General features: G+C 42.8%; 2 protein-coding genes across 3 annotated transcripts; one reads left to right on the top strand and one right to left on the bottom strand.

Moving 5' to 3' along the window:
• Positions 1 to 11,376: 11,376 nt before the first annotated feature.
• On the bottom strand, positions 11,377 to 70,369 carry LNX2 (ligand of numb-protein X 2). 2 transcript variants are annotated; one of them, XM_032207895.1, is made up of 10 exons: positions 70,247 to 70,369; positions 37,105 to 37,602; positions 28,460 to 28,695; positions 27,420 to 27,619; positions 23,831 to 24,226; positions 22,151 to 22,297; positions 19,905 to 20,082; positions 18,022 to 18,253; positions 16,203 to 16,361; positions 11,377 to 13,442 (listed from the first exon to the last, which is right to left on the bottom strand). In XM_032207895.1, exons 2-10 carry the CDS (start codon positions 37,503 to 37,505, stop codon positions 13,307 to 13,309), a joined length of 2,085 nt encoding a protein of 694 aa, XP_032063786.1. In that variant the 5' UTR covers positions 37,506 to 37,602; positions 70,247 to 70,369; the 3' UTR covers positions 11,377 to 13,306. The 2 variants fall into 2 exon arrangements, with proteins under 2 accessions (XP_032063786.1, XP_032063787.1); XM_032207896.1 differs by lacking the exons at positions 11,377 to 13,442; positions 16,203 to 16,361 and adding an exon at positions 17,076 to 17,903.
• Positions 70,370 to 70,526: 157 nt separating this feature from the next.
• POLR1D (RNA polymerase I and III subunit D) lies at positions 70,527 to 85,614 on the top strand. The gene is made up of 3 exons (XM_032207532.1): positions 70,527 to 70,637; positions 78,322 to 78,396; positions 84,251 to 85,614. The coding sequence occupies exons 1-3, from the start codon at positions 70,603 to 70,605 to the stop codon at positions 84,534 to 84,536; spliced, it is 396 nt and encodes a 131-aa protein (XP_032063423.1). The 5' UTR covers positions 70,527 to 70,602; the 3' UTR covers positions 84,537 to 85,614.
• Positions 85,615 to 115,514: the final 29,900 nt, after the last annotated feature.

Here is a 115,514-nt window from a genome sequence, read left to right as displayed (position 1 = left end):
CCCTGCCAAGGGGCTTTGGTGGTAGGGGCGGGAGGGAAGAGCCCGCCGTGGTGATGCTGCTGCCCCACATTTCCTGCTAAAGGGTGAAGAAATGGGAAAAAAAATCTCTGTCCTGTCTTTATTTGTGCCCTCACCAGTGTGCCTGTGGCTCTTCCACCATCTGCCCGTCTGCCTCTTCCCTTAACACACACACACACAGATAAAAGCAGTTTTGGCAAGAGGCGGGCAAAGCCTCTAAATGCATGTCCCTTTCCCTGCTTGGGTTTCTCCTTGCAAAACCAAAGTGTTAAGTTTTTTTATGAATATTGCATGAAACAAATACTAAGGAGCATCGGTGGAAGAGGGAAAGAAGCAGCAGAAAGGCCTGCGGCAGAGCAGATGCGGTGCTAGACGTGGGTCTGGCCGCCTGAGGAGCGGCTGGCACTTTGTGGCTGGAGCTGCTGATCTGCAGCAAGCTCCCCCGTCATTCCCAGAGCTGGAGCTGACCTGGCACTGCCTTCACCGGGGACAAAGATGAGTGTGGGCACCTCTGGGTTTTCCTCTCTTATGGCACGAAAAGGGTCATGTCTGAGGATGTCACCGGCTCCCAGGGTAAGGCTCTCAGAGTACCTCGCCAGCAGTCCTGCTTTCTCCAAAAATTTGCAGCATAGCCTTTTATTTACAAAGCAGGCTGCACTAAAAATGGCTGGAAAAAAATTATTCAAACTTGTTATTTAAGCATTTTCCCCATTGTGGCTTTTTTTTTTATGCACACCCTAGGTGTGTGCTGAGGTTGGCTCCCCACCGACCTCCCTCGTCAGCCTGCAGGTCCCTGTAATAAACTCAGGGGATTTAAGGCAGATGGGAAGCTCGAGCCGCCCGGGCAGACTGCCTGTCTATCGCAGGCTATTACATTTCATTTGCTTACCTCTGTCTGGAGCCCAACCGCTTGTGTGGGAACAGAGGCATCCGCCCTTGGGCTGGAGAGCTCTGTTTCCTTTGGCGCTGGGGGCTCGGGGTTAGGTTCCCTGGCTGGGGAAGGTCTGCGCTCCGTCGCCAAGCCCAATCTGGGTGGCTGCAGCCTCGCTCCTTAGCTCTGGCTGTGACTTTCTCCTCTGCTTTGTGCCACCCGTCTCCTCTCTGAACAAATCCTTACAAACAGTAGCAAGGTCAGCTCTCGGTACTGAAATGCTTTCCCGTTTTTCTATATTTTTAACATTATTTAATGCTTTGTCAAACTGCGGAGGCCAGAACTGGGTGTAGGATTCGTGTCACTGATGTGCCAGCTTCCCAGACCGATGAACACGCTCAGTCCATCATAAGGACACCGAGCCCAACTCCCTCCAATGCAAACAGATGTGGCTCCTATTAAACTCGGTGCGAAAAAACAGAGGTGTAAGCCAGAGCTGAATTTCAGCTGGAGTCTCTTTATTCTGTAATAAATTACTAAATGGATTGTCAGATTTGATATTCGCTCATGAATGTCTAATTAAGGAAAAAGCAAACCCCGGCTTCATAAAATCTCTGACTGATAGTCCTAATAAAACGTCATAAATGCAATGAATGTTGTGATAATGCTTTTAGAGACTAATTGCCTTTCATTATCATTAGCACGGAACTGATCAGCACCCGGGCTGCGATACCACCGTGCTGCGGTGGCATCGCGGGTCCAGGACGGAGGCCGGCCAGGAGGAGGAGGAGGAGGAGGAGGAAGAGAGGAGAGGAAGGATGCAGGATGCTTCTGTTTGCCACCTTCCCTGGGTTGTGTCCCTGCTCCAGAGGCCACCATGCGCCCCAGAGCTGGGACCCCACGGGAATGTGGGGCACTGTGGCTGCTGCTGGTGGGTCTTGTCCCCATCCCCAGGGAGTTCACCCCGAGTTGTCCCATGCAAAGCCTGGTTTTCCTGACACCCCTGTGCAGCACCAGCACGTCCTGGCCATGCAGGGGTTGGAGGCGGTGTGGGAATGATGTGTGAGCATGAAAATTGTTCCATTACGAGGCTGGCACCGAGTGCCAGGGCAGATGAAAGCTTGGCAGCCAGGGAAGCGCTCGGTGCCATCGCGGGAAGGCGAGAGGGAGCCAGGCAGGGCGGCGAGCATCCCTTCCTCTTCTTGCCCTCCGTGGAAGCCAGCCAAGGGAAAAACTGGGCCGAGACCTCTCCAAATTCCCCCGTCTGCCTACGTGGTGTCTGCCATTACTCTCACAGCAAGGAGAAAGTTTGGACGGGACGTGGATCAGCCCTCCTGGGGCAGATGTTTGCCCAGCTCCCCCAGATGGGACACCCACCATCCACCCCCAGGACCCCTCCTCAGCCCTCACCCGTGGGTCCCCATGGCCTTACCCCTCTGTGGGATCATTTAATAACCCAATATACCCCTCCTTCCCTGCAGCTCCGAGCAGAGCCTTCTCCTTGGCTTTATTTATCACCTTGCTTTGTATTCCTTTAAACTCCAACAACACAAATCGAGGCAGCGCTGCTATTGTTGCCTCTAAAATGTTTACTCCTGGCTCTCTTTAGGACCTAAAAGGCTGAAAACTGCATCCTAATTGCCCAATTAGTCCTAATGCTGCGTAGTGTTGACTGTTTAGTTACCATATATTGTGTACAGAACTAATTGTGGTGAAAGTAAATGAATGTGAAGGAAACAAACAAGCTACTAGAAAATAATTACTTGGAGTGTTTCTTTTTAGTACCTGTACAGCAGATTTCATTATAGTCAACAGCTTCTAAAGCTGCTTGAAATAGCGGTATTTGTCATTTTCATAGAAACTTGATAATGACATTAATTTATCTTAATGGTCTGTTCTATTGTTATAAATAGTAAAATTAGCTTAAATTGTCTTGCTTTTGCTGGTTTTGGATGGCTCCAAAGGGCCCCACAACAGCAGATGAGTAGATAATTTGGTGTGCTTGACAGATTTCCAATAATTTGTTATGTGGAACATGAGGTAATGCTAGTACCATTAATGTTCATTTTCCTCTAAATTCATTACTGCCCTTTTCCCTTTTATCTTTTTTAATGTCTGGGCCATTTTTCTATATTTCAAGTGGAGCTACAAAGCCTATTCATATTCAGCTATAGTAGCTATTAACATTCTGCACATAGAGAACATCATGTAGAAAAACAACTCTTTATGAAATGATGAGGCTGGTGGCTATTTGTGCTGGAAAGTAGGCAAAATGGGTTGTTTGCTGGTATTAGGGATTGGCTGTAATTAAGTCAAATGTAATTTTAAAGAAATTTAAATGTTTTCATTTTTATAGCAAAGGTAAAACACAATTCAGGGAGATTCTAAGAAGGTGTAAATGCATTAATAAAAACTATTTTTCCCTTTTTCTGCCACTCCTGTTTAAACTTCACAGCGGGCTGTGTGCAGGGCTGTTTGTTCGCACAATATTTTCTGCCCAATTTGAACCTAATTAGTCTTGGGAGTGTATTAAAATTAACGGTACTTTCACGCGGGTTTGCTGATACGGTAGTGATCTGAGCAAACAGGAGAGCTTCCCACCGGCGAGGAAGTATTTTGGTTGATTTTCCTTTTCTTTAATTTTTCTATCTACCCAACACCCGCATCCTTGCCCCTCTTCTGCCCAGGTGCAGGGACACAGAGGGATGGAAAGGGGACGAGTTGTCCCCTCGGTGCCATATCTCACTGAGATATCTCTGGGGAGATATCTCATCAGTCTGGAGCAACTTCTTCTGGGCACACATGGGCTGAAGACCACTGTCCCCAAGCCCATGCCTCAGCTCATCATCCCGGGATCCTTTTCAAGACAGGGGAAAGAAATAGCTACGTCTACAGTGTGAGTCATCTGATTTATTTTCGACGACTGCATTAGGATGAGATGAACAGCACCTAAAAGTGTCAATTTCTCTCCATTAACTGGAAGGAGAGCCTGAGCTCCCTGGTGCAAACATTAGGGATCAACGTGATGGATGTCTCCCTGGGCAGGGCATCAGTGCCTACAATCAGGGCTGGCAGAGGGAAAGATGCCCACACCTGGCACGTTATGGGTGAATTTCTACAGGTGAAATTCTCCTTCATGGAGAAGCTCATGGACAGCTCAAAAATTGCAGAGTCACAGCTATATTTCTACTTCGAGGTATGAAAGTACAACATAATTACACATTATGAAGCCTTTCCCGACTTCCAAAACTTGTGTTTCTTTCAGTATTTAGGCTGAAGCTTAGTTCTGTTTTTCCCAAATGTCTATATTTGCTGTTCCTGTTTCATATAAATGAGTTTAATTTTTTAACTTTTATTTTTTAAGATGTGCTAGTCCTATTTTTAAATTCTGGGGCTGTAGCTGTGCACTCTGAATTTTCAGAAAACTCCTTTTGTTTGTCATTGCTCCTGCACTGAAAAATATATTGATTTGCCTGAGCATTTATACCTAAGATACCTGATATTCAGAGCTTCCAAAGACTCACCAGATGACAGTCAAGTACACCTAGATGAGGCTGGAAATGGGGCTTTTTTTTCTGTTGTTTGGAAGTCTCTGTCACAACATGCCAGGTTTACTCTTTACCTCCTGGTTAAATTTGATCTGTGTGACGTTGAAAATTAAATCACACCAAAGGGGAAGGCTGCACTACAACGATGTGTGTTTGTGCTCAGCCTTCCTGCCTCATGAGAAAGTCAATGGTTTTCACGAAAGTGTCACGTTCGGTTCAAGAAGTGAAACCCCCTTTGCAAGCCCAGGTGAGCTCTCCTTACTCTCCACCATGAATGAGAGACCATGGCGGAGCGACCCAGTGCATGAAGGGTGGAGCTGATGAAATATTCACCCTAAAACATTGATGATGTCCATCTGGCTTTTCATTTATTAAACAACAACCAAAGAACAAGTCACCAGCCTCGCATCATACCCAATTTGGTTGGCTTTACTGGAGTCTGTCAGGGAGCGAGCTTTTGTTTTAATCTTATTTCAAAGAAGAGGAAACTTGAATTCCCCAGCCATGATAAGCAGCAATAGCTGAAGAGCTGTGGCCTCTTGTGCTAACAGAGCACAACGTGAGGCATAGACAAGCTGTCATGGACAACCCTTGTCAATAACCCCTGCATGGTGCAGTCACAGAGCCCACGAGAAAATAACACCCGCAAAGACCTTGACATAGTCAAGGCATGCAGTGCAAGAGAGCTTCCACTTAGATTAGGTAAAAATGAGGGGAAGGAGAATTAGGAGAGAAGGAAGCAAAGAAAAAAAATAGTTTTTCTACCCACCTGAGTGCTTTACAGCTCTGCGAGGCAGCAGAGCTATGCCTTGAGGAGCTCCTGTCAGTGGGAGCGAGCACATGAAATTCAACCTTCCCCAGGCTGGGACACCCAACAGGCTGCAACCTTGTGGGCTATTATCTGCAATTTGTTACCTATAATGTACAGGTAATTATAGTAAATTATGTGGGTGATTTTAATTTATGGATAACAGATGATATCTAGATTGTCAAATATATTCATTACCTGTGAAATATACTAGAAAACCACCTACAATTTTCCTGTCCCATGGTTTTGAGTGACTGCACGCCCTCCTTCCTGACTGCATCCAGTCTCCCCTGCAGGCTGGGAAGCGGGGGTGATACCCAAACCAGAACTGGTGTGAGCACTGGTGTTGGAAGAGGCCAAGGCCCCCAGGTTGGGGCTTTTGGAGCACACTGTTGGAAATCAGTGCCAAGAAACCCCAGGGCAGCTGCCTGAGGATGCTGTGGAGGGACAGCATCATGAATATGGCCATTTTCTAGGGGAAGATTTTCCTTTGCGTGTGTAGGGAGAAACTTCAGGGGGTGAAAAATATTTTTCGATGCTTGATGCGTCACTAGATTTCTGGCAGAAGCCTTTAGACAGACAAAAAATCTCCCTGCAAACTTGAGTTGATTTCAATTGCAGCTCGGGTTGCTTCAGGCAGCTGAGATATGTGCCTGGAAAACGCAGCCCTTCCTGATGCTGTGGTTGTACCATGGGGCAGGGGAACAGGCATGTAAGGCAGCCAACAGCTTCTCTTTCCTCAGATCCTTCGGGATCAGTTGCAGCCCACTGGCAGCACTGCAAAATTTGCTGATGGTCATGGTTTGGCTGAGCTGAGTGCGAAATTGGGTGGCCGGAACTCAACAAGTCCGGGAATATTTGCTATCGTGCCCTGGCATGAACTCCCACAAATACATTTTTTTGAGTTTGATGGTAGAAGCCATTTGGGCAGCTCAGGACAGGCTGTAGCTCTTTTCTGCATCATTAACTCCCTGCCTTGTTTTTCTCTTCCCGAAGTTCATCCAGGGCAGAGCAGGCGGGTCACTCCCCCAAAGGCAGCGAGGGATGGGGGCGCATGCCAAAATCCCCCACCATAAAGTCACATCCCAGAGCTGCACACAGCCATTATTCTGCAGAGATGTGGACAAAATGGTTTTGCATCGTGTGAATTATTTTCCTATTTGAAACGCAGAATCTCTCTCAAATAGCTTTAAAACCCATCTCGCAGCGAAGCGTCCAGTTTGTTCCATTAACTACTCACGGAGTCAACTGGAGAACCACTGTTATTAATTTCAGGGGAAAGCTAAAATGCAATTCATTTTCTGTAATTGCGGGCCCATCACCTAAAGACCCAGGAAAAGCTTTTAATCCAAGGCATTTTTAGAAGGGTATGATTACACCGCATATCTCCATAAGGTGTGTAATTACCAGGGTGTCGACCGGGAAGGAACACAAAGAGCCAAACTTCGGGGGTCTCTACCTGATGGCACCCTCCTGGTGCTGTGGGGTGGGCAGTAGGGGACGGTGACACCCATGCAAGGGGCACTGCTCCCTTCCCATCCCTTGGGGCTGGATTCGCTCCCCCTCCCCCAGCCCACTGCCATGGCTTTGTGGCATTATTCCTTGTGTTGGTTTGTTCCCTGTGTGTGTGTGCTTGTGCCTGTGGGCATCCAGCAGAGGTTGAGAGACCTGGGGCTGCTCAGCCTGGAGAAGAGGAGGCTCAGGGGGATCTCATCCATGTCCCTAAATCCCTGAAGGGAGGGTGCAGAGAGGCCGGAGCCAGGCTCTGCTCAGTGGTGCCCAGTGCCAGGACAGGAGGCCATGGGCACAGCCGGGCACCCAGGAGGCTCCCTCTGAGCACCAGGCAGCACTGCTGTGCTGGGCGGGTGACGGAGCCCTGGCACAGGCTGCCCAGAGAGGCTGTGGGGTCTCCTCCTTGGGGAGCTCCAAAAGCCGCCTGGACGTGGGCCTGGGCAGCCTGCTCTGGGTGTCCCTGCTTGGGCAGGGGGGCACCAGGGGCCTCCAGGGGCCCACCATCCTCCACTGAGGGGACAGTGTGGTCCCCCTGCTACTTCAGAAAGCCTGCGGTGACTTAGGCTGGGGTGGAAAGCATCAGCTATTGGGATGTGCAGGGTACCAGGCCCACATGGCCTGCTGGAAGGGCGAGCCTAATGCTGAAGGGCAAGCCTGGTCCTGGAAGAAGCCTTAGGGGGCTGGGAGCTGCTGTGGGAATTGAAGGATGAGAAGGCCTCTGTGAGGTGCTGAGGACTCGGCTGAATAAAACATCACTGCAGGGGCACAGGGAAGGAAAATCCACACAGCCAGGTGGCTGGAAGGGGCCCAGGCTGCTCCCCAGGAGTGGGGTGATGGCTGCAGGGCCATGGGGGCTCCTGGCCCATCCTCAGTGGATGAGGACTGAGGTGGGGGATAGGGGCAGCAGAAGTAGCTGTTTGGGAAGCAATTTAATTAAAAAAAAAAAAAAAAGTAAGAAACGAAAAGGTCAAGCCTTGCCTCTGCTGTGCTGCATTTAATCTGCACATGGACAGAGGGCTTCGGGCTCCAGGGCTTCTTTTTTTTTTTTTTTGAGCTGGCACATTTCCCCAAACATGATAACATTTTTAACTTCAGTGGATGACATTTTGTAATATGTTTAAGGATCTGTAATATTTTATGCTTGCAGCTTTTTGCGATTGTTGTTCCAATATGGCACTAATGCCAGTATTAAAGTTTAATATGATTATAAAGCTCAATTGTATAACCGAGGGGTTATGCTCTTTATCTATTCTAATCTGATTAAAATGCTTCTCTTCAGTAGCTTTCCGCAATCGCTTTATACCCAAACCTGGCAGCCAGGCCACCAGCAGTTGCGCTTGCCCCAGATCAGAAGAAAACCCAAAGAGGTTCCCTAGGTGTGTACTTCATTATTTCATGTGCAGACATTGCCCCAAACTGCAAACCTGGGTCTGCTTGGTGTTAGTGGAGCTGCTGGCTGAGGAGGAGCTCATGGTATCAGTCTGATGTTGAACCACCGCCTGCATCCCCTGGGAGGATGTTTAGGTTTCGATGTCTTCATGCTTTAAGGGACGAGGAACGGCGTTTTGGGGCTCGCTGCCTGGCGCCGGGGTTGCTAAGCAATGGAGTAACTGCAAGTAGTGGATGGCACCGCTGCATCTAAAACCCATCACAGCATTAAATTCATCATTGTAATTAAATTCTCCCTCTGCTTATGATACCATCTCCTGTACGTGAAGTACCTAGTCCAGCCCAGTGGTAAACTAGTTAATGCAACAAAACACATCCAGCTCTAATTTCCACCGCCATTTAGTGCTCATATGCCACAATTTATTACAAATCTGAAGGCACAGGACACAAAATGCACTGCAGAGAATGTGATCAGTCCACATATATAGGCAAAAGCATGAAGAAAGAGCTTGATGTTACTGAACTCATCTCCTCTGCTTGAGCTGTTCCTCCAATCATGTTCAACACCAGCATGACAAAAAAACTGTGTAAGTCCAAATTTACCTGCTGGTGCTTTTGTACCACCACACGCTAAGATTTGGGGGCAAAGCAGAGCTGCCAGATGCACCCCTACACAGCAGAGGTTCTGTGCATGACACTGAATGGACCCACAGCATTGGGCAACCCCAGCTCAGGGTTACAGAGGGTGAGCAAACACTTATGCTTCTGCTTTGGTCACATAAAACCTTGCAGCTGCAGCTCAGAAGGCAGCATGGGCTGTTTTGCAGACTGCCTCTCCGAAAAGCATCCAGGGCTGAGCTATCAATGAGACCACAGCTGCTGGCTGGAAGATGAAATGTGATGAGATGTGCAGATGAAAGCTATAAAGAAATATATGTATGTGTGTGTGTGTGTACAAAGAAATAGTTCAGAGCTGCTGCATAGGAAGAAAGGTGAATTGGGGCAGCCCAAAGATGCAGCATGTGCCCTTGTGATCGATAGTCCCCAACTGGGGGCTCTCCCCTCCCATCCTGTGCCCAATTCCTCCTCCTGCCTGTGATGGGAGTGGCTGGTTCTCATTCCTCCTTTGGCAAAATCAGATTTGGTTTCCCCGCTGAGCAGTGTGCTGTTTCTGCTTGGCTGTACTCGCAACCCACAGACTCCGCCAGCCAGCCTTTACCAGCAGAGCTTAACAATAAAAACAGCCCCCAAACCCAAACGCATTCTTTCTCCTCAACCACGCACTGCAAATCCCAGGGCTGATGCCGAGCAGGCTGTGCGCCTTCGGCTGCACTCACCTCTTTGATTTCTGAGTTGATGAAGTTTCCCAAGTCACTTGCATCCGTACTGCAGTGCTAACATGCAGGTGATCCACTCACATGATAAGGCAACAGATAGAAGGACGGCATCACCATTTAGCTGTCCTACCCATATAACATTGTAGGAATTGTCATGGAAGCATGAAGTCTAAAGCTTTCCCCATCCTTTAGGCAACGTGTTGGGAAGACAAGGTCACTGCAAATCATTTTCTGTCCCTCCCTCTGCTTCCATCATCTATGTGTTGGAGGAGATCCACTTTTTGAGTAGGAAACCTTGCCTAAAAGTTGTCTGAGACAACTGGGGTGAGGATGTTCACTGACCTGCCCTCGTGCTACAACATCTTGCTGGGCTGTGTGCTGTCAGACAGTGCAATGTGATCACCATGTGGGCTTACCTCTACATCTGCCATCGTTGCTGCCCTGCCTGGTGTATTTGTTATTTCATCTCATCAGGGTCTCACACTTCAGATGGTCAACAAGTTTCCACCAGCTATTGAAACAGCCTGAAGTACAAGTAAAGTAAAAAAGTAAAATGGTCAAGTTTCCTGACTGAGTGGGACTTGCCTTGCTTCCAATATCATCTACCACAATGTATCTGAGAACCACGCGTAGGCTTTCATTACGCCCAGCCCAAATACATCAGGGAATCTCTGAATAAAAGAGTTCTAAATTCTTTTGTAATACTGAATTTTCCCCTCTGTTGTTACTGAGTCTAAAAAGAAAGTTTAGAGCAGCAAATGAACTCTTATGTCTTCAGATGCGGGTTCATTGGCATGCAGTGAAGCAGAATAAACTATTTTATATTCTTTGCTGAGGATTCATACGGCTGTTTGGGGAAGGTGTTCCTCCCACGAAGATACAGCTTGCATATGCTTAGGTCCACCACCTCACAAAACAGCTCTGTGCACATTCAGCTGCAACAACAAGATCATGGATCTGCCTGTAAATCAAAACTCTCACAGTGTGTTGTGTTACACAAGGCTTCCTGTGTATTTTTGTACCTAAGTATGTTTTTGTTTTAGAGGAATTCATCTATTCTTAACCCACTAACTACTGTAGAGAACAGGAAGCTGGGCAACGTGAGTCGTAAGGCTTTATGGTAAATTATCACGGAATTGCTTCGAGGCTCATACCAGCTTTGCAGACATCTTAAGACGGAGCACAGTTGCCTGCAGGAGATGGAGATGGGAACTGATTACCAGCAGGCTCACATTTCAGCTCTGGGATCCTAAAAAAGTGATGTTTCCAGCAAGACTGTCTCCTTGCATCAAATCAGTGCCGTGAAAACATCCTCAAGCTGATCAGTACCAGCTGGCATGGAGGGGAGAGGAGGAAATGCTCCTTGTGGTGAAGAACCAGAAGGCACAGATCTTACCTCCTCTTTACAGACATTTCTCAGGGCTTGAATTACTATTTAAACAGCTGATATGTAACCCTGGTTGGATGAGGATGTGATTTGTGATAAATCACATGGAAAAAAACCCAAAACTTTAAACTGAATCTGCATTTAGGTACCCGTAACTTTTGTAAAGAGTGAGACAAAACTTTGAGTTATTACAATGTGTAGAATGAACTTTTATTTTCATTCATCCTTCATTAATACCATACAATTAGATAGCAATATCTTGAAAAAAAAAAATAATCTTGAAATAATTTAAAACAGAAGGCACGGAAAAACAAACTATGCAGCTACAAGAGAAAGGGGCAAAATGATTCAGGAAAGGAATTCATTCAGAAAAAAAAAAAATTCTCACTAAGCATTCTGATCAAAAGCTACAACACACTGAAACAAAACTGCACAGTTTAAGCTAACCCATGCTTTTGTTACATACACATAGAAGAGAAAAAAAAAAAAAAAAGCTTTTTGCAGGGTTTTGAATGAAAAGTGTTACTTTTAAAATAATAATTAAAAAAAAAAAAAGTTAAATCTAGTACATATGTCAAGATCTTCCCTAAAGTCTACAGTAAGAGATACTTTACCAAAAAAATCTGCATTAGGAGCAAAGTATACAGTTAATCACCACTTTGGAATGGGAAGAAACTCAAATCAGCTAAAGTATCAAATCGTTTTGGTGTTTGCTTCAGAAAGTAAGATTCTCAATACAGTAATATACTGTAGAGGACATTCGTTTGTATTATGAAATTAAACTAATATTGTACATCATAGAGAGGAATAAAACCACTTCTTTCGTACAAGGTTTTTACTTTTTTCTTTTTTTTTTTCTTTTTTGTAAAAGAGTAACTTTATTTATTTTTTAAAACAAAGCTACTGGAATTTATGACATGCGATAATATGCCCCAATATTATAATGGCTAAATTGGAAAAGAAAGGTCATGCTTCACAATCGAAATATGCCGTGATTCTCAAATACATTCTCTGGTAATGAATAATACAATACAGAGGTCATTCATAAAATCAGCTCAGGTTGTGAACCTGGTCTACAAATGAAGCTCTTTTTTCCAATATGCGGAACACTGACGACTTACAAGTTTTGCTCCAGGTCAGCACATTCCTTGATGTGCCCCACACCTCTTTTTTTTTTTAAACAAATGGGTGTTTAGCCTGCAAATCTCATGGAAAGGCAAAGTCTAGAAGTTACACGTTTGTTTTTAAAAATACTAAATACAATCCAAGATAAACAGTATTATTCTTACTGACAACTTAATAGCAGGTGCTCTCTATAGGAAAAATAAAATCCTGAAACGCAAGACAGATTATTTCAGCATTTTATATCAAGGCATTTGCACATTTGTCAGGAGGTGACAAGAGTACGAGTGAATTTTGCAGCTTTCTCTGCAGTCGGACTTGAACAAAAAGAGCCATCCTTCTGGCCTGCCCACCTGTAAACCAGAACGTGAGTTTTCTTAATAGCTTGCTGCTTCTGCAAGTAATTCTGTCATTTACAAAGTACAAGTCAAAGCATCGCTTCCACACGTGAATAAAGAGAGCTGACAGCTACAATATAAACGGTAAAAATGATCTCAGTAAAAATGTTCATCAAAATTCTCTGACATAGCAAAACATTCATTTGTAAAGGAAAGTCTAATACTGCAAGCCATTCACTCAAAGGCGACCCTGGGCATGTGTATTCTTGCCAGCATTGCAACAGTAATTACTTCCACATTTCTGTTCATTATAGGATACAAACTCTGTAATATATTAAAGTTTCCTAACAAAGAGTCCAATTATTGCACTTTATAAAAATTCCAGTAATATCAGGCTTTTGTCCTACTTTTCTACGAACACTGATGCCCTGCGAGGAAAAATACGGGGGCTGAATAATTTCTTGCGAGTACAAAATGGAAAGGTGTACCTTTGGAAACTGATTCAGAGCAGCAGGTGGATGTGCCTCTGCCTTACCGACACACATTCTCATCTCAGGGACGAATGGGCACATGGCTGTTAGGCTTATATATTATATAGAAATTTAGGTCTGCTCAGAGCAACCCAGAGAACCGCTAAGTTCTTCTGCCGGCTGTCCAAGGCTATTGCTTGACAGGGAAAGCTCAACGACAGCCTTATTGCAGTGGGAGTTTCTGTGTGAGCACGTGTGAATTTGCATTCGCCTCAGCGATGGGTGTAGCGAACAGAAATGGCTATTTCAGGATGGGAAGAGAACATACAACGAGTCTGAGAGGCCCATGAAAAAAAAAAGAACAAAGAAAGTGAGTAGAGCAGTTTTGGCCCTGCTTATAACCAGCTGTATCAATAGGGGAAAAAAAAAAAAAAAAAAAAAGAAAGAGATTTTTGTGCCAGCTATCTAGAAAATGAAGCTGCTTGAACCGAAATGATTTCATAAATCTATATGAGGCTTCCGGGCCAGCAAATCACGGTTAAAGTTACTTTGTTCCTCTGCTCCTTCAGCATTGGAACAAGTGCAGAATGGCTCATTCCAACCGTTGATAGTCCATTTACAGCAACAATCATATCACCACACCTAAAAGACACAAGAAGAAAACCCAGCGATGAGAACGGCTCTGCAATAACCATCACATCCCAAGAAACAGCACGTGGGGCAGCAGGTTTCCATCAGGTTGGAAGTTTAGCAAAATTGAACCCCTTTGTGTGTTTTTTTTTTAAGTCTCTTTTACTAATGAAACTCATCTGGGAAATTCCCAAATCAATGGATTTCAACACTAATACCAAATTAGTTCTGTATTAAAAGTGGACCTGCAGGGAAATGTGAGAAGAGAGAGTTGGAAAGATCTCCTGGAGTCAGGAGAAGATAATGAGATAGCATGTGCATAACAGAGCATTTATGTTTGTTTGTGTGAGTTATAACACATTTACACCAAGCACGTCTTTACTGTGGGAGGTGTAAGTAAAGATACTGATGGTTACCAACCACATTCCAACCAAGACCCTTGTTTTCAATGGCTTATGATTTTCTGAAATGTAACCATTTGGCTTGAAATCTCCTACAGCAGATGGTTCAGCGGAGAAGCTGTAGCATCTCTGTGTTTTAAAGCAGGGAATAGAAATTTAGGAGGGGGCTGTATGTTGGCCTTGAGAAAACTGGCCTTGGAGGGTTACTCTTCAGTTTTTACTTAAGTTCAAGAGAAATTTCATAAAAGCACGTTCTTCCTACATTAGGTAAGCTCCGTCTTACAGGCATCTCTTCTCTGCAACCTGAGCATGTTTGGGATCCCCTAGTGCAGTGGAATGAGATGCTGGAGACTGAACGGGACTTTTCCTGACACTGATCCTCCCAACTACTGAAGGCAACAGAAGTGGATGACAAAAAAGATGCTCTCCTGAGCTCTCCTGGTGCCCCCAGCTAAGGAAGAACAGAGGAAGAAGCAGTGTGACCAACACTGGTCAAACAGGCAACTGGAAGCCCTTCTCTGCTTTAACCAAGGTATCTCATCACCCAAGAAAGCATCAAACCCTACAATTCACTGAGTGGGGTCTCTCTCAGCCTTTCTGCTGAAGTCCTTTCACCTTCTACAAAATCATACCAGACAGATACTGTAGGCAGAAAACTGTCCTAACTACCGGTCTGTGAAATTATTTTCTCGGTTTCTCTCTAGCCTAACAAAACATTCAGAACATTTCAACAGTGGAACAGCTTCAGAAAGACCGGTCCCACGATAGCCCTTGTTGATGGGAGAGGCCCAGCTCCAAGTCCATAGTCTCAGTAAGAGTAGATTTGAACAGAGGGTACTACATCACAATATTGCAGACGAGTATCTTTTCCATTCCTTACACGGGGTGAGTGTGGCCACAAGCACTCTTCCCTTCTTAAGAATGTATTTCCATTTCTGTTAAGACTTCTAGTTATTAATTCCCCAATCTGAAATTATTTACTTTGGGTTGAACTGAAATCTTTCATTTAATCCAAACTGTTTCATAGCTGGCCAAAAAATCTAATTTTGTGTTCAGCCAAACTATTTTTTCATTTATTTATTTAGTCATTGAACTGAAAAATCAATTACTGGCAAGGCTCTAGGCATAAGCACATTTTTTTCTCAAGTTACTTGGTAAGTAAACCTACATGTGAAAACCATGCCATAAAACTTCAAGCCACGTAATGTTCACAAACCTATGGCACATTTTTCACTCCCACCTTCACGCACAAAAAAATAAAGATCAGTTTTTGAGCAAGAGAACTTTTAATAGGTTCCTTTAATAGGAATTGTAAGTCCTAATTCTGAAACCCTACACGAGGCTAAGATACATAGATGTATACTAGACCTGGGGATTGCATCCAATGTAACGTGTAAGTAGAATAACAGAATATTTAAGGCCAGAAAGGACCTCAGGAAGTCTCTAGTCCCTCCTCCTGCTCAAGGCAAGGTCACCTTTAAGCTCTGACCAGGGCTTTCCCAGTTGGGTGTCACAAACCTCCTGTCTGCACAGCCTCCCTGTGTGACCTGTGCCATGGCATCACCATCCTCATGGGGAAAATGCTTCTCCTGACACCCAGTCTCAACCTCTTTGGCTCAGTTGTGCCTGCCATCCTTGTTCTCTCTCCTTCACCACCATGAAGAGCACAGGCTCCATGTCCTCGATAACCTCCTCGCAGGAATTGGAAGGGGCTGTTAGGTACCCCAGAGACAGCTCTGCTCCAGGCTGAGCAAGCCCAGCTCCCTCAGCCTCTCCTCCAGCTCTCCAGAGGCCTCCATGGAACTTGTCCTATTTATCCCTGTCTTTTCCACCAGCGAATAACTCTCAAGGCACTGTTCCTTAACGATCTCTTCAGAGGTACTGACTCCTCCATCCACTTTCACACTTTTCTCTTGAAGCAGCAGCACCCATCTTTAGTACCAGAGTTTTCAGTGGTGGCTTCAGAAGGCTTTATGAAAGGCTAAAGCTGTTTCCCCCATTTTAAAGAAAGTTCTTTAATTTTTCAACGCTTCTCTAGGAAGACAAATATATTACAAAGTAACCAGGCCTGCACATGGGGATATTCGCAATATTTTATGCCTAAAAAGAGTTAAAAGGAGAGAAGGAAATGGTAGGGGACATCAGCACCGCAGCTGGGGCAGAGGACAGGAGATGGCAGAGGTGCCAGCACAAGCATCACCTCTGTGACAAACACCCTGCCCTCTGCCTAAGCAGCCTGTGCTGCCCTGCATCACACCCCGAGGAAGGCAAAGCACCAGGTGCTGCAGCATATTTCACTAAGCAATGAGCTGCACCAGCACCTAACTAGTTACAAGCATTGATTATTACTATTACTTGTGTTTTAACTTACTTTAATCTCCCATCAAAGTAGGCAGGAGTTCCCAGAACAATGGTTTTGATGAAGAAAGGCTGGTTGGTGTGGTTCTCCTCGTAGCCACCGACGATGCTGAAACCCCAGCTGCCTAAATTGCTCCGCCGCAGCACTACGTCGTGGCAGCTATGGAGGCAGCTGTGGAAGGGAAGCACAGGGCAGCAAGAGAAAAAGCCATGGATACCTCATACAGACATTTCCATGCTAGGCAGAACACCTGCTCTCGCACCATCACCGCTGCAATAAGCAGGGAGGAGAAGGGGAGGCATGGTAATCAGTTCTGTTCCCAGACAGGGTAATTCTGTGATATTCGAGCCAATTACCAAAAAACCTCACACTCCTGAGACAGAAACGTGTTTAAAAAGAAATAATGCGGTGCTAGAATAATGACTTAAACGCAGTTAACTCTGCACAATGACAATAATATGGCTTTATAGGGATTTCACAAGTGGCAAGAATGTGGAGGAAAAATGGATATCCAATGTTTACTTTGCAAGTCAAATATACAGTGCATTTTTCTTCCACCCCCAGCCAATTTAGGCTTTTGCTACTCAAAGAAAAGATCTGAAAGTCCATGCACCACCTTCTTTATCTGTGAACCGATGCATCACCAGTAATGAAAACATAAATGATTAACCATTTTGTTAGGCAGAAGGTAAATAATCCCGATCATGTTCCACTAACTGTACTGGTGTGTATATATTTACTTCTTAGGTGAAAATTCATTCTTGCCAGTGACATAGAGACTGTAATTAAAAAAAAAAAAAAAAAAAGAAAAGAAACTAGAGATTAACTTCTGGGTAAAAATGATGCCACGTTCTTTACCGAAGTACAATACTCTTTAAAGAACAGCAGCACAATGAATAACGTAACTTTAGGAGCAACAGAGGGTCTTCTGTAGCATGTAAGCAATAAACCACTGCTGTGCCATGGAAAGCCAAAAATTTACCAAAGCTGAGAGCTGTTTACTAAGATTAGGTAACTCATGGTTCTGTTATCTTCAGATGTATTCTGCCACCAATACGCTCCTTTTTTGTTGTTTTACACTTTACAACTGGCCTTTGCCTGGTAACTCCATCAGAGGGAGAGGAATTAACCTGCCCACTCTGGCTGAAGTTAGTAACACTCTTCACTGCAGTGGGAGCTCTTCTTGATAGCAAGCAATGCCAGAATGAGTTTATACTGAAGCCACAAGAGACTGAAAAACAGAACGGTAAAAATGAAGCACGGTGATGTCAAGCAGACTGCAGATTAGGAAAGAGGAGGGAGGGAGCTGCAAATCTTCAAGAGCTTTTGTGTTTGGCAGAGATGGTAGTGGGTTCTTTGAAAAAAAATACATGAGGATTTGTAACTACAGGCTTGTTTGTGTGTAAGAGATGCGTAAAAAGTCTGAGAATGGAAAGTCTGATCCACTATTCTAACATGATATATTTGGCCTCTTAAATTTATGTAGTAGATTAGCACAGAGACACATGGGCAAACGCTTCGGGTTTTTATTAATTATCTCTCTGGTTTTAGATACTCTACTGGAAATTTTGATATGGTTAAGCAATGGAAAAGATTACTTTTATTCAATGAGAAGAATCCACGTGGGCAGCTAATATGGTTTGTGAGGGAGCAAACCAAGTCTCTTCATCTTTCAGTTGCCTAAGAAAACATTGCTCCTGTTCACGGTCCTCACTGTGAGCACAAGGTGAACAGAACGAGATGGTTGGGCAGGCAGAAATAAGGGCAGATGTGCTGCAACTAAAAACACCTCTGCTTTGGTAACTAATTATTGTATTAATTAATTCAGTACCTTGGAAGTCCCAGCCACATGACCCACGACGGTGACCAACTGGCATCGTACTCATTTTCACTGATGGTACTCAGTTGTTCTTCATTAGCCTGGGGTTGTTCTTCTACAATCTGGACTTCCAGTGCTTTCAGGGCAACTACTGAAGAGGCAGCACTGGCTTTGAGCATGGCCACCGCCTCGCTGTGGCTGAGGTTAGTCAAATCGATGCCGTTGATGTTGAGCAACACATCACCTGTTGAGAGGTGCAAATAAGAACACATCAGTCTGCCAGGATTGTTCATACCTGCGGCACCTCTCTCACCAGGATTTCATCTAATACTGTATTTTTCTGAAGCTGAGACAGTCTGAACTAGCACCTTGGGAATGTGAACAGCATCATTAGTTTTTAAGCTTTACCCTGTCTGTTTAAAACTTTAACGTGTAATTGTTCCCAGTGGAGTATCTCAGGTTCACCCAAACATTACACGGGAAGGAAGAATGCGGAAAAGAACAACTCAGGCACCAGAATGTAACCAAATCTTAAAGGTGAGGCTCCATAGAGCATTCTAGGTCTGCTTTTTTTTTAGCTTGTAATGTGGGAGAAGAGAAAGCAATTCAAAAACTACTGGAAAGGTTGGTGCAAAAACCAATCCACTAGAAGAATGAAAGTATCTGTGGAAAGATAATAATCTGGAAAGAGTCCAAGACACTAAAAAAAAGCCACTATTTTTATTTTATTTCAGAATAATTTATAAATGCCTCAGGGTGAAAGCAAGCATGTAATTTATGGTCCAAACAGTAGTCTCCTTCACACAATGTCCACATATTGGTGAAAGTCAGGAATCTCAAAGTAAAAACGTGAACAACTGAGTCATCTTTGGAATGAGACTCTTTTTTTGAAAGCTTTTGTCTCCCAAGGAAAGATAAAGTTGAGGTGCAGCTTAACTCTAAATCACTTTCACTTTTGCTGTGGCTACTTTAATATTACATAATGAAAGAGCAATTGTGATTCTTCCATCAATTGTACTTTTCACAGTAGTACAGAAAAAGAAAGACTACACATTGATATGTGGGTGTAATTCATCTCAGAAGCATATAAGGAGGTTCCCACACTGTTCTTTTTAAATTTGTGATTTGTGAAGGTGTTTTTTTTTCCCCTGAATTTCTTTCCTAAAATGATCTGAGATTCTGTGAACTCTGAATTGCAAAGATTCCATATGCAGTCTTTGCTTCACATATGGCACAATGTTTTAATCATCACTGCTTAGATATTGATCACTCAGGACTGTCTTCTTCATCGAGTCTAAACTCATTTGAGTCTAACCTCCACCTCCCAGTTCCCTCTATCGTTCTGCAAAGCCAAGGAACAGGGATGGATGCAGCAGCACACCTGAAGATCAGTAAGTCCAAGCTGTGCTGGAGAAAGGACAAGAGAGCATTCAAGTACCACAATCATTACAGAAGTAGCTTTGGGGGTAAACTTCACCTGGGTGAGCTATGACCTGCCATCAGCCGAGCTGTTCAGATATTATAGTGAGGACTGGAGATTCCTCGAACAGTGATGGGGCCCACCCCACCAAATTAAACACAAAAACAGGATGCGTGTACTACAGTACAAAGCACCACATCAGACCCTCAGCTCAGGGGATTACAGTCAGCTGTAAAGAATTTAGCCAGACATTTCCTGATCTCATCCACTTCCCCTCCTATCGCTCTCTAAACATCCCTTTCCTAAAAGCGTGATGATAAATACTGTATTTCCATTATTGAAACATGAAGACAAGCACTCATCACGGCTTTGTTACATCTGTTAAAAGACATTATGGCACCACCTGATTTCAGTGAATGCACTCATCAAAAACCAATCAGAGGCCACCCGTGCCACCAGGAAAGCCAAGCCCTACCTCGTTTAATCCTGCCGTCTCTTGCCAAACACCCATGAGGCTGTACACTTGTCACGAAAATGGGCAATTCGCCACTTTTGCTGCCTCTGCCTCCTGCCACTGTCATTCCAAGAGATTCATGTGGCTCTTTTTTCACAGTAATGTGCTTTTCTTGGCATGTAACACACTGGGAGAGATCCTGTTTGACAAGAATAAATAATGTTGTTAAAACTTAAACAAAACAAAAACTAAGAACACAACTAAATACACCCCAAAGCTATACTTTGGCACTTGGACAAGGTTTAAAAGCACCAAGTCCGTAGTGTAAATTGGCTTCATCTTGATTCCTTCTACATCAGATCAAATAAAAAAGCCACTCATGCAGATGCTTGAGTATAGACAGAAAGTTTATAAGGGCTCTTCTTGAAAATCTCACTACAGTTTCTTTTAGGTCTTACACTGGAACAGGTTAAATTTTAGGACTGTGCCATGAAACCGTATGGTCAAAAGATTAGAAACCAAGCAGAACTAAAACTTTTGATGTCTTGGTGAATATCAGCATTATCTCATTTGTAAGTAGAATATGGCCCACAACTACAAAAAAGCTCCATAAGAAACAAAAACACATGTTTTCATGATCAAACAGAGGGGCCATTTAAAGCCCTCATGTGCCATGTTTTCTTTCACAGCTGGTGTGTAGCCTCTCTCAGAGCACGGAGTAGCTAAGGCCAATCAATGCTCTAGGCTGTTAATGGACGCTTTGTGCAGACTCCCTGATGGTTGTAAGGATAACCCAAACCTGAAGCAAGAAGAAAACACTGCATTTCATTTTCTAACACATGAATCACGAAGTTTAGCCCCTATTTAGCTTTTCCCTATCTAGAGGATTTAGACCTGAATCAAAATGTATTTCACTTGCTCAAGCCTTTCCCCTTCAGGATATTTAGTGATACATTCAAACCACTGCACGTACACCTGCACTAACATCTTAAATCAACAAAATACTTGGAAAGAATCCAAAATAACATTAGAAAGAACCTGGAAGATTCTTCTGAATACAAACACTTCATTATTCTCCCACTTTCTCTTAGAAAATGGAAACTGTTTTCTTCCACTTCCAGTGCCACATGTTCCTTCTGATTGAGTATTCTGCCTGCATATCCATGTTAATCACACAATATATGTATCATAGCTTATAAGAACAATTCCTCCTGGAGTTTTCAGGATTTAGGACTAACTGGCTGGTGCCACGCAATTATAAAAACATTTTTTTTCCTACTAACTGTAGATTAATGAGACGGAAGCAAAGATAAATTATATGAAACCTAGGACAAGTCTAGCTTGGTCGTCACTTTCAGTTGTATGAGACTTGCTACTTCGAAAGAGCCCGTGAATGGTACTGGTATGCTAGGGAAATCAGCTCAGCCAATTCATTGGCTTTGGAATTGTAATATGAATGCAAGATATATTGGTAGATGGAAAGTGGGTTCAGGCTCTGCTACAGATGAGCTGTAATGATTCTGTTGATATGGAGTATTGTTGTGGCAAGCACTAATGGCCACTAACAGTATTTGGGAGCCTCACCTTTACCCCTTGCACCTTTATGAAATTACCCAAACTTTTAAAAAAATACACATTTTCAACACATTTAAATCCCCCCAGCAGAATTGTGACATTAAACAGTGATGCCAACAGAGTGGACAGGAGGAAAGGTGGTTTGGTTGACATGGTCAACGTGAGAATTATTTCACAAAATCTGAACACTGAGAAGTCATATTGTTCTAACCACAGGAACACCTGATGCACAGGCTTTATTTCTGCAGTCTAATGGATAATTTGACACTAGCTTCATGAATGTCTCCTCATTCTGCCTCTCCTACCTTGACCCTGCAGAACTTAGTCTTGCAAATGGCACTGTTGGCTCATGGAAGACATGACACATCTCCTCAATGTGCTCTTTATGTACTGGATACCAAATCCAGTTTATGTGCACCAAATCTCCTGTCCTTGCTGGTTGCAGCCAGCATAGGGGCAGAAACAAGAACGCTCTTGAATGACAGCAGTCAGCAAATCCAAAAAATACTGAAATGCAGTTGTGTATCTTTTGTTCCTACTCCAGACATGATGCAGGACTTCATAACTTGGAAATCTTTGTTAAGTAGGTCTAAAAGAAGATGTAACCCTTTCTTCCAGTCTTGCCTTGCTACCCACTTAGACCATCACATGACAAAAACTCTATTTTTATCTCTTAAAAGAGAAACACCAACCTTATGCGAGTTGGGTCTGCTGTGGAACAGCTGCTGGGACTGGTGTTGGTGTGGGTTGCTGTTGTGAGTCCCGGTGTCTCGGATGATACTGACTGTCTGTGACTTCGTGGGTCTAGAGATGATCAAATTCACTCTCTCCCCACTAGCCTGTCAAATATATAAAGCAAAATAAAGAAGTTGGTAGGATATTGATAATTAGCAGAGGGGAAGAAAATTATATGATGAAACAAGAAGACAGCAGAACTTGTTTTCCAATTCCTGGGGGTGCCACAGATTTCTCAGACTGCACAGTCCCTTACTCGATTCTTGCTGCAATTCCCCCTAGAAAGAGAGGACAGTAACACTCTTCTTTTTTTCCTCTAGTGTTACCTCTGCATCACCTGGAAGTTCTTTGCAAAAAGGACCAACTCCCTCTGTTTTATGAGGCTTCAAACATAAAAAACAACAACAACAAAAAACCATTTGCAACCTCTACGAATTTGTGCAATGTGTTATCAATAAAAGAAGAAATGCACACATGATGGCTCCAGGATCTGCAGATATGCATCATAAGCTCTGAACACCTTTGGTATTTCCCAAAGAGACTTCAGAGAAAGATGTTACATATCAGCAGACCAAAAATTCTGGAGATGTGGGAATATCAGGAGACTCAGATAATAGATGTTAAATGAAGTATCAACTCTTTCCATTGATTTAAAAACATACCTCAGGAGAAAAAAAAGTTACCCACTGTAAAATTCTGACCATTTCACTGTATCTTGAAACTGCGAAACTGGCATTAAAATCCCCAGGATCATTGTTACTTTCCTTTAACTGCAATGGAAGCTCTTAAAATGATACCTGAAACGTGTATTTATGATTCATCTGAATTGTGGTTCTCTATTTGGTGCTGAAACTTGGGTTAAACAAAGGCAACTGCACTAGACTGCAAGAACCTGCTACCAGTCTATTCCAACTTTACCAAAAACAGAGCATTTTTTCCTAACATCCCATCAGTGGGAAGCAGCAACGTGCTGCAGCTGTTTCCTTATAGACTAGGAGACAGGTGTGGCATTGAGGTTTTCCTGCAGGAATAGGAAGGGGACACGTGCTTGATTGTGTAATGCTTTGGGTAATATTTGTGATCAGAGCCGAGCCAGCCATTTGGAACAGCCCTTTCCGAACACTCAGGAAATGAATTTTACTGTATGGGACTAATGGAAGACCGATTGTGTTCCTAGCTGCCACCTCTCCTATGAAGCCTGGCAAACCACTTTCCTATTTCAACCCCCAAATTCAATGCACAGGTAAATCAATATAAAACAATGCCCACTTTTATAGGTTTCACTAAGTGTAAAAATCAAACCTGCATACACAAATATAATAATAGTCCTTTTTTTCCTTTTGTTTTTTTTTGGCTAAGCAGTAGGCTACATGATACTCACATAAGCACCCTTCTAACGTTCAGGCTGCATGATAGGGAAGATTAAGGCACTTTTCACTTCTAATGAGATGATCTTCATATGCAAGGTGCCAAGCAGACCCTGTTTTGCAGCATTATTTCCAGCACACATATCACAGCAAACTGCACTGCTGCAGGCTTTTAGGTATCACACTCAAGCTGTTCTGTCTGGGACAGACTCGACCCCAGGCTTCGCACAAAGAGCTGAGCCATGGCTTCAGGAAGGGAATGCAATTTACCTGTATAACCTGAGCAGCAAGCTCTGGTGTCCCGTGCTTCAAGTCGTGCCCGTTGATGGCAAGCACTCGGTCGTTGCTGCAGAGCCTGCCATCCTGAGCAGCCAATCCCCCTTCCAAGAGGTCGAGAATGAAGACTCCCGGCTCATCTGTCCTGCGTACGAGTTTAATGCCAAGCTGCTCGCTGGAGTCGCGTTTGTGCAGCGTGACTTGGAAGCTGTCCTCCCTCGAGGAGGAGGAGGAGGTGGTGGTGGTGGTGGTGGTGGTCTCGGCGTGGCCGTGCGTGCGGCTCCCGAAGCGCCTCTCTCTCAGCACGGTGAGGTGCAGCACCGTGCAAGGCTGCGACAGCACAGCTCGAGCGTGGTTGTGGGACACGTTGCTGATGTCAAAGCTATTCACCTGAAAAAAAAAATAAAAAAAGATCAGAATATTTTTCTCATGTGTTTAATTGTTCCTCGTTATGGACATAAAGTCCTCTTCAAACTAAATTCAGAGGTCTCTGCAAAATCCAAGAAAACCTACCAGGAGCAACCTACTTATCTGCTTGTACTGGGCTTCTGCTCTCTTCCTTCCATCCTTTTCTGCAAACCCACTCTCTCTAATGGTGAATGCCCCCCATCCTCATACTCCGTGGTTTTTGTTCTCCTGGTCTCCTGTATTCCTTAGATCTTTACCTAGTTTGTTCTCCAGAACAAGAACTTCATGTGTACTTTCAGCATCAAGCTCATTCTCACTTAAATCTATAAAAATAATAGCTATAAAAAGAACTCACACAAATCTCCAAGGAAAGCTTACATCTAACAATATTCGGTACTTCCATGATGTAAAAAAAAATTAGAAAATGAAAACCAGAATACTTAAATGTGTTCAAGACAGAAAACAAGGCAGTTGTTATGATTCTGAAGCCTTAGTATGAACTTAGGAGTTTTTCCATTGACTTCAGCAGAGGTATCATTCAAAATCCAGTTGTAAATGAAAACCAAACTAAGCTCTCCCTCCCTATCCACAAGAATTCTGTTTGTTATGTGGCCCACTGATGCAAAGATCAGTTATCTTCAGTCATCTCTTCCATTGTAAAGTTAAGGTAAAAAATGAGTGCAATGGGAGTTAGCAGAAAACAGGACCACGACAAAAACTAGCCCCAAAGCATTATTTGCCTTGTTCTGAGGTGTAAGAAGGGGTTTGGGGTTAACACTGAAACATCATCCTTGGCACATATTATTGTGCCCTGATGGAAGAGCCCCTGCCCACATGATTTAAGTAGAAAAAAAATACCAAAAAAAAAAAAATGTATACTAAATTACAAAAAATGATGCCAAATATCTATACCAAAGTTTAAAAAAATCATAAAAAATTAATTCCAAATACTGATCCGAAAATTACAATCTGTACAAACCAAGATATAAAACAACAAACCACCAACAAAAACTAGGAAGAGAAGGGTCCAAAAATCTATGTGCAATAACCATCATGTTTACATCACAGATTTGAGTTGAGGGACTTTGGGCAATGCAGCTGCTGCCCCCAGACCAGATGTAACCTTGAGCAGAGGGAGGGGAGGCACAGCTTGAAGAAATAACATGTAAAGCTGCCACCAGCGAAATCCACCAGGGCTCATCTGTCAGAGCCCTTAAATTAAATTTAGTTTTATTTTTAGCTGTCGCTAGCTAAAGTAAATACATAAAATATGGAAGCCTGCAAAGGGCATACAAGAAGATATGCAATAAAATTTAATTCTTCTTTCTACAAGGCAGTTCACAGCTCCCGAATAAAACAGCCTTAGCATTCCTTGTGAAAACAGATTCTCATTAGAACATATTTTACATAAATTGCTGTCACAGTCCAGCATAAAAAAGGGACAATTTAGAGCACTTTTAGGCACCTACCTGCATGTCATACACAACATGCACTTGCATGTAGCAGTTACTAAATGTTGCTCCCCTCCATCTTAAAAGGGGATCTTAGATGTCAAATCTTTTTTGACTGGGCAAGAAAACACCCAGTTTCACCCCGTAGTCCTTCCTGGCTTCCTTTCAGTCCTTTACTGCTCATAAAAAGTCTTTGAAGACGTTTTCAGAAATAACCGACTGAAGCTTGTACTGAGCTGTGTCCAACCCTATGCCTAATTACACCTGCACAGACCACGCCTGGTAATTTGAATACAAAAGCTCAGCACCTGCACAGGCAAATCTGAAGCAACAGAAATATCCTATCTTTCAAAAAGTTTCACTTTTACCTCCCGCACCTCATCCTCACGGCGACAAAAGGACTCCGACGAGCACTTTCCTAGCATCTGACAGCCTCAGTGTCAGCACATGGATAGGGAGAACACACTGCAGCTTATAAATCCTATTTATAGTCAATTTATCGCCACTTATGGCTTTGGAAACTATAATTGACACCTGCCCAAATGGCAAGAATTTCCAAAGCTTCAGTGACAAGGTCCCTATTCTGCAACCAACGAGAGCCCTTGAGTATGGGAATAAATTAGGTAGCATTCAATCAGTGTCTGCAACTGCTTGTTAAAAAGGCAACATTTTGGAAGCCCCTTGGGTTACTCTCTTGGCCAGCTACTCTCCTAACACTCAAAGAGAGGAAAAAGGCACATTTCTCAAAAGAGACTATTTTCTGAAGTGCAAACTAATTTTATTCTAAGTGTAACTACAATACTTAAGCTACTCCCCTCTCCTGGGTTTCAAAAAAATTGAAATGAAAAAGGCCGATGCTACTTTTGGACTGATCTTAGGCTATCAGATCAAAAGCAAGCATTTTTAGTGAAGTTATTTTGAAATGATAGTAACATATCTGTTTCAGGTAGAATGATTCAACAACAGAAGAAAGGTGGAGGACTATCTTGTTTATGCAGAATTCAATTACTGCTGTTCTTCAGAGTACTGTACTTAACCCTGTTCCCGACATAAAATCAATAGGATTAGATCTTTTTACATTGCCTATGGCTAGGAATTTAAAACAACAACAAAATACGCATGTTATCATAACCAAAATAAATTCTAATAGTTTAATTTTTCAGAAAAATATTTGGAGCACTTTGCTTCAAATCATGCCAGTGAAGAACATCACTGACTCTCTCTTTTATAAATACTGAAAGATGCAGATGAGCTGCAGAGGCTTTTGGAAGGTAACACCGAAGACAGATTAAAATAACAATTCAGATAAAGGCAGTCTTACAATCCACAAATTGCTCTTCACATGGGACAAATCATGCCAACTTGTTACCCAGAAGTACCCTCTGCTTTCCTTAGAAAGCATGTGTAAAATTGAAATAAAGAATGAGGCCCACAACATTTAAAAACAGAAAATATGCTTGTGTTTTAAAAATTGATAAGAGATGCTAAGGAGGAAAACTGATTCCAGGGGGCTGATCCCATGAACCCCACCAAGCATCACAGCCAAATGTGCTAGAACAACAGGCTCTGCTCTGAATATTAATTGGCCTTCCAACTGATAATTGCAAAGCTAACATTTACACAACATAAGTCTGCCAAGGAAAATCTCCCATCTCATTTAACAGACAGCTCTGCAACAACTGAATGGAAAGCAAGCAGACAGAATATGCAATGAGATTCCATACTTGAAGTATTTGGTCTCCAGCAAGAAGTCTTCCATCTCTGGCAATGATCCCATCCCGATAAACCTCTTGAATAACAATGTTGATCAAAGGCGTTTCATTGCCACCCACTATGCTAATTCCTAATTCAATATAAGGATTGGACCGATGAATTTCAATAGTAGTGATCTCTCCTTCAGGCAAGGTAGGTGGCTGTTGGTTTGCTGTCAATTAAAAAAAAAAGAAAAGGAAGATTAATGTCTTTTATACCGCATTCACTTTCAACAAAGCAAATCACCAGAGGACAAGATAGGCACGACACACAACAATGGTTTAATAACAAACTAAATAAGTGTGACTGGATTATTCCACTATTTGTTGGGACACCTATGTCATTAGAAGTAATCTACAGCATCTTAGCAATCTAACAGCAATCTACCCATGCTTTGTGAAATGGGGTTGTTTTTGAAAAGGATATTCTGAACCCTTTGGGTCCTGTCCTGTACCGTAAATTTCAGATACTTCCTTTCCAATTTGATGACCTGTGGGGTGCACCCCACAGAGCATGTCTTAACCGTGCTTCTTTGTTGGCTGCTCTTACACCTGAATTAAGTGTTAACAGGTGCCAAGGAGAAGCCCATTTATGAAGCAAACATGGAGACAATTACAGAGGAAAAAGTGGGATGCTAAGGGACAGCAAATACACAAGGAAAGGAAGGGGAAAAGACCACCTTCTTCCGCAGTCAGGCCCAGTGCTTCCTCTCTAAAATCCCAGATGCTAGAGGCGTTACTGCTAGTTCAATGCAGTGGGTCCAGGAGCTACTCAGCTGCCTTTTCATCTGAGCAGGACAGTACTCTGTGTGCAGGAAGCCTGCTCTTAGCCCAGCTGCATACTTGCCCATAATGGAAACCCACTAGCACTTCTCCAGGAATTGCAAGAGAAAGAGCAGAAGATGAAGATGTGCATTCACAGTCTGCAACGAGACAAGCTCTGACACCGTAACCGCTTCTACATCTGGTAAAATCAACCCGTGACAGGGCTGAGAAGATAGCTGATGACATACTGTCTGTTCCTGTGTTCTCTTCAAAAGGAGGATTGTCGATGCTGGGCTCGTCTGCCCAGGTGGAGAGGGCGGGTGTGAAGTTCTGCTCGGCCGGCACCACTCCCTGATCCGCGTCCGGAGACACGCTGCTGGGCTGCTCCGTCCCACCGGGACCCGTCTCGCCCTCGGCTTCTGCTTGCAGCTTGCTCGCTTTCCGTCTCTCCAGAGCCACCCTTCGATGGGAAGCCCCGGGGCACCTGTGAAGAAAACATTTACACCACACGTCAAGTCTGCAGCATGAAACGCCACAGCTCTCCAGCCAGCAAAATCAGCCTTCTGCAAAGACATAGCTTTAAAGGAATCATAAAAGATGTTAAACACACTGGATTTTAAAGCCAAAATGCATGTCAGTGGACAGCACCCCAAATCTATAGACTGCCTTCTTCACAAAATTTCCACTATGTTGTTTTCTGGCCTTGAACTCCATGTCCTGTAATGCATTCTGAGTTTGGACTTGTTTGCTATGTGTATTTCAGTCTCTGGAAGATAAATCTTTCTGAAAAGACTGAACAGGATCAGGACAAAATTCCACAGAAGAGGAGCCCTGCTCCAAAACAAATCTGAGCACCCCCTGAAGTCATCACCCTTGACCTTAGTACGCCAAGAAAGAAACACTGCATTTTCCTGGAATCACCTGGGGAAGGAAAGAGAGAGATGAGAAGTTTACCTACACTGCAATCTAGGTATTAAAATACTGAAAAATATTACAACCGACATTTGCACGAAAAGTTTAAAGTAATTAGCAGCTCTGCTCATGATCTCTTGAGTCTGCAGAGAGCCTTTCATTCTCCATCCTCCCTTTATTTCTTCCTGACTTCACATGGAAGGTCCAGTTTTTTTGCTTACCCCTCAAATAACAATCCACCATCAGGATTTCATTCTTCCCATTGTAAACTGATTTCCATCAGTTCATATTATTCTTAAGGCTGTTTCATGCCCTACAGTATTTGACATCCTCCTTATAGCTTCTGCTATTGGAGCTGCTGACCACAGAAGGATGCTCATACTGTAGCAGTGCCAAAAAAAAAAAAAAAGGAACCACGTTCTTGAAAGGACTCCTTGTCTAGCATCTTGACAGATTGTTACACTCAAGAAATTTTTTGTTTGCAACAGGAGAAGAAATGTGTTAACAGAGTAAAAGGCGCCAAAAGTCTAATGATGCCCTAACTTGTTAAACTGGAATGCTTTGAGAATCACAACATGCTGATATTCCACGAGGGGGATTTGATAATTACATGGTTTGACTGTTTTGACATGAGGGATTTTGAAGAAATGCTAACAAAATTACTCAGCTCTAAAGAATTTTGATAAAAACACCTGTACAGATTTTGTGACCCCCTTAGCAGTTATACATACATAAAGTAAGACTGACATATATATATATAATAACAATCATGATATGTAAGTTTTGAAGAACAAAATAACCAAAATGTGCTGTGAAATGTGCCTGACGACATAAATTAGAGGCAATTCACATTATGAAATGACACATTTCAGAAATCACTTCTTGGAGCTTTCCCCAAGACGACGCGTTTTACACCTGCTAGTCATCTTTAAACTTCAGAAAGTGCAGGCAGGAAAGATGAAAATTACTTGAAAGGTGTTGCTTTGTGAAAAGGTTTATCTGATTTTAATGAAGGAACACAAATCTGCTTCTTGGGCTTGCTTCAGGCAATTATTACTATGTAAAATCTGGCAAAGAGAGACTGATCGGCCAAAAAGGGTTGAAAAAACCATAAAAAATCAGGCTGGTCTCAATTTAATCTGGTGAGACACATAGTTGCAGGTGAAACTCAGCAAGAATTTTTTATTGTTGACCATTTTGCAACACAAACCTCAAATCAAGAATCCCAAAAGGCCAAAAAAAAAGGAAAGATGCAACCCCTCAAAGCAAATGCTTGACTTCTACAGTATTTTAACTTGATGGGTTAGCCTCACACTCCTCCAAAATCTTAGCATTGGTAACAGGAGAAAAAAAAAAAAAAGAAAAAAGAAATAATAAAGAAAAAACTCCAATACAACTCACTTTTTGAGCAACATGGGAAGGGGAAAGGCTTTTGCGGAGGAAATACCTTATTTACTGGGAGCTCTGACAAGGTTAGGCCAAAGTCACCCTGCGTTGCATGTCTTTGCTGTCCCTGAACTGCCCTGCTTCAGGTGTGGTGATTTTAGGCTAAGAAGTGAATGAATTGCTCAAAATTGATGCTGTCAGATGACAACGCTTCAATCCCACGGAGCCTGGAGGCTGCAGCCCAGCCTTGCTGGACTATTTCTGTGGATCAGACACTTCTTTATGCATCTTCTACCAAAACAAGGCCTGTGGATCACAGAGGAGCAGGTGTAGGTGGCAAAGCTCACCTTGCAAGCCTGTTTTGTTTGTCTATTTGTTTGTTTGTTGTTTTTTTAAGCTCTACCAAAACAGGACAGAACAAAACCCACCCTTGGCAGCGTCCTGTTTCTGTCAAAGCTTTCCAGTCCACAGACAGGTTCTCCCCCACCCTCGTTCGCAGAGCACATTGCCCCATCATTGTTTGGCAGCTGATTAAAGCCGTCACGCGAAATATAAATAGGTTTGAGGTTTATTTTTGCCAGTGCTATTTCATTATCATTTCAAAGGCTAACATCGAGAAATGTAAACAACCTCCTGAGTGCACCTACATAGCTCAACGGGATCCCTTTAATGCAACGCTTGACAAGACAAAAATAAAAAATAAAATTAAAAAAAAATTAATTCTGGTAACAGATTCCTCTCTTCTGCCCCAAATGAATCAGTAACTAACAGGCTAAGACTTTCAGCCTGGTAGAGTGGAGCTGCACGACCAGGAAGGAGCTGTCTGGTGGAGACATCAACTCACGGGATGCCAGTTCCCAGCTCTTTAAACATGATATTCCACCTGCTGAGCAGCAAAAGACGGTGTTGGTATTCAAGCACATTTATAAGATTTTTCATTTCCTCTTGCAACATAAAAATGTATTTATGGGCAGTAGGAAGGTATTACTCACAAACGGTGAAACCATACAGCAGCTGTAACAGATAGCAAGTGCCAATAAATCTCTAAAGGTGCACAACTTCACTAACACTGTTTTTACCAAATGCTCGGGATAAAGAGCATTTTTGACAAAATCCTGTAACAAGTTCTGTACACAGATGGACATCTTGGAATCAAAGCTAGCATCAAAGATTCTTTTTATAAGTAGAGGAATCCATTCTCTTACAACAAATGGCATAAAGAAGGACTTGAGACTGAAATGTCTCTCCCAGGAATGGCATTTCATATCTACCTACAAAGCCAGAATAACTTGGCTACAAGTGAGAAGAAAAGAAGGCACGTTTTTCTGAAACATGCAGAAGTTATTTCTTTCATGAACGCAGATGCCTGAGAGTTACAATGCTGAAACAACCAGCTAAAGGACCCAAGTGATGTAATTTATCAGGGAACTTTAAGGGTAGCTGTTCTTGGGATGTAAAATGAGCTTCTGCGTGTATGTGTAATTTTTATCCTCAACCTCACTAAATCCATACCAGATTGTTATTTGTTTATATACGTATTTTAAAGCAGCCAAGCCCGATGGTTTCTCATTTAAAAGCTGACTTCTTGGAACACCAGCAGCAATCCCTCTCTGCAGATAAAAAGAGCTTTCATACAAAATTAAGATGTAGTTTATAGTGTATTCCGTGGAATAACAGTAGGGGCTTGAAAAACACATTTGCTCACTGCCTACTGAAAAGAAAGATTTCATTGTAACTTGCGCCATCAGTTTCTGCCCAGTCTAGAGGTTTGATAAAAGCAAACACACCAAACAGCCTCAAACTAGTTGCACTAAATCGTTTTCCAAGTACGAGCCGAATTTAAGCAAAGATTGCAGAGAAGCAGCTGAAATGCCTGTGCTATCGCTCAAAAAAACTATGCCCGCAAAGTGACCTTAAACAGTAATTTTGGCAAGATTTACAGCTGCAATTCAGAGTAAAACATGTTGCCTCTTTGGAAAGCAAAGTGTTTGGGGTTTGTTGTTTCTTTTGCCAAGGGAGGAAAATAAAAGAAGAAAAAAATAAAGAAGCACTAGGAGTTAACTAGATTTGGGAACCAAGAGGATTTGGGGGGAAAAAAAAAAAAATCCATACACACAAGGAAGAAGGCTTTTGTTGCTTATTTGTTTCTCACATCTAATGATTCGAGGAGCCTACAAGGTGCCAGGGGGCTTTAGAGCAGAAACCAGCCCCAGACAGATCCTTCTCTTTTCCAGCAATGGAAAAAGTCCTTGGCAATACGGAGAAGCCCTGAATATGTTGTATACTTATGTATAAGAAAGGACAGCCCAAAAGAGGGTTAAATCCCGCAGATCCTCTTCAACTCTCTTGGTGTTAAAAGCAGAAGTGTAGGGATAGTGCTTGTAGCTGGCATGAGAATGGGAGAAAGGAAAATAACCTAGAAGCACTATAATAAACACCAAAATAAGAGAGATTTCCAAGCTTCTGAATAAGTATTTGCATTTATACAATTAATTTGCCTGTAGGTCTTCTAAATCTAAACCTGTATATTAAGCATGCTAATTGACACACAGTGAGTAGCTCAAAAAATTCTTCATTTTCAGAAAATACAATCTTTTTTAAAGTTCAAATCTAGCCTTTCACAAAGTTGGCTTGAATGTTAACCTCAACATCAAAACATTTGGAAAAATGTCCCTATCCAAAATCACAACTTAAACTACCAGAATAGAACATAGGAGAAAATTGAAGCCTGACTCAAAAGGAATACATAAACATGATACTTAAGCCTCTTATTAAAAAGTCGTACAAATTTAGGAATATGGTTTTGTACAATGGAATTTGTTCAGGTCTGAATCATCTGTAAGAATTAACTGAATCAAAATCACACAGAAAAAGCCCTACTAATCTTCCCGGATTTTGTTCTGATAAATTGCCTTTGATATTTAGAAGTGGAATTGGCACCCACTTTACTAAACATTACCAAGTTTTCTATTTCAACTGACAGAGAAAAACAGTACAACCCAATATCATTATGCATTTTTTCCTTTAAGACATATTATATTCACTGTGTTCAACTTTGAAAGCCACGTTTCCCAAATGAACCTGACTAAACTGAAAGATCGATAAATCATTAATATTTTCTTTGAGCAACAAGGTACCATGAAATACAATTAGTGACCATGAAGCAATCACATTTGTGTCTCATGCCTCTTATTTCGAGAGTAGCTTGCAGTAACCTTGCACTCTGGGTTGCCTGGTGGATATTATGACATTTCTTCCAGCTTCTATGCTCAAAGGGAGCCAATTATAACAACACTGGAAAACCTGAGTGTGAATGTTTTTAAACTCCCGAAACTAACCAAACATGTTCCATTTCTTAGAAATGCAAACAAGTTATGTAAGTGCTTACTGAGACTCGTTTATATTAATCTATACTGAAAATTACAGTAGCACTGAATTTTATATCTCTTTCCTACATTTAATAATCAGTACCAGGATTTTGCTAGGTTCACTAATCCACACGAAATCAAATTCAAGCTACACAGTTAATGCCATCTTTTATGGCAGCAATGATAATTACTGGTGTTCAGCTGTTTGCAAATAAACTTAATTTAAAACTGAAAATCACCATGTACTCAAAATGCATATCCGCATCCCAAGACAAGAGAAGGAATTCAAGATGAGCAGCCTGCGACTGAAAGCTTTTTCCAGCTGACAAACAGGAAAAGCTCGCGATTCTGCTCACACAGATTTCATGATAATCTTGTGCATTAGGTAAATGAGTATTTCATATATACCTGAAGTGAGCATACATAGTGTTCCATGTACAAAGAAGTTATGTGTCCTTGCTGTAAATAGCCCTAATGTCACTCAAAGAGATGCCAATAAAGGAAAATGGACTGAAAAGGTGAGGGAAATGGCAGTGAGAAACTAGAAGATGAAGTAAACATGTAGCAGGGATCTTGCTCATGTTTTGGGTTTTATAAAAATCTATTCAGTTTAATATTGGGGTTATAAACCTAACAAACAGGTAGGTGGCTGTCTCCCCCACCTCCTTCCAAGTGATCGTACAGATCAGAAGTGATTTGCCTAGGGGAAATGAGCAAGAACCTAAGATGATACATGGAAACTGGGAAATTTAAAAAAGAAAAGAGAAAAGCGAGAAAAGAGAAAAAAAAAAAAAAAAAGAAGAAAGAAGAAGAAAGAAAAACAGAAAAAAGAAAAAGAAAAAGGAAAAGGAAAAGGAAAAGGAAAAGAAAAAGAAAAAGAAAAAGAAAAAGAAAAAGAAAAAGAAAAAGAAAAAGAAAAAGAAAAAGAAAAAGAAAAAGAAAAAGAAAAAGAAAAAGAAAAAGAAAAAGAAAAAGAAAAAGAAAAAGAAAAAGAAAAAGAAAAAGAAAAAGAAAGGGTGGGAGAAGGAACAAGAAAGGCTGCTCATCAATACCTGTACTTCCCTGACATGGACAGTGCACAGGTGTATGTCCTTGCTGTGGGTACAACAACCAGCAAAACCCAGGCAACTCCATGCTCACCACAGACTGCAGGGATGCTGCACGTCCTGCATGTCCGTGGTCCTCTCAGCTCCTGGAAGCATCTGGGGCTTAGAGCAAGATGGAAAAGGCTGTGCTGTAAAGATGCACCTGAATGAATTGTTTGAACAAGGCTGGACTGGACTGACATAGCTAATACTACCTGCATTTTGGGGAAAGAGTTAGGAAAGAAAACCTCTCCCGTGTGACACTGCAGCCACTGTTGTTTCTCCCTCTGGGCCTCTGGTTTGAAGCCCGTGGAGATGGCTCGTTGGCCAAAGAGCAGACAAAGCTACCTACCAAGCAAGGCAATGTCCCACATGAAACAGGCAACTTCTGAAGCTCAGGGTGATTTAAAAATAGTAATAATAATAATTAAATAAAACAAAGAAGATAACAACAAAACCTGTGATGAAGTTCATGCAGAATGGAAACGAAAAGACCTCGTCTCAGCCTGGTGACTGAGAAGAGAAGGGTTAGAACATGCACCTTCTCCTTTTGCCCACAGTCACCAGGCACTGTGCTTGTTTTTACAATCACTGCTGACAAATGCTCCCTCTCTGAGTTTTTTTTCTTTAGTGCATTTTGTGTATGTATGTTCAACAGATATGCACAATGCCTACTCTTCTGCGTTTGAAGCTTTTTTGCAGGGACAGGTATATATTTTTCTGAAACCTCTTTCTGCAAAATAAACACGGGTTTTCAAAGTTAAACACAATATGTGATCTGAATTGAAGGCACAAATAATGTTGAGTTGTGCACAGGAAATATTTTCTGATATCAGATGCAATTCACTTGAACAGAATCCTTTGAAAGCAGAGGCACTGCCTTTGAATACATTATTTCCTTCCCTACATAATTTTTCACTATTCTCCTCTTGTAATTTCTTAAATCTCTTACCGGTTTAAAAATGTGTTACTTGGTCTAGATGTGCATAATATTTTTTAGCCCTGACTCATGAATTCCATTATGCTTTAGATTTAACATAAATGGTATGCCCGATGTCAATGGTATGTCACAACTCATTTAATAAAATAATTTAAAAAAAACTATTTGCTTATAAAAATATCCTCTAAACTACAGAGAAAACAAAAGCAGTTAAGTGCACTCCTCAAAACAGGTTTCATGTTTGACCATGAGAAAAGTGACATGGCCTTCCACAGAAGGGTGAAACATCTTCATGTAGCAAAGTACCTCATGCAGTCAAGGGAGGCTTTCCTTTGTTGGAAGAAAGAAGAGCACTTGTCTACCCGTTTGAAATATTACTTTATCTGAATTTGACAAGCTTATTTCTCTTTTTCTATCATGTGCTCCTTTCAGTATTTAAGTGCTTTGAGTAGGAAGGCATAAAAGAGGAGAACTTTAAATCATTAATGGTTCAGAATAAGTCGCCCCCACCAAAAAAACAAAATCCTAGAAAAAAAAGCATGGCATAAATACACAACATATAGTCAACCCGTGAACAGATTCTAAAAAAAATAAATCTTAAAACAACAACAGAAGGACAGGTCCTGCAAGAGTTTCAAGAGATACATTGTCCATTTGCCTATCTCAAGGCAGAATTAGTGCTGCCATAACTATTCCTGGCAAAGGTTGGTCTAATGTGTTTGTGAACACTTCTGAAAGTGGAAAATACACAACCACCCCCAAGCAATCTATGCCAGTGCCAGACTGTTTTTGTTTTGTTTTGACCAAAAGTCTGAACTAAATCTCCTTTGTTCCTATTGCACCGTTTCCTTCCTCTTTGCAGGCGTGGCCTGCATTTCTCTCATTCCCCCCCTTGCCTCCTCCCTGTATTTGTTTTCTCTTACCTTAAATAACCCCATTTTCTTTCACCTTTACAAGACCTCCACTGACTTGCATTGTCCTCTCCATGTGTTCCCCACCATTCTCACAGTGTGACGTCCAGACCTGGATCCAGTACTCTGGCTGTGCTCGTTTATGAGCTGCTCATTTCCTAAACTGCTCTACTGTAAATTTCAAAGCCACCACGACCCCTCTTCCCCCTCTCCCCCCAGTTTATGCTACTCTATGAATCAGTCTAAGTGTGTAAGTATTCGTCTACCAACGCCATCATCTGCATGGCTCACCTGTTTTTGAGATGTGCTGCCAGGTCACATCGCTGCATGACCTCCTGACATACCGACGAGAAGGGGCACAGAACAAATAGCTTGTCTAACAGTTTATGAACAAGGATGCTGGACTTTTTGCAGAGTTTAAAGTGGAGTCTTTTTCGATCCAGCGGGCAGAAATCCTTCTCCTGCAGGAAGTTCCTTAGGCACTTGTAGCAGAAAGTGTGTCCGCAGGGAGTGTCCAATGGCTGCAACAAGGGCTGAAGGCAAATGTGGCAGACCAAGTCGTCATCCACTTCGTTCTGGTAGTTGTACAGGTGGTTCTCCCTCGTCCAGTGCTGCTGGCCGCACTCGAAGCACAAGGGGTTCAAGGAGGCATTCTGCTCCACCGAAGCCATCTCGTCACCTGTAGTCCCCATGGTGCAGCTAGGAACGCGGAGTGCTCCTCCTCCTCCTCCTCATAGGATGGGTTTGCTCTGAAAAGGGGGCTTCCCTTCTTCAGTCAAGCGTCACTTTCTGCAGCAAATAAAGAAATAAAAATCATTAATACCGAATGAAGTATGAAAGTTCCTGTCAGACCTGTTGACTTGTTCGGGGTTTACCAAAACCCACCAAGGAACAGCAGTTAGATCAAGAGAACATTTTTGGTTTCTGTACATTTGCTGTGGAAAAGAGCATTGAGAAAATACACCCGTGTGATTCGTCTTACAACAAACATTTTACAGCTCTGTGCCAGCTGCTCCACTGCATAGCTTTCACCTGCAAGAGGAGCAGCTTGTTGAGAGTAAGGACATCACGTTATGCAATGTCACACCAGATGCATGCCATCAGCGTCTAGCACAAAACCACTCCACTGAGGAACACTGGTTATATGACCAAGTAATTAAATGTGTTCTTTAATATGCGATTATGATTTTATTCAGCAATCTGGTCCTACCCTTCCTTTCGGATTTTGTGTATTAATGTCAAATATTACACATTAAAGGTCTCAATATTTTGTACTAAATGTAACAGAAGTGATTGCTTACCCTGTTACTTCCATATATTGAGTATATGCCACCACTTACCTTCGGGTTCTCTCTGTGGATTCATTCCTACACAGCTAAGGGGCTGATTCTATGCAGCATGACACATTTGATTTAGTACAGAGGCCAGAAGTAAAAACACGGAATAAACTGATTATATGAAGTAAGTGGTTCCAAGCAACGAACCTGTTTTGCTTTGTATCTAACAAAATTCAAATTACAACATACTCAACGAGACAATAATCACATCAGTCAAAGGACCGTAGGTCTGTCACTGTGGAATTTATTTTTTTAAACTTTAAAAGTTGTTAAACTTTGCCTTGAAATAGCTCCATGGTCAGGAAACTGTACAACCATCAGTCTACAGTTTGAGAAGCTTTACCCCTCCCAACCTTATTTATTCTTCTCTCTTACACAAAATCACATCGCTTGAATCTTGTAACAGGATGATTTAGAAAACAAAACAAGCTTTCTCACATTTTTAAGAGTCCTGCTAATTAGTTAGTTTCAGCAAATGTTCTCAATCACAAATAAAAATCAAATTTGAGCAATCCCTGTTTTGCGCCTGAATTCTTTATTACAGCCAAGCAACACTCACGAGAGACTGGCTGTATTCTAACAGAGTAATCGCAAGCTTACAGTGAAACGAAAACTGCTAGTTTTCTAGCAGCACAAGCCCATCATCTTTATCTTTAGCTGCTGAAACGTAGTCATAACCACATCCCCAAATTCATGCGGAACACATGCTTTTTGCTATGTTGTACATTTTAGGAGAATTCCTGTTTTAGTTTTTGCCCCTTAACCTCACACAGCCAAGCACAAGACTTAGAGCACATTTTGCAAGGATTATTATATCCTTTGACGCAAAAAGGATTAAATAGTAATTTGTAATCCAGGATTCTATTCTGCTGTGGAAATTGATGCTCTTCATTGCCCTGCCTTGTAGCAGATAATGTGCACCTTCTGGAAAGGATTTCAGGAGGGAATAGCACAGCAGTTCTTTGTTACTGGAGACTAAGAATGCAAAATGAGACCCCAAAAGAGATTACTCAAAACCAGTCTTAAACGCATTATGTAAAAATTCAAAGATTGGAAAGCAGATAAGGAGCCCAGCACATAGTGCTCTTATGCACAAACTGCAGCTCTCCACTGCATGTTGGGGCTCCCAGATAAGCACTGAAGGAAGGCGACCCACCTAATGGCTCTTTATGAGATGCAAAATAAACCAGCTTGGTGTTCTAGGAAAGCATTTCACTTGATCTGTGACTTTACCAAATGGTTTTGCCCCTTGGAGCATTAGGCAAGCCAGCACAGCCAGCCAGCATGTGCTGCCTGATGCTCTGCATGTCAGCGGCACCGGCGGCACGACCAGTGTGCAGAAGGGGCTCAGAAAGCTGGTGTTAAAGGTGTGTTGTCCATACATGTGGACAACGATGTGTGTTATGTGTCCAAACTGCCCCTACTGCTGATGAAGAACAGGACTCCTCCAAGTAACCAAGATCACAAGAAAGGAGCAAGTCCTACAGCAGTGAGGCTACAGAAATGCCCCGGGGCCATCCTGTGCATTTCAGTTGCGGACCCCTTAGCGCTGTGAATTCACGTAACCACAGAAAGGTTTGAGTTGGAAGGGACCTTAAAGCCCACCCAGTTCCAACCCCTGCCATGGGCAGGGACACCTCCCACCACACCAGGTTGCCCAAAGCCCCATCCAGCCTGGCCTTGAGCACTTCCAGGGATGGGGCATCCACAGCTTCTCTGGGCAGCCTGTGCCAGATCCTCACCACCCTCAAGTAAAGAATTTCTTCCTAATGTCTAATCTAAACCTACCCTCTCTTAGGAACAGTTCCTTCAAAAGGAACAGGCTTCCAGCACTTCTGTCCCGTGAAGTCACCTGTGGGATACCTGCTGTGGTTAAAGATACCAGCACCAGGTTTTTGAGAGGCTGTAATGAAATCATTATGTGTGCTAAACTTTTAAAATGGTTACTATAGATTGTGAACAAAAAGTAAAACAAGAAAAGTTATTGAGACAACTGGCTTTCACCATCACATTTTCGATGTGCCCGCTGGCAGTCGGGCTGTGGATGCTCTGCTGGGGGGGTGGCAGCCTGGGCCGTGGGCAGGCGTGCTCCACCAGACCTATTTCTGTGGCTGCTGACGTTGCCTCTAGCTGCTTCCCAGAGCCACTGTTGCCAGCGATCAATAACGATCATATGAGCTAACCTGAGCCCTTTTTCTGCAGCTCATGATCCGAGAGCCCTTCCACCACCTCTCTGTGGGCAGAGCTGTGGTGGTGGCGGTGCCCTGCCAGAAGGGAATGCCAGACAGATGGCTGTGTCTTTGACCTGTGGGACTATGCAAAACGAATGTCTGTTCGTGGCTCGAACACGCCCTGCTTGTGTGCAGGACTGCTTCTTCTCTACTGGCAGAGCATCTCACAAAAGAAAGACCTGTGCTTTTGGTCCTCCCCTCCTGGGAACTCCTGCTCGCCTCTGGATCTCACAGGGTATTTTCCCTTCTCTTCCCCACAACAGTTCAAACATTGCAGCACAGCTCACTGCCAGAAAGTCCATTACAACTTAGGGATTCAAAAAACAAACAAACATACATACATACGCACGCAGAGCACCGAAAACCAAAAAACCCTGGGGAATTCTTCACCCCAGCACCGCTGCCTGCTTCCCGTGCTGCTGCTGGTTGCATTTCGGACAAGCATATTCAATAACAGAAAAAATATTCACTGGGATTTGTATCGATTGTACACCACAGCTGCCTAATTATCTGTTCCAAGACTTTTCAGGGGCTGTTCCCAGTGCAAAATACCAATCAGTTTACCAAGCCTACACACACGGTATTTATGGTTTGAGAGACAACAGGGATAGCAAGCAGGGTCTAAACTTCCCCCACGTAGAAGCAACGTACCCCTGAAATACACAATACCAGAGCATTGCCATTTATAACACAGTGCTTCATCCCTCTTCATACATCCCTTATACTGTTTATCTCTCATATCATGGCAGATTGTCAGCTCCACAGGACGGTATCAGCTCAGGAAAGCTATGAATGGGAAAAATAGTCTGAATTAAAATAATAATAAAAAAGAAAGGAGGGTAAAAGAGCCAGCCAGGACTGGTTTTCAAGTCATGTAATTCCCTAGAACAGAATTCACCTGGGACTTCATTACGACAGCAGAACAGTGCAGGTGGTGCCCTGCTCTCAGTTTTAAATCACAATTCATTTGGGAACTGGACGAGACTGGACATCCAACTGTGCTTTTTTTTTTTTTTATTTATGTATTTTTTATGCAGAGCATGCATGACAGCTACTTCAGGCTGAAGGGAGCAGCCTGATTCATAGGCTTCCTCTAGGTCTGATTTATTGGCTCAACTAACATTCTTTGGAGAAATTTCACAAAGTTTTCCAAAAGCATACGGTGGCCATTTCAAGGCCACCGTGCACTGGCTGGTTCTTCTTATCCGGGAGGGCTCAAAATTTTGCTACTTGCTGACAGCACAGGGATGCCCTGGCATATCCCCTTCTTATTCCCTGTAGTGGAAAGGGGTGGAAAGAAGTTCCATGTATAATGACTGCTATGAAATATGACCCTGAACTCGTAGAATTATAGAAAAAATAATGTTGGACAAGACCTCCAAGATCACCTGGTCCAACCACCCCCCTACCACCAATGTCACCCACCAAACCATGTCCCCAAGCACCACGTCCAACCTCTCCTTGAACACCCCCAGGGACGGTGACTCCACCACCTCCCTGGGCAACCCGTCCCAGTGCCTGACTGCTCTTTCTGAGCAGAAATGTCTCCTCATTGCCAACCTGAACCTCCCCTGGTGCAACTTGAGGCTATTCCCTCTAGTCCCAACACCTCAAGACGACACCCTTTCCTCTCCTGGGACATTTATTCCTGGTAGAAGATGTAGGTCCCGAATCCCGAGGCCCAACCACACCCTGACGTTTCCATTTCCCCTCACTTTTACCCTCAGCCCCCTCACGACAGAGGATGGGGGCCGCCACTCCCCACTCCCCTCCCACTTTGCCACCCTCTTCTCCTCATAACCCCTCTGCTTTAGAAAGTCCCCTGCTTTAGAGACTCCTTCTGTTACAAATAAGGACCTGAAGCATGGGGTGAAACAAGTGACTTCCCAAAAATCTTCTGGAGAGTCTGGTGTGGGGCAAGAGGGAAGTATGCTGTGTTGATTCCACGTTTCTTACATATGGGCAACCTCTAGCACAAATCTGCCTTGAGTCCCATAGGTTTTATTTCTTCCACAGCTGCACTCTTTGTTCTCATTTTCATCCTCCCCACCATGACACACTAATGGGGAAGGATCCAGATGTCCCCATCCCCATCCCCGTCCCCCTCCCCATAACCCCAGGGGCTGCAGCTGGGGCAGCACCTCTAGCTGACTGGGGCAGACCCCCAAAACGTGCCCCTTTTTTGAGTTTTGCTGAGTTTGGGCCCATTTGCTCTCAGCCCTACAGGGCTGCCCTCCGGTTCTGCTTTCTGCTGGAAGCTGCTGTCTGGCTACAGGTGCCTAATTAGCCAGGTGCTAATGAAGTGCATGCAAATGCCCATTTGACCCCAGCACAGGCAGTGGAAGGGGTGAAGGGGTTCAGGGCTGTGCAGAGCTCTCAGTTGGCTCTGACAGCAGTGAAGGGACAAAGGCAGTGTCTGGGTGCTCCTGGTAGAGCCTCCCCACGGCCTCTATCCCAACTGATTGCTTCTTCCTCCTGCACCCACGGGCTTCTGGACCAGGCACATCCAAGGGGGACACGGGTGCTTGGGCTGCTTTCTGAAGTCACCCATGTAACTGAGTCTGGATGCTCATGCCTGGCTGAATCTGGAAGATTTTAACCTAAATTAAAGGGGTGGGATGGGAGAGCTCTGCACGCCCTGTGGATGGCCATGCTCACACCCATCGCTCCCCATGGATGGATGTGGTCCTCCGGAGCCTTCTGCCTGGAGGCCACCGCTCTCTGCAACCTTGGCCACAGCGAGGTCCCTGCTGGCCACGAGGCCACTGCTCCTGCAGGAGCCTCCTCTGGGAACCTCAAGCTGCGTGCTGAATGATGATCTCAAGAGGCATGAGAGGTCTATTGCTTTATTGTGCTTAGAAACTGAGAATCAGGATAAGCAGAATCAGAAGAAGAACAAGAATTATAAATGACTATATTTTCTTGGCAGAACTTTTTGAAAAGTAAAAACAGGTTATATGAATGACTGAAAAGGGAAAAGCTTTAAAAAAAATTATGACGCTTTTTTGAAATATCCTGAAAATGAAATAGTGAGTTATAACTTTTCTAGAAAAACACTTAATGTGCGCTAAATGTTACCAGCCTAAGATTTACTGGCAGCTTCAGATGAACCCTGGCAAGCGTCTAGAAGCTATCTGAAATTATCTTTTTATTGTGCTCTTAGACACGTCCTTAGAAAGCCAAACTGCCACTTTGGCCTTACCTGGAATGCCAAACATTGTTGGACCAGATGAATTTACTGGAGATTTGTTCTTTTTTGCCTGTGCTGCCAGAATAACATTAAAAATTCAAGGTGTTTTTTTTTAATAGAAGAATCCCCAGGCCAGCCATGAGCAAACTCAGACCAGTAGTGGAGGGCATGTGACTACGTCAATGAGGAAGGCAGTCTGAGATGTTGGTGGAGAAGCTGGGGGAACAACCCACACTGAACATGGTCAAAGAATGGAACTGAGCTGCTGCAAGATGGTACAGTCTATCTCTGATTTCCTTTACAGGGAGGAAAAGACAATTCATCACAGAATCACAGAATTGTTGGAGTTGGAATGGACCTTGAGAGATCATCACGTCCAACCCCTCTGCCAAAGCAGGTTCCCTAGAGCAGGTTGCTCAGGTAGGCGTCCAGACAGGCCTTGAATATCTCCAGAGAAGGAGACTCCACAACCTCCCTGGGCAGCCTGTCCCAGTGCTCCGTCACCCTCACCACGAAGAATTTCTTTTGTGTGTTGGTGTGGAACTTCCTGGGCTCCATCTTGTGGCCATTACCCCTTGTCCTGTCCCCACAAACCACTGAAAAGAGGTTGGCCAAATCCCTCTGTTTCCCACACTTCAGGTATTTGTAAACATTACTAAGATCCCTTCTCAGTCTTCTTTTCTCAAGGCTGAACTCATCCTCTTCTGGCCACTCAGATTTGTATTTACAAGACAATGCCTAATTGCTCCTATGTACCCATCAGTAACTGAACAGTAGCATGATCATCACCCTGGATTTCAGGGAAGGTTTTCTTAATTTCTGAATGTTGCAGGATTTCTGAAGTCTGTTCTCAATCTTGCACTACATCCCGATTTCCATGGCACCCCAGCTGGAGAAGACCTCTTGTTTTCTAAATTCCCCTTGTTCAAACGCTAGGGTTGCGAACATCATCTCTTAGCAGCCAGGAGTGGATAAACACAAGCCACAGGAGAGGGAAACTAGACAGTGGTTACATTCATGGCTTAAAACCACATCATAACATGAAAAATTAGTCCTTTGTTCCCAGTCCAGCATCCTTCACAGGAATTACAGCATCAGGCTGATGATTCAGAACTGTTTTCAAAGCAGACCATAGTTCGAGTGGACTAACACAAGATAGCAGCAGCTCTGTAATAAAAAATACGAGGAGAATAAATAGCTGGCATGCAGTACTAGAGGGGAAAAATGTTATCCCACGTCTTCCAATAAGCGTGACCTAGCTCATTAGATACAATCTGTGTTTTAATATTAAAGCCATACAGCAAACAAGTGGAGCAGAACCAGCAACTTGCACTGACTGCATAACATCCATGTTAATTATCCAGATGTCTGAGGGCTTCGCTGTCGTCCAGTACAAAAAACCCAACTCGATTCCAGCGCAGGTCTGTGAGAAAGTAGTGCTGCTTGACTCTTGCTTGTTTGAAAACACAAACAAAACTGAATGTTATGATGTCAAAAGATGACATCTGGTAGCTCAAAGTCACAGAAAAAAATAAAAAACAACAGAGAGATGGCATGCGTACAGGAATTAGACTAGGATGGATTTCTCTTAATGCATCAGCAACACTTTCACTGAATCCCAATTATATTTCCTCTGCGTTTGAAGGCATCCAGCAGAATGAGTGGAATTTTTGTATTCAAGCTGAATACAGTTGTGCCTGAACACAACTGAACCATTCGGCAGCACTGGGCTAAGAGCAAACCCATCTCCTTGCAGATTTTCCACCCCTCTGCTTGGTTTTTGTCCCACGCACAGGGGCAATGCCCACGCAGCCAAAGCGCTCGCACCACACCAGCTGCCGGCACGGCCCCACCGAGAACGAAGCCCTGCTTAAATCTGGCGAAGAAGGACTATTTGGGAAAACGAAGCTGCCTGCAAGTCGGGCTCCCTGCGTTTCCACAGCAACAGGGACGATGGGCTTTAATTACGGCAGCCACTTTCGGCAGGGGTGTCTCTCTGCAGGGCACCTGCTGCATGCGTTCGTGGGCGAAACGCCTCTGCCAAAGCAGGGAAGCCAGCACAGGACACCCATGCAGTGTCCTCAGACTGAGGAGATTTCAGGGATCCAAGCATCAATCTCAGCATCGAATGAAAAGATGTAAAGGAAGGCGAAACCGTGCACGATGGGATGTGCAGGACCATCTTTAGACAGAACATGGATGATGCCCATCTCCCAAAACCACGACTCCAAAAAAACAGGGAACCCTGACACCAGCGGACCGTGGGACGAAATGGGAGGAAGCGGCTCTGCAAGATTAAGGAAGGAGCCAGAAGGTTTGTGCTCAAAGCAGGCGAAGATCATCCAGCAGCCATTTTCTACAGCACAAATGGAATGGTTTCTATTTTGAGAGCGGGAGATTAAAATAGCTTTAGTTTAGTCAAATCAGTCTCAAACGAGACAGGGAGGATGAGGATTGTAACCATATGAAAAATCAATTCTTTATAGAAAATACAGGGCTACATCAGATAAATCACCTCAAAATAGATGAAAAAGAGACAAGAACATGAATCTTTAATGAAGACACATCTACACATCAAAAAAATACAGAGATTAAACTTTGAATATTCATACTGAAAAAAAGGAGCTCTGAAAAGGGAACGGAGTGAAAGGCACAAATCAAGCTACAGGAGAGCAAATCCTGTGTTTCCTGATGGTCAGGAAAAGGGGCTTTGGAAGCCCTCAGAAGGAAATGGGAATTGAGTTTGCTTCTTCCCTTGCCAGCAGGGACAGCCACTGGCAGCCTTGGGCACAAGGATTTGCTCTTCTCTGCTCCTGGGTCGCACACCAGCCGTGGGCAACACAGGTTTGAAGCTTGTAGGCCTGATCCTGCACAAAACCTCCTCCAAGCTCCTACATACATCCGTTTTGGGGTTTCACAGCAGTGGAAAATAAACAAAGAGAAGCGAAGTGGAATGAAAGTGAGAATAACGCATGCTTACCTGTGGTAGAGCTAAAGACAGATATCCTTCCCAGCACGAAGAGCATATCAAAAGCAGTATTTCATTACCACTGCTGTAACAGGTGGGCTTTTTCATCCAGTGGGAGTGAAAAAAAAATACCTCAACAGTCAGAAATTAACTGCAAGCAGTCAATAAGTGAGGATTTCTTCTCACTTACGGAGCAGAGGAGAAAGGCAAGAAAGAGCAGAACATGTGCTTACCCAACATGGTTATTTTCTGCAGTGCAATCTGTCCAGCAGCCCTTGACATATGTGCCACCCTTTCTGTTTGGAGAGATGGAGGCAGCAGAAAGCTGTCGATCAAGATGGTAAACCTTCTGTAAAGCCCTCCCCTGCGCTCTTTGCCCTGAAATGAGGGCTTCCATGGATGAACAGAAAACACTTAACTAGATTAAACATAGCTGGTTCCTGGCTACACACAGATACAATTTGATTTGATTAATATAAATTTTAAGGAGCTGAGGCAATTCAAAGAACATAAAGAAGGATGAGGTGAGCCATGTTCCCTTTCCCTGCTTATCTGTACAGCAAGCCCCAATCACTATGGGTGTGAACGGAGGAAAATCAAGGAGACAGCAACGCTCTTGGACTATTCTCAGAACAGCTTTGATGACAAAGAAAAGCTGGGGGTGGATGGGAGGAAAGAAGGATAAAAGAGCTTTTGGGATAGTTAAATCACAGGGCTACCTATTTTCGGGGAGGCAAAGCTCTTCCTTCAGGGGTATGCCATCTTATTTGACATGCCACATCTGATGTCCCCCGTCAACCACAACACCATGATGCTCCCAAGCAGCCCTTTAAGCCAACCAAATAAATAAAAAATGAAGGTGTGCCCTTCTGAACGAGAGAAAAAGAAGAATTTCTCTCAAAACGAGTTTTTCCTCAGAGGGAGAGCCAAGGGCTCCCGCCCACATGGCGGCGCGTGCCAAAGGGCCTCCAGGAGCCCACAGAGCCCTTTGGATGGCCAACAATGAGGAGAAGCAACCCACAGGTCTCTGAGAAAGCTCAGAGGATGGTCTGGACAGCAGGGCCGGGGCTGAGGCCTCCACCTGCCAAGCAGAGCCCCCACACTCCAGCCGCATTGCTTGGAAAGCCACGGCAATCACCAAAACCGGCCTGCCCGGCCTCCAGACGGCCCTCATGCTCCCTAATAACAGGAAACAGAAATCACCACACCAGGACGGGGGCAGCTCTTCAAAACAGAAGGAAAATGAATCCATCTTCTGAAGTCGGCAGTCAAAACAGCATTTATCTCAAGCTCCCTGCCTAGGCACAATTAGCCTGAGCCAGCTTCGCAGCTCAACTTACCCTCCTGCTCTCCTATATTTATTCAAAACACCCCCGTGTTGCTTTATAGGACATCTGTCTGTCAGAAAAATAAAAAACAAAAACCCTCCCATCAAGATCTTCTGCTTAAGCTCTCTAGATGTACACGTATCATACCTTAGACACAGACTCTGTGCAGAGATACTGAAAACAAATGGCTCCATGCATAATCAGGATTTACATAACAACAGCAAGTTACATGTAGAAGTTGTAGTCTCAAACATTACCTTGAACAAAAAAAGTAAATCATTTACATATTTTGTATGTAAACAGCTCTTTGCATACACAGTGTGCCAGAACCTGATCTGGGGCCTTCAGATGGGGCTCAGGGAGGGAAGTGGCTGTGGAGCTATGTGAAGTCAAGGCTGGTTATACAAATAAACTTGACAAAGTATATGGAAGAAAAGACAACACTGCATTTGTTTTTTAGTTAAACTGTGAGAGTTGTATATCCTCCACTTCAGTCCTTGTAATTCCACAGCCACAAGGACAGACTGGAGATAGCATTTGTTGAATGAAAACAAATCCCGAAACAACCACATTTTTTCCTAAAGCACTTCCATTGTCTCTAACCATGTTTGCAGGATGTTTATTTCAATTATTTTTCATATTATCTTGGCTGCCTGCATGTTAAATATATATGCACACACAAACATGTATATGTATAAATGGATTTTCAGCACTGATCAAATAGAGAGCCTTTTACAGTGCATTTATGCATCTGCCTGAGGTGCAGTTTGGCTGCTGCAGCATCTCCCCTGAATCCTGTTACAGTGTTCTTGGAAAGAAACTACTTCGGCAGAACTGTCAAAATCCAGTCGTTTAAGATTCAAGTGAAAACATCAGCAAAGATGCATAGTATTAGCACCACATAGCAATGAGTGGTATGAGTGACAGGGGCTAAATATTAAGCAATCATCTTCTACCTCCCCCTTACAAAATGAAAAACGTGGAGGAGTAAGCGCTGAACTGCTGTTAAAGCATTTCTGCTCACTTCCTTGGTAGGCTCATTCTTTGTTTAAACAAAAAAAAAATAGGATTCTTAAAGGCAGACAAATCAAAATCATTACCGTCTAAAACAGTAATACAAATTATAATAAAATCAAAGGAAAAAATGACACTAAAGACACGTAATAGGTGGCACCTATGCAAAACCCCAAACTGGTAGCCACATGCAGAAATTAGGGATTTATATACACAAAGAAATAAACGAGAAGACAGTTGTCCAATAGAAGTACAAGGGCTCCGAGAAGGGTGCTCATCCTACAAGCAAAGAGGGGAAGGGTCAAGAGGAGTCTGGTGGGGTTGGGATGTATCACAGGACAGGTTTCCAACCACAACCCTTGTCCAGCAAACAAAACCTAAGTCGTTAAAAAGCAAAGGCCTAGAATTATGAAAGAAAAATACACTTAGTTTTTCGTAGACTTAATAATTAATTTGCAAAACATATAGAAGGCACTTACTTCAGTCGGTAACTCTGGTTCACCACATTTTGGGAAGAGAAGGGTAAAGGAGCGACACGCTCAAAAGCCCCAACAGGTTGGATGCTCCAAAGCCTAACTTCAGGCACCAGTTTTCTGTGTCCGTGGTCAAAATGGCTCCAGCAAGAGAGGCTGACAGAAGCATGCTACCTTGGGAAGGAGCCAACCTTCTTCTCCTCCTCCTCCTCCTCCTTCTCCTCGTCACTGCCCAATCTCTTCTCAGCACGCTGAAATTTCACATTTGAGATTCTGTGGGGGATGATACAGTTTTCCCTTCCTCATTTATCCTATCTATTCAACCCTTAAGAACTAGCTCTTAAACTACCAGCCTCACTTTGAAGGATATTACTTCATTAGCATTGCTTTTGGAAAAAGGTCTTTAAGAGACAGACAATTCAGCCTCAGGAGTACCTAGCCTCTTTGCATTCCCTAACCACAGTGCTCATTTTCCAAGCCAAGCACTTCTCAACAAGTTAGGTTAGGCTCACAGAAATAAAAAATTCAGACTCTCAGGTATTTTCATATTATTTTTTTTGTTACTCCCAGCCCATGCTAAATGTTTTCACGTATTTTATGCCAGACACTTAGATGAAACGTTTTGTAAACTTTGTAAACCCTTTTTTTGAATTGCTACATCATCCAAGAAACCCTAACAGGCAAAGCTCCTTGTATACTAGTATCTGTAGAAATGAACCCAGAAGAGAATGCTGTCTCCGTGACGTAAAGACCAACATCCACATGGGAGATCTCTAACCCTTTTCATAAAAAAAGAGCAGTCCTGTGTATCAAGACAATGAGACCCTAGAAATGCCACATACCATCCAGCCCTGATGTAGACACCAGCCTACTCCTCTTAAAAGAAAAAACAGTGGTAGCAGCTCTGTTAATAATGTCAGGTTAGCTTAATAAAACAGAATAAGCAGGTGATGGAGTATTTGGAAATACTCTGAAGCATTGGAACAGGCTGCCCAGCAGTGTCCCCATCCCCAGAGGTATTTAAGAAATGTGTGGACATGGCACTAAGGGACATGATTTAGTGATAGGACTTGCTGATGGTTGGACTTCATGATCCTGATGTTTCCCTGATTCAGTGAAAATAACAAAATTCCAGGCTTTTGTGCTCCTGTGAGCAACAGGGGACTACATAAGGCTGGGAACTAGTCAGAATTTCACCCACAAAATACGAGTTCCTAAAATCCAGGTCTTGTCAGAAAGGACTCCAACTTGCTACCAGGTTCAGAGCAGTCTCGTGCCTCACAGAAATAGTCCAGTGGGTCAGAAGGACTCAACCCCAGATCACCTTCACCTATCAGTCACCAACAAGACAAGGAGTAACTAGAAAATGAGTGAGCACTTCATCCTGAGACAGGTCCTCTATTAAGCTTGTAATAAGAGAAGTATAAGGGAATACACATCAGAGATCTGCTCTATAGTTTCCATATTGACACAGTTAGGGGTCAGAAAAATACCTCCCATTTCTGTAAACAGCTGTTTAGTATTAAAAAAAAAAAAAAAAAAAAAAAAAAAAAAGCAACCTTGATTTTCACATGCTTTGGGAGTTAAAAAGTTAAGCATTTAAATTTAAATGTAATGAACCCAAAAGTGGGCATATAAGATAATTAAAAGCCCTTTCTGCCCCTTTTATGTGCAGCTTGACAACCAGAAGTGCAGTCAAGAACATGATGAGATTTTCATTCAAAAGAGACATCTTACTGTAAAAGCAGCACTCAGCCACAGACAACACTGCTTCTTATTATCAGTCATGTGGGATGAGAAGAGAGAGACAAGAAATAAATTCCAAGGCAACTAGGCTGCCTCCAGGTATTGAATGCTGCTGCTGCAAAAAAAAAATACATAAGGGTCCTGAAGAGGCCATCCAGCTGAAAAATTTTAACATGGAAAAGGTAAAATCCTAGAAGTTACCCTAGAAACCTACTACAATAATGTAGCATGCTTTGGCTCAGGGAAGTAATCTGCATACATTTCCCTTTATGAACTTCAGAACTGGAAATATGTGAAATGGGATCTACTGCTTGTCCATACAAACTGGTTTAACCGAACATGAAATTTTCGCTAAGTTTAAAGCCCGAGCTGATATTTCCTTTGTTCTTGGAGCATGTTCTGTTGCTTTGGCTTCAGTCAATGCTTAGTATCAGAAATAAGCAGAAGTAAATCTGAACCTTCAAGGGTTTACAAAGAGTCTTGCATTTTTCACCAATTAAGGTAAAATAAATCACTGCAACTTTCCCATATGCTAACAAAAGATGGATTTTTTTAATTTTTTTTTTTTTAATGCTTGGTTTGGAGAAGAGCACTCCTGCTGGGATGCCAGCTAGCTGGAGACACACCTTCTCCACTGCCCTCCCTACTCCTTTAGGATGTGGGAATGCAAACAGGGATATCCTTTGCTCCAACACACTCCCATTTAGCTGCAAACTGGGGGGTCAAAGCATACAATGAACTACTGTGTGTACAACATTACACACAGTTAATTCAAAACACCTATACACTATAGCTCTTAACCTTCATTTTTCCTATCAACACATTCTGCAAGTAAGCAGAATTAATAATAAAAAAACTGCATGAATGATCTTTTGTTTCTTGTTTTATATTTAAAAGTACCTTGAAGCTTTTTGTTTTAAAAAAGTCTTTACCAGGGGGACCCGTTTCTCAAAGTTTGCACTGCACAAAGCACAATGAAACCAGGAGTCCTCGCTGTAAGGCGGGGTTATAAGGCTAGCTGGAAGTTTAACGGGGTTTCTAGGATTTCTATGGGAAAGCCTCATGGATAACTGTACAACTATAACCACATATGTATCCTAGGAGACCAAAGAGCTTTCGTATTTAAGAGCTTATTTCCCAGCCACGCTCTCAATACCCATCTCATGCATTTATAGCCGATACAAACAGCTGTGAGAAAGGAAGGAGTTGCTTTAATTTCAGCCAGAACATGCACTGACCTTTGCTTGCATCAGCACAAACAGTTCATTTTATTTCACTGCTACATCTTTGTCACCTTCAGACTGAAAGGATGTCATAAATCCCTTGTAATTCATGAAATGTGCTTTTAAACTTGGATCTTACAACTGAGCAAAGCTCAAATTCTTAAATCTTTAAGAAGACAATTAATATATGCACATGTAAATCACCAAAAAGCACCCTAGTACAAGTCAAATTTAGACTCCTGACCACAGCCTTTTTGCAAAACATCACCCTGTTAAACACAACATTTCAGAGAAACATCCCATTTAGGAAAGATAAATGTAAAAATAAATAAATAAACAAATAAACGGAAAGCATGAAACAGTTAATTCGAGACAGACTCACTTTACACTTTGGCTTAGAGAAGCCTACACACTCGAAACGGGCTGAATTCAGAGTATTTCCTGCGTTTCTCATTTGTAATTCTCGCCAGAGGGGTCTAGCCTGCAATTAAGCCCTCTGGAGAAGAGCATCTTCCAGAAGGCAGAGCCTGGAAACACCCAGGTACGATTAATTCCTCGCCAGCCCCCGGCCAGCAGGGAGGCAGCCGGCACCGAGGATCTGTCACAAAACCTTTGGCAGCCCCTCTCCTTCCTCGCTTTTTCTTACCCTTTGTGCTCCCGAATTTGGAGGAGGAGAGGAGGGAGGCCAGCATACCTGCACAGGGCACGGAGACCACGCTGCTGTTCTCACAGAGGAGGAGGAGGAGGAGGAGGGTAGCACATGACGACAGAGAACTTCAAGGAAAAAGGTTGTCAGCAGGCTGGTGGACCCAAATGAATTCGCCAGCGGGCAATCAAAAGGAGGACCGGCCCCTTACAACCGCTGGAGCACCTCTTGCAGGGTTTGCTTTACTTACAGCAGGGAATCCATCTGCTCGCCTCCCCTCACGTGAATAGCTGGGGCCGGAGCAGCAGCCAGCATAAAAGATCCGCAGGCGTTCTCTTACGCCGTGTCCTTTTCAAATACCAACCCTAACATTAAAATTAACTGCAGGCTGAAATGTCGTCAGCAATTTCTCCCGAATGCATAATGAAACAGGGCTACTATATCTGGTGCCTTACTTCTTTTTTTTTTTAAGCACTCCCGGAGAGCATGTGTGGGTATCACACACACAGGAATAGTTCCAATAACTCCACGCATAGAGCAGAGCAGCTTTACGGCACACGCAGGGCATTTCAAGCCCCTGTCACGCTGTCCCTGTGCTGCAAACTGTATACAAAGCCTGCTCCAGACACGGCGTTTCCAGGAAAAAACAGCAAACTGGATTATATAATGTTATTTCCTATCTCCTCCTCCCGAAGAAAATTGTGTTACAAGAAAATAAAATTTGAAGTGAAAGTTTTAAAATGTTTCCCAAACCAAGCACACTTGAACAATTTTCAGTTTCTGTGGGTTTATAATTCAGTATCTCGGTACTAGATGGGTGTTTGGTGCAGAAAGGGCATATCTTGAATTATTCTGCTTTTGTCCAACTAAATAAATAAATCTATTTTTCTTTTTTCTTTCAAAGTAATTTCCCTGTTGTTTTCTTTTTTTTTTTTTTTTTTTTTTTGAATGGTAGATGTAATGAATATTTGCAGACCCACAAAGTACAAACCACTGTGCTCCACGGTGGCCACTACTTCTATAAAATCCAGGATGCTGGGCTTCAGTAACCCCATTTTCAAGTTGAATACCTAAATATTACTATCCCATTTTAATGTACCTAATAGAAATGCCATGCAGCCGTCTACTGCCACCTAAATATGGTAACTGCCACATCCCTCACGGAAATGTCCCCTTCCTTCACTTATATTGTTCCATCAAGTGGGGAAAAAAAAGCCCTAAACTTACAAACGAGATAAAAATTAAGAGCAGATGAACGTGCTCCAGATGAGAAGGGTTCAGTTCGATGCCTCAATGGATGCTTCAGAAGACTTCAGGGTGGCTTTATACAATCCTCTGTCTGAGAAAGCACGATTACAAAGCAAATTGTATTTTGAAACCGTACCAAAACCGCTTTTCTCAACTCTTTTTGGCTTGATGTGGTCTTAAATAAATGAAGGTAGATAAACAGCATAAAGAAGACCGATGGTTTTTTGGTTCATGGGGAAGAGCTGCACGGTCTAGAGGAGACAGCAGCCCCAATGGAGCCACCAGCCCCGTGGAATAACTTGTCAATAACCCGTCAGATGAGAAGCGAGGGCCATCCTGCTCCTTCCTGTAAGATAAAACCTGCAGTGGTATTTCAAAGACCCAGGGAGTGCTACAGAAACTTTACACATCTGTTCGAGACGTTTACAGCGGCACTTAAGTGACAGCCTCGCTGGTATTTACACCAGGCTAGGGGGTTTTGTTTGGTTTTGGGCATTTGACAGGAACACGCTATCTCATCCAGGAACCAATATAAATTAATCCTGGCAAAAGCATTCAGTTGTTAGCACACCTTCTCGGGGCTTCCTTTAGCACGCAAGTGTCATTAACTAAAAAACCCAACAGCCATGTCTGTAAGTGATTGCTATGATTTTTATTTTTTTTCTAGGATTTTTAGGACAGAGTTTATGGATCTTATCCATACTGTGAAACAGTCCAGCAAAACTTTGCACAGCAATGCGAGTAAAACCAGGGTCCTCACCTCCATCAAGCTACATGGACATCCTGGTTTTGAGCCCCAAAATTGCTTTCCAAAGCCACGAAATCAAAAGAGCTGGATGGTTTAGGGGAACACGTCCTCTCTGAGCAATGAGCCTACTCCCTTCATCGACACAAAGTTTATCTCATGGACTCTGTAGACCTAGCAGTGCTTTGCAGTCAGGAAAATTCAGATTTTAAGATTTGATTTCAAGCAAGCATGTAACGTGATCACAGCATTTAACGTCCCAATGAGCAGCTAATGAGATTTTATTAAAACAAACAAACAAAACCACCTGTATTATACTACCCTCAATAAAGAAATAGCTATTTCCTAAGAAAGAGGTAAACAACTTTGACCCTCATTAAAAAGTTGAGAAATGTCCACACCATCACTAAAATATAATTAATACGCATCCTTTAGAAGAGTCCAAAGGAGCAATTTAATTAACCACCCGCTGATTTCATAAATGACAAGAACACAGAAAGGTAATGGCACCTTATAATTGAAAAAGTCCCGTTGATTTAGCTAAGCAATTGTACTGCTCTGTGTGGTGCATAAATATGAGGAAAAATGCTCTCAACTCTTTACATTCTAACTTTGTGAGGTGTGAGAGAAGAAGACAATGAGCGTGATACAGTCACAGTATATTCCACTTATTTAATGCCTTTACCTAAGAACCTCAATGTCAGCGGTAACTATTAAGGTTTTAACCTTTACGAACTCTTCTGATGGGCTTTTTTTCCCTCAGCTTACATATGGAAATAATGAGCTCACCTGAAGTTATTTGCTTGTGGTACTTGTCTCATCCTACATGAGGAAGAAATGCCAAAATACCCCCATCCCTGATTTGAAACCACCAGCCCATGCTCTCTTGAAGAGCACAGAAGAGCAGGAGGGTGGAAAGAACAAACAAACCAGTTTTATTGCTACGCCACTTCAAACAAAATATTGCCTGATGCAGGGATTTAGTTTTTATCTGTGGTTCTCCTACTTTTATACAATGGGATCCTCCTTAAGCCCCGTGAAATATTTCTGCTGAGGATCTTGTAAACTCATTTTGCAATTTCTCAACATTTTCCTTCAGGTGGGAAAAGCTTCCTTTCAACTGTTACATCCTTCATTAAGGCTGCAGAAAAGCAGCTTTTATCATGCTAGGAAAATAAGGCAAGAAAATACGTGAAAGGCCTTTTCTCTTTTTTTATTGGACTTTTCAGGGATGAAACTGAACTGAATTCATCTTCCTTCTGGCGTTCACAAAAACTTTGTGCTGCTACATTACAGCCATCAAAGTCTATCTGAATATGAAAGAGTAACAAGTGCATTTATAAGCTGTCCATCTCCTTATCCAATGCGCGCATGGAAAGCATTCATTTACACTTGCTTCGTGGCATACATAATTAAAAAAAAAAAAAAAAACAGACCGGGCAGATTCTTCAAGCATAGCAGTCTCCACTGAAACGCCGATCACTAGGCTAAAATACTGGACTGGGAGCACTCAGCAACACGCCACGAAACGAGCCGTAGCGGCCTGACCCCGCAGCAGCCCTGGTATGCGAGGATGGATGTAGCTGCCTCGTAAACCAGCCCCCAGCCCGCCGGTCCCACCTGTCCCTGGGATGACACGAATGACTTTACGTGGCATTGGCTCTCTGCCCGCCTGCCACGGGAAAAGCGTCCCTCGATATAAATTATGCCACCAAGTGCTGATGGCAACGGGATCGCTGTGCGCCGGGTCTAGCTGAAGCAATTAGTTGGCTTGCACGCATTAAATACACATTTCTGCCATTTCGCATCTCACAGAGAAATCCTTACCGATCGGTATTAGCTATCCGTGTTTGCTGTTCCTGAGGGTTTCCCATTCTCCAGCCTTTATGATATTTGCTCAGCCTGTAGCAGACCATCACCAGGCCTACCTAGCTGCGTTTGCTGCCTGTCGGCTGCTTCCAAGCGCAGCCAGATATGTAAACAGCTCTTTAAAATGATGAAAACTCCCGTTACTTTTATGCGCCGTGGTTTATTTACTAGTTAGATGAGGAAAGAAGGGTTCTTAAATAAATACCAGACGGCATACGCTCTATTCATTTTTGTAAGTCTTTCCTGAAGGCTTTCCAGCTTTCAAGTGTTAACTCTTCAGAAGTGTTCCCAGCAAACCAGCAGCTCTGCCCGTGCCCCAGGAACAGCTCCTCCGTGCTTGTTTTTAGTGCTCCCTCACTCCTTTATCTTTCCTCTGAGGACTCTGTTAGGCACCTCACTGCAGAACTGAAGACGGAGCTGTTTTCCAATGGTTAATTCTGATGACTCCTGCATGTTTTCAGGATGTATTCAGCCTGTAAAAGTGGTTTAGATTTTCTGCTTCTGAACGCTAGAAAGAATATATTGCTTAAATTGTAATGCATCATTCAACTGCCTGCAGCCTCCAAAATGATCTGGACTGCTCAATATTGCTGACTCGTTCCTAACATTTACTACTGCAATAAACTTTATCAGAAATGCTTGCTTTCCTCCATGACACTAATATATTTTGAAAGAAAACGATGCTCCAAAACTCCTTTAAAGAACTCCATTTACCCATTATATTCCTCACCAACAGTTTGCTCTTGAGTGGTCTTCCCTAGAGTAAACTGCCACGGTGCACAGATTTCACTACTAGGGTTAACTGGGTAAGAAATACTAGAAAGCAGAGACTGACCACAGCTAGAGAAAGGCTTAGCCACACAAACATTTGTTATAAGTAACATATTCCACTGGGGAAGATTCTCAAAGATTGATGCTGTTGGGGTAAGTCATCAAAAGTCACCTGGGATGTGTAATAGGGAAAAAGGAAAAGCACAAGAGAGCTCTGAATCTTTCACAGAACATCAAACTTGCCATTGAAGCGAGTGGAAATGTAACTCCGGATCCTGAAAATGATTTTCCTCAAAACCTTCCTGTAGGAATTCTTGCACTGCTCAAGTTTTTTTTTTTTTTCTTTTTACAGGTTAAGGGCTGCCTGTTTTCCCCAAGTGATAGGCAGATTGATTTCCCCAAGCCTCCTGCCATACACGTTTTAAGAGCTGGAGCAGTGGTGTTTAGAGGCTTGTTTGTGCCACTTACTATCTCAACAGGCAGAGTGGAGGGGAAGTCATACACAAAAGTCCTTGCTCTTGCCTCCTGGTGATCTCTGAACCCATTTCTATGGAAAAAGAGGATGGATGCAAGAAGGTAAGTTATTAAGTCATCAGAATATATACAGAAAAATAATTAATTTTACAAGTTACACAGGGGAAATAAGTATTACACGGGAAATAATTGTTTCTTCTAGATAAATTTCAGTTTCCTTTAGGTCATGGCATTGAGAAGGAACATAAATCAAGGGATTTACAACACTTTAAATAAGTTTCACAATGATAAAGCTCACTTAATATATTCACGTATTTAACTCACGAGCTACCACTTTCACTATTCTAAAAAATTAGTTTACAAGTAATATGTATTTCATTACCATTCCCGGTAGAGAACCTTACTGAAATTTTACAAGACTACAAGACTAATGAATATCAACAATACAATTTCATGCTGAAATACAACTTAAACTTTTAAACTCAAAAATTCTCACTTAAAGCACGAATCACAGTGCTTACCACTACAAAATGACATTATTTCAGTGCATGAATATTGCTTTTTTGCCTTCCTGCCCTCCCTGCCACTGAACAAGCCTTAGATTTCTTTTCTACCACTGAACAGCCCTTCCTTTAGTTGATATGCCACTGGAGAGCCCAATTTATGAAGCATAAGTCTTGACTTGAGCTGGAACTACTGCTGCCAAAGATCTCATCCTTACAAAATTCTCTTTATATTCTCAAAATTTGGATGAAACTGAAAGAAAGTAAAGTCCAAAATGCTTTTCAAGTTTTCTCTGCATATCAACAGCCCAACTGCCTCGACACCAACTCTTCTGCACAGAATTGAGTTCCGTACAGCCCACTGAAACTCTTCAACCAGCCACTTGTAATCTTTCAGCAAATACCTGCTACCGACTATTTGCATTTCCCAAGCTTTCCCGTAACTTTGAGTTATAAGAACAGCCTCAGGATGGCTTTTACTAGCGCTATCTCATTTCTGATTTCAGGAGACCAGAAGAGCATACATGCTCACCACGTCTCAGCTGAGATGCCTTCTGGCTCACAAACCCAGACCTTCTCATGCCATCTCAGATAAGCGTGACTGTCTCCCAACATCTCTACTGGTATTGCAGCTGGAGGGTTATTTTTAAAACGTCCTACGTGTGTGTTATCTGCTCCCTTTTTTTTTAATGAAATAAAAATTAGGAGAAAATTATTCAAACAAAATATGCAGACTACCTGCCATAAAACTGACCTGGCAAACAAGCTTAGCATTTCTTCGGGACACCAGATGTCCCTAAGCTCAGTTTTCTCACTTGAGAGGGATCCATTGCACCAAGTACTTTACATAAACAATTTCTTATTAATAAAAAAAAAAATACAGAGTTGGGGATGAATTTACTTCTTTCCGTGACAAAAACTTGTGGCCTCAGAAGCTTCAGGATCGTTAAACTCACGAAAAACTCTTGAATTTATAAATAAATAGCTGAGAAATTTTTTCTCCCAGAATCACTTTGATGTGTAACTAGAATGGTACTTCTCCTTTGCTGCAATATTATGTAGCGGTACTAACTCAAAAGTTCAAACCATTTTCATTTCCTTATTACTAGTAGCAATCTAGGAAATACTGCCATCAATAGTAAATCTACATGAAGTCGCACTCCTCTGGTGCATTTTGTGCATAGCAATCAGTTCATAACGCAATCTCGTGTTGTTTAAAATTCAGTTTATTCTTCAATTACTCTGCTAGCCCGACTCTAATTTATTATATTTTCTGGTACATTTGATTTTGGATATTATGACATCTTGGCTCATGCCATTAGAGGGGAAACATAAAATGGTGAGGACGTCTAGGGACAGCTGAGAATAAGATAGCAACAGCCTGGAAAATTAAGAATATCACCGTCTGTACTCGGCTAGACCTCAGCAGTAAAAGTACCTCTGGCAGTATTTCTCCAGCCCAGGCGTGACATCCAGGACTTGCCTCGGGGGCACCGTAAAACCTCAGCAGGCACAGCGTGGCAGCCCAGGCACCTCGCAGGGTATGGGGTTCCCTCAGCTCACTGGGTGGATCTGCAGCTACACGAAGCCAAAAGTGGTGAGTTTGGTCATTCTTTCCACCTTTTCTGTCCGTTTTGAAACAGACTGGGGAAGCTCAGCTTAGAGGTGATCCTTTCTGCTCAGCGTTGGTTGGGCTGCACCTGGAGTGCTGGGTCCTGTTCTGGGCCCCCCAGTACAGGAGAGGCCTGGGCACACTGGGGAGAGTCCAAAGAAGGGACTCCAAGGTGGAGAAGGGGCTGGAGCATCTCTGCTGTGAGGCTGGGAGAGCTGGGGCTGCTCAGCCTGGAGAAGAGGAGGCTCAGGGGGATCTCCTCCATGTCCCCAAACCCCTGAAGGGAGGGTGCAGAGAGGCCGGAGCCAGGCTCTGCTCAGTGGTGCCCAGTGCCAGGACAGGAGGCCATGGGCACAGCCGGGCACCCAGGAGGCTCCCTCTGAGCACCAGGCAGCACTGCTGTGCTGGGCGGGTGACGGAGCCCTGGCACAGGCTGCCCAGAGAGGCTGTGGGGTCTCCTCCTTGGGGAGCTCCAAAAGCCGCCTGGATGTGGGCCTGGGCAGCCTGCTCTGGGTGTCCCTGCTTGGGCAGGGGGGCACCAGGGGCCTCCGGAAAGCTGGGGGTTGGCTTGGGGGGAGGCCGAGGAATGGGAATGGAAGTGCCCAGGGGACACTTTGGCACTATGACACCTCTTGGCCCAGCTTTCCTGCTGCCCGGAGCACCAAACAAAGACATAAAATCCCAGCCTTGCTGCTGCTCAGCATGCACAAAAGAAACCAAGCCATTTCCAAACGCAACTGATACTACACCAATTGATTTTTTTTTTGTTAGCCTTGCGTCCCCTTGGTCCTAGCTACCAAAGGCCATTTCTTTCTCCCAGCATCCAAGGTGAAGTGGCAGAGGGCAGCCAGGAGCTTTCACAAAGGATGTTTCTGGAGATCACAGGCAGAAGCGAGGGCTGTGCCTCCCCGCTGGCTTGCCGGCCGAGCACGTTCACCTTCAGGGCACGGCGCCAAGCCCACCTGCTTACTCAGGATTTTGCCAGCAAAGGCAGCTCTCACCGCACTGATTTGTCCTTCGAAGACGCATCCTATTCTGCTTAGTTTCCCCTTCTCCTGCTACATCTTGCCTGCGATCTCGTGCATCCAGGGGAAGGATGCTGCTGGGGAAGAGGACCTCCGAATGTCTTTCCCAATGGCAGATTCTCACAATTTCAGGCAAAAAATAAAAAAAAAATAAAAAAAATAAAAACACAACACAAAAACACATCCCTGCACAGCTTGCACTGTCCCAAGAAATTCCACACTGGGCTCTGAATAATTCATATTTACACAGAGGACTGGGATTGAGAGACCCTTCCCTCTTATTAAGCCCCATCCCATGCCCCAGAGCACAGGTGCCACCGTGATGATAACAGACAACAGTTCCTCTCATTTCGGTGTATGGGTATTATGAAAAACACGCCCATGAAATCTTAAAAAGCAAATGACAACTTTGGCTCCAACCCTTTTCTCTCCTGAATTCCATACACTCATAAATAACTTGTCTATATTTATACTGCAAATCAATTCACACGCTCTGGTGCCTGTGTGCACCTGCTCTCATTACCCTATGTTGGAAGTGAACCATGAATTGAGACAGGAGACTCGATTTCCCTTCCCAATGTGAGGACAATAATCATCATTAATTTACGTTAGGAAGCTGCATTTGGGGTGCTGCCTAGAGAATGCAGTGTCGACTTCAAAGTATGCACCAAGAGAAGTAGGATTTGTATACAGAATGATTTGATAATCTGAAAAATCCCTCAGTAAACAAAGGAAGTTTACAGATAATCGTATTAGAGATTAGAGTTGTTTTACAACAATGCATAATATATTCTAGAACATCTGGGAAGAAAGCCGGTAGTTTTAAAAATCAAAACCTTGGGGAAAAATATTTTCCCCCTCAAACAGAAACAGTAATTCACTTTATTAAATCCTAATCCTCTCCAATTCGTGTTTAAGGCAGAGCATTTTTCCACTAAAGAGTTTTATCAACATACTTAAATACAACTCTATGAATAAATATTTAAATATATTTAAGTACAGTTTTAATATCTCATCACTGCTCTTGACAAAATAATTTGTTATTCCTTTTCTTTTGGTTGTTGCTTCCATCTTAGTTCAAATTTGAGAAGCGGGCTTATTTCAAGTCAGAAAACTAAGTAACTTTATCCTTAAAAAAAAAAAAAAAAAAAAAAAAATAATTTTTGGATTACACTAAAATGTATTATATGATGATAACAAAAGCAATCTGATGTCTGTCCTTTTACGTGCACCTATGCATCAGCTAGAAAATTAGGACAATAACTCATGTGTTACCTTATAAAAGTTTATTACTTTTCCATCAGTAATTTACTGTTTTTCAAATTTTTGTTGTGGCAGTTTATGTGAAAATCCCCCCAGTAAGACCCAGACATTGTTCATGACATTTTCTACAATCAATGTTGATAGCATTTATACAGATTTTCTATCTAAACAACACATCACTCAAGCTGCTCACCACTCTAACTGCTGATAGCACCAGAAGAATAAAGTTACTCCACAACCAACAAGTAAAAGCAAAGCTCGAGTGAACAGCAGTTAAATTGGTAATAACAAAAAACAAACAGACAAACACAACACACGTTTTGGATCAGATTTCTATAAAGTGTCTTCTGCTAGAAATAAGTTTGGAAAGACTTCTTAGTCAAGATCTGAAAAGAAAGAAAAGTGAGCAAAAAAAATGTTGAAAAGATTAAGTACTTTTTTTTCCCCTTTTTTAGGCTTTGTTTTATTTATATATAGAAATTTGTTTGTATGTAGAAACTTACTATATATAAAGTTACAAGTAGAATGCTAACGAGATTTGTACCAGCAGCAATTCAGCCCCAGAAAAGAAATCCCATAATGGGTGCCTTGCTCTAATCACATCATCCTAACTGTGCTGAATTCGGTTACTCTCCTGTAAGCAGAGCCAGGCAGAAGGACTCTCAGGCCCACAAAGGACCCCATGAAGTCACAGCTGCAGATTAAATCGTACAATCAAGTTGTAGGGATGACTGAGCAGTATTCAGCATGTGATGCACCATCTGAAGAACAGAGTATGTGGGACAGGCATATATGGGATAGCAGCTATTCCTAACACTACTGCATTGTACTGAAGTCTCTTATCTCCTCCATTTCGATTTAACCTTAAAATTTAGCAGGTTTTCAGCTATGCATTACCTCACCTATTAGAATAAAACATCTTTTATCCTTACCTGAGTCGGTATCATAGCTAAACCAGGAATATTTCCTCTCTGACCCTTTGAGGCCAGAAATCACAGCATGATGTTGCCGTTACTGCATCCTAACAGCACTGGAGCGCTGTGAAATGAGTTGCCTTTGCTAAACTCGAGATTGTTATTTAAAGACAAATGATAGCTGTTGCGAGATCTGTATTGTTGCAATAATTTATAGGAAATAACATGTCAAGCTGTTTCCAAAAGTTCTTTATCAACCAGCTGGCACTTCATAATGTCACGACTCTTAGCGATGAACATTTCCTGGCTTCACAGCTTTCCAAACTTTTCAAAATATTATTTAGGAAAGTATTACACTTCCGTGGCATTTCTGCATTAGCACGGCACACATCCCTTACTGAAGAAAGAGCTATAACAGTTTCATTTCACAGCCCAGTAATCCAAAATTCTGCATTACCACTCACTTCAGTGTTAATTTTCCCATAGATTCTCTTTTTCTGCTTACAAGGCAAAGACAGCCCAGGTCAAGAGCATAGACAAGCTGTGCTGCTGATTCTCCTTTTTACAACTACTGATTCACCTTCACTTCTGCTTTACTGGAAAGTTATTTTCCCTGCAGAAAGCAGGAGAGCCACAGTCAATAGATAAGTCAGCAGCTATCAGTCAAAATGGATTTCAGAGGGGAAAAAACTCCCCACCGCTAAAAATGCAAGTATTATTTATACAGAATCATGCCCACACTGTAAAAATACACCAAGACAGCTTGCTGCCGTACACACGGTGAAGCCTAATTCAGCTCGTCTCACTTCCAGCCACGGACACATATCACGAGCTGTAGGACATAAAAGTATCAGCACTGCACAGGCGTGCTGAGCCATCCAGCAGATAATAGGTACTGCACAGCGGTTACTTGGCAGACTAAGTAGAACGATACCTTTTTTTTTTTTTTTTTTTTTTTTTTTACAAGTGATTCAGAAAAGAAACGCATTTGGTTGGTTGTCACTGAATTCTTATGAAGCTTTGTAGTGTGCAAGTGAAGATCCAACACACACATCTTTGTAAGGCTTTCAGATAAAATGCTTGACAGGCCCACAAGTACACAAATGTATCTGCATTTTTTAGCCCCCTAGATGAGATCAGTTTTACTTTCAGCACTTACAAAATATCAGAATAGTTAAGAAGCAAACCAAAATTCTGAAGGCATTCAATACTGCACAAATAGCATTTTATATTCCTTTCCTATAAGGCAGGAAGCCCTGTGATTTTCAAAGCTTCAACTTTAATTAGAAGAAGCAGTGACAGATTAGTAATGGACTATTTGTAAAAACAGTGCTGGAATGGACTTATACTGTATAATTTTTAATATAAATGGAAGAGCTAGCACAAATACAGGACTGTTTTACTAATTCATCAAGATCTGCACTTTAGGTGAGCTTCATTAGCTGCTGTCTGTAACAATAAAAGGCTGAGAAAACCCCTCTAGAACAGGAAATAAAGACAGGAAAAAGAACCTGCACAGGAGGCAATCCTAATCAACCTATTATGGAAGAAGCTTGGCTTTGTAATAAAGTTCTTAAAAGTTGTTTCAATTAACAATAGGGGCAGCCCCATACTGTATGAAGGATACAATTTAAGCTGTATGAACATAATGGAGTTTACAGCCTTTAAAAATGACCAGAAAGCATATAGAAGTTAGGATCTACGTGGCCCTGTGATGCATCAATCAGCTATTTCAGTCCAGCTACAAATTTTAAACTTGAAAGAGAAAAAAAAATTACAACAGGAGAAAATGATGATGTGGGGCAGGGCAAGAGATCTACTAAAAAGAGTAGAAATGTATTAAGGGGTGCACTATTGAGAAATAAATTAACTAGAGAGGTAAAATAAGTAGAAATAAGGCATCCCCTGCATGAGGTCGCAATAGGTGTTAACTTTTTTTCTGTAATTTTGAGCCTCTAAATGTGTAGAAGCAGCTTAACATCCATACTTAGGGATCTGACTTACTGCAGCCCATGAGTCTCCTACGGGTATGAACATCCCCAGAGCCCTCCCTGCACTTACTGAGTGGCAGAGGCGCTGCACCACGTGCTAGGGTTTGGCTGCTGCCCTTCACATCTCCTCCTCGGGTGGGTGAGTCACTGCCTGGCACACCAGGTAAAAACAGGCAGAAGATGGACTTTGAATGTGTTGCTGTGCACACAGGCTGTTCCTGAAGGTGGTAGAGAGCTAACTGTTGAAATCAAGATGTGGTTTGCTTAAGAGCTTGGGAGACTCGTTGGGTTTCTTGGTTTTGCTTTGTTTTTGCTGGTGTAGCAGGTAGCAATGTCAATTAGGGGAATGATTTCGATGACAGTCATAGGAAACACTTGCTGACACACCTCATTTCATCTGGGACTAACACAAGGTACACAGATAAATGCACACTCACGTTATGACAAAATAAACGCACTGACTCAAGAAGGCTCGCTGATACCAGCCAACCTTTTTTATTATTATTATTTTTATTTTTAAATGAAGACTTTGATCAGGAATGCCAACCAAAACTTGATAGGCAGAAAAATCTAGCTTCTGAAACGTTGCTTGTGTATTCAAAAAACCCACCGTGCACTGGCCCTTTCACAATAAACACAGAATTCCTGTGGCAGAACACGCCAGCTTATCCAAGCACAATGCAACAGCCACTGCAAAGAACTTTCCATAGCCTGGTTTCGGCATACAACTCAGAGACATTTTTGCCTCCATCTGTTAGCTCTGCTTGAATTTGCACTTCTGCTACATCAGATACTGCTGCTGCTGCCCCAGCGGCCTTTTTTTCTGTGTATGAATTCATAAATGAGGATTAACACCCAATCTGCTCTAAACAAAGAAAGCCACGGGAAAGTACAAATTTTAAACCCTCTGATATTATTTGGCCTTTCAGGGTGAAAATTTTGAATATAATACTGCATTAGCGGAGAGTTATCTGACTGCAGTCAGTAAGGATGAACCGTGCTCCTTCCTGACGACTCTCCAACCAGCCAGCCCACAGGGATGGGTAACACCAACATCCTGACAGGTTCCATGGAGCCTGAGGAAGCTCTTAGGAGATCATCAGGAAAATGCAATCCTGCAATGTTATCTCAGGGGGCTGGGATGGGGGAGAGCACGCTTTGAAATCGCTCCCCCCTGTAAATAATTCCCTGATGCAGAAGCAGATAGCTGGCCACTCATTTCCCCCTTGTGTGCTGAGCAATATTTGCCAGCACTGCACTCCTCCAGTCAACCTGACCCCAAATCCCTGCTCTGCCCTCTACAGCTACTGTTCCTTGGCCCAGATGTGTGCTCCCTTAACGCACAGCACTGTCAGCTGTGCTCTATTCCAAGCAGCACAGCAGTAGGAACAAGATAAATAAGTCTATTTCCATCCTTTTCATGATCTAAACCTACCACTTGCTGTTGTTTACTACATTTTAAAACAGGATCTCTTCGTATACTGGATATATTCCTCAGTCAGGCTGAATTTTGCTCCGCAAACAACTGTTCTTCGTAACAATTCTGCACACTCCATCAAACTGTAGTTAAGCATTAGCAAATCTCTGCAAGGAAATATAAAACCACATCTTCCTCTGCAGCACGAAGGGAGAACAGCCTGGCAAACCCAGCATCCACCACTCCAGCCTGAAGTAAACCAGCTCTACCCTTCCACAGACTGACAGGCAGAAATTAACTTCGGAAACAACATTGATTTGACACTATTATAACCTCACAATCACTTTATTGACTGATTTGATCTGCTCTGCTGTAATGACAGCAAGAAAATTCGAGACATTCCTAACAACGTGCCAGAGATCCAGAGCAACGTCACCACTTGTTTGCTTTAAACAAAAACGAGACTGCAAATGTTGACCTAAGCTACTGCAAAGTTTCATTTTTAAAATAAAAATACATTCTACTAACCGGATGGAAAAAAATCACTAAAATGCAAAATGTAATTTAAAATCTATTTTCATAGAATCACAGAGTCATCGAATCATTAAGGTTGGAAAAGCCCTCCAAGATCATCTGGTCCAGCCATCCCCCTACCACCAATGTCACCCACTAACCCATGTCATAGGTTATCTGATTTTATACCAATCTGAATACTTAGACGAGGTTTTGTTTTCACCATTTAATGCACAACTAATAGTGAGAGACTTGGCTTGGGAGCCCTCTCTATCAGCCTTTACCAAATTTCAGAAAGGAAACTGTCCCAAGTTATTCATAAAACTCTCAGTAATTGAAATAAACAGCTAAGAACATGGAAAGGCCTGACATTTAGGTAGGTCTGTACCACCAGAAATACTTGATGAACGAAGGAGGTGCCTGCAGCACTGCAAAGCCCGCTGCAAGGATGGAGGCAGCATCCCAGTGCGTGCCAGGAGATGAAGCAATCCTCAGTCCCAAACCAGAAGTCATCACCTGTATCATCTCACACAAAAGACAGCACAGTCAGGATGAAAACACACGGCAGGCTTAGCCCATGAACTTTGCGAATATGAATCCTGACCCTGAGACCATTTACATGCAGGCTTAACGTTAAGCCCAAGAACAGGCCCACTAATTCCAGGCGAAATACCTGGATGCTTACAATTAAACATATCTAAGAGACAGATCTGTAGGGCTGGGGCCATAAGAAGCACACACCGCAACATCATTATTTTTATTGCCCCACGGGCATCGTGACATAACGGTTACATCATTAATGATGCTTAAGTGAATTTTTGTCTTCAAAAGGCTCCACAGTTCCTAAACCAACTCCATAGACCCAATAAAGCAATTAAGAAGCACAAGATTCACTGATGTCACGTTAAATCGATTCTGCAAACCAAACAAACTACGAATTTTCAAATATCAGAGACAAGCCACTGACTACATCTAATCTGTAATCAGCTTCCTCTGGTGCCTTTTACACCAGGGAGCATTTTATCACTGCATGAATGCTGTTTTCTTACTAGTTATGGCCCTTAATATCCCATAGCTCTTTAAACAAGCAGCATCTTGCTGATTTATGACATTAATTTATATTAAACCGATGTCTAATACACATCATATGCTTACCCATTTCCCTTCTGAAGTGATATTGTTGGTATTGCCTCTCCTTCACAGATGCTTTCACATATATTAAGACATCTTTTAAGAGTATAGAAAAAAATGGGAGTAAAAAAGGGGTGTATTTCAAAGTGTTTTCAAGCAGACAGTTATTACTAGAAGATAACAAACTTCTGCTGTTTTTTAGTGATTCAGGCCCATAAATATGTACTGATGTCGAGGTTCAAAGGCCATTTAGCACTGGTAAAGCCTTATGACACAGAAGTTTTACTGAGGTCATGAAGGCTTCCACGAGAGCAGATGCCAAACACTGGCAAAAGCTGCCTTCAGTAGGCGTGTTTTTTAAATTAACAACTCTCTCTCTCGAGAGCTAAACTTTTCCACGCAGTCACCTGCTCGCATTCCTCTTGCAAAGACTCATCTTTAAATTGCAGCTTCTTTCATTATTTATTTATTTTTCAGGGAAGGTTTGAGTCCTGTCTTGGGAAATGGAGTTGGTTTTGCCAATCGTAGATGTGAGTCCAAGGCCATGGGTTATCTCTCGTGAAGTCAGTAACCAGAGTTAGTGAGTAAGAATAGGTACAGGTGGGATTTCATTATAGAAAACCCTCATTTAAAACCATGCATTTTATTTGTGTTTATTCAGAGATTCCAGTTTTAATAACTCAAGCACTTAAAACCATGACATGTCGTACGTTTTTCCTTGAAAACAACATCAAAACCCTAACTGGGCACAACGGCATTCCTCCCAACTCCCTGAATCTGAGGTTAATCACCTCGTACAGCACTGTCATCGGGAAACAGCGGGTTCCTCCCTCAATAAACTCATCATGCTAGGAAAGTAAATGCAAGAAGGACCCCATCAGGTCTCCTGGCCCTAGAAAGTAAGCTTGTATACCTTGTTTCCACTCGGAGGAAATTTGTTTTAATAAAGCCGTGGCAGCATATGGTCGTAGCAGGCTGATTTTCCAGGCGGTGGGGCCACTAACTGGAACCATCTGATGTTTCCCCCTAAGCTTCCTTGATCTGCTGCTGGATTGCAGCTTAGAATAAAGCACCGCGGAGCCAAGAGGAATTGGGGAGAGGAATGATAATAATAATAAAAAAATATATGTAATTCAGATTGTTTAAGAGAGCCTAGCTCTGAACAATTTCCCTTTTGAACCAAAGCTCGGACACGTCTACGATTTGGGATTTATTTCCAGAGACCATCAGCCGTACCCCACAGCCACGCCGTAACAACCACTTTTACTTTGCAGGCGCGGGTTGGAAAACAAGCCCGGGCTGTCGTGTAATTAAAAAAGGAATTAAACGAAGCTCAGAAGTACTTAATAGTGGATTTCGGCAGAGGTAAACAGCCGGTGCCACGCATTGGGAGCGCGGTGGGAGAAGTCACAGGGGACAGGCGCGTTTGGCACTCCCGCAGCAATTGTTCCCTCGCCTCGCTGGCTGAATATTGAAGGCGAGACGAGCACATTTCGAGCACGCCGCCTGCAAGTTGCCAAGAGGCCGGGTTTTGGGGCTCCCCGACCGCATTTCCAGCAGCTGAAAGCCGAGAAACGGGGGGCAAAGCCGGTGCCGGGGCGGGCTGGAGGAGCCGCCAGCGACCCGGCACGGCACCAAGCCCCGCTCCACCGCACCTCCCCTCTCTTATCCTCCAGCAGCCGAGCTCAGGAGTCCCCGAGCTGCTTTAGGACCCCCCAAATTTCCCCCCCCCAAAAAAAAAAAACACCGCACTTGTTGCCTCCCCGGCTAGGCCCGGCGGCGGGGCAGCCAAGTTACTCACCGGCGGCGGCTCCTCCTGCCCGTGCCCCCGCTCCGCAGGGCAAGGGGCGAGCCCCGGGGGGGTGCTGAGGGGACCCAGCCCGCTGCCTTCACCCCTTTTTTTTCTCGCTGCACTCCCGGGGCGGTGAGGGGGGAGCCGAGGTCAGGCGGAGGAGGAGCCGCAGCCCTCCCGCAGCCGCCGGCGGCCCCCGGCGGGGAGTGGCGGTGGCGGTGGCGGCGGTGGCGGCCCCGGCTCGCACCGCCCCGGCTCCTCCTTCTCCTCCGGGGTCCTCGGCGCCGGCCTCCGCCCCGCTCCGCCCCGATACAGCTTGGTTGAGGCCGGGGCATGGCGCCCGGCTTGCTCTGAGAGCAGCCGCCATGGAGGAGGAGGAGGAGGACCCGGAGCTGGAGAGGTGAGGGAGGGAGGGAGGGGGGAGGAGGAGGAGGAGGAGGAGGGGGGGGGGGGCAGCGCCGAGATGGCGGCCGGGCTCCCCCGGGGGGGGGGGGGGGGCTCGCCTCAGCCCGGGGCCCGGCGCTGCCGAGGCCTCGTCCCTGGTCTACTAAAAACTTAAACTTTTCACAAATTCCCATCTTGCTGGGGTAACGTGGTTCATTTCGCGATCCGTACTGAATGTGGTGACCCCAGGTAAACACTTTTGGGGTCAAAACCAAAAAGCGCATTTCTGTGCTTGAATGTTTGCTTGCAGCAGGCCTCGCGGGCTTTGGCTTTAGGATTAGACTTCAGGTGCTTCTGTTACAGGTTTTGGGGGGTAATATTTCCATTATATCTGTTGTACAGGCTGCATTTTGTGTGCGTGTGCCGGCTGGTTTGTGGTGGAGCACGCTTCTGTAGCACTGAAGGGATAAGTAGAGGCTCGCTGAACTGCGCCCATGGTCCCGTCCCCTAACTTTTAAGAAAATATATCAGAGGGTGGTTAGACAAAGCCACTTGTTTCTGCTTGTATCTAGCACGTATATTGAGATGGGATAAACGTGGCACCACTGGGGTAGTAAAAAGGATAGAAAGCGCAAAGCTTTCTAAGAGGCCTTTAATTCTTGGTAAGCCACTTCGGCTCTCCGATAATCAGTTAAATTATTAAAGCTTCTTGCTATATATGCACGGATGCTATTTTTGTTAGTGCCATTCCCAACCTGCGCCTTTTTCATTCACAGCCTGTTGACTCTCTGCCATTTCTCCCTCGGTGCTGTCTGCCCCTGGCTGCTGTTGGCATCCTGGGGATTTGGGTGCTCGGGCAGCCCCCCGGGGTGCAGCAGGCTGCTCCAGAGTCCTCTGCTGCTGCTCCCCTTTCCAGGAACCAGATCTGAAGTTTTGTCCTGCCACATAGCTTCAAGATGATTCAGTACTCGCTTTTTCCTTTTCCCTGGCAGTGTGGTAGAAAATGAGGATGAAACTTCACAACTTAGGGAGTGACACACGGTAGGGTTTAGCTGTCCTGTATCTTCAATCTGTGCTACTGTGCCGTAAGAGTTGAGGTGGCTCCATGCTCACCATATAACCCGTGTAGTGTACCAGATGACTATCACTTTCTGTCCTGGTTCTGCCTACCATCAGATAGTTCCTTTTTCATACCCTCAGCATTCACAACTCCTTTTTGCTACTAGCACCCTGACTTCAATTCATGCTACATGCGTTTAGATGTCGTGCTTGGGTACTTATTGCTCTAAAATGTTTCTCCAGGCAGTCTTCAATAGTCAGGAGTAGACCTTTCTTTATCCTGTGGCTGGCAGACATTACTGCATCTCCCTATGCAGAGTCTTTTTTGCCCATTACAATAATTTCTGCATGGTCTCCATGTCCTTATCTCAACTCTTGACCCCTTTGCATCGTATTTTCTCCCCATTCCTCTTTGAGGAGGGGAATAAGAGAGCAGTTGTGGTGGAGCTCGGCCACCCACCTGAGTAAAACCACCACACCATACTCTTGGGTCAGTAGCACAGCAGTGCTAGCTAGGTTTCATAATTTGTCGGCATTTTATTTATTTTTTTTATTTTATAAATTTCATAATTTATAATATGGCTTTAGTCTAAAAAAAAATGGCACTTCTGTTCTGTAGCCACAGTGTTAACTTTGCTTTATTGTTTCAAAATGTTTTTCTTTGGTGTATTTTCAGTAGTCTGTATGTGGACTTCTTATTTAATCTATGGAGGGGAGTGGTGGAAGTGTAACTGTTTTTGTGCGTGCTTTTTTGGGTGTGAATTTTGTGTCTCAGCATTCCAAACAGTGATGTGCTAGGAGAAACCAGTTGTCCTACTTTTTTTTTTTTTTTTTTTTGGGTTCATCTAAGGAGAGGTGTTTTCAGCCTACTTGCTCTATCCTGTCCTTACTGCCGGGTTTCCCTGCTATTATTGCATCTGACTCATGCTTGATCTTGTGTTTGGTGCTTTCTTCACTTTAATAGGGGTGGTAGTCACTGCTGAAGGTGAATACTGACTTGGAAGTTACCGTGAGACTGTTGCATGCTATGGATTTAAATACTCAAAAAACCTAAGGCCAAGTTGGATGGGGCTTTGGGCAACTTGGCCTAGTGGGAGGTGGCCCTGCCCATGGCAGGAGGTTGAAATGCGATGGTCTTTAAGGTCCTTTCCAACCCAAAACCATTCTGTGATTCTAAAAAACTGAAATATCACGAGTGTCTAAAATATTCTTATTTGCTACGTTTTCCTGAGTTATTTCCTCTCCTCCATCTCTCCCAATAACCTTTGTTGGAAGCATGAACTGGCATTTTTCCCGTAAACTTGCTGGTACATCAGTGAATATCTCGAACATAAGGGTGAATTCTTAGCTACCCAAAGAAAATTCTAGGGTGAACTCTGTGTTAATATATAATTAAAGCTGTTGATAAGATATATGATCCAGGAGGAAGGGAATTACAAATCATCTCCTAGGAACTGTTTACTTGGTTTCCCATGCAAGGATGTGTACTTGGTTTCCTATGCAATTTCTATTAAATATCTGCGCTTTTTTATGTTCCCCTTCCTAAATTGTCTTTGCGCTCGGTGTCTCATGTTTCTAGCACATCTCCTTTATATTCTCAGAGAAATTTTGTGTTTTACCATGTATCCACATTCTTCCGTAATCAGTTTTATCTCATCAGCTATAAATATTTCGCAACCTTAAATATCATGCTTTATTAGAATTGCCTACCAAGCTTGCTTGGAGCATCATTTACTTAGAAATAAGCATTTTCTAAGGAGATACTATACTAAATTCCAAGGAAAGCTATTGCTTGGTGTTGTAACGAGAAGCCTTTTGCTGAAAATTGATAGCCTAATATTTTACAGCACAGATGTCCCAGTTACACTTCTTAACAAGTAGGCTTTGCCCCTTGGAGGAATTAAATGAGAGCTCTAACTATTCTTACTATTGGCTTTTAAAATCTAGGTGTCGGAATTGTGTTTGTCGTTCTTTCCCATCTTAATGGGAAAAAGTCGTCTGCAAGCTAAAATCGTAGTTTGAGCTGAGTGGTATCCTCACTGCTCAAGCTGTTGAGAAAATCAGCGCAGAAGTGTCCTGGAAATAGCACTTTGGGGACTGACAGCCAGAATATTTAAGAAGTGAGACTCCTGATCCACAAAAGACGTGAGCATTAATGTGCCTGCTATGGAGTGCCTTTCCTCTGAACACACGTTAAGAAGTTTGTGGCATATTTGTGCCTTCTTTATTCTTCCTTCTTTATTCTTGCTTGCAGTATTCTGGCTTAAGCTTTTCTTTTGACATCCCTTTTCATCAAATTTCCTACTAAGTGTGCAAAGATGGGACAAAGCAGCTCCTAGGAGTTGATTGCAAATAGCACTCCTCTATTTTAGGAGGCAATATCTTCAGACCTTTGTCTGATTGCAGGTCTTGATATTATTTGGATGTAACCAGCACGCCAACATCCGCTTCTATTGCGTGGTCAAATATACAGAAGTCAGCATAAAACCACGTCGAGAAAATAAGTTTTTTTTTTAAGAAAACTGCTCATTTTTCCTGGGCTGGCAGCTAGGTGTCAGGACCCGGAGCCTCAGGAGGTAGGTTTCGGTGCTCAGGGGTTTGGGGGATGGTGCCTTCCTGCTCGTTGCTGTGTGCATTTCAGTAGCTGATTGCATGCTATGAAGCAAGTCCCGTAGCTCTGTTGCCATCCCAGTTCTCACTGGGATTGGGATCTTTAATGAGATGATGGCATGGGCGGAGGTGCAGGGCTTGGTAGGTATGAGCTAAAAGCTCCTGGGCACACCCACGAAGGAGCTCAGAGGGACAAAGGCAGGTGGGGGAGCCCAGATAATGACCGGGGCTGATCCAGGCCCACCCTTGGACCATCAGCCCACCAGGGACACCTCTCCCCAGACCCTGAGGATCTCAGGGGCACCACAAGAGGCAGGAACCCAGGGTAAGGACCAGGAATGACCAGCACCTCCGGGCCCCTCCCTGGGTGCTCAGCATCCCGCTGTCACACCCCTCAGGATGACTCAGTGCTGAGCCACCACCAGGAGGGACCTCAGGGTGCTCCTGCTGGGGGTGTGGGGCACCCCAGGAGATGCAGGGGAAGGAGCATTTGGAGATTGCACAACGCCCATTATGGGATGTTTAGGGGAGGAACCACAGGCAGGGAAAGGGCTGGATGTAGGTGATTTGGGGAGGAGCAAAAGTGGGAAAACAGGAGTCAGGGGATGGAAAGGGCTGGGCACCTGCAAACAGGCTGCTGGTGGGGACGTGCTTGTCTGGCCGTGCCCCATGCCTGCTCAGCACAGGCTGTCCTATTTCTTGTTACATTCCTTTCAAATTTTTTCTTGTCTGGCCTCTATTTTGCATTTGTTCTTTCAGAAAAATGATAAAGTCCTGTCCCTGAACGAAGAAGGGAAAACAGATACGGTTTTTGCCCAACATCAGAGCCTTTAACATTCTCCCATTCTTTGGGCCCAGGCACTTGTGATGCGAGTTGTTAGGGTTATGAAATGTGACTTTTGCCTGTAACCTTGGAATATGGAGGAAGAAATCTCATCCCACAGAAATGTAAATAATTCTTGGACCATACTAATGGAGATAAAAAATATATGTATGTATATACACATATCTTCATGCTACTGTATTTTGTTTTTTAGCAGAGCCTGATTGCTCGGAAGGGATTGCCACGGCCAGTTTTAAGTGGTGCTTGCTCTCCTTGCCATGAAAGATGCCAGAATGATGACAGTGCTCTCAAATGTGCCCCTGCCCTTAATTTTCATTCCTGTTTTCCCTCCGCTTGGGTTTTTCTCATGTGAAAGTTGTGTGTTGTGTTCCCTTTGCTTATGTTGCTCTTCTTGGATCTGAATCAGGCGGCTGCAGGAATGTTTGAGTTGTAACCGAGCTGTACAAATGAAGACAGCGAGGAATGCTGAGTCCCAGGAGGCCTTTAAAAGCAAATGTGACCCCGTTTGCATAGCTTTTAAGATTTTGACTGACTTGTGCAGCGAATGTAAGTTCAGCCAGTGGAAATGCGTTGTTTCAGAGATTATCTGAGCAGTTTTTCCCCTTTGTCTGTGCAAGTCCAGAGGGCTTTGTACAGATGCAGTGATTAGTAGTAATGTTAAAAGACCATTATCAGGAAACAACTGCTGATAAGAAAGGAGGATTTGGGCTTGCTAAGGTGGATGCCAAGTCAGCCTGCTCTGTGATACAAACATTGCAAAAATAACGTCTCAAATAACTTAAGAATTATAAGCCATAAAGTTATAGAACTGATGTCACCATATTAATTTATTCTGATGGTTCCCGTAAAGTTGAACTGTAGCTGTTTAAAATGTTTTCCTAGTGTTTTATGGCTCAAATCTTTTGGTTTATGATTTCGTTTATAAAATAGTGACAGATATAGCGGCTTTTAATCTGACTGCTTTACAGATCTCTTACAGCAGAATCAGAAAGTCTGGTAACCATGGTAGAAAAAGCTAGGTGGATTATTTTTTTTTCCTCCTCTTTCCTGCCTTTTGTCTGGTATTTCTGTTTGAAGGCTCAGGAGAAGTTTTCAAAAGGCTGCGTGCTCCTGCCGTGCCCACTGCTACCTGAACTAGTTTGTAAATTTTGGGTCTGGATAGTAAAATATTGCCTTGATTTCTCCAAGACCCGTGTAGGTAACATCTCCCACGTTCCAGTGACAGAGCCTGTGTTTCTGGCACTTGTTGGGGAATTGCTGTGCCACATATCCCACTGCCTGGGGAGGCAGCAGTACCTGGCTGGGTTGATAAAGCAGTACTTAGCATGCAGGTAACTCTTAACAAATGAAAGCTTACCTGTGCAAATGCTCAATTTTGTGAATGACTGGAGATGTAAAATGTCCTGGCATAGGGATGAATGCTTAAAAAAGGAATTGAAGTATCCCAAGCACAGCTGAGATCATAGTAATAACCTCAGAGACACTTCTGAAAGGAACCTTAAACCGATGTGCCATTAGATTAGAGAATGGAGAAATAATGATAACATTTTAGTGCATTTCTCTTCTGTTGTTTCTGTGGATGCTTTCTTTTTTCAAAGCCCTTCAAATGCAAACTATCAAAGAAGTTACAATCTGTGAGCATCTGCACATCTGCCTGGCATAGATTTCACTTCTTCTGGCTGGAATGGTTTCCCCCTGAAACCAAGGGATATATACACAGAATATATTCTCGTGTTAAGACCATTAACTGGAGAGGGTTAGATCTTGACTGACAGATGTAAGCTGCTGCGTAACAGCATAAAGTTTTCTCATTAGCTACTGACAGAAATTCTGTACTGTTCGTGTTCATGCCCTGCTACACAAGTGTAGTGACTGCAATTAAAGCTAAGACCTCTGGTGTTTTCTGTGCAGATGTAGAAATGGTAATAAATGACTGCTGGTTGTTTAGAGCCCAGCATTATCTCCTTAGGTCTTCATGTGGCCCTGCTATGTAAACTGCTTGCTTTTCTTCTGCTCCTTCCATTAAATGATGAGCCTTGGCTTCTCTAGTCTCAATGTTGGCTTGACACCAGGATCAATACTCACTTGTTGTTTTTTGTAATCTTGTGGCACAGCAGCAAAACCCTGCTATGCTAATAACACCGTGACACGATGGGATGCGACTTCCTTTCAGGTTGAAAGCTGTTACCTGCTACCTTTCTGCATTATCAAGATGCTGGCAGTCCTGCTCACGGAGCCTGAACACCAGTAGCCCTCGTGGCACATCACAGCTGGGAGAGCAAAGCGACGCGTGCCCCCCTCCGTCACCCCCTGCTTTCCATTCCCTGAGCCTTCAATCTTACCCATGTCGGTGTTAACGCTGAGCTTCGTGTCCTGGGTTTAGAGCCAGGTGCAGAGCTTCCCTTTTCTGTCTTGCAATTCCTGTTGCTTGACGTGTATAGTTGCTTACAGTTAACTAACCTAATTGTCAGCTTCCGCGTTCAATTCCTATAATAAATGGCTCCCATTATCTGCTTATTGGTTTTCCCATTAACTTCAACCACATACTGTAGAGGAGTTATTAAAGTTTTACTTGAGATTGAAATTAATGTCTAAAGAGAACTGAAAGACCAACATTGTAGGAATTACCTACAATTTACATAATTTACTCTCTGACTTTTTAAGTGAGCACAGTTATTTAATTGCTTTCATGTGAGTGTGGCTGTTTTTGTTTTTTACAGAAGATCCTGGTAATGTAGTCATTTTGAACGACAGTGCTTCGTAACCACAGAGATGAGCTCCTTTCTTCCCATGTTAAACCAAAGCTAGGGCAGTTTAACTACTGGTGGATGCAGTGGTAGAAGTTCTGTCAACTGACTGCTTGGTAGTTTGCTACTGTTGTTGGGCTGTGCTCAGAATAGATCTGCTGTGGTTGAAGGACTTTAGGAAGAACCTAAATGATAGCAAGGGAGAGCATTCCCCAAAAGCACAGGGATTGTGCTTTTCAGTGTAGTGTACCAGTGTTGCACACTTTATTTCTACTCTCCAATGAAAATTAGTATCACAATTTTGTTGTATTTGCAACGTTTCCTCTTTATTCCCTGTAATGAATTAAGCAATTGGTTCTCCACGTTATTTATTTAAGTGCGTAAAGTGGCAAGTTCTTGTTTTCCTCAAGTGCTAACTTTTTTCCTCTTCTCATGTTTAGGAAGGCTGTGGAAGAGTTGCTTAAAGAAGCAAAACGTGGGAGAACCAGAGCTGAAACAATGGGAGCGATGGGTTGGTAAGTTGTGCCAAGAGGAAATGAATTCTACGACCAATGCCAAAGTAAATTTCTGTCACCCATTTAATGGGTGACAGAAGTCTTTGCATTTTAACTTGCGTTGTGTTTAAATAATTTGTCTTCATCCAGGTATTAATTTGTCTGGGCAAAAATTTAACTCCAGATAAGAAAGAAGTTGAAGAGAATTCTGCCTGCATAAAATTGCTTGACCAAATGTGTAGAAGGCAAAGCAATTGGAGAACTAACATGCTGAGTAGAGTCGTTCATCTCACAATTATGTATATGACTGATAAGAAGCATCAAGGATGCTTCAAGGATGCATCAACCAAGGATGTTCACACAAGTAGTGCACCAATTCATTCTGTTAAACTCATTTGTAGATAAGGTCTGGCTTCTTTCACCAGCAGTATTACAAGATAAGCCTGTGCTCTTTATGAAGTTCTCAGCTGATTTCTCAGTTATGTTTGTTTTAGTAGCTCTAAAGAGATTAAATTGGTGTCTTGCTCTAAAAAGTTAATCTTTTATATTTTTTAAGCAAGACTTGAGGGGTCTTTTTGTGTATATTTTACCCAGTATTTCTGCTAGGGATACAATTTATACCCTTTATGTGAAAATAATTAAATTGGTTTAATCTCCTAGAGTGCTTACAGCTGTACTGATGCAGCATGCTTTTTCTCTGCAAGTCTTGCAAAATGGCCAGGCAAACCAATGCAGATAATCATCATCATGAAGTGTTGTGTGTGTCCTGTTACTGAGCACTTGCAAGGTAATTCCAGGTGTGGAAACCAAAAATTTCTGCTGGAAGATACCCAGGTGTCCCTGTGCAACTTCTCTGCCACTTGGGCAGTCTGCAATACTTTCCAGGAGCACGTATGGGTTTCTGCTCCCAGCTATTTTTTATTCCCTGTCTGTGCAGGAGCAGTGGTCCCACTCAGCTGGCTGTGATGGGATAAAGATGTAGAAGAAGAGATGGTCGAGAAGGCTTCAGGAAGAGAAAGTTGGTTGACATGGGGATTTGGAAAAGTGATATTATGAACTGAGACTGTTGAAGTAAGGATCCTTTTAACTGCAGAGGAACATGAGAATAGCTGTACTGGCTCAAAGGTGGGATCCATCCAACTCTGTCTCTGTCAGGGGGCAATAGCCTAGGAAGCGGAGTAAGAAGAGTACAAGGAAATAACCTTACTTACTCAAACTACAAGTACAGAATCATAGAATGGTTTGGATTGGAAGGGATCTGAAAGACTGTCTAGTTCCATCCCCCTGCCATGTGCAGGGACACCTCCCACCACACCAGGTTGCCCAAAGCCCCATCCAGCCTGGCCTTGAGCACCTCCAGGGATGGGGCATCCACAGCTTCTCTGGGCAACATAGATTCCAACCTCTCAGAGCAGGGTGAAGGTAAAAGGTGCAGGTTACACTTCTGTGGGTGTAAGCAGAAGGTAAGGGATCCCCAGCCATTTACTACAGCTCCTTCTTCTGTGTGACTTCTGTGGTGCCGTGACAATTTATGGCTGATTTATTTTGCCACCAGAGATCATCACCTACTTGACTAAAGCACGGTTTTAACAGGTAAAACTGAAAGCCTCCGTTGTTTGCCAAACTCAGAATGCTTACAGGTGTGTTTTATGAGGACTTGTTGTGGGATCTCCTCAACCCTTTGTCAGAGGAGGGCTGGGGAGGAGAGATGCAAAAACCCTGGAAAAGTACTATAAGGCCATCAATCCTGTATTGGCTTTAGGTAGAGAAAGTAACTTGACCTGTGAAAAGTGATTTGTTTTGACATCTTTCTTTGGATCTTTCTTTGGGTGAGGAGAGGCAGAGGCTGCTACTGCTCATACTTCGCAGATTCCAGTTTGTGTTGCTCTCCAGCAGCAGTTGATGCTGCAAAATATGTCTGGAGTCAGTGGTATTTGACAGGAATTAGTTAATAAAGGGAGGTGTGTGGGAAGGTGTCATTCACAGGGAGCTATATTGTGCGTGCCATAACAAAGAGTGGAGTCTCCTGGTGGGTGTTGATGGCAGCAAAACCTTCTCCAGCAAACCTCTGAACACTGTTCTGGGACTGCTTTCAGGTTCATGCCACTGCTCCGTTGTTTTCCAGAGTGATTAATTCTCCATAGCTCGAGTGCACAGCTTGAAGAAGTTCCCCACGCATCCCTGTCTAGCTTTTTGCAGTCCTGTCTCATGGGATGGATAGTCAGCTGCTCTTTGGGCTTGTACTGCAAACACAAACATCGCAGGGCTGACAGTCATGTACCAGGTGGTCATCCTTCACCCCTTGGTCTCCAACACAGAGATTCAGACTTGAAATACAGAACAGTGTTGGTGGTATTTATTTTTTTTTCCAGTTTGGCAATGTTTTTGCCACTGTCACATTATCTTACAAGCTTGCTGTGGACGGCACGGGTAGATGCTGCGACCAGGTAGCAAGTGAGCTAGGGCTGAACTGAACATAGTCTTTTCTGCTTTACTTTAAAAGCTTACCCAAAATAAGCTATGGAAAACAGCATATTTTAGGACGGTTTGTTCAGCTCTGCGTTGTCAGAGCAGATGAAGTTGCAAACAACAGATAAATGTTAGAAGCATTAAATTACTCGTAGTCCTATTTCTTTCAAAGCACTCCTAAAATTGCTCTCATGCCTGTAGATGGTTTTTTGTTCAATACCGAACCTGCTGGTCAGAAGCACTGCAGAATGTGAAATGAGGAGGGTGAGGCAGAAAGCCTTGAGAGCATGGGAGCTGCGATACGCTGTGTTGTGTCTCATCTTTGCATGGATGTTGCATCGCTAGGCAGGCACTGCAGTGTGATTCCGCTTCATCTTTTTCCTGTGGATGTCAGGAGCAGGAGGAAGGAGGTACAGAGACTGCAAAGTGAGTATGGTAAAGCAGAGTGATCACAGCACAGGTTTCCATGCATTGCTGTGCCAGCCGCTCACTTGGCAAAACAACCTCTAGCTGCTTTTTGTGCCTTCAGCCGTTATTCTGCTAAATACCCTGTTTTCCGTGGCAGTTTGGAAGTGCTGGAAATGTACTTGTAAGTAGTAAACCGTTTCCTGGAAAGATCTGATATGCTCTGCGTGCCGAGGCTGACAGTGCCAGCCCTGTGTGACATGCTCAAAGACTGTGGTTCGTGGCTCTGTTCACCAGTGTCTTCGCAGTGTCAGTGAGTTCTTCTGATAAAAAGCCTTAATGTGCACTGCTGTGCTGAAATGCAGTGCCAAACCTGGTGGCAGGCATTGCTGGAGAGTAAAAGGGCTGACATTTTAAGTCCACTTCTGTGCAGTACAAGTGGGATTAAGCGTTGATTTGTGTGTGCAAGAATGGTTTCTGTTTATTTTTCTTGCTCAAATTGGAGAGTTGGCATTTCATCATTAGACAGCAGAGAAACTTTGGGGTAGGGGGCTGTGTTTGGAGGAAGAAGGGGTTCTACATGGAAAAATAGCTTTTTAGATTGTCCAAACATGCAAAACAAAGAGAATTATTACACTGAATGAAAAAGTTGCTCCAAAACTGGAGTCAGTTTTGTAAGCTAGATTGCTTCAGAGCTGCAGGTAGGCTGCTTTCTTTGGCCGTGCCTGCAGTTCTGCTTCAGGCACACTTGATTTGGAAATGGTAATGCTCTCCTAACATGTCTTCTGAAAACAAACAAGGCATTTGCACTCTGTCGTGTGGAACTGTTCACTGGTTTGCAGATTGTGATCCACCTTGCAGACTGAGCTTTTTTTGCAGTTTTTCAGAATTCACATTGAGGGCACAGCTGTTGGTGAACAATCTCAGGATCCATCTCAGGATCAGACCTACAGCAAGCCAAAGGCTTGCCTTCAGGGAAGTGAGCTATAGAAGTATCCTAAGTTTTTCTTGCCACTGGAAAGGCTGAAAAAGGCATCAATGAATTAATAATACAGTTTGCTTTGAATCCTCACAGCTCCAGATATGCCACATACACATGAAAACATTATGAATTTGTGCGTGTGCACATGTAATGTAGCGGGTATGCCATACATCTCATTTCCCTTCAAGACTGAAAGGCAGAATTTGCTTTGCTGAAGTCTGAAGTCAATAAAACCAAGGACTGACGTTTCTCTTCGGTGCTGTGACTTATTGCTGCTCCCTGAAAACCCGGGGGCTCGCTTTTATTGCTGTGTGATAGTGAATTAATGACGTCTCTTAGCTGACTCTGAAGCCCTGCATTTCTCATCAGTTTTCATTCTCAGTATAGCTCAGGCAGCGCTCGTAGTGCCAAAAAGAAATAAATACTTCAGCAAGGTGGATTTATTTAGGGCAGATTGTCTCATTCTGGTGCTATATATATAAGTGCTTAATCAATACATTAGCTTTTAAGAAAAAGCAAGAGGAAGAATACGAACGTAAAATAGTTTGTACCTGGATCCATCCTAGGGAAAGTTGGGCTCCTTGCTTGGAAGTGTTGAGGTACAACAGCGTAATGCTGGCCTATGACATACAGAGGACTTAAATGGTGGCTGTTTTGTGTTCTCTCGAGTGCAGCCTGTGCCATGGCATTTTCATTGCCACGTTCATAGCTGGTGTAGCTTGAAATGGAAACCCTATTCTACTGACAAATGTTAGCTGTGCACTTCCACTCAGAAATAGAGCTAATGCATGAGTGCCTCCCTAGTTTACAAAAAAACATCTGTACAGAACATCTACTTTTTTAAATTTGATTTTTTTTTAACCTGGGTTTGAGTAAAACAGTGTAGATTTATATGCAGGAAGTTTACAAACAGTAATTATGCTATAGAAATATCAAGAAATACATAGCAGAAATAAAACAGTGTGTCTGCTTGGTGTATGTTTCTAAAATGACTAACTTCTTGGAGGATTTATAACAAGAATAATTATCACTAATGCTTAATAAGTAGATCTGAAGTAAATTCCATGTACAGTTCAATGTCATGAAGTATGCTATTTTCTTCTTTTTCTGCTTAGTCTGGTTATTCAGAGGTACTGTGATCTCCAACATCTCTGCTTTTTTTGAGCAATCCCTTAGGTCCTATACTAGCAGGCAAACTCACAGTAGCTCCCACAATAAACGAAGTTTTCGGAATGTTTTTGGCTTACTGAAGGAATGTATTCAAACTTCTGTTATTTTCATTCCATTCCATAAGAGATGATAAATTGGGAGTAACTAGTACAACTGGTAACAACAGGATAAATGTAACATGCTGTAATTGTTTACTAAGAGGAGCTGATAAATTACATGCAAAAGCATTAAGCTGCAAGAGGGGAAAGTCAGAAACAACAAAAAAGTTTAATCAAGTATCCTTTCTATTAAAGAAAAAGGGTTTTATTTGGTGGTTGCTAAACATAGGTTAAAATTGGTATGTCTCCTTTGATTTATTACTACAGTTGTTTGGGTTCTTCATGCAAGTGTATCCTTTACTTTATGAGTATCTCAGTTCATTAAATAATCTATTATGGTCAGCACTGTGGTCATGTTCACCATTCTCATATGACTCAGAATGTGTTATTAAATATTTGATTCCTGAATAGCAAAGTTAAGCACCGACAAACTTAAAATATATCGTCACTTTACACAGAGTGAGTTAACCATGAGTCTCGCCTTATCTGCTTCTCCCTGCACACTGCCTTGTGAAAATCACGTGAACTTTCACTCCGTTAAAGTAAAATAATTTTTATCCTATAAGGAGTAAGATAAAAGGAGAATGAAGACAACCTTGAGCATATCTTTCTGTACTGAGAGTTTACACTAGGTGGCATGCAAGGAAAGCCAAAAACACAAAACTGTCTTAAAATTATTGAAGTTAAACTCTCACATTTCTTTCAGGATGTTTTTATCCCGTATTTTGATTACTCTTAAATGTCTTTACAGGTTGAAATGTCCTCTTGCTGGTGCAAATAAAAGATTTCTTATTAATACCATCAAAAACACGTTACCATCTCAAAAAGAACAAGACCAAGAACGTGAGCAAAGGGAAGTCAGTAAGGAGCCGGAGCCAAACAAAAGCAGGAAAGAAGAAAAACCAAAGAAACGCAGAATTCATCCATACACACCCAGCTTTCAGTCCAGAAGGAGAGTCAGCTACTCTCCTCCTAGGCACCGAAACAGGAACCAGCACACAAAGGATAAGTATGAAAAGCGATCTAGCAAACGATGAGGAGAGATGGGTATGTGCTGTTACTAGCCAAGAAATGTCATTAGACATCAGACTGCAGGGACGTTAGTTTTTTTCCAGAACGAGATGCTGTTCAGAATTGATTTTTGAACCGAGTTGCTTGTGTGAGAAGTAGCTAGAGGTAGTTTTATAAAACGTTTCTTCGGGACCTTTAAGAGAAGAGCAAAGTGCAGCATAAATCTTTCAGTTGTCTGAGAACAGACATTCCCTTCCCGTTGCTCCTTTCCTCACTCCCCTTCTGACTAAGCTTAGGGTCTTGGTAATGGAGCGTGATACGTGCGTCACTGTCCAATACAACTTCTTTAGTCATGTCACCCTTTTGGAAATAAATTTAACTTAAGCAGAAGTCTATTTATTGTGTAAAGTTGGCAGAACTTATTTTTGCTGCTTAACCAATGAAGAAGTTTTGCTTGTTTGGGTTAGTTTCGTTTTACAGGATCTGGAAGAAGGGAAGACTGGTCAATGCACATCTATTTTGTATAGCATGTAAGAGTTTGGTTTCTTTAGTATAAAAAGAACAAATTTAAAATGGGCTATGCTGGTTTTACTTTTCAGGAGGAGCTACCAGGAAATACCAACTTTGCGTGTAGTATATTCACAATTTTGTCACAGATAACATTAAACGTTACCCCTAAGAAGCCATAACTGCAATAATTGTCTCTGTTTAGACTTCCCTCTGTAAGGAACTAGTTTGAACAGTCTGTTGTCATGGTGCTTTCAAAACAATCCTTGAAGACAATTATCATGTTTTTGTCCACTGCTATGAAGTTTCCAAGTAAACGTGTAATACTAGAAATGCAGCGGAGATACTTAAACACAATCAAATGCTCACTTCCCAAACCTATGTGACGATTTTGTAGCGGTACACTTCTTAAACGTGTGACCTCGAGCACATATAATCCACATCAGCATACTCTGTCCTTTTTTTTTCTGTTTATGTTATGATAACAAACTTCTGTGTGAAATATTTTGTATTTCGGTGTTCTCAGAAGTGACTGTTTTGAATGTAGGTTTCAGTTTTTACGTGTGTTGACAATAAAATCCGAAATGTTCATTAAAAGTGTTTTGTGGTTTTTGTTTTTGTTTTGCTTTTAATGGGTTTCTTATCTGAATCGTGTCTCTGTCGTCTAACAGAAAAGGAGGAGCACTTCATGGTCCTTCAATGCTGTGTCAGGGCAAGAGTGCCACCTATAGGCACAGCTCTACCTCGTCTTGCTATACTTACCTGTCGTCTCTCGTGGGAACATCGTGTGAGCTAGGAGATGTGGAGACCAAAGTGGAGATTGCTGTGACTGAATTTTGATCTAGCAGTGGAGAATTACTCTTCTGAATAATGGGGAGGTAGTTAAACTGGTGGTGAGGCCAGCAGTGGCTGCCAGGCTCATTATCCAGGGAAGTGGGATACTTCCACATTTCCACTGAAGAGCAAAGCTATTTTTCTCTATTTCCCTGCAGGAACTATAGCACTACATTAGAAGTCCCACCCTCTCAGAAATTTTCCAATGATTTAAGTGGGACCAAAGAAGAAGATCTTTGGAAAATTTAGGGCTATCTTTGATTTAAATAAACAGGTGTCATTTGTAGTCCTTGTTTTACTGGACATTGCTTGTTTTCTCCTCAATAATTTTATCTGAAGGATTGCACTTACAGTTCCAGCCAGCTTCTGCTGCAATGTCAGTGCTGGCATATGTGGCTTTGCAGTGGCAAATTCCTCTCCATATTTTGAATGTATGCATTCAAAACTAATCTGGCTATTTGACAGTGCTTCCAGTGCTGGTCTAGAGGATTTGACATGACCTAAACCAGACAGCTGAAAAACGTCTGTCTTCATCAGCAGAGGTAGGTTCAGATGCAATTCCACTTTTTTCTCATTTAGAGAACATATGTGAGTCTTTCATTGGTTGACACCATTTTTCAGCAATACCTTTCCTAAATGCACAAATTAAAAAAAAAAATGCAGTTCATGAACTGTTCTCAAGGCAAATCTTAACTTATTGATCACTTTTTAAATCAAAAATTAAAATATAGGGCCAGGTATGCATTAAGTGTCTGCTCATATTGTGTGACGTGACCATTACATTTATAAGGTATGTTAAAGACAAGATTTAAAGCCTGAAGAGTAAAGCTGAACGTGGCTTTTCAACGTCTGTAATTCTGAACACTTGTAGAAGTCCCTGGTCCTTAAAAAATAAATACATTTGTGTACTCATGGTCTCAGCTTCCTGTAGTAGTGCATTGCAGCCTAGTTACTCATTTCGGAGGGGAATGCACCTTACGTTAATGCTGCTGCAATAATACTTCAAAGGTGTTTCTTGTTTATCTGCGAGCTGTTAATGTTGTCTTTGTTTAGTTTCAGTGCATGTTGTACAGATAACAGAGTTTATTCAGGTGAGAGTATTGCTCTTGCCATAGCCACAAGAGCTGTTTAATCAGATTTCATTATTATGTTGGACAGAAATCCTCAAAAAAAAGGCTTATTTTCACCAAGCTGATGTTGAATATAGATCACAAAGCAGTGTAAAAGAGGAAAAAACATTTTATGATCGAATTTTATGATGTACTTTTATTAGTTTTGACTAAGTCAGGGATATAACATGCAGCTCTTATGTTCATTGTACAACCTCATCTCTTTTGTAAGTCCAGTTTGAATTATTTACGATGAATCAGGAAAGCAATGAATGTACAAGAAAAGCCTAAGAGATTTGATGTATAAAACTTAGAAGGAAAAATAGACCCTGTTTTTAGACAGATCCAAGTTTACTTCACAGGAGTTTCTTGAGGCACACTTGTAACTGTGTTCTTTAGTGATTATGAAATTTCTACTGAAAACTAGTTAACAAAGGAGATGTAAATGTTTTTAGATCAATGGGATAATGTAGCAGGAGGGGGTTGCTTTTCCTGCACAAACAGAACTGTTTTTTGTGTTTTGGCTGCAAGTTCATCACTGAGAAGCATGTTTCCGCTTCTGTCCCATCGGAGCTCTCATTAATAATTATATGTTTTCAGTTAATTAAACTGGAACAACACGAAAGTAGACTTGCTTGAATAAGTAGCAAGAAAACATATTTGGATTATGTTTGGAGACGGACTTCATTCATTTTATCAGTAGAGTAACTGATCCACCAAATCTTTATTCATGTGAGTGATCTTTGCACTTGCAAATAATCCCGTTGTAGCTCACACTCTATGAATGAAACTCTTTTCTGCTTTAATATACAGTCTTTGTTTTATTGACCGTCAATGGGAAATAGTCAACAGTAAATGCTAGAGGGCATAGTTCCAATTAATAAAAAAAAAAAAGACTTAAAATTTTGCAAATTATATATACACTCATTTTTTAGACTTCTAGAGAGGATAGTCTTAATACAAGAAAAAAAAAAAAAACTTTTATGACAAGTATCTAGCAGCCTCTCAGTGACTCAAATCAATGCTGTAGATGTGTCTTTTAAAAATTTATGTATCAGTTTGGTATTGCTTAGTCTTTATCACATATGGTTTCAGTAACTCCCAGGCCGTTACCCTGTACCTTTTAAAATGCTTCCAGAAGGCTGCATCTGTCAAAACTGAAAGAACTGAATCTCTGCCTATATGCAACAAGAATAAACTTTCGTAAGGGAAAACAAGATGAGTATAGATTTTGCAGGATCATAAATAGCATATGCTGTGTTTCTCACCCTTCTTCAGCCCTCTTGGGCAGCCTTTTCTCCTCCAGACCCACCACTGCAATGAGTCTGACTATGGATGTGGGCAAGCCAGGGCCACAGTGGGTTTGGCAGTGAGCGGGACAGATCCTGGGCTTAGTTTCTTCTCTGTAAATGGGGATTTGAAATGTAAGAATACCCAACATAGTTACTAAGGGATGGTTTCAGAAAATTGCAACACGGCTTCATGCTGATGATCTCAGGCGTTCTGTATCACTTGTGGTTTGGGATTATGGTCTGGGGTATGACGTGACAAACAGACTCGTGTTCTTGCTGTTTCAGTGTCATCATGGGCTGGGACTTGTCCCAGGAAGTGTGTTACAGGGATATGACACAGCAGTCACAAAGGCAAAAATCCTCATAAAAGCTTCACCAGAAAGTGAAGGCAATGCTATCTTCAACGGTAGGAATGAGAAGACTATGGTAGAAAACCAATGTAACAGGATTTAATTGGACTGTAACGCTGAAAGTCCAACCCAGAGAGCCCCGAGGGCCTCCTGCTATCAAGCTGCAAGTTAATGCTGCTGCTGCCTGCCTCCTGCCCACCCCCCTGCCCGTTCCACCTCGTGTGGGAGGAATCCAAATTACCACATCCCACCCAGTTCAAGCTCTTCTGGTTAGCAGGTACAGCACAAGGGGCCAGTCTGCTGTGTTTCCCATCTGTCCTGACTGGTCTCAGCTCTGTGCTGAGGTGGCAAAGGTCCTTCATGCCTGTCAGCCTCAAGGCACAGGCCCTGAAACTCAGTTGTTGACTCTGATGGTTGTAGCAGGCTTCAGGTGTCCAGAATGATAAATGAAAACTCGTCTGCCTGGGGCAAGGCCTGACATGAGGGGATGTCTGGGTCTGTCTCTCCAGCCGGTCCCATTGGACCTGGATCCCTGCAACCAGCTCCATGCAGCAAGGAAGGGGCTGGAAAGGCACGGCTCCACCTTTCCACAGCAGGACCTGTTGATTCCTACTAACTTTAAATGAGTTAAACTGTCTATAAAAGTCCACAGGGATAAATTTTACCCAAACTTCATCTTTCCTTGCCTGTTGAAAATAATTTCCCAGCTACCCCTGCCCTCAGGACAGAGCAGCCGTCCCCCACAGCGCTCTCGTTACCAGATCTACCTCCAGCCTCCCCCTCCTTTTAGACACTTCTCTAGGCTGAGATCTTTAATAATTTCTCCTCTCTTTCAGCCTGGGCTCCAGCCTGGGAAAAACAAACCTGCTGGCCTGGCAAAAGCCGAGCAGAGGCAGCCCAATTACCGGCTTCCCCACTGTTCCTTTGGGCCGGCCGGTGCTCTCCTGCCTTTGTCTCCTCTCCTGCTGGCTGCCTCCGAGCAGCTCCCTTTGACTCTGCGCCACGCAGCCGGGCAGAACGAGGCTTTTGCACTTAAAATGCTCGTCCCTCGTGCACGGGCACAGCAGCGGCGACGTGTCCCAGCAGAGGGGACACCAGGCAGGTCCCCAGGTCTGGAAGCGTCTCCTCTCTTCTGCACCTGAGATGTTATCATCCTGCTTTCCCTTACCTTCCTAAATTCCACCCTAAGACAAATGACATACCAGCAGCATGGCATTTTTTTAATTACTTTGACTAATTGCTAGTGCTGGATGTAGTCAGTTGAGTGGGCTTCTCCTGTAGGATGCCTCAGTGAGCCCATGTAAGGGTGTGAGGTGTGGGGCATCAGCTCCCTGCTCATCCCTGTTCTCCAGAGTGAAGGTAAATGTCCTACAGCAAAGATGCCTCTGGAGGCACAGTGGCTGCACGTCCTTTCTTGGAGCTAGCGATGAAAAATCTACTTTTTAAGTGAGAAACAGTGTATTTTCCCCATGTGCCATTATCAGGGCTTCAGCTACAAGAGCGCTGGACCCTCTCAGAGGATTTGCAGTTTGCCAAGGGTTTGTATGTGGGGAGGGAGCTGTGAGGGGAGTGCTGGGAGAAGCTTTAGAAGTGAATTGTTCGGACATATCTCCATCTCAGCGCTCGGTTTATAAAACAAATTCTTCGGGCAGGTGCTTGAATTCACAGCCTCTTTAGAGAGAATTTATCAGCCCCAGGAATATACTGGTTAAGAAAAAAAAAAAAAAAAAAAAAAAGAAAAAACTATCAACATCAGCTGCTAGCAGGGAAAAGCTAATCATCCAAACTTTGCTGCGGGAGAGGTGCAGCTGTCAAAGCAATAAGGTAAATGAGTCTGGGACTGAAATGGTTTTTGCGGCAGAACTCTGCTCCCTGATAAATAGGGGAGATTGAACTATAGCACCATTCCACTATTCCTTGGTAATGCACCATTTTGGGGCTGACTGGGTGGTCTTAAGTCCATTGCCACAGTGGCTATATCGCTGATACCAATCAAGGCCCCGCAGCTGAGACCCTGAGTGACCTGCTTCAGCAGCTTTTTTCAAACCCCAATTCACTCATTTGTGTGGGATGCTTTTCTGCTACTTTATTTATGGGATTACATAAATGAGCCATTAAAAATGTAAATCTTCAGAACAGTTGAATAATAAAGATTTAAACAATAAGCTCAGGGCGGTACAGTACAGAAACTTCCCCGAACCAGCAGTACTGCACCATCGTGGCTATGGCAACAATAGCGGGTTAAGGGAAAGAGAGAGCAAGCAGAAAATAAAACGTCCCAGCATTGTTACAGTCACTGGCACCACAGAAAGATTAGGGATTTTTTTTTAAGAGTATTAGAACAATAATGAAGATGTGCCATTATGCGCCACAAAGGAGCCCATGCCATCCCTCACATAGTGCAGGTGTCAAAACAATCGCTGCTCCACACAGAATTGAGCGTAAGGGAAGTTTGTCCCACCTCACCACAAAGCGTTTAACCCTTCCCGGGCTGGATGCAGCTAAAGAAATGCCATGGCTGCTGAGGGCTGTTTTCTCCTCTCTCCTGTGCCGTTAGGCATCCTGTCTGAGCATCCTTCCTAAGCAGGGGCAGTGAAGCTGTGCACCGTAGACCTCACCGAGGAGCTGGCTGCAGGTTTTATTTTGCTTATGTTGTGCATATATCATGTAATGTATCAGGCTAGGCAATACCAGTGGAGAATTTTACTGATGTTAAGTTCCACTGCAGCCTCTCTCTGTAAAGGATAAACTGAGGGAAGTAGCTTAGACTGACATCTTGTCTTACAAATTTTGAGCTTAACTGAGCTGATTTTCCCTGTAGCAGTATTTTAGGTGTCATGTAATAATCACAGAATCACAGAATTTTCTAGGTTGGAAGAGACCTCAAGGTCATCGAGTCCAACCTCCAACCTAACGCTAACAGCCCTCCACTAAACCATATCCCTAAGCTCTTGATCTTCATAGGAGAACCATAGTGAAAAAGGCTGAGATTTCACCAGTATTTCAGACATGCATACCTGTATGGCAAACACAGCACCACGTCTGTGCCCTCCTTAGAAGTGGCTTCAGTCTGCCATGCACTAGTTCAGTATTTCCTAGCTCTCTGTTCTGGGGACAGTGTAGAGGTGTTCCTCCAGAGCAAACCTGAGAATTTATACTGAATGGTTAAGATTGGAAGGGATCTTAAAGCCCACCCATTTCCACCCCCCTGCCATGGGCAGGGACACCTCCCACCACACCAGGTTGCCCAAAGCCCCATCCAGCCTGGCCTTGAGCACCTCCAGGGACGGGGCATCCACAGCTTCTCTGGGCAGCCTGTGCCAGGGCCTCACCACCCTCTGAGGGAAGAATTTCTTCCTAATACCTAATCTAAACCTATCCTCTTTTACTTTAAAGCCATTCCTCCTTGTCCTATCACTGTGCCCCTTGATAAAAAGTCCATCCCCAGCTTTCCTGTAGGCCCCCTTTAAGGAAGACCACTATAAGATCTCCCTGCAGCCTTCTCCTCCGCAGGCTGAACAACCCCAGCTCCTTCAGCCTGTCTCCACAGGAGAGGTGCTCCAGCCCTCTGATCATCCTCGTGGCCCTCCTCTGGACTCAATCTAACAGGTCCATGTCCTTCTTGTGCTGGGGGCCCCAGAACTGAGCACAGCACTCCAGATGGGGTCTCATGAGAAAAAAAAAAAAGAACATATTACTTCACTAGGGATGGTGAAGTATAAAGGACATAAAAAGGGACATATTACATCACTACATATAAATCACATTGTGTAAAGGACATATTACATCACTATTTCAGAGGTCACCATCCTCTGGATGTTAGTATTTCTAACCTATTTCTGAAGACAGACGTACACCCCTATCCTCCTGGAAGAAGGGCAAGGCCCAACCCCACCACCCCTTGCTGGCCAGTGAATCATGACCCCCCTGCAGAAAGGAAAAGTGTTTCATCAAACCTGATCCATGTTTATTGGTCTGGCCATGATGAAAGCAGCTGCATTTAGGCACAACATTCAGAATTTCTTGGCCTTGTAAATTAAGTCCTATATGAAAAAAATATGAAGCTCTTTTGCAAATAATGCAAGTAGGCATGGCATGACATGGCATGCAAGTGAAATCTTCTACAACAATGGGTTTTCATTAATTTCTGTGTTTTCCTGGCCTTTAAAAAGCATTCTTATTTCAGAGAACTATGGGACTTGAGCATGATTCCCTTCCTATATCTTAGCAAATCCATAGACATCAGAAGAGTACTCGGATTTCATTCTGGTGAAAATTAGAAGTGAAGCAGTTCCATAGTCTCTCTTATCCTTAAAGTTCACCATCCTTTGTCAATTCTTGCTATCTTTACTTTCTGAAGTCTGCTTACTGTAGTGTACTGATGTCATAATGAGATTTTAGCATTATTATAATGGCCTGCATTCAACTTAGCATCACAGGATGGCTGAAGTTGGAAGGGATCTCTGGAGGTCTCCTGGTCCAATCCCACTGCTCAACCAGGGACACCTTCAGCAAGTGGTCCAGGACCATGTCCAGATGTCTTTTGGGTATTTCCAAGGAGATATGAGTAACTTCAAGCATCTTAGTCTTACATTATTATATTGTGATGATTTATTACAGGTAAAACTTGTACTGATAACAATAGGACTGATTTCACTGAATGTAGACAATGGATACCACAAATAAAAAAAATTATTTATTTATTTATTTATTTATTTATTTATTTTACCTGCAGTAAGGGAGGAGGAAGAATTCCTGGAAGTGGGAACAGAGAAACATTTAAAGAATACAATAATGTCAACTATGATAACATGATGAAGTTTATTTTCTGAATGGTGGCTCTCACAGGGGTTGCATGTTTGGGATGAGGAAAGGGAGAGATGAAAATGGAAAGTACTAAAAAAGTGGAGAGGTCAAAGGAGAGCAAAATGTAGACAGCTTTCTGTCAATGAGGAAAGTCTGCATCTGGGTTATTTATGAGATTTCTTGAGATAACTGAATTTGTCCCAGGGCAGAATTTGGATGCTAAGATGCATAGATCCTGCCATCAGTCATAGTGGTGAGCTTGGTGGTGTTTTCACATGCTCCTGCCTTACAGTGCAATGGGCAAGGGATGCAGGGGTGCTGCAATCCAGCACAGACTTAGTGCAGTGCCACCGATGACCCTGTCATCCAGAAAGCTTCCAGGCTGCTCTACAAAACCCGTGCTGCCATGGTCCTTCTAGCCCTTGAGTGTGCTCCTCATCTCTAGTGAAATTGAATTAACCTACTCATCATACCCACAGCAGAGAATGCTTCAAATCTGCTGATTGCTCTAGGATTCTTTTTCATTACAATATCTAGTTTTGATTAAATATTTTGGAAAGAGTTTGCAAAGACTTAAAAATTCTGATGACTCTGGAAAAAGGCCATAATTAATACATCCTGCTTGTTTCAGGGAGATAGCTGAATATTTTACTTAACCTTTACAACCTGTAAGCAGACACTTTGTGGAAAGAGAGTTAAGGAGATCAGCCACTCCATCAATCTAATGTACATGATTATTTTTTTTTTTCCCCTTCATTCTACGACAGCTTAATTCAGGGCTAGCTGCAGGGCGAGCTGGGGATCACCCTGTGGCACATGGTGCTGTATTTCTTGGAGCTTATTTGGGTAAATAACCACAGAGATTGTCAGCTAGTGGGTAACGTCAGTTCAGTCCAGGCATTTACACTGTCAAAAGTTCACCTGGGTGATGGCTTAGCTGCACTCCCACCTGGTAAAGGTTGAAGCCATGTGGAAGTATGGGAGGTAACTACAAATCTCACAGCTGTAAATAAGCTCTGGAACAGAAAAGCAAAACAAACAAGATTTCAAATCTCTTAACAACTTTACAATTGCAGGAAAAATGCCTCTTTGAACCAGCAGGTTTGGTTAATGATGGCTTGGTGTATTATGTCATTGCTTCGGTCTCTATATGAAAGCAAAAGATTTTACTTCATTTCCATATTTGACAGAAAAATAACTGTAGTCTTCACTGGCTTTCCCTACATCTCACTAGTGAACCAGAAACTGGACTGGATCCTGAAGACATTACAACATGGTATCGAGGAAAGTCTAGTCTGTAAAAAGAGCAGCTTTACAAGGTGGAGTGCACAGTGAATGGGGGAAGAAAAAAAAAAAAAAGATAAAGAAAAGCCAGGTTTCACCTCTGGCTTTATAGAAGGGAGTCTTTCCTTACACCTTCATAATGTGCTAGATTAAAAGAACTTTGACTATTTTGGGGTATTTAAATGGAGCTGGAAGTCTTCAGGGAATGGAGAGTCCTAGGCTGGAGAGATGAGTCAAGAAAGGCCTGGGAGCCTCTGGAAGCCCTTCTGCAGGAGCAGGGAAGTCAGAAGAGGAGCTGGTGGGGCTTGTCCCCATGTCTTGAGTTCCTCAGGGCTTCAGGGCAGCCTCAGCTTTGGGACTTGCTCTGTGACGGGCGGCAACCAGGAGCTATGGTAGGAAAATGCAACCTCTGGCATCATTCACTCCAGCCTTGCTTTTTTGCATGGTCTCAGGTAGGAGTGCAATTGCTGTCTGACAAAAACATGAATGTCCTGCACTTACCTGACAGCAGTGTGAGTGCTCACTGGGGCTGAAGGCCACAAGAGACAGAGCTGCAGAGCTCCCTGCTTCCTCTATGTGGAAAACTCATTGCCAGGGTGAGCGTGGTCCTTGCCCTTTTGCTTGCTTCAAGGGGCAGAGGAGCTGGCTGCCAAACCAGGGAACACAAGCAGGCACCTATAGCAGCAAATCCTCCTTCTGACCCCAAAAGGAGGCAGAAACTTGCTGAACCTAATGTCCATAGCTTCTGCTTCAAGCCTAGGGGTTTTTGTATGGCTTCTCCATCCTTATCTATTGGCCAGATGAAGGACTTCCAGCCTACTGACCTATGATGCTTTCTTTGCTTCTTTCTCCTTTCTTTGTTAACCTGGTTCCACACAAATTAAATTGATAACTTGACACTTCAAAAAAAAAAAATAAAAAATAAAAAATAAATCTGAATTTTCCCCTGTCATAAACCGTGAATATAATTTCTTGGCATAATGTTGGCTCTCACCACATGCTTTAAAAAAATGCAGACTCAAACAACCCAAAACAGCCACTGCAAATTCGTAGTGAAAATGAATGGAGCCTGCCTCATTCATAAATGTCATATGACTTTGGCTAGAAAGGCAAGCCTGTCATCCCAAGGACAGCAGCTGTTGTTATGTTGAACAAAATGGATACAAATGGGTATTATTTTAAAGTGAAATGCTTAATACCGGGCCTAACAAGCACACTGTCCTCTCTGTAACCCTGTGTCATACAAGCCATGATCTCCAGTAGAGGGCTTGATTGCACAGGAAATAAAATTCACTGGCTGTGCCCTACCAAACCGACAAACACACTGGCAATGTTTGAGTTACTATGGCAATCACAAAATAGGAAGGCCTTTTCTTCTTTTCCCCATCTCTGCATGCAGCCGCAGGCTGCTCCTGAATAGCTCACATCTGCAAAAAGTTTTAACACGGTACTCAGATAAAGAAAAGGATCCCAAAAATGGGCATTGACCCGTCTCAAAAAATGTTGCAAATTTTATATACAAGAATTGGGGAGCTGTGCCACTTTGCGCAGGTTATGTCATAATGTGAACAAAAAGGGATAAAAGCTGATGAAGGCTTTTGCTGTCAAATATGGAGAGAGGGGAAAAAGCAGAAGTAAATGACAGCTTTAATGCAGATGTAAGAAGAAAAGTCAAAGATGGGTGACAGAAAGTTACTGGTCAATGAATAAGGGAAAATTTTCAAACACAAAAACCAGACAAAAGAGTAAAATACAATAAAAATCTTGCTATAGAGAATACTGAGAAAAGTCCCAAAAGCACAGTGAGCAAAATCTTGGAACTATCAAACCATGTGAAACCGCCATGTGGTTCTTTAGAGCGGCCCATTTCAGGCATTAATAGCTCCCATTATAAAGGGGGAACCTGATCTCTGGCCTGGAAAGCTTTCAAGAAGCAGACTTTTTACAGCAAAATTGAAAAGCAAAACAAAACTAAACCTTCCCTCTGTGCACAAATTAACCAGGATTTGTGTCTTTCTACACAAATTTAGCCCTGCATAATGAACTGTTACACATTTTACCAGTATTCCTTAGACAAATGCTTTCTGGTAATGGGGAATAATTATGTATTTAAATGGAGATTTGTTTTCTGGCAGATGTTACAATCTTGGGCTTTCTGACAGTATGCTTTCCACCATTAAAATATGTTTATTGTTGATACTAGAAATCTACCTTTACCAACAAGCTGATTTCCACCATCTAATTTAGATGCTTGTGCGGAGCATGTGAACATGTGCGAAGTGTCTGACGGTCTCTCAAGGATGTTTTATCCCATTGAGAAGAAAGGTGTGAGTCCAGAATTTAATATACAAATTTTTTACTCTCTGGTTGTTTTGCTTGACATGTCTGGAAAGTGCAGCGTGGGAGCTTGAAGGCACCACCACCACCTCCACGTACGTTAGCTCCAACTCACAAGAAGGTTCAGTAAGAGTAAATTCAATCTTAATTTGATCTTAATCTTGGGTTCGATTGACACATTATGGCTTCTGAAAGTATCATTGCACTTTAAAAGCTCTTACTGACAAGTCACATTAATCACCAGCATCTGAGAAAGGCTTAATGTGGGGAAATGAATGAAAATGGCATAAACAGTTCACAAAAAAAGTCCAAAGGGCCGAAAGAAGCCCCAAATCCAGTAAAAGTGGGACTGCATTATACATTCATTGACTCTTGTTCTTTTGGGGGTGTTTTGGTATGAAAAGAAAGAAACAATGGAAGACAATAGCGCTACCTTATCAAAGTTCATTCAAGCAGCTATTTCAAATACTTTTAACGGCTTGTCACTGGGTCTTGCAAGTCTCCGAGAGTCTAAACATTCTGTCACATTTGTGTACTAACCACTTAAAGTGCTGCTAAAGCCTTTTGACCTGGACTGACTCTCCTTTATCTAGGTCAAAATGCAAGGCAAAGCCTTTGTGTTCCACGGCCTTCATTAAATTCATTGATTTGACCTGTATTTTAAAGACCAAAAGTCAAATGGAATGGGAAGTTAAAGTTCCCATACAAAATCTTCCACCGAGCACTTCACTGCCTCCTTGAACTATGTAACGTTTAGAAAAGGCCATCGCATGGCCATTTGAAGTGTGGGCTATAGCTGGAGTGGCAGTTTTGTCCACTTTTTTTTTTTTTTTTCAAGAGCATTAAAGGGATTCATCGGAGCTTTCTCTCTCCTAAATGAGGACAAAAAACTTGAGGCTTGCAGACTTACTGTTTTTTCTTGCTTGGAGTCATCTTTTAACAGGGCGTAGCAATGTTCAGATAAATATTATTTGTATCTCTAGCACAATGACAGACAGAGATGAGGTTTGGTGCCATACATTAGACTCTTGACATGATTGTGGTCACTTGAACTGCTGGGGGTAAGGAGCTTATATGCGCAAAGGAATAAACCTTCTGCATTTGGAGACCAAGTTTCAGAACTAGCGTGTACTCTTCCTTGGAATACAGCAGAAAACCCAAGGCCTTTAGAGACAAAACAGTGTTTTAAGCCTTAATTTAGTTTTAAACCAGTATTTAGACATCAAAAAGCTCAAAACCTGGGGTTTTTATTCATCCCTAGTCAAGAGTCTTGGTGCAGGAGGTGTTTCTGCTTGTGGTGGACCCAGCTGATGTAGCAGGTGTGAGATGGGTTTCCCTTACTATAAGTAAAGCTTTTAACTTGCCAGTGGCTGGAGGTCAGACAGCAGGGGCAGGCCAGTTTGAATGGGCAGGCAAGTCCTACCCTGCAGGGATGGGGAAGAGAAGAAGAAGAAGAAGTCCAAGGGCTCCTGGATGGTGGGATGCACTCGTGCAAGGTGGGTGCAGGCTGGTGACCTTATCTTGACACACATATGATAGAGACACACCGGTCAGTGGAATTAAAAAAATACAAATATGAAAGTAAATATTAGCCAAAAGAAAGGCCACACAGATCTTCAAAATGAACAGCTTGCCTTGAGATGATCTGCAAACGTACAATTTCAAAAATAAGGATCATGAATGATCCAGGTATTTGGTACAGCTTTCCAGAAACTGTTATTTTCATGACCAACATTAGGAATGGCTGACTAGAGGTGCTAGGTTATGGGATTAAAGGCTCATTTCCACCAACACATAAAAGCACAGAGGAACAGTGACAGGAGAGGAAACCCCAATAAGCTATTTGGAGAAAACTGAGTTTTGTCTGGGACAAAACCCAGACCACTTTATAGACTGCAGGGTGAGTAGTGCCAACGTGGATATGGGACTCATTATGGGAAGAGGGGGAAGAAAATCCTAGGATTGTACAAGTTTTGCCATGGGGACTTTGCAGGAAGGACTAAAGGTTGGGGAAAGAAATGGATCAAGGTGCTTTGGGAAAACAAGTGTGGGAAAACAGAAGGAAAGACAATATAAAGGCTGGTTTTGTGTAAAGAATCTGCAGATTGGTATGTGTGTCTGATCCTGACATCTGTCCCATTTTCTCCTTAAACCCCATTTCCAACCACTTTCCTGTGCATTGCATGGAGGTCAGCACCAGCAGCTGGCACGGAGCTGCACACAGCGCCTTGTGGGAATGGCTTGGAAAGACGAGCAGGGATGAGTGCCTGTAAGATACGTGGGTGATCCTTACTGCTGGAGAAATCCCTTCTGGAGCTTTTCAACAAGTCTAACAGTAGCTGCCAAGTACAAATTTTGGACAGAGAGACAAAGTGAAGGTTATTTTGCAAAAAGTTGAGAAATTTTCCTTTTCTTCCTTCCTTCCTTCCTTCCTTCCTTCCTTCCTTCCTTCCTTCCTTCCTTCCTTCCTTCCTTCCTTCCTTCCTTCCTTCCTTCCTTCCTTCCTTCCTTCCTTCCTTCCTTCCTTCCTTCCTTCCTTCTTTCCTTCTTCTCCATGAAACTTTGGCCGTCCCATCCTATCTTCTCTTCCTCTCTGAACATTGTTATCTCCTTCTAAAGCTCCCCTTGGAGCATCAATGTTCTCAGGAGCTTTGAAGTGGGTAAGACACTTTCTCAGGTGCTTCCAGAATACCTTAGTGAGCTCCAAACTGATGCAGAAGCAGGGTAATCCAAGTGCTTTAAAGCACAAGACAATGAACCCCATAAACATGGCAGTTCCAATGGACTGTTTTTGTTGTTGTTGTTGTTGTTGTTGTTGTTGTTTGTTTGTTTGTTTGTTTTGTTTTGTCTTGTTTTGTTTTGTTTTAAAGTCCAGAAACAGGTAAAGTCATTGTCACCTAGCAATAGGTCTGTAAGAAAATATAAATAATTTCTAGTTTCATGTAATTATGATTTTACAAATCTCACCAACTAAAAGATGTAGATGAGAAGATGCACCAGAAACGACATATGGAAAGCCTTCAGTGTTGGGTCACCATACAAAAAAGCTGGCTGGAAAAAAATGTAGGAAATGAGGGCTTCTTTAGCTTTTGGGTGAATTGTCCTTAAAAAGAAGAGAAAGGTCAGTCTGACATCGACCAAGATCGTAGTTTTTATTCAAAAGAGAACATAACGAAAAAAAAAGAAAAAACAGACCAAAATAAAATGAAAAACAGATCTAAAACAGACATTTGTGCCATTATTTTCCATGATTCTGATTTTGTGCAAAAATTAAATTTTGAAAGCTAGAACAAGACCCTTGGCCAAGGATAGTTTATGTGACCTTTTCTTGTTTGAAAAATTTTCTGTAAAAGGATTTTATTTGTCTTATTTCTTATTCACCTGTAGTGATTTGCTCAGCAGTTAGGCAATCTCTGGATTGTCTGCAGACTCCTTGTCTACTGCTTTCTACATTCCTGAAATGTTTTTTAACGTTTTGTGACTGAGCTATAATTGGTAACTGAGAAACATTTTTTTTTTTCTTTTCTGATGTCAAATTGGGCAATTCCTGAAGCTTTGAAGATTTACCAGATGATCCCTTCCTACTGTGACTCTTCATGGAAGATCATGTTTGCCAGAGGCTCTGTGTCCATGAGCATCCTTGTAAACCATATCCTCTCACATCTCTGGAAGGGAATGAGATGAAGGAGTTGAATGCCACCAAAGCAGAGTGATTATTTTATATTTGGGAAAACATTTGTGAAAATCTGTTTGGAGTTGGCTGTAAACAGAGTCACTCTAAACTAGAGTGTCTCCAATAAAGGGGTATTGTTCCCGGCCACCAAAGCAGAATAAAAGTAACCCCAGGACCACATTCAGTGGTGTGGGAACCATCTAGTCCATGGCAAGCTCCCCCTTCCTGCCAGCCCATGGTGGTCCCATTGCAGTGAGAGTTTTCTCTGGGGACTGGGCAGAGCAAGCAGCTGCTGGGGAAGCACCATGGAAGCTGAGATTGAGAAACACCCTACTGGGTCAGAGCAGTGGTCACCTACCTCATACTCTGCATTGGTAGGATCTGCTATGAGAGGGAGCACAGGGGTTTCACCACTCTGCTTTGCTGGGAATCCCCAGCCCTATAGCTGATGAGAAGCTTGCTAGCAGGCTTCTGGGTACCATCTCGTGGACCTGCTCTCCTCAAATGTGTCTAAACCCCCTGTGAACCTGCTGACACCATCTGTCTTTGTGCCTTCCCAGGATGGTGTTTCCAGACATTCACCATCAGCTATGTACTGACTGTTGAAACCGATCTACCTTGAGTTCTACCGAGCGCTCTCCAGTGCTTGTGTGGAGGGGTTTGGTGAAGAAGAGTTCCACAATTGCCTTCCCTCCACCCTCAAACTTTTACGAACTTTGTACATATCCTTCTGTAAATTGAAGGGTCTTTTTACTCTCCGCATACAGTTGTCACATCAATTCCCCTCAGTTATTTTCAGTGTCCTTTTCTGTGTGCTCTGACTTTACTACGTCCTTCTTGAGATGCAGAGACCCAAACTACACCCAATATATAAGGTATGGGAAAAATAAGGTTTTAGGCCTCTCTTCACCCTTTATCTACCTAAGATAACCATGTATATTCATTTCAGTATTTTCTATCTCTACTTGGAAGCCTGAAGTATACAGGCTGTGAAGATTATAGCTAATTCAAACTATGGCTGATCAAGGACCAGAAAGGAAAAGCTAAATCATTTTAAGACTCATTTTATATTTACAAAACACAGTCAGCACGAAACACAAATTACACCAATTCAAACGCATCAGGAAGTTTTCTCTACTCAGAGAACTTGCAACCAGCATAGGCAGGGAAGGAAAAGGGGAAAAGGAGCAGAGAAGTGAAGGGTGATGATATATGGGGACCAGAGAGATGCTGATGCAGTCTCTTTAATTTCCAAGTTTATAGTCTGGAGAAGGAAGATTTTTCACACAAGAAAATTATCTATAAACACTTGTACCTTTTCCTCCCTGTTCCATTCTAGTCTCCTGGTCAAAGCATCTCACAGCTCTTTAGAAATGCTCCTTTGCTTTCAGAAATCACCTAGTGAGTATCCAGATGTAGTGGCAGTGGTCATGGGAATAAATGCACCACCAGTGCCTTGGGGCTTGTTGTGGGCTGGTGCAAGTGGAACAGGCTTTTAGCACTCTGCAGACCCCTACAGCTTTCTCATTTAGGTGCTGAGGATTGGTCTTCGGGCTTCACTTCTCTCTGCTGTCCTTCTCTCTCCAAAGATGCATGGTTGGATATGGTTGTGACCAGCTGTGGATGAAGAAAGGGCCATCTTCTGCAGAGTACTGAAACACAAGGGAGTAGCTCACATTTGCAGTGCGACAGCAAAGCAGCAGTGCTTGTAACTGAGCACGAGTGCCTGAAATGACTGTTTTAGGCTTTGCTGCCATTCTGGGGAGCTCTCTCCCCCATAAGTATCCTCCCTGTCCACCTGCAGCAGCTGGGATGAAGCCCCAGAGATGCTGCAGCAGTGCAAAGCGAAGCAATTCTACCTTGTCACCTTAGCACCACGGGGGAAAAGCGCCCCGCACAAAGCACCCCGTTTGAGCCCCAACAGGTGGGAGCCAACAGCTTTTTGTACCGAGGGGTTCAGGAGAGCTGTATTAATCTGTTTAATGCCACGTTGTCCGACTGCCTTGTTTGCCAAGCTGTGAGCGGGCGGCACGGCACGCACCACGACCTAATGATGTACTACCAACACCCACGCCAAAGACAAGGCCGTTTAGTGCCGAGAGACAAGCTGAGTTAGCATAAAAGAGGAGGCATCAATCACCATTCCCCCAAAACAATGGCGATAATTTAATGGCTGTTTTTTGAGAAGAACTGGCACTATACAGAGATTGGGGAGAAAGGTCTGGTAGGCTTCACCTGCAGCTGAGAGCTATTTGTTCCCTTTGTGCCAACCCGAGTGAGGTTTGAAATGGCAATTTCTGCAGCTGGCATCATATGTATCAAGTTATGCTCCCAACTAAAGGTTTACTCTAAATTGCTAGATTTTCTGGCTCAAACTCTTATTAGTCAAGCATGAGTGACTTTGCTAATGAATTCACTTTCTTGAATTTCAAACTAATCTGCAGAGTTCTGTAGCGCATATTTTCTCCTGTTAAAATCCTTTAGCTTTTTAACATGATTTCCCTTTAATCTACTAGTTCTGTAACATTTTTTTTTTCTATAGGGTTTACAGAGATCAAATTCAGACTTAGAACAAGAATTTGCAGACATTATATTCAGCTGACTAGTATCCATGCGCTGTAGCTCTGCATTTGACTGAACTTTTTTTGTTTTCAGAGAGATGAACCAGTGCAGATATCCTCATGCATGGTATAAGGTGATGCTACATAACTAACACAAAACTATCTGGAGAACTGAAGTCATCAAACTAAATAAATGCACTCTGGAAGGTTGCAAAAAAAGCCAAGTACAAGAATAAGCCTGGAAAGGGTTTTGAAGTCATCTTTTTGTCCAGACCACTGCCACAAGATCTGATCACCTTCACATCAGATGGAGTTTTCTCCAAGCCATTCTTAAACACTTCCCATGATGGAGAGCACACCCATCTCTAGCACAACTCTGCTGCTTCACTGCCCATCCTATTAGCAAGTTCCTTCACAGTACAGCACATTTTCTGGATGTACTCTCACTCATCTTGTCTTCTTCTGCCAGCTCCCCAAATATGCGAGGTCCAGGCTAGATCCTGAGCCCCAGCAGAGCACACACCAGTGCAGAGCAGGGAGGGAGTGAGCCGGGGTCCGGTTCTGCCTGTAGTTCTCCTTGCCAGATGTTGGAATAAACAATTCTTGTTTTGCTGAAGACCTTCTCAGGGTTTCAGCACAAACAATAAATTTTGGCTTTTACAGTTTTCAAGGAAAATGTGTTAAATGCTTTGAAATGGACTATCCAGAAAACAGTACTGATAAAGGTCCTGCAGTGAGTCAACTTGACTCACTAAGTCCCAGAATTGCACTGATGGCTTTAAGTTTTAATCCTCACCATTCTTCAGAGGGCTACACTTCATACTTTGACCTGAGTCTTTCCTTTTCCTCCAGCAGCAGTTACTGCTTATGCTTTAGTAACCCCTGTTTAGTAACCTCAGCTAGATGCTGAGGAGTGTACCAAGAAGATAGTCCATCTCATTAACCATATTAAAAACTTTTAAAGAAATTGCTGTTTTTCACAAATGTCTTTTTTTCCTTCCTTCCTTCCTTCCTTCCTTCCTTCCTTCCTTCCTTCCTTCCTTCCTTCCTTCCTTCCTTCCTTCCTTCCTTCCTTCCTTCCTTCCTTCCTTCCTTCCTTCCTTCTTTCTTTTCTTTTCTTTTCTTTTCTTTTCTTTTCTTTTCTTTTCTTTTCTTTTCTTTTCTTTTCTTTTCTTTTCTTTTCTTTTCTTTTCTTTTCTTTTCTTTTCTTTTCTTTTCTTTTCTTTTCTTTTCTTTTCTCTTCTCTTCTCTTCTCTTCTCTTCTCTTCTCTTCTCTTCTCTTCTCTTCTCTTCTCTTCTCTTCTCTTCTCTTCTCTTCTCTTCTCTTCTCTTCTCTTTTCCTTTCCTTTCCTTTCCTTTCCTTTCCTTTCCTTTCCTTTCCTTTCCTTTCCTTTCCTTTCCTTTCCTTTCCTTTCCTTTCCTTTCCTTTCCTTTCCTTTCCTTGCCTTTCCTTTCCTTTCCTTTCCTTTCCTTTCCTTTCCTTTCCTTTCCTTTCCTTTCCTTTCCTTTCCTTTCCTTTACTCTCCTTTCCTTTCCTTTCCTTTCCTTTACGATCCTTTCCTTTCCTTTCCTTTCCTTTCCTTTCCTTTCCTTTCCTTTCCTTTCCTTTCCTTTCCTTTCCTTTCCTTTCCTTTCCTTTCCTTTCCTTTCCTTTCCTTTCCTTTCCTTTCCTTTCCTTTCCTTTCCTTTCCTTTCCTTTCCTTTCCTTTCCTTTCCTTTCCTTTCCTTTCCTTTCCTTTCCTTTCCTTTCCTTTCCTTTCCTTTCCTTTCCTTTCCTTTCCTTTCCTTTCCTTTCCTTTCCTTTCCTTTCCTTTCCTTTCCTTTCCTTTCCTTTCCTTTCCTTTCCTTTCCTTTCCTTTCCTTTCCTTTCCTTTCCTTTCCTTTCCTTTTCTTTTCTTTTCTTTTCTTTTCTTTTCTTTTCTTTTCTTTTCTTTTCTTTTCTTTTCTTTTCTTTTCTTTTCTTTTCTTTTCTTTTCTTTTCTTTTCTTTTCTTTTCTTTTCTTTTCTTTTCTTTTCTTTTCTTTTCTTTTCTTTTCTTTTCTTTTCTTTTCCTCTCATTTTAACTTCTATTTCTACTACACTCATCCAAACTCTTCCAGAATGACCTTCATGAGGATGATGGGCCACAGAGCAAGCTCAGTCCATCATCCCACATAGCTGTGGACATTCTGCAGGACTTACGAGTGGGACTTGTGAGGCACAACATACTGCTGCCCTCCTATATAGTACATCAAATTCAGTCTATCTACAGACAACAGCTACCCCCAGAGAGTGCAGAAAGAAGACAATTTCATGCAATGCTGAAATATGAAACATGCAGCTTGGTAAGGAGCAAGCACCTCATCCACTCTGCAGATGGGACAGCACTGGGTCAGCAGAGGTACATATACCATGAAAAAGGTGCACGTTGACCTTCATCTTTGTTATTCTGTTTTGTCAGTATAAAGATAAGGCAATTTTATTTTTATATTTGGGTTTCAGGTACCAGTCAAAAAGAAGTTTAGGCACAACTTTGGTGCTAGGTGCTATCACACTCACTTCTAGTGCTGAGCCTATATTCTGCTTCAAAGTTGGATTGCATCTTCACTGAAGACTCTGGAGTTGACAGAACCACACAAATCTGTAAGTTTGTCCCATTGATATTGAATATCCGTCCAGACCTAAGTCCCCCATGCCATTTCACTGCTGAGCCCAGTGCTATTTCCAAGAGAGCATCCTGCAGTGATGCCATTGCTAATCCCAATGGGAAGAGCTGTATAGAACAGAATAGGATAGGGTAGGATAGGGTAGGATGGGATAGGATAGGATGGAATGGAATGGAATGGAATGGAATAGAATCATAGAATCATAGAATATCCTGAGTTGGAAGGGACCCTTAAGGATCATCAAGTCCAACTCTTGACACCGCACAGGTCTACCCAAAAGTTCAGACCATGTGCCTAAGTTCACAGTCCAATCTCTTCTTAAATTCAGACAGGCTCGGTGCAGTGACCATTTCCCTGGGGAGCCTGTTCCAGTGTGCAACCACCCTCTCTGTGAAGAACCCCCTCCTGACGTCCAGCCTAAATTTCCCCTGCCTCAGCTTAACCCCGTTCCCGCGGGTCCTGTCACTGGTGTTAATGGAGGAAAGGTCTCCTGCCTCTTGACAACCCCTTACGAGGAAGTTGTAGACTGTGATGAGGTCTCCCCTCAGCCTCCTCTTCTCCAGGCTGAACAGGCCCAGTGACCTCAGCCGTTCCTCGTACGTCTTCCCCTCAAGGCCTTTCACCATCTTCGTAGCCCTCCTCTGGACACTTTCCAACAGTTTCATGTCCTTTTTATACTGTGGTGCCCAGAACTGCACACAGTACTCGAGGTGAGGCCGCACCAGCGCAGAGTAGAGCGGGACAATCACCTCCCTTGACCTACTAGCGATGCCGTGCTTGATGCACCCCAGGACACGATTGGCCCTCCTGGCTGCCAGGGCACACTGCTGGCTCATATTCAACTTGCTGTCTACCACGACCCCCAGATCCCTCTCTTCTAGGCTGCTCTCCAGCGTCTCATCGCCCAGTCTGTACGTGCAGCCAGGGTTTCCCCGTCCCAGGTGCAGGACCCGGCACTTGCTCTTATTGAACTTCATGCGGTTGGTGATCACCCAGCTCTCCAACCTGTCCAGATCCCTCTGCAAGGCCTTTACGCCCTCATTTGAGTCCACAACTCCTCCAAGTTTGGTGTCATCAGCAAACTTGCTCAAAATACCCTCTATTCCTACATCCAGATCGTTTATAAAAATATTGAAAAGTACCGGCCCTAAAATGGAGCCTTGAGGGACCCCACTGGTGACCGCCCGCCAGCCTGACGGAGCTCCATTTACCATAACCCTTTGGGCCCTGCCCGTTAGCCAATTGCTCACCCATCGTATGATGTTTTTATTTAGCTGTATGGTGGACATTTTGTCCAGTAGGATCCTATGGGAAACCGTGTCAAAAGCCTTGCTGAAGTCCAAAAAAATCACATCAGCTGGTTTCCCTTGGTCCACCATACGGGTGATCTTATCATAAAAGGAAATCAGGTTAGTTAGGCAGGACCTACCCTTCACAAACCCATGCTGGCTGGGACCAATGACTGCTTTGTCCCCCAGGTGCGCCTCAATAAGTCCGAGAACCAACTTCTCCATGATTTTACCAGGCACTGACGTGAGACTGACAGGCCTGTAATTGCTAGGGTCTTCTTTCTGACCCTTCTTGAAAATTGGCACAACATTTGCCAGCTTAGAATAATAATAATTATAGAATAGAATAGAATAGAATAGAATAGAATAGAATAGAATAGAATAGAATAGAATAGAAATTCTATTATATATATAGAGAGAGAGTCTATTTCATATATATATATAAATATATATATATATATAAAGGGATATTTGAAGAACATTAATGTTCATTGAAGAACATTGCACATAATCAACATCCTTCCTTTGTACTGTGATGAGCCACATAGAAAGTACTGGTCTCTTCCTGTCTTTCAGAGAAGATAATTCAAGTGCTTTCAGTGCCAGAAGATGACCTCTTTCAGGCATCTAAAGTGTGGATAGTGGCTACTCATACTGCCTTATGGTGCTTAAATATGATTTCATAGTGTTATGTCTTGAGTATTAGGTCTTCAGAATGACATAGAGCTTGACTCTCTTATATATATTTGTTCTAAAAATTGTCCTAGTCAATGAAGATGACAGTGCTTTAGGAAAGCTTTATAGAGGCAGAGCTCAAGTGTTACTGTCATAACCATGGGAGGGAATAATCCTTGTGATAGCTTGTGCTGGAGTCACTGATACCTTGGAAGACAAAGACCTGTTTTTTGTAGCAGGCACCAGGAGGAGTATTTGGGCTACCTTGGTGGTGTACTCATGCAGCCCTCACTGCTTAGCATGTGAGCTGCCACATGTTGAACCAATTGAAGTCCTCAGAGAACCAGGAGCTGAAAAATCCCATACAATTCAGTTCCCACAAGTCCTGTCATACTGCCCGTGTCATTGTGTGGTTTAGTGGCTACCTCAAGCTCCCTTTATCACATTTCCCCAGAGAGAGAATTCCTGTCATGAAAAATGTAGCCTTTGTAAGGTGCTCTAATATGGGTTACTGAGCCCAGAAATCAAGGGAACTAGTATAGATTTATGTGTGCTCTTATATGAGTCTAAATCAGAAGCAATTCCACTGACCTTGCAGAGTTTGGTTCCTAGGACTTGCATCAGAAACACTAGTTTGGATGTGCTCAACAACTAACTAAACCTGAAGCATTAGCACATTGCTGTTTGAGGCAATGAAACTATCTAGAAGGACAGCTTGTACAAGGAGATGAAGCTTCACACTGACTTCACTAAATGAAGACCAGTTATAGTCATAGAATCAGTGAAAGGTTTGAGTTGGAAGGGACCTTAAAGACCACCTGGTTCCAATGCCCAGCCACAGGCAGGGACACCTTCCTCCAGGTCAGGTTGCCCAAAGCCCCATCCAGCCTGGCCTTGAGCATCTCCAGGGATGGGGCATCCACAGCTTCTCTGGGCAAAGTAGATTCCAACCTCTGAGAGCAGGGTGAAGGTAAAGGGCAGCACTTCTGTGGGTGTAACCAGAAGATAAGGGATCCCCAGCCATTTACTCCAGCTTCATACAATTCTGTAATGCCATGACCATTTATGGCTGAAATTTTGCCTTTACAAAATGCTCTTTTTAATGTGATTACCATTTCGTCATTCTATATTAGGTTCCGTCTCCATGGTGTTTGACTTCCTTTTGGAGAAGCTACACGAAATAAGAGTGCTTGCTGAAAACTTTTTTTGTGTATTCAGTTAGGTTTTGTATCTTCCAATTAAGTAGACATGCCATTGGCTGGTCCTCCAGGAAGTTGCTCCACTTGTTCTGAAATGTTATCATTTCTAAGACTACAGGGCAAAAGCAGGTGGAGTCCAAACTGCTTTTAAGTTAGAGTTTTAGCTAAGCTTTCCAAGCAAAGTAGGAGATGGTACGAGCAGATGGTGTGGAACCACACATCACTTGCACAAACATCTAAGCTTTGGCCCAATGAACAATAGTGACACCAATATTGTTCATTTGAGCAAATGCATGGAAATACTTGGCTTGGACAAATGCATAGCAAATCATTTTAGCATTTTCTAAGGAAGTTTATCAAATTCGGCAATCAATCATCTAAGTTGACCAAGGATACAGTGTCTTTGCGGTAAATGTTCATGCTTGTCATCATTAACATCATTTAGATTTTAGACTTTTTCTAATTAAGAAAGGTTCCCACCAGCAACAGCAAAAATCCCTACCACCTCTTTCATTATCTCAGCCTTTCTTCTCTTTAATTACTATTGAGCTCCTGGCTGATTAAATTAGTTTTTTTAGGTCTTTTCTGAAATCTTAGGGAAATTATCTAAAAATCATGAAATCAATTCCCTTACGCTGTTTTAATCTTTTATGTTTTGGGCTCCAAGAGGGACGGGCGGACAAGTGCAGTCCCTCTGAAAAGTGTGCAGCACTAGACTGCTTGCCAGCCTTCTATTGCCTTTGTGGACCATCTGGGTCAATTTCCTTCCAACTAAATGAAATGCAAATAAAAATTCCAGCAGTTTTTCAGCTGCAGGCTGCCCAGCTGATTAGCATGACAGAGGCCGGGAGATGAGGCCTGACCCTGTGCACTTCCCCTCATCTCATTAAGTTGTAACTCTACCGTGGCTGCATTCATGGTGTTTATTGACGCTGAAAGGCGTCTTTATCCAAAACTAGCTAAATTCACATTCAGAGTTTTTCCATGAAGGCTTGCCTGCTACAGCATCCACATGAAAGTGAACCTATTGTAGCTTGGTGATGTGTCCTGCTGATTCCTTAACAATCTGAGCTTTTTCCAAAAATGTTAGATTCACAAGTTTAAGTTCCAAAAAAAAAAAAAACAAAACACAACCAAACAACAACAAAAACAAACAAACAAAACACAAACCATGCAATAAAACCCGAAGGTTTTAACAACTCAGTAGTTTAAAATGCTAAGAATATAAATATCTTTCATTCTGATGGTAACGGTATGTCTATCAAATCCATGCATGCAAGGAGACTTCAGCCAAAGTATGGTAGCAAGAGAGCACCTGTATCACGTAGGACTGCAGACAACAGGATATTATGTTTATCCTAGCATCCATCAGGAAGGAGAATGATAAAAGATTCAAGAAGGCAACATCTTCAGCTATATACACTGCTCTGAGAGTCACAGTTGGACAATGGAGAGAAATGCACCTTGTAACTGCCCACTATTTCACAACTCAACATTAAAGAAAGGGAAATATTGTTGAGAAAATGTCTGGTGGAAATAAGCATAATAACGTCTGTGATCCTTTTGCCTTTCTCTTGAGTACCATAACTGTCATGATAGGTGGATGACTACAGTTGCACAGCTAAGACACAGCTTCTAAAGCTCTAGGGTGGACAGGTCTGGTGGGCAGCATGTTTCCTCTGTAGCAATGTTTGAGGGCCAGGTGGGAACTAAGGTAGATGGAGTGTTTCCAGGAGGCATAGTAAGGAACAGCAGCTGCTACAGTTTTTGGAAGGAAAAGTGAAGTGCTCATGATCTCCCTACCACCTCCAGGGTGCCCATAGTGAAGTCTAACCACTCTCTTATGGGGCTCCCATACTTCACCAAGAGTCTGGGAGAGTCTTGCCCTGACACTGAAGATTCCCTGAAATCAAAGTCTCAGTTTCTTTTATTTCTGCTCATGGTAGCTGGAGTATAAAGAGAGGGAAGAGTTTACTGGACCACTGCTAATTCTCTCACAAGATATTTTAAGATTTTGTTGGGAAGAGAGAATGTAAAGGCAGATACAGATGAAAAAAAAAATGTAGGGGAGTCAGTCAGAGATAACTCTATGGGTGAGGTCACAAGAAGCTGTGAGTGTCTAATCTAAGTGATCTATACCTGTGCAGTGCTGAAAAGTAAAGCCAGTGCATAACATAGACTGGCACCACAATCAGTGGGAAAATAAACAAATAAATAAATAAGAGGAATTACATTGCAACATCTCTAATCCATTCAAAGGTCACATGAATCAGAGAATACTTCAGATTATCTCCATTTGATTACGCCATGAAGAAATTCAGCAATAATTTGCCCATGGCTCCTGCCTTGATTTTCCATTTCATCTGCTGATGAGTTCACTTTGCTTTATACTTGTAGGGTTGGATAAATGATATATTGACCTGGGAAACCATACACAATGTCTGGGCAGGAAAATTCATGTTTTAAAATTCATGGTACGTTAATGTCCTCCCACTGAGCCACAAACCATTATGAACATAAAAATAATTTTCTGGATCCTTTGTCATAAGCCTACTGAAGTTGAAGATGTTCAGTTAACTTCCATAGGTTTTCAATTATATTCCTTGCTAGTTTGGCTTAGCTAACTGTTGCCACAACTCCACATGAGGTGGTAGACACTGACTAAACAAACATCTCAATGTTTGGCTTTCCTGCTGCTCCAGGTAAGTGTTTGAAGGACTGATGAAAGCTGTCCGAAGGTATCATCACTGCCAGATGTTGTGTGCAAGCATGTTTTGCTCTCAGGGGCACATCAACAAGGATTTGGCTATAAAGGCTTTTGTATGAAAGTCAAGAAGGTGGACGTGCAACAGAGCAGTTGGAGCATGAGGTGTTGTGACCACTTGTGATTTCCCCTTGCTGGCTCTAGGAGCTGTTTTCCTTCTACATACTGGTCCAGCTTCATCTGTGACATAGTGTGGCTCAGGTTTGCCTGAAATCAGGAGTTTAAACTTGTTAAGCCAAACTGGTGGAAAGGCTTGTTGAACATGTTTGTTTGTTTTAAATGCACATTCCATTCCAAGTCAACTAAGATTTAGTTTCATTAAATCAAAATCAAAAAGTTAAGCTTGGTGATTTACTAGGCGGGTTTCCTGAAATGCTGCTTTTCAGAGGTAAAAAGAATCTGAAAAGAGGCAGAGAACTATCTTTTTATCTGATCTGCACTAGTGTGAACTTTGTTTGCTTCTGGGTTTTCATTTGAAACTGATAACATTTCTAGCAGTTAAGACCCAAGAACAAATTGGAGACTTTCTCATCAGCAGCTATAATACTGTTTGTGCTTGATGCATTTTGTTATCAGGCATGACAACTTTAAAGCCAGTCTATAATGTTGTGAAGTGTGTTTTTACATCACCAGCCACGATAACTTCCGATGGTGCAAGGAGTCACACAATGGAGCCAACTGCTCCGTTCCAGGCAGGTTGGAGAAAAGTAAAGGGATGCTGCAGAAACACCCCATTTAATGGCATTTCATTTTTGAACTGTATCCAAAGCCAGTTTTTGTGGAGAAAAAAAAAAAAAAAAAAAAAGAGAGAGAGAGATTTAGGACTCTTGAAAGATTTTGCTTTAGTAATGCAACATGCTTTCATTTCACAATTCATTTAACTTCAGTAAAATGAAAGCATTACAATAAAATGTTAGATAATGATAATATATATATGCTACAATAAGGCCAGTTTTGGAATATAAATATGAAACCGTGATGTTGTGAATTTATCAAAGTCATATATTTTACAATGTTAATAGTATAGAATAATAAAGCTGAGACAAAACACTGCAACTTCTAACAATTTTTAATTCTTTTTTTCAGGCTTGTTATTTTTCTTGGACACATTTTGATTTTGGTAAAGCTTTCTGTATGACAAAAAATGTCATTAGGGGTTTTCATTCAGGTCTGTTATCACTGTTATCTGTTAGATAGAAAATGGGAGTTTGGGAGTTGTTTCACCTGGGAAGGTGAAGGCAGTGACAGGTATGCTTTTTTCTTTAATGTTTATTTCTTTATGATAGGAGAACTAAATATTCTTTTTTAAACCACAAAGAAAGAAGACTCTCACATACATGCAGAACCTCCTAAGTGTGAATGAATTATTTTTAAAGATTCATAATCCAAGGAAGGAAACATTGATATATTTGTTAGAATAAACTCTATAATATGTTTTTTACGTCTGTATACACATATGTTAGATCCATTCCAGTGATTTTAAGGATATTAGGATATAGGCAGCTTCAAGTAGAAGTTCAGATTTTTATTTATTTTTTATCATTTTCTTAAGGAATAGAAGATAAAAAAAAAGGAAAAGCTTTTCTTGAGGGAGATTTTTCCTCTCCAAGGCTGCCCTCAGTACAGAGCAGTGTGCTGAACAGGGCAGGCAGGACCAGTGTCAGCTTTTGAAATGGATATAAAGTAAAGAAAGAGCAGTGGAGAAAAAACAGACTTTGTTCAGAAGGTGGTTGGAGATGGGCTTGTCCTGTAGATGAGGAACAGCAGCTACAGCCACAAGATCTGGGTCCAAGGCAACAGAACACATCTATCATGTTGTAATTGCAGAGAAGAATTTGAAAGGTGGCAGCTATCAGCTAAAGCACTGCAGAAAGAAAGAAAAACTTCAGTTTTGTTACTATGTCTGTAAGTTCTGAAAGCTGGACTTATTACTCACTAAAGCTGGATCTTGCTTATCCTGGAGATGCAGCAATGATGCCTAGCCTCATGCTGAACCTGGAGAGCATCCGGCACCAGTCATGACACTGTCTTATCATAAACCCTGAGCTAACTCCCCACAGTACAAAACAGGGAACCTGCAGGTGTATTCTTCTGTACCATATCCTGACCAAAAGGAAACACACAACGGAGGACCCTCATGCATCTCAAAACACAAAGGAAAAAGAAAGGAAAACTACACGGCCAATCTTTGAGCATTTCACTGGCACCAGTAGCTCTGAGGTCCCCTGGCCTTTCAAGGCTGTTGCTGTAAATGCCACATTGAGATTTCTTACACCAGCATTTCCTTACATCTTGGCCTTGAGACAGGGGGCTAATGTCCTCATGCCTCGGGGCTGTTTTCGTTTCCTGATGCATTTTTGAGGTACAAATCAATGCAAGCTTGTTTGTTTGCATCAGGCCAAACTTATCCTGCCTGGGACTGGGTCCAGGTTTCTCATTCCTCTACATTCACCTTTGGCAGCCATACGGCAACGTCTACAATGAACTGCAATTTAGTAATTCAAGGGGCTGAAGCATGCTTCCTTCTCCCTTGCTTCGCAAAGAGAGTGCTCTCTGGCACATACGTGAGAGCTCAAGGTATCAAGCCACGCTCAGAGCTCTTGGCAGCTTTACTTCGATGTGTGCCTGGGGTACATCGAAGGAACAACGGCTCCCTTCTACAGTGCAAAGTCTACTGAGCATGTCTAACATGTTCCTTGAGAACAAGGAGCAAAATGAGGTGACAGCTAATGGTAACACCATTTTGTTTTCTTCCTCTGGAGCAAATTCCCAATCCTTTCTCCAAAGCTTGTCACAGAGCTTCTGAATAAATAAAAAAGTTGTATCACAGATGTGCAGAAAAATATTTTTCTCAAAAATCTCCAACTTATTTGACCATGTGCTGTGGAATAAACACCTTCAATATGTGGTCCAGACCTCAGTGTTAGAGGGAAGTGGACTGACCAGAAGTGGGACCAGGGGTTCTTCAGAAAAGAGGTGCCAAGACATCTGTAGTACAGACATGGCTGCTGATGGCAGGACAGCACGCTTTGTTTTGTATGTTGGGTTTGTAGTACAACTGACTGCTGTGATATTTCACCTCTGAGATCCGACTTTTAAATATTTCCATACATTCCATAGGACTACACGGCTGTAGGTGGCTGGGGTAGGACTGGGTGGGAGGACCAGGTGCTTCAGTGCAGCTATCTCCCCCTGAGCTCAATTTCCCACAGATATCGTGGGTGAAGATGTCCTCAGAATGGTCCATGAAGCCTAAAGGGCAGCTCTTCTTCCTAAACTCAATGCCCACATTTGATCCTATGGGATTGATTATGATTTAGTCTCAGCCTAAATCACAAAGCAGATACATTCTGCACTGAAATACATCACTGGTGCTCCTGTTCAGGTGCACTGTTCATTGGTGCATTGCTCCTCACTTCTGTTTTTGTTCTGGTGAAGATCTCCCCATTTTCAGACTGGACCTGGACCCCAGTGATACACACATTTACAGAAACAAGGAAGTTAGGGATTACAAAAGAAGCCAATATTCTAGGGATACTCTAGGTCATCTATCTAGCCCATTACACAGGACAAATTTAATCAAATTGCATAAATTGAATCACATAATTGAATAAAGGATGAGTCCTTTTAAAAGACATTCTGACTTCGTGGAGGGCAAAAGGGACTGAAAGTTGCCCTA

This window comes from Aythya fuligula, chromosome 1 (genome assembly GCF_009819795.1).
Source record: "Aythya fuligula isolate bAytFul2 chromosome 1, bAytFul2.pri, whole genome shotgun sequence".
Taxonomy (NCBI): Eukaryota; Metazoa; Chordata; class Aves; order Anseriformes; family Anatidae; genus Aythya; species Aythya fuligula.
This window is presented reverse-complemented; position numbering and strand designations above follow the sequence as displayed.

Coding starts and splice junctions, on each gene's coding strand:
- LNX2 (XM_032207895.1), bottom strand. CDS start 37,505: ATGGGGACTACAGGTGACGAGATGGCTTCGGTGGAGCAGAATGCCTCC. Junction 27,620..28,459: donor AGAGAACACAGGAACAGACA/GTATGTCATCAG, acceptor TTTAATTGACAG/CAAACCAACAGCCACCTACC. Junction 20,083..22,150: donor GCAGACCCAACTCGCATAAG/GTTGGTGTTTCT, acceptor CTTGTCAAACAG/GATCTCTCCCAGTGTGTTAC.
- POLR1D (XM_032207532.1), top strand. CDS start 70,603: ATGGAGGAGGAGGAGGAGGACCCGGAGCTGGAGAG. Junction 70,638..78,321: donor GAGGACCCGGAGCTGGAGAG/GTGAGGGAGGGA, acceptor TCTCATGTTTAG/GAAGGCTGTGGAAGAGTTGC. Junction 78,397..84,250: donor ACAATGGGAGCGATGGGTTG/GTAAGTTGTGCC, acceptor ATGTCTTTACAG/GTTGAAATGTCCTCTTGCTG.